Source organism: Numida meleagris, chromosome 4, assembly GCF_002078875.1.
Source record: "Numida meleagris isolate 19003 breed g44 Domestic line chromosome 4, NumMel1.0, whole genome shotgun sequence".
Classification (NCBI taxonomy): Eukaryota; Metazoa; Chordata; class Aves; order Galliformes; family Numididae; genus Numida; species Numida meleagris.
This window is the reverse complement of record NC_034412.1, coordinates 24,436,959-24,572,831: the sequence shown is the minus strand read 5'-3', so window position 1 is coordinate 24,572,831 and position 135,873 is coordinate 24,436,959. Positions and strand designations below refer to the sequence as shown.

Below are 135,873 nucleotides of genomic sequence, written 5' to 3'. Positions count from 1 at the left end.
GACTGAGAGGCATTGCATGAAGGACAGGCCTGTTTCAGGGCTTGTTCTTCTGAGAGGAGTGCAGCCAAGAGCATGTACATCACCCACACTTGCCAAGTATGCATAGTTGTTATTTTGCCTAAACTTTGAAATACACAGAAAATACAAGATGATTACTTACAATTGAAGTAGCTACACTTTGGTTATAGCTAAAGCACAGCCCCCCTTCCTGTTCTGTCCTTCTGAAGACACTATGAAAACATTAAAACATTTGTTTTTAATGCGTATCAGAGATTAATAAAATTATTTTACAAAAAAAAATAAGCAGATTCTACCTAAATATTCCAAAATAATTTGATAAATGCCGTGTATGTTGAATTAACATTTTTTTTTCACTGTTGTGTTCTCATCTGCAATGAGTACTGTCAAATGAATTGATAGCTGTGCATATCTTTCACAGATTTAGGTAGAGACCTGAATCACTGCTACATTATTACTAATTCAATTCTTTGCCCATTTAGAAATGGATAACTTTTGCATTTTGTGTTCATTCTAGCATATGTCTAATCTTTCTTCTGACAATATGGAGAAGAAGATTGCATATATTTCAATTACTTTCCTCTGCCTTTTGCTATCCCAGGCATACATGTGCTAGAAGCAAGGAAATAAATATGTCCATGTAGGCTATCATTATCATGCTGTGATCAGTCTAATGCTTGATACTGAAAACTAAGCTGGGAAAACTGACCACTAAAATTTGCTGATTCCTAGCTCTTTCTTTTTACTGCCATATCCTCCCCCTCTGCTAGGGGCTTTTTCTGCTTTGGGTCAGAGGCTCTTGGAGCTTCCTGCAGATCAGATCAGTTGGCTGGAATAGATCAGCTTCTCTTTTCAGCCTCACAGCCAGTTCCTCATGATCTGGATTGAAATGATTCAAGATAACCCACACAGCTGTAGGTAGACTCTCTCTCACTTTTCCTTCTCCTCACATTCATGCTTTTCATTTTATTGATTACATGACTTTTTGTATTACAGAGCATACCAAAATACTCAGCTTGACCTCACTTCCAACAAAGACATTAGATTAGTCCCTTTGAGGAACTGGAAAAAAACAATTCTTAAAGCCAGGGAAGGCTGTTTTCCCTTAAAAATACTTAATATATGTTGAGTTATAAACATTTTTTTGGTTTATGCTTTCTTGGCAAGGATCAAAGAGCCCTTTTAAACCATGAGATAATGTTTCTCAGTGTGTCACAAAATCCTTGCCTGAGAGGCTGGTATTTTACTGAGCGTGAGAAGAGCGAACCATCTCCAAAGAGACAAATGAACCGGTTCCCAAAGGTTAGATTGATTCACAGAGGAGTACTTTCTCCTTCAGTCATACCACTGAGACTCTGTGCAGAAGATGTACTGTACTTTGAATTCATACCCTGGCTAGGTTTACAGTAGCTGACCCAAACAGGTAAGTTCATACAGAGAAGTCCTAGCGTTCTAGTTGATTTTTTAGCTAGATTTGCTTAAAATCACTCAGAAGGGGCAGCATTAGCAGAGGTAGTTTGGACATACAGAGAGAGGAGGAAAGGATGTGGTTCATTTTTTCAATCCTTCTATCTCTTCGCACCTTAAAAGACAAGAAGCATTTTGACTTCTTGCGTTATTTTCCTTTAATCTGTCTTTTTCTGATGTAGAACTTTCAGTCTTGAAGGACACAATAATCTCCCCAGATTTTAGAGCTATGGTTACTCACCATGTCCTCCAAAGTCAATTGAGAGAAATGACAGCTTTTAGGGGCAATTCACATCCTGTCTCATAGACACACATCATAAGATATGATACCTCCAAGGGAAATTATACCATCATCTTAAATGGAGTTCCATTGTCTAGGTATCTAGCTATTTAGGCAGGTGAATCCCACCCAAGGGGTTCTGATTTATAGTCATACTCACCTGCTGTCCAGCTAAGGCTCTTCTATGGGTCTTCTTTGGTTATGTGAAGCTGGCTGGATAACACAGTGCTGTAAGGCCATAGGAGAAAATGCTGTGGTTAAGATCAGTTTCACAAGCAACACACTCAAGTGGGATTACTAAAATGAATAGCAAACCTAAGGTGGTATCAAGCTGCTCCTTAGTTAGAACAAAAAATAAGAATTAAAAAATCCACAACCAACTAGGCAGCATGGTCCATCAAAATCTATCTATATGTTGGTTATTTACCGATGGAAAATTGGCAGAACAAAATGAAACTGGACAGGGACCACTCTGGAAACAAAAGCTGAGCCCAACAACCCTTCTCCTTACTGGCAGGGACTGTAGGAATAAATCCAATTTGGTGGTACAGGAGGAATTTTTGTATATTGTCACTTCCCTGAGCATCTTTTCCAGGTTGTTTTGACTGTCAGTCCCATGGGGCACTCTTGGAAATTCCATTCCTACTCTCATTCATTTTCAGCCATTCTCTTTCCATTCCTGTCTAGTAATGCAGCTTCGTGACTTCCAGGGTCCTTTTCTGGCCTCTCCACGCTCATTCAGAAACATTTCCCCTCACCACATATCGCCCTATTAAGGAACCACTTTTTCCCTGTTGCACTGGATAGAAAATAAATCACCACATAGAAGCTGAAACACAGCTAATACGTGAAAACTTGCACAGATAACACTTGTACCATACAGAATTGTAATGAATTAAATTTTCCAAGGGTTTCTGGTTTACAGACAAAGATAACCCAGGCACACTCAGGGTTATCTTTCTTAGCCCAGGGCAGTAGAAGTATGTGCACATATTCTTAAGCAAAACCATGAGTGTCAACAGAGCAAGGTTCTGTAAACACTAATAAATGCTAAAGGTGAATGATACTGCATACAAATAATATGCAAACTGATTCTAGCTTGGGAAGCGGTATCAAGCTAAAAGAGGGTATTAAATTCTAGCAATGCTACAGCACGCAGTGTGGATCAATCCACAAGTAGACTGGGAAAATGGTTGCATCACACTCAGTTGTGCATGTATTACATACATCCTCTGTATCACCCACCAGTAATGCATTAATAGCATATATGTGTATATACATACACGTTCACACATGTAAGGGGATGTGCAATAGGACAGAGTGAAGTAAGGAGCTAGCTGATCCCACTGTCCTGAGACCATTGCTTACTGAACTCTTTCTAGTTGGATTCCTAAAACAAAGGCAGCCCATGTTCACATTCATCCTTCCCTGGGCAGCTGGCAGTGACATACAAATGGGACAACACACAAATGGGACAAAGCACACACAAGGCATCCTTCCAAGAGGAAAATGAGCAGAAGTGACACAGCCTGACCCAACTTACTTCTTTTTCACGAGCTGCTTTACTCTCTTCCTGTTTCCTGACTAATATTGCCGCTGGCTCTCCCACGGAGCCTTCCTCTTGCCACTTGCCTGCCATGCAGCCCTGCCAGCTGCCTGTGATTGCTCCTCCCAGCTCCACTGCTGCAAGCAGCCAGAAATCCACTGTGCCCTCTGGAGGTGGCCCCTGCCAAACATCCTGCATCCCTCATGCTGAGGAGGAGGACTTGGTGGCAGAAGCTAGATAGCTCCAGTGCTCCCTCCTCGCTTCTCACAGTGGCATCATAGCCTCTCTTTCTCTGAAGCTCCAGCCTCCACCTGCCTGCAAACTCACCTCCATGCAGAATCCATTCCCTGGTGCTCCAGTGCAAGTGCCTGAAAGCTGCTTATCCTGCTTTATGTTTCTTTTCTCTCTTGATGATCGCTCTTCACCCAGCTTCCTCTCACGCTGTTGTTTCCTTCCCACTTCACTTCTCAGATTCGGCTCTATATGTGGCGTGATTCTTATGTGGAGGATCTGATTGGCACAAGATCAGTAATGCTGTTGGTCATTTTTGAATGAGTGAGTCCATCAAATGTGGGTCTATGGTAAGAGCTCACCACAAAGCCAGTTCCTCCTACCTCTGCCTGACCCTCTCTTAAATGTATGTTTCCCTCCTTACCTCTAGGCACGCAGTCTCCCAGTCAATTTTATCTGTGCTCAATGTTTGTTACCACATGATTCACTAGTCACTTGCCTGGAGTTCAGATTTGACTGGCTCTTGTGCTATTCTGATCCAACAGAGTGAACTGAAAAATGCAGACTTTGGACCAACCCTACAGAAGTCATTACATCAGGAAAGGAGAAGTGAAAGTGGGGTTTGCACCATGCTACACCCACAGAAACTGTAATCTCGTGTACATACATATTCATACACATACACACAGAAACATGAGTATGTATGTATACATACACAAGTATATGTGAGTATGAACAAATATGCCCACAGAGACACACATGTACAAGCAAATTTCCTTACTCTTCAAATATGCTCAGCCCATACACCAATGCTCTGACATTTCATCACAAAGTAATTGCTTGCATAAAGTTTAATCAAGATTCACTCACACTCTTTTGTGTTTACGCTCCAGCCACATAAATTCAATTAGACAAACTCACACATGACTTCATCCTCCCAGAGACACCTTTAGGTTGCCACAAGGATCTCTGAACATGAGAAACTCATAATAAATCCGACTGCACGCACTCAGGGTGACACCAGCTAGCCTAAAGCAAGCATCTACATCTATCTGCAAATCACAATTCCCTTTATAGTTGGTGAAGTGCAGTGCAGTAGTTCCAGGATGTATTTCCCACTGAAGTACAAAAGATGAATCCTTTCTTACTGGTGTTGATTTTCTGCACTGGTTACAAAAAAAAAGTATGTAGAGCTGTTAGGTGTGCATGGACCAATGACTATTTAAATGTGCTGCACTGAACAGAAGAGCAGAAACCAGCCTGCAACACCATCTAGCCCACTCATTAGAAACACCTGCTTATGCCCCACAAACAGAAAGTTTCAGCTATTTCTCTGGGTGTTCTTCTACCAAAAAACACGTGGTAGCCATGAAGGGAGCAGCAAGCCTTTACAGGGAGAAACAAGCCTGAGAATGTAAAACAAATGTTGATTTAATGCCTCTGGATTTCAACAGTCACTGTACAAGGTGCCAGGATGCTTCCTTAACAATTATTGTGCAAAACCCACTCTGTACATGGGGGTATGGACTCCAGCATAATTATCCAGAAAGACAGATTTTTGAAAGACATATCTATTCAGTGCTGTCTGTTTTGTGTTGCACAGCACTGGTAAGGCTTCAGAAGGCATATTTTGATGTAAAATCTCAGTTTTTTGTCATAATGTAATTTTAATCGCCTTCTATCATAATGGCACTGAAAAAGAAAGGAGAACTAACATGAGGGTATTTAAGTATTTGGCTTTTATTATCAATTGTCCATTACAATGGTATTGTTAGGAATTAATCAGCAATATGATGAAAGAGTATAGAAAAACACTGAGAAGTTCAGCTAATTTTTTTAGGAATGTCCAGCATGACTTTCAAATATCACTGCTACCGGCAAGGATTTTGGAAGACAAGAGCATCAAATCACTGAAAAGTCTGAAGTTGCTCTTTTTCATTTAGTAATATGACAGTTACATCTATCCACAAGAAAGCCAGTTCTCATTAGGCAGAAAAGATTAAAAAGTTAAATTCCTTAGTAGGAAGAAACATTGACCTTTGTGGAAATACACTGAAACATTCATTTACATTCCTCCACACTTATGCTCCAGGAACACAAACTTAGTCAGACAAAGTCACTTTTAACTTTATCCCTACAGAGACAACTTCAGGTTCTCATAAGAACCACTAAACATGTGGAACTCACAATAAAAATATACAGACCATATATATATGCAACATATATATATATATGTATATATTTAAAGTCTTTTATATACATATAAAAAAACATACTTTCTGGAAATATACTGAAATAGGAACTCCTAACTTGTCCTACGACTTCAAGGCTGCTTTCAAGTTTTCCCAAAACATCTGCTGTTGCTCTTCATCAAGAGGCCACTCCAGGTAGGTCTTGGTGTTCATTATCTTCCGCAGTTTGCAGAACCTCTTGGGGATCGCCTGGCTCTGAATGGGCTCCAGCAGGATGAGGATCGCCGCATCATTGTTCTCATCAAAGAGGCGGAAGTGTGAGAAGTCCAGCTCATACTTGCACCACTCGCTCTGCACAAAGTGCTCTGACAGCACAAAAAGCGTCTTGTGGCTCTTCTCAATGGAGTCAATTATGTTGTCCACGATCCACTTGCCGGGCACAAAGTCCCGCTTATGGAGGCACAGCCTAAAGGGGGGACACGCCTGCTCCAGCTGCTGCACCATGATGTTTTCCACCCAGTTGGAGTCATTCTCACTGTAGGAGACGAAAGCATCGTAGCAGATGTCTTTGGCGGGGGCTCGCTTGGGCTTCCGCTTGGCTTGGAGCCATGCCCAGGTCATTCTCATGTACCAGACCGCATGGTACTTGTAGCCGATGACCACCAGGATGAGGATGAACAGGAACACCAGGGCGCAGATCAAGGACACCAGGAGGGTCCGGTGGCACTCCATCAGGGAGAGCTGCACGCTCCCAACCTGCGCCCCTCGCAACGCCAGAGGAGAGTCGCAGATGTAGCTTTCTGGCCACCTCACAAGCACCCGGGCTATCCCTGCCTCATGGTGAATGAAGGAGAGGAATTCACAGGAGCAGATAAAGTTGTTGGCGCTGGCATCCAGTAGCTCCATTTGCTTGAAGGACTCAAACTCTTCCTTGGAGAAACTGTTGAGCTTGTTTCTGCTGATTGACATGGCCACTAAGTTAGGAACAGCTGCGGCTTCGGGCAAGGTCTTCAGATGGTTTTTTGTCAGGTACAGCTCCTTGAGAAACGGCAGCTGCAGTCCAAAATCCTGCAGGTTGTTAGCACTAACATCCAGCACTTCAAGAGTTGAGGGAATGCAAGTCGTTAATTTGGGAATTTGAGTGCTGGAGAGATTCAAATATTTCAGGTTTTCAGGCCATTCACACACGTCTGGAATCTCACCAAAATTGTTTTCGCTAATGTCAAGATTAATCAGTTTGCGTACATTACTTATATATCTTGCAGTCTGTTTTAGGGATTTCAGAGAGTTTTTACTTAGATTTAGAGTCTGTAACGAAGGCCATGCATCTTCACAGATTGTCTCACCTAAGCGATTATTTACAAGCAAATTATCATGGAAATCAAGATATAAAAGTGATGAAAAATGTCTTGCAAGTCTGCACGGTACCATGAAGACTTTAGAGCTCACAATGCTGAGTCTTTTCAGCTCCCCTACTTGTGTCTCTATACCTTCCAGGTCAAAGAATAAATAGAAATCCAGAATCGTCATATTTCTTACTGATACTGTTTCAACAGAACTTTGCCCACTTTTTGCAATTTCTGTCATATCCCATGCTCCTTTCCCCTCAAGCACACAATCTACTGCCTCTAACTCTCTCAAAGATGTGATTTCCTTCAATAACACTGTTATTCGGCTAATATATTTATCTGTGAATGAAGCACCAGTAAACGTAAGTTTTTGTATTGTCAAAGGAAGAGTAGAGTTCTGAACCAGTTTTTTATTTTCAATATCTAATTTGATCTCTCTAACTTCTAACCAAATGGCAGAGTGCAGAAGGTCCCTGATGACTGCTGAGAACACGTCAATCCTTCTTATGCTTATGATCATGTGATTTATCTTCCTAATCGATTTCAGACTCCCAGGCTCGTACTGACTGAGATTGCCGCCGTCAATCTTCAGTGTGTTGAGAAATGTAATGCCTTCAAAGTTTCCCTGCCTGATGGTGGAGAACTGTGGGTTGCCCAGGTGGAGAGAGCTTAGATTTCTCAGGCTGGAAAAAGGGGAACTTTCCCCCAGGTCGCTGTAGGAATTGCCTTGAATGCGGAGGTGCTGGAGTGAAAAAAGGGGCCCAAACCACACCGGGGACAAGCAAGCCAGGCTGTTATTTGACAAGTCCAAGAGCTCCAGTTTCTCCTGGGAGCCAAAGGAGTCCTCGTCTATGGAGCTGATCTGGTTGGACTGCAGCAGCAGGGCTCTCAGGTTCACAGCCTGCTGCAGATCGTGTGCCCGGATCTGCTTTATCCTGTTGTGGGCCAGGTTTAACACTGTGATTTTGATCGTGAGCCCCGAGGGAATGAAGTCCAAACCCATGGAAGAGCAGTTGCAAGACTGAGAGGCATTGCATGAAGGACAGGCCTGTTTCAGGGCTTGTTCTTCTGAGAGGAGTGCAGCCAAGAGCATGTACATCACCCACACTTGCCACATCGGCTTAGCTGTTGGTTTCTTTTTACTATGGTTGAACATTTTGCTGTAGCTAACAGGAAGGAGAGGAGATAGTTTTGAATTTGTTTTTGGACAGCAACTGGTAACAATTAGAATCCTGTGCAATTTTATCAGGAATTTCAGATTCGAATTTTATCTGTAAGATATATCCGTGATGTTCATCCTTCTCACCAGCTGCCTGAGCTTGAATACATGGGAAATCATTTGTCTCAGCTACAGCCACATAATGTCTCAGCAGCCCTAAATGGCCATTCTTAAAGTCCTCCATATAGATGTGTACTACAGCCCCTGCCTCCTTACTATTACACCATTACATCTTCCCTCAGGAATAAAGCTACAATGGGATGTCTCAATCCTCAGCAAGGAAAGAAAGTTAGAAACACAACCTTTGCAGCCCTAATCTGTTTTTCAGTTACTACTACCAGGAAGCTGCAAGCAAAAAATCAAAAAAGGCATGGGACTGACTTGCAGTCTGCACTAGTCCTTTGGGGGTCTGAGGCTTATCATGTAGCAAACCTTGCTGAAGACATCCTAGGGTCTCCCACAGCAGAGCCTCAGGGCTTCTAAAGAGCAAAGCCGAGCGCACTCCTGGCAAACCCTTTTAAATATTCTGCTAGCAATTTACTTTCTTTATCAGAAAGGCTGAACAAGCCGATACCCAACCCAACAACTGTTGCCCTTTTCTGTAAATCAGTGCTGGGAACAGATGAGAATGAGATATTACCATCACCCTACAAACACCGAACGTAATTAGAACAATACTGATTTTAATTTGCAGAAGAGCTGTGTTTCCTGCCATTGGTGCCCAAGAACATTTCGCCATTGGTTACACCAGAAAATAAATTCACTTACTAAAGCTTACAAGCCTGCTGAAAACAGTTTCAGTACTGCAGAAAAACAGTATGCCCCCAGTCCTGGATCTGCAAAGAGAAAATACTTACACCTCGTGTTCTGCGCATGGAATTTATCTTTCTTCGTGTACTGATCTTGTATGGTTCATGTAGTCACTTCATATCTGCAATTACAAGAGCTGCAAACCCTATGGAAGTTCTGGAGCTAGAAAATATTCCAGCCCGTGCTCCTTGGACAAAATTTTGTGCTGACAGCTTCCCAGTGCCCACTAACTACTCAGCCAATGAAGCATATCACTGTTCATGGCTTTTCATTAGAGACTGCTCTCCTAATGAAATCACAGCTCCTAAAGAGCTCAGGATTGCGCACCATGCATGACACTGTCCTTCAGACTATACTTTCAGCAACTTCTATTGCTGCTGCTGAATGGGGACACAAAAATGAGTGCCATTCATTTTTGCACCCTCTTTCCAGCAAGCTGAAATTCAGCAGCAGATTCCTCTCCTCCCAACAGTCAGTTCTCATCACTGGAAAGGCTGATGCAACTATTTTGCACAAGTCATTCTTTCCCAATCACTTCCTGCAGCATTAGGTGCAGAAATAGTTTTGAGGCAGAATGGCATTCCGCTCCCTGTCTTTCCACTTTTGATATTTATTGCTTGGCATGCGCTGTGGAGTTAACTTGACTGAATAGCAGAAGATCTCAGCACAGCTAAGTTGTTTTATTGTGTGGGCTCTATAAATTATCCATATCTCAGTACATATATGTAAGTTGGAGTCAAGCAGTTTAGTCAAAAAGAATACTGGAGAAACATTCAGCATCGTTTCCTTTCCTAGGATGCCGCAGTCTTAAGTTATCAACAAGTAGAATCACAGAATGGTTTGGGTTGGAAGGGACCTCAAAGCCCACCCAGCTCCAACCCCTGCCATGAGCAGGGCTGTCCTCCACCAGCTCAGGCTGCCCAGCGCCCCATCCAGCCTGGCCCTGAGTGCCTCCAGGGATGGGGCACTCACAGCTTCTCTGGGCAGCTGTGCCAGGGCCTCACCAGTAGAAAACAGGTAAAAATTGTAATAGTACTTAAAGAAAAAAATGGAACAATACTCAAAAAAAAAGACACAGCTTGAAAAAAAGCATCCCGCTGTAAACAGCCAAGATGATTTTGAAAGAAGAGATGTTTATTTCAGCCTGACTGAATGGAAAAAAAACATCTAGTCAAATGGCCAAGCACGGTACATGCATGAAGCCTTCCCAGTGCTGAAAGGGAAAACTATTAAATACAAACTCGGAACTTCCTGATTGCAATTTCCATCTATTTTTTCTGCACTCAGAAGTTGCCCTGCTCTGCTGCCTGCTTGCTCTGAGAGCTACCTGCCTGCAGACAGACAGACAGACAGGCTGACTGCAGGTGCCTCCCAGCCATGTGCTGGGGCCCCAGTGGCAGCAGGTACTCAAGAATGGCAAAGTCCAGGCAGAAGCTCGAGAGCACCTCATAGTATGCCTCAGTCCCACTGCCTTAAAATTAGCATTGCACATATGGGTAAAAATTCAGCACTTTCTAAAAGAGGAACTGAAAGAACGAAACACCCTCATGTTTTCTGTTTGTTCCTTAAAACAGATGATAAACATAACAACATTTTAAAAACAGTTTTGCTCTAAAATAGAGACGGAGAAGGCTGTGGGGCACAGCATTTTGTCAAAGAGATGCCATGAGGGTCCCAAAGGCTGCGTCTTCTTTCTCACACCTCTCAGCAAAATGGTTCTTGTTTTTCAGGGGGGGGAGGGACTTTGGGTTTTCAAAACATTTTAAAACAATAATTCTGAGTTGGGTGCAACTCATTCCTGCACATTTTTTCCATCAAAATTGCAACTCCTTGAGAAAATTAAAAGAAAAAGTTTAGTTTGTAAAGAGCTTTGAAGAGACACAAGAGGCCCTGTAGTTCATTCAGCGCATAATCATTTCTTGCATGATATGGCATCACCACCATGCACCTGTGGAGATCTGAAGCAGGGGCTGTCTTTTGTTTCTTTTCCAATCAGCAGCAACTTTTTCCCAAGGGTCAGGCTCAGCCTGCTCTCAGCACACTTCTAACCTGGGCCTTGGGGGATTTCAGTTGTACAGAAAGCAGAGGGTTGTAACAGATACACAGATCATATGCAAGAGTATAAAACAGGGCCTAAGTTTCTGGTTGCTTCCACAAGGAGAAGACTGAAGGGACCCTGCCCTTCTTCCCTTAGGACCCTTCCCAAATGGCTTAAAAAGCCAAGAAATGAGAGTGGATTTTCTGCTTGTTTCCATGAATGGGGAAATGAATTCCACATGGCTTCTCACTCATTCCAGGTCAATTTGTCAGGTTTTATCAGGCTATCCAGAGGCAGGAAGGCCTGAGGATGCCAGAACTGTCCCCCACACGCTGCCCTGCAGAGGCTAGAAACCAGCAGCTGCCTCCCACAGCATCAGCTGGAGACTGAGCACGGAATAACTTCTTTTGAAATCAAGGTGGGAACAAAGTCTTGTCTTATAAGGCAACAATACACTTCACCTGCTTTTTCTCCAGAGTAACTGCATTGAACAAAGTTGCATCTGGTGAATGCTTTCTCTCCTCTTCTACATTCAACTTGAAGCTATCATTATCCTCCTTCTTTGCAGCACTTTGAAGCAGGAATGTACCTCTGCCAGTACTTTGCTTTTTCCCAGCAGAAAGACACAGAGCTGCAGCAAGACTGTGCTCTTGTAGAGAGCAGAGTCCCTACACAAGGCTTTGTCAGAAGACATTCAGGGCTGAGACAGAGCTGTGGAGGTTGCTTCTGAAAGTTTAGATGTCACCATACATCTGACAGAAGCACATGCAGCACCCACAGCACCCATTTCCCACCACAGGCAGTTCCCTGACCCCAGCTCCAGCTCTGGACCCCCTATCCCTGCTGCTAGCAGGGGTCAGGCTCCAGCCGCAACCAGCCTCTATCAGGCAGGTCAGGATGTATTAGCTGGGTGTGAACCAAAGCTCACATAAAAACATGTTTATGCTTTTGCGTGGAACAGAAGTGCACAGAAACGGGTGTGCTGGTCAAAAGCCATGAACCAAGCAATGCTAGTCCTCAGGGTGCCTGGTTCTTAGGAGCAGGCTCCAGCTGCTGCAGCCCTGCAGCCCTCTCATCCTGCCAGCCCAGTGCTGACCCTCCACGGGTACATCTCTCTCTTTCGATCACCCTCCCTTCACAGTCTCACCTGAGATGACCCTGCAGCCAGTCCCCCCCTTTCTCCCTTTCCACCTGCATGGCATCATTCATGCTCTGAACAGCTCTCGTGCTGCTGTTCTGCTTGGGAGACTAAGAAACACAAGTGAGAGCATGGAGGGGGGGCCTCACAAAGGGCAGGCAACACCCTCCCATAGCTTCCTCTCGAAGAAAACGCCGAGGCAGCAGGACAGAGAGGAAGTCCCTGAGGCTGTTGGCCAGCCGGCAGCATTAGCAGAAACGCCTTGCAACCTGCACAGGGCTGCTTACTGGTGCTTGCCGGTGAGCTGCATGCATGGTCACCTGCAGCAGCAGGGCTGAGCCTGCAGCACCCTCCTGACCCCCTGGAGATGGTCAAACCTGTGCTTGCAGCCTCTGGAGCAGGAGGTGGAAGGTTTGCGTAATTGAAAACAGGAGGCTTGGCATCAGTTCATAGGTCTGGGAGCGGAGCTTTGGCATGAGCTGCTGGTGCTTGTGCTTAAATCTGCCTCACAGTACTTCAGGTATTCATCTTCAAACTACAAAAAAAGAAAATTAAAAAAAACAGAAAAAAAGGAACATTACAATGTAAAATAAGGAATGTTAACTCCATCGTATTTCTTGTCAGGCCTACCCTGGCAGCAGCCAAATCCCCAAACCAGTAGACACAGCTGAAGTGCAGAAGCACAGATTCCCCTAATTTTTCTTCTGCAACGTTCTCACCTTGCCACCGTGGAAGAGTGCAATAATGTTGTGCAAGTGGCTGCACACTCCGCAGCCAGCCTTTAGGACTGCCCCTGTCAAGGAAGCAGGTTTTTTTTCCCTCCCCTTGCTCTTATCCATTCCAAAAGCCTTCAGCCAGAAGAGCATGAAGCTGATTTGCTGCCTTAGTGGAGCAGCAGTGAGCAGGGAGATTTGCAGTCTATGACACAAAGGCTGACACTAACAACACAGAAAGCTCTGTCTTCCGGAGTAGCTGCAACTGCATGACTCAACGGGAAAAAAGCCTGAATTTCTCCTGCTGATTTTTTTTCACTCCCAAGGAAGTTGCATCAACTCAAAACAGCTGCATGTGAGGCAAAGCTAAACAACATAGCTCCTCTCTTGCCTTACATTTTAATAAGCAAACACAGAAAGCCATATAATCAGTGTCACCCCCATTTGTTGCTCCAGGAGGAGACTCGCCTGGCGTACTGCTCAGTGTGTGCACAGGCACACCAGGTTAGGCACGACTGCTCTGAGCACTGCCCAGAGCATCCTGCACCCAGCAAAAGGGTCCCAGTGCCCAGACAGGACAGGCATGTGGTGGTAGGAAGTGAGGGTGTAGCATCCCAGCACTGGGATTTTCTATGAGGAGGAGAGAAGGCTTCCTCTGCTCCAAGGCTGGGCACAGGGACACGTGTACCAGGGCCTCTCACTGCAGGAAAGGTCCAAATGGCAGTGTGCCTCCTCGGTGGGGAGGGGAGTGTGGACATGAGTCTTGTGCCTCATCCTACCTTGATACACCAAAAAAGTGCTCCTTTATTGTTGTTGAAGAGAAATGTTCCTGGGCACGGGACCAAGTTGCAGCAGAACCAGTTAGAGCTTATTTCCTGCATGGAAATGAGAAACACCATGCTAGGATGCAGAGATACATCTTTAACTGCTTGTTAGACAACAACAAAAACTGATTTAACATTTGGGCAAGAATCTGAGCAGGAAATGAATCAGATTCTTATCCTATACTGTGGGGGGAGACTTAACAACAAAGAGCTCAACAGACTCTGGTAGATCTTATCTCTATGAGGCCTCCGGAGTCTGGAGACAGGGCTAAGGTGTAAACAGAATACTCTTTAGTATGCACAGCTAATGTGGTCACTTCTGGGACAGTTAAGCAACCCTTTGTTTGTCATCTACGTTGTTGTGAAAAACTTAAGGATAATTAACCGTGAGTGGATTTACTGCTTACCAGAGAAGGATATACAAGGTGTGTGTAAAACACAATAAAGAGAACTTGCTATTCTGAGAACTTGCTATTCTAAAAGAACTTGCTATTCTGATGCCACACTGACTGAGGGAATTCTGTAACGGGACCAAGCGCCGACACTGTACCACATAAACCATAAAAATATCATGGTTTTTGTATTCATTCCAAAAAAGACCATGCCAGGATCTATTGCACACAGGTAGTTCATGCTCTGTGTTCAGCTGCTGCCTCCCTCTGTCTCTGGTGCTGTGAAGTATTTCAGATGCAACAGCGCCTTTCAAAAAGAAGAAACCCAACCAACCCACATCCTTGTCCTAGAACCTCAGAAGCAGTTTCTTCGGGGCAGGCACTTTTCTTGATTTATCTGCTGTCTGAACACCATATTATTAAAAATAGTTAGGGAAAATCCAGCCTGCTTTTCTTAAGTTCTTCTATACCATGAAAGTGATGGTTTTGCAAGTTTCTTGCAGGGATTATTTCAATAGTTTTCTTCTGCATTTGTATAACCTTTGTAAATCAGCTTTTTAGATGCAGAGTTGTAATCATCCATGAAAAATGATTTCTAATCAAAATAAAAAAAACTTGATCATAAGATGATGTCAATAATTATTTGAAAAAATTGTGTCAAATCTGACAGAGCCACAGAAACATCTTCAAGTAATGAGATATTTCCACTATCTGACCACTCCCTGACTCTCCAGGCTTGGATATGATTGAGAACAGACATCCTAACCTGATTTTCAAGTACACACTTGGCTAACTTGAAAAGCAAGTAGACAGCCTGTAGAGACAGCAGCAGGGAGCTGGAATAACCCTACAACTTCTGCAGGTCTTTAAGAAGTGTGGGACACATTGTAACACATGCTTTGGAGCAATTTGGTCCCTAATTTGCAGCTTACGGTTGAAAGAACAATCAAAATTACTGTAATTACAGGACAGGACTAGGTCAATTCAGACACAGGATAACAAAGTCTTAAACCTGCTCTCCTGTGGGAAAGAGCACCAGGTTAGATGTTCCCCCAGTGCCAAACTGCCCAGAAGACCTGCATCTGTGGGCACAAGCAGAGCTCTGCTCCTGGGGCCCTGGCAGCCAGCCCTCCACACCACCAGCACCACATGCAGCCCACCTGCTTGCCTTTCAGCTCCACACTTACACAAGTGTCTGCACACAAGTGTCTGCACACAGTGCCTTTTCTGTTTATACAAGTTACGCTACATTTGTGTTCCTTTCATGTGCTATTATTATGACATCATTTTAAATTAATTTCCTGTGTGTTCCATGATTAATAGTCTCAGCAAATGTACTTTAAAATCAGCGCTGCAGAGAACTTCATTTCCCTGGGTTGGTTCCTTGGGCTCTTTGTTCCCAGCTCACCTCTGGGCTCCAAAAGCCACACACAGCACTGAGATGTACAGCGCTCTGCTGGGAGGACTTCCTTCCTGGCATTCTCTTCACTGTCTCCACATGTCTCCCTCTGTGACAGTGGTGTCTGCGCAGCCTTCCAGCTGAACAGTATCTGTTCAAATTCACTGACAAAAATGCAAAAACAAATAGCAGAAGTGGGGAAAGGCTGGCTGCACTCTTCTCTCCTGCTGTTCAGATGTCATAGAATCACCATAGAATCATTTGAGCTGGAAGAGACCTTTAAAAGCCATCTAGTCCAACCCCCCTGCAATGCACAAGGACACCTACAGCTAGATCAGGGTGCTAGACTTGTAATTTGTGTAAGGTCTAAACTTCCCTGTAAAATAAGTTTTCCTTACACTCCCCATTGTGAAGCACAGGCCAAGTGGCCCTTCTCTTGTATGGGAGCCTTGTGAGGAGCTAGCAAGCTGGCAGGCTAGGCAGAAAGCTGTGAGCCCATACACCTCACCACGTACCAGAATTGCACCGATACCACTGCTGCTGTAAGGATTAAGGGAGGAGGGAGCGCTCCCACCTATTCTGGCTCTGTGCAGCTCCTGCAGAACATCCTGCCAGTGGTGAAGGGACAGCTTTGTGCACTGCTCTACCTTTTGCTCCCCATAGGAAGTCCCCAGAGAAGCCCACATCCCCCAGAAAGGGGACTGGTCACAAAACAGTCCCTCTCCATTTGCTTTCCATGATGCTGCTGGGACAAGAATGAGCGCAAGAGCTGCCAAAGCTAAGTAGCAGGCCCAATAATCCCTCCTCTTGCTAGAGAGCCTTTCCAGGCCTGCCGAGCTTTCTCCAGTGGCCATGCACAGGGAGGTTTGTGTCAGCGCCTATCTGCAGGAGGGAGGCAGGCACTTCGGCTGACGGCAATAAAGCACTCGAGGGCAAGGTGCCAGCCTTGCTGGGCGGCTGCCTCCTCCATCTGCCATTTTTCACTTGGGTGGTTTGCTTTGGCTCAACGTCCTTGGTAAACATCACGGAACATTGAAACCAGGAAATAAAAAACCAAAGGAATGGAGATTACTAATAGATTTTCCTTCATCTTTCCAAGAACCAGCCTTCCCCAGACCCCTACTGCATTTCAAAGAGCAAGCCAGGTAGTGAAGCTGCTTCATTCCCCCGCAACTGTCATTGAAGTAAGACAGCGTTGTCTGATTATTAAAGCACATTGCAGGTGTCAGTAAACGTGACTTATTAATGATCTACTTGCAAATTAAAATGGGGAATGCAGAGGAAGGGTACCACCAGTCCCAGGCCTAAGGGTTTCCCAACTATACCTTTTATTTCCACTTCCACTGCCAAAGATGTGCTTTTCAATCAAGGCAGCTACAAGGTAAGATTCCTTGCAAACAAACAAACGTGCACGCAACATAAAAAACAGGCAAAGTAGAAGCTCATGTCCTGGAAAGCCATATCTCAGACAGATGGAGAGAGAGCCATCATGCATACCATGGCATTCCCCTGAGATATTATGGGGTACGGCTTGAAGAGCAGAGCAACAAGACATGGTAGCAAGACATACTTTAAACTAACATTATGTTTGTGGAAAACAGAAGCAGTTGTTGTACAGAAAAGCTGATAAAAGTTGGCATCTCCTGTAAGAGCAAGCTTTAGCTCAACCATAACCCTAAAATATCTGCATCCCAGAATGCTTTGGAAAAGCAGCTCCTTCTGCCTTCAGAATAAATTCTACCATTGGAAAACAATTTTCAGAATAAATTGTACAACCGGAAGATAGTTTTCTGAGTTTTCAGCAGCTAGCACACAACCCTTACACCTGCTGCGGGGCAGCACTATGGTTCCCGTGGGTTCAATCCCAGTAAACGTGATGATCAACACAACCTGTCCAAGAGACCACGCTGGAACTCAGAGGCAGCTTGTATCAACCTAAGCCAGGCATGCTATGGTCTTACTTCTCCCCATCTCCTTCAGGAAGGTAAAACAGATATCCATGATTATGTGTATTGACCTAAATACGTGGGGGTGCTGACATAATTAGCTTAGGTAGGAGACACGTGTAGTTCTCCAGGCTCTCTCCCCACCATGAAATGTATTCTCATCAGGCTCTCACTCAGAACTCTACCTTTCAGACATTTCCTCCCTTCTCTTAATATCTGCAGTGTGTTTGGGGCAACCTTGGGTGCACAGTAGTAGTAATTAAAAAAAAAAACAAAAACACAGAGCACTCATTAGGCTTTATGCACTGCAGGAATATGTGAGGGAATTTCAAATCAGCAAGTCAGTCCCATTACTGTACGGATACATTTGGTCTGTCATCTATTAAAATGCATGACTACAAGTGCCTGGCAAGAGCTACAAAGTCGTTCTTTTGAACTTTTCAAAGATAAAACCATAATATTTTTGTAGGTATATAAGAACATTAGTTACTGGACTAGTTAACCACTTAACTTTTGAAACTAGTGCCATCTGTTTCCTGTTTTTATTTATAGAACACAATACTCTGCTTCTGAGGACTTCACTAACAAGCTCTCTCATACAAAACACCAGTGGTGCTCTGATAGAGACAGCTGATCTCTGGCTTGACAGGTTGGGACATGGGTCTGGCCACCCAGAATCCTGCTCAGATAGGGAAAGCAGGGAGAAAGTCAGAAGGCAGGCCATGTAAGAGCTTCTCACTCATCCCTGAGCTCAGCACTTCAGCAAGAACAATTCTACAATTCTTGGTTAGGTGTCCAAAGTCTTATGAGGGCGGCTGAAGGAGCTGGAGTTGTTCAGTCTGGAGGAAGGAGGCTCAGGGGAGACCTTACCACTCTCTACAACTGCCTGGAGGGAGGCTGTGGTGAGGTGGGGGTTGGCCTCTTCTCCAAGGTAATAGTGATAGGGCAGAGAGAACAGCCTCATGTTGTGCCAGAGGAGGTTCAAGTTGGATGTTAGGAAACATTTCTTCTCCAAAAGGATGGTGATGCACTGGAATGGAGAAACAGGGAGATGTGGCACTGAGAGACATGGTCAGTGGGGATGGTGGGGGTGGGTTGATGGTTGTCTTTCCAACCTTCATGATTCTATGGTTCTAAGGGCTTCCATGCTGCTGGAGACACAGGGCAGCAGTGAGATTGTTTTCCATTCACTCACAAGCACTGCCACCACCCTGCTTTGCTCCTGTGAGCACTGAGCAGCAAGCAATGTGTTCCCATGGCCCTGTTACCATCTGAGGAGAGTAGTAGAAAGGTAATAGCGTTTTTTTTTTTTTTTTTTTTTTTTTTGTTTGTTTGTTTAATCTTCTGCAAGGTTCCCTTCTCACTTTTGACATCTGGCTCACATGGTCTGCCATTTCACACATGGTGCGGTGTAACACCTTCACACTAATGAGGCTGTGCTAAGCGAAACCTGCCATCACTCAGAGCCAGAAACCCCAGCAGCTCCTTGCAGGGCGCTGATGCCTCGCTGCAGCACCCAACCTGTCACCCTGTGCAAGAAGCAAGCTGTACATCTAGTTTTGAGATGGCTCTGACCCTGAGCACCCTGCCTCCCCCAGGTGCCACCTGAAATTCAAGAGGATTTGAGGGAATGTGCTGCTGTGGTTTAAACAAGCAGTAAGAAATGAAGTAAAGCAGACACCATGGAAAAAGTGAGGCGCTTGGCATGCAAACCACAGCAACAAGGCAGGCTTTTTATCAGGCAAGCATAGAGTGTCACTTCTGCAGGGTTACCAGCACAGAGATGGAGGTAGCAGCAATGCTGGGCTGTCAGCACTGGGGTGCACCTGCGCCCCTGCACTGGTGATGAGCTCCAGAGATGCTGCAAGGAACACAAAGGTCAGCTGACCCAATAGTGGGATATGGCAGGGGAAGCACAGCTGCAACCATGGCTGTGGTGATGCAGACAGGTCACCTGCACCTGTCCCACCCACAGCTCACAGCAAGTGTGCAGAGAGGGCAAACAACAGGGATGATTCAGCAACTAGGAAAAACAAGCAGCAGGCATTGCCCAGGGCTGCAAAGGATAAGAGCAAATGCTAGAAAACAAGGCCCCACCCACCACCACAAAGAACAGTCTGTCCACTCCAAATTCCACCCGACAGAAGGGGAGCACCACACGGACCAGCCCCACTTACCAGAATCCCAGGGAGTGGCTCCACTGTGTTCCATCCCAGTGCTGTGCAAGTCACACAGATCTCAAACACAGGATGGGCTCACTGCAGCCCTGCCAGGCTGGGACAGTTCAAAGCTCCCTGCAATAGATGTTGTCTCACATAGTACCTACCTTCACAAAACGCACCAAGAGCATTCCCTGGCTCCAGGATGAAAACTGGGGACAAACCAGGCAGACTTGGCCAAGGTGCCCTGTGCAAATCAGGGACAGCATAACTTGGTCCCTCCAGCTCCCAGCGCGTGTCCAAGATGCCACCAGGCTGCTTGGAGAGGGAACCAGAGGTGGACATCGCTTCTCCAAGTCTCTTCTTGGGAAAATGCTGAACATCCTGAGTTTATGTAGCATTCATACTGGGATAGAAATCCATGCTGAAAGCTTGGCACTGCCCATGATTTCTCCCCTTCCACCATAACCAGCCCTACTAGCAAACTGTGCCAGTTTCTCCTCTTTTGTACCACAATTTTTTTTTCCTTTGTAATCTTAAGTATTTCTCCAGTTTTTGAAGATTCTCAGGAAAAAAAAAGTAACAGCTTCAGCAAAATTGGCAAAGCTCCCGAACCTGCTAATAGAAATTCCTAGCATGAGGGAAGAAATTAGGAATTATTTTGCTCAAGACAATTAGATGCCTTTATAGCTATTCATTTAAGCAACCTCTCCAGAATTAGTAGAATTAGTTATTTTGGTACCAAGAAATTTGTAGTGGAATTAATTATTTCATCTTCCCCTTTACTGTAGGAGGAAGGGTTTTAAATTAGCCCTGATCTACTCATATTCCACAGACTGCTCATTACGAAATGCATGACTCCTGATGCCATCAAGTATCCCAGGTAACCTTAACGAGCTTGTTACATTCCTTTGTTATTGTTGCAAAAAGTTATACTAAGCATTTTGCCTAATACTCCCAGCTCCAGGAGTGTAGGAATTGAATGTTGCTTCTGCATATAGAACTAACAAGATTCGTACTTTATTTCATGGTCTCTTTATTGATACTAATAATTCTTTCTGGGGTTCTCTTTATTTCATTGAAAGGGGGGTCTCTGTTTTCATCAACAGTCCTTTAGATATTGATGCGTGCTTAGTAAGTAGATGAAGTAATTAATAAGTACCAAGACCACAGCTTCTGTATTTTAGACTAAAAGCATATTGTAAGGTTATTCTGTTTTGCTAAGAGGCCCTCAGCAAAAGAACAGCAGGTTTATCAAATATCAAAGAAGCCAGGGCCTCCACACCAGGCCAAATTGTCTCACTCTAGGATTGGGGGAGGGATACAACAAGCAGACCTCAGGATGCTTCCCTCTATCCTCCTTCCACACTTATCTTTATCCAAGAATCAACAGGTGTCCAGAAATAATGACCGGGTGCTGAGTAAGCAAGAGTTAGAAGTTAATTAATTAGCAATATACATGCTTAGCTAGCAACAATTTATGTTCAACCAGTATCTTTATGTTTAGTTGAGCGTCGGGAAGATTGTGAACCTGAAGTACTCAGCCAATGAGGAACCAGGGGAGGAAAAGATAAGCGTCGGGTAATAGGGCATAAAAGATGGAACACTGCTTTCTGCAGCGCACCTGCTTGCAGGACGCCCGCCATTGCAATTGTGAATAAAATCTGCTTTTATCAGAGATACCGTCCTGATCAATTATTTGGATATTTCCAACACGAGGAACTGCAATTCAAACCAAATGATTGTTTTTCTCATGTTCCTTGTGTATGCACTCCTATTCTACTCCTCCTGAAGCCCCCTGCCATAGGCAACAGGTGTGCAGAAAGCATGTCAGTGGCTAAGACTATTTCCCGTGGCTTTGCACTGAATTCAGGAACCAAAATTCATATGAACATGGGGACTTTGCAGCAGCTATTGCTGAACTCCAGTCACAGAGAGTCCCTTCCAGCAAGATGCATCATGGGTAGCAGCCAAAGACTCCTAGTTTCAAAAGCATTCAGCAGTGATCTGATTTTTCTGACACTGAAACCAAAGGAAGACTTAGAAGCACTCTCCACGTGAGCAGCCAAAGCAGTTAAGTGCAGCAGCTCTCCAATCACCCTCTTCTTACTGAGCTCATTCAAACACATATTAAAGCACAGCGCTTAGGGCATCTTTCAACAAAACTTGTTTGATAGTAACTGTCAATTTCTTGAAACAAGCTATTTGTAGAAATAGGCTGTTTCTGAGGTGACATTTCAAGAGCCAACATGGCATTTCTGACCTGAATCAGCAGGTCAGAGGAGCTCAGCAACATGACACAACTTGCAGAGCTGGAATTTGTGTCTGGGCTCCCAGGTAGCCAAGTAGCTGTGCACATGGGCTCATCAGCTACGTTGCAGTGCCTTAGCTGCTCTGCCTTCACATAAAAATAAAAGTGAGAGCTTCAGTTTGTTGCTGTCAGGCAGAATTCTCATCTTCTTTCTGTTTGTGCAGAAGGAAGCTGCTCCTCCTGGTCCACCTGAGCCTCCTCAGCTGCAACCTGCAGCCACCACAGAGCATAATTCATAATCCTCCAAGCAGCTGCGAGGGGCTGCTCTTGGACCCCTGCCCTTTAGTCTCTCTTTCATCACACTTAACAAGCCCTGTTGCAGAGGACATGCCATGAACCCCTTGCCATCTCCACCTGAAGAGTGAAGATTCCCAAACATGCTCTGTAATGCCAGAACAAAAGGCTCTACTGGGCAAGTCAGCAGAGACAGATGGAAAGATTCCAGGTGAAACAGGGTCACAGTCCTTCCTTGGTTGCTCTTCCCACTACAAAGGTTCAGCCCCACAATATGAACAAACACAGTGCCGTTCTGATTCGGAGAGTGGTGTGAACTCTGCTCTCAAAAAAACGTTTGTTCCAATTCAAGTGCTGCCGTTTAGACAAGGTCAAGTTAAGCGCACTGAAAATGTACTACAGCAACATGAAGGCTAAAAATCTAAACAGAAGATATCAGGAGTCACTGGCAAGGAAAGCTCCTGCAGGAAATGCCCATTCACCCACACTGCACAAACATCATGTCATCCAATTGATCGCTTGCAGTCTGAAGAAAGCCACAATTCAGCCCTTCGTCTGTTACCAAAGTTTACATTGACAACCAACTGCGTCAGCAACAAAAGCAGCACCACTTGGAACATGTCTGACCTGTATCAACGAGCAGCCCCCAATGCTGCTGTCTGGTACAATGCAATTATTTGCAGGTGTGATTTTGTACCTACAAATGCCAGAAGACACCTGTTTTAAATCACAGAATGTAAACCTAAGAAGAAATGCGCAGTATGGGTTCATGGATGCTTTTAAGAACCTAACATCTATAATTGAAAAGTTTTGAGTTTTAAATTTATAGCCTTCACCTGACAACAGCAGCATCCTGAATGCTTTGCTTTCCAAAATGCACTGAATGCTCAGACTTCAATAAAAAAAATTTATTTTCAATATAAAAGTGCCAAAATATCCACCAACATTGTAATCTATTCAACAACCAGCTTACTCTAGTAATCAAAATTGCAAGCATCTTTATTCACATTTTAAATCAAATTCCTTTCACACATTGCCACAGTAACCCGAGTCCCTCGAAAGTGGGAAATTTGCATTTCGGTTCGCTGCTGTAGTCCATATGTCCAAGTTCACGTAGGCACGGAACGGGTTAAACCTCGGATAGTATTCCTGCTTACACATAACTGCCTGGTTCTCAACGTGGGTTGAGTGTTGGGTCGTGGCACTGACAGGGCAGCAGCTTTCATACACATCGCTCTGCGGTGCCCAGATGGAACCAAAAAGTCCAGACATTGGAGACAAGCTTCGGGTGCTCGAGAGGTAGGGCTGTAGAACAAGATAAAAGCATCATGGGGAGCTGCAAAACTGCCCATTTGCCAAAGAAAGTGTGGAAGTGTACTAAATGGGAGGAAGCAATGTTTATGCAAAGAACTTGGGAAACTCGCAAGTCGAAAGTTACACAAGCTTACAAAGCAATATCATTGCCCCAGAGATTACAGAAGCATTAGCATGCTCTCTGCATGGCACCAGTATCACTATAACAAGAATACAATATTTAGTTCTGGTTGGGTTATTAAGAAACATAAGGGATAAATGGATGACGTGAAGAGCATCACATGTGGTTTGGAGAGTCAAAACTAAAACAGAAGGATGCCTGAGAAATTACAAGGGAAGGGTTGATGTATGTGTAGGTACTGAAAGATCATGCACACCAGTAGCAAAGAGGGATATTCAGTATGAAAAACAGAAGGTAACTGGGAGCTAGGGAGTTTCGGTAGAAAAATTTTGAAGGCTTATAAAGAACCTCTTGGAGAGCAAGATGTGTTAGTCTGCAAGGAATTCTCTCAGAGAAGGTCATGGAAGCCTTGGGACTTTTAAAACTGAATGAAACACTGAAATGTATTGTGGGGACAAGCCTGCCAGGGAAATGAACTGAATTGTCCAATGTATTTTCCAATCCTTACCATCTGTGTTTCCTGGCATTCTTGAAGAGAATATGAAATAAAGGTACATCTATTTCAGGGAACAGTCTTCTACCAGTTATGCTACTTTTTAAATAGAGTAGAATTTTCAGTTTTGCTGTTAGAAACATTTATTGCTTTCTTTGAATAGTTTTATTCAAAACAAACACATTATAAACATAGTAAAAAAAAAATCTAAAATGCAAGATTTTGAAATCTGAGCTGAAGAAAATGTATTTGCAAGTAAAGACTGCCTGGAACTGAGGTCAGTCATGCACTGCACTGTGGGATGACAGACATCGCTAGACCTGACAGCAAGAGGTCAAAGTCAGCATCCAGAAATCTACACAAATCCAGCTTAAATCATTCAGATTCCCCAGCAAAAAAAAAAAAACCCTGTCAAAGTCACTGAGAGCAGCTGTCCATTCAGTCCTACCATTTCCAAATCTCTCGGGGTTTTGCTATCAGCACTTTTTGTATTTTATCCTCATCTGGAAAGGTTGATTTTGATAGGAAAAAGTCTCAATAGACTATGCAAGTCCTAAACGTTTTTCTGTATGTAAGACGATTTTAGTCAATTTGCAGGCAAAAAGGATCTGGTTTTATAGACAAAGCCCAAGAACAACCTGGAACAACAATTGGGAGAAATCCACACTACCAACACCAGCATCAAACACAGACGTCAGGCTACTTAAAGGAATTACGAGCAACATGCAAGTAGTAGGTAAGGGCAAAGCAGCTATACACTGGGAAGGCTTTTCAAGAAGTACATGAAGGTAGCGCCTGGCAGTGGCCATACTCACTGTGGAGTTGACATAACTGGCGGGCTCCCAGGTGGGAGGCATGTTGGGCGGCACGTTCCAAGTGGAGGGACAGCTCTGGTCAATGAAGGCTGTGTTCTGCACTGCCGCCGTGCCCGGGAAGCCACTGGGGTAGTTCATGTTTTCTGCAGTTTATAGAACCAGGAAGACAAAATAAGGCTTTCGCAGTGTAAACACTACGAACATTTGCATGGAAGAATGTTGAACCTTCTTGGAGAGAGACATGCTGGAACCAAGCTAAGCTTTTGGTAACTTTACCAGCTTCCAGGCAACGCAGCAGCAAAGCATAACAACTTCTGTTAACAAGACTACTATTTTGTACTAGAGACCCAGTAACAAACTGCTGTCAGGAGGACGGGATAAAGAGTAGGCAATCTCTTTACTGGAGAAAGTAGTCTTTATTAGCTGCAGAACGTGCATGGCAGAGTCTACCCTGGCTTCACTGCCAACGTGCCTCAGCTCTAAGCACCCAAGAGATTACCCTGCTGCATGTGATACCATAGCCTGACCTTTAATTACTGCTTAGGTAATGCTAAAGAATTTTACGTTCTTGCCAGTGTGCGACCCAAGCCAAGAAACTCTAGCCTGCAAAGGTAATTGGTCACAAGAGGCCTTCTGTTTCACACACTGGAAAGCAAAAGTCTGCCAGAGGAGAAACAAAGAAAACTGTGCAAAAAAGAATTGTGTAATACTGTGGTCACAAGCATTTCTCTCTATTCCCTCTCAGACCAAGTCCTGTATACTGGACTTTCAGGCTTAATAATTCTATACAAAGATCAGCTTTGCCATGTACCACATGCAGACAGTGCTTTTTTCCTACAGAGTACCCAGTCAGCTGTAAAGTGTGAAGTTTGGTTAAGCAACAAATACCCAGATGCTTATAGACAAGCTCAGCCTTTTGTTTTAAAAATTAGGTTAGAGAAAAAACATGCTCAGTGACATTTTTTTTTTTTTTTACACTTCATCTTACCTTCTGGGAAAGGACCATATTCGTTTATCTCTAATGGACAATACATGTTGGAAAACTGGCTGTCACAAGTTGCATTCCAGTCGATGAAGCTGTACCAAGAAAAAGAAAAATGTGCTGTCAGAAGCAATTTGCAGAACTTCTGAAAATTATTTAGACATACTTATTTACTGTAAAGCTATCGGGTGTAAAATGCCTGTAACTGATGGTGAGGCTTCTCACATTCTCCTTGCCATACAAATCCTGCCAGCATCCACTCTCTGCCAGCACATAATCATGGCGATCCTCTTTATTCCCCCTGGGAGGATGTACAGTTTGTAGTGACAGCTACCAGGGTTCTGCAACACCTTGTGGGGTTCAACTTCTTCTTCCGTAAAAAAAAACATGATCAGATTTCTTTCCCACAGCCACAGAAGCAGTAGATAGAAAGTGAAATAACATGATTTGAAGAAAAAAAAGAATGCAATACATTCTTTAGCATTTCTATGCAGAGCACTCTATATGGGGATTTGTACTTTACCCGCCACAGACTTCCTAAAGTATGCATGCTTAGTGTAGGGATCATACTTGTTTTCATTCAAATAATTCAAGTATTTCAAGAAGATTTTCAAGAGTAATTCTTAAAGATCCGACTTAGAAGAGCAGACTGACGGCCACTACTCCAAATCATCAGGGCTGCAGTCTGTAGACATGACAGTTGAGGTTAGCAGCCTAGCTGGGACTACATCATCATCATTTAGGGATTTGTGTTTCCACTCTTTCATTTTGGATGACAGGATATGACTTGAAGTAATGAAAGCATATATCTGTACATGGGTAGGAACACCAGTGAGTTTGGATGAGCAAAGTTATGATGCACTAATGAAAAACATAAAAGACTTGAGGATTGAGACAACAGCATTAATTATAATATTTGTAAGGCAGATGGATAGCTAAAGATGAGCTCAAACGCTGTCCTCTGCACCACAGAAAATCTTAACAAAACATGAACCATACTGTTTGCATTAAACATAACTTGCCTGTTGTGGACCGATGGTGTTTCTTGGATCATGCACGGCAGATTATTCTCAAGGTTGTAGTTTAAACTGTTTGTCAGGCAGACAGGCTGGGGAGGCCACAAGTCTCCTGCTGGGTAAAGGCCTAAACAGGGGAAGGGGAATGACGTGCAAAACAGGAAGGAGGTTTTCACCAACTGTGAATATCATCGTGATGTTTAATTCTCCACAACAAAGACCGTATCGTATGGCAGATGAAAAATCTGAAGATATCAACTAACCTATTGAAGTGACGAACATCAATCTTCAAACAAATCCCAAAATTTCTATTTGTTAAAAAAAAATACATAGAAAGAGACTTGTGAAGAATTTGTAATCCCACAAAACAGGGCAAGAGTTCTCAAGTCATCTATCACAGAATCACAGAAAGGCTTGGGTTGGAAGGGACCCCAAGGATCATCAAGTTCCAACCCTCCTGCCACAGGCAGGGCCACCAACCTCCAGATATGGTACTAGACCAGGTTGCCCAGGGCCCCACCCAACCTGGCCTTGAACACCTCCAGAGATGGAGTATCCACAATCTCTCTGGGCAGCCTGTTCCAGCACCTTACCACTCTTTCTGTGAAGAACTTCCCCTGACATCGAATCTAAATCTTCCCTCCTTGAGCTTAAAACCATTCCCCCTTGTCCTATCAGTATCATCTATCATTCTAACCTAACTGCCCAAAGACACATTGTTACCATTTCCTCCTTTGTACCTTGCCAAATATCTTCATCCTACAGCAAAAAGCACACCTGCGAGCAGGTAGCTCTGCTACTAAAAGAATATTTTAACCAGTTTTCAAACTCCACCTCACCACATTGAACCACTTGCTGCTAGGAATCCTACTGAACAAGTTAATATTACTTTGAGATACGAAGGATGAGAACTCAGCATTTCAAAACTCTGACCCTATCTTATTGATTCCTCCCTTCAAAAAGAGCAAGTCCTGACTGGAAACTCGGAGAGGAAAAAGTAGTCACATTTGATCCAATGCTGAGCTTCATTTTAACATAAGGAACTGGTGTTCTCATCTCCCAGCCACATTACTTTTAGAATTAAACCTATGCAAACAAGAGAAGAAAAATACCTAAAAATGAGAGCTGGAAGTGAAATGCTGTCTTCACACAGAGAAGATCCAAGAGAATATCAAAGCTGTAAGATTTTGTTTGCTAACTTTAATCTTAACTTGCTTAGAAGTCAAGTTCTAACAACATGTGTACGAACTGTGCATACAGAGGATGTCATCAACACCATTGACACTGCTTGGAAAAGACTGCAAAGCCAGCTTAAGTTGTTAATTATGTAACTGACCTTTACTCTTTTCAGGATCTGCAGCCATGTCAGTGAAATTGGGACACAAAGTTTCAGGATACGGAGGGATGCTATTCATGTCTCTGCTAAATGAAAACAGAATTTCTTACATCAAGGCACACTTACGTTACATATTCCAAAGCACTTCAAAAGAAAGATAAGCAGGTAAAAAAAAATATTCTAGTGTATACGACAGTTGCTGTTGCCTTCCCAATTTTTCCCTGATTTTCCCTATTTTGAATTACCACTGCGTCAACTACTAATTATGCATGCAAAACAAATACATCTTAATTATCTCACTTATATTATCCAAGCATCATCCTATCGCAAATTAATTTAACAGCTCTTCTCTTGAAATTGGAAAACAAGCTCTATTCCATTATGATAAATAAGATCTCTCATGATGTTCCAGTGCTCCCAACAACTTTCAGACAAGCTGACTTCCATGTGCATGAAGACACATAGGCACACATGAACATCAATTCTGTATTCATCAAATGCCAAAGAAATGACTTGCGAGTGGAAAGGGAGCATTTTTAAGCACCAGAAACACAGAGGAAAAGGATTAAATTATTTTTGCTAGTGAAAACAGACAGTTATGAATGAGAAGTGAAATGAGGATTCACAGTGATAAGAATCGTAGACGCTATCTCTACTATAGTAAAAAAGTAGAAAGGAAAGTAGGGGAGGGGGAAATAAATTTTCATGCTGCATATCCTGGGAGAGCTTTATTCTCATTAATAGAATAACATCAACTTGAAAGTCTCCGTTTTTTTTTTTTTTTAACAATTATTACTTTACTATAACTAAAGGCCAATGGAAATGTAGTAAGTTGCTACGATCTGGAAGAAATTAGCGGGGAAAAATAATTTCCTTTATTCCCAAATTTTGTTTTACATTTGGAAGTATTTATCGTATTTCCCCGACACAATCATTTTCTGTCTCAACTGCATAGATCTTTCCACATACTGAAAAAGATTATTTTTCCAAATAGGAAGTGCAATTAGCTGATCAAAATATAATAAACAAAATATAATAAAACAACAGGTATAATTCATCAAAATGAGACAAGATTTCAAGTTGGTGGAGTTTCTTTAATGTCTTACAGGTGTAGATTCAAATTTTTTACCTGGTATTGCAGATGTTATGAGACAGATTTAAAGTGATAGGAGTTTCAGATGGAAAATCATTTTGTGAAATATTCTCTCCTAAAGAAAAGAATGACTGTGAAAATCAAAGATCCTAAAAAAAGAAGTATGCACAGAATACTTATAAACACAGATGGACTCATCAATAGTGTTAACAAAGTTTCTTCTCAGACTGGAGTATCACCAACTGCATTAATATGCAAAGTGTGCTATTTATTTTCCACATGGTCTTAAATGTATTTTGACTTCAGTAATTACCAACACTCTAAATGTTAAGAGAGTCAAATTTACTCTACTTACTCAAGTTGCTATTAAATTTATTCTGAATTTGATATGACTTTTAAAGAAGTAATAAAATCTGAGAATAAATTAACATGCCCACAAATCGTTATCCATCATATCACAGGTTCAGACACATCAGATAGTGTCCTTGCTAATGTCAGACTGTGACACTTCATGCACACACAGATGTACGTATAAATGCGGGCACATTTTTTAATTCTTCAAAACAGCTTCTTTCAGGAACAAGGCTGTTTGTACTTGTGTCACTTCAGCACTTTTTAAAAATTTACTTCTATCGCTACACCAAACTGGCTAGCAATGGTAGTGACACAGTCTTGGGCTTTCAACTATTTTAATGGCATTCAGGCATTCAAAAAGTTGCAGTAATGAACCACGGCTGCCACTTGTCCTCCTTGGAGCATCAGGCCTCCTGGCTCCTTCTACTTCAAATACAGTTATCCAACTCCAGCACACCAAGATCTGTTCTGAACTGTTTTCACAGTTTTCATTTGTGTGATTTCTTAAATAACTCAAACAAAAAGATACTATTTTTTTAATTAATGTGATATAACATTCAAAAGACAAAAACTGTTCTGACTAGAGACTCAGTTCTTCCATCTTTCCTTGAAAACAAATAATGCAGCTCCTCAGTGCAGAGCCTGATGCTTCCTTTGTAGCCTTCTGACACTATGTCTATCTCCACAAAACTTGTGGCACCGAGCTCTTTAAATCTGTCCCACTGCCTCTGAGAGGTGCTCTCCCCTACAAAAAGGCAAGTCACACTCTAAAGGCTGAAGCTCTCTCCACTATTTGCAGATGTATGTATGTTGGCAGAACTTACGGGACGGAAGAAAATGTCTGGCAGTAATCATGGGCTTTTTATCTCCATCAGAACTGCTGGTACTGCTCCAGCTACCCCAGCTCCCACGACTGGCACGAACGCTTCCTGATGAACTTCCACAATCTGAGCTTGAATCAGAACAAAACTTCTCCAAACACTTTTTCTTGGACCGTTGATAAAAGCTTTCTACAGAAATAAAATAAATAGAAAGAAAAGTTGCCTGAAATATGAATTTACAGCAATTCTCTAAGTTTCCTGATAGGAGAAAGCAGTATCTACTGAAATTCTCATCAAGATGAACACACCAGCCCCTACCATGAAGAGCTTATGGCCTAAAAGACACCTCCAGTACACGCAGCCCTTGAGAAACCAGCATGAATGATGGCTCTGGCACTGCGCTGACCACCTCTGGGAAGGAAGCGGTGCCCACTCCTTCTGCCAGCCCTGCCATCTTCATGACAGGGTTTGAAGACAAGAGGGACAAAGATGTCTCAGGAAAGGAATACAAATCTACTCCCAGGAAAACACATTATGCTTCTTCCCCAATTTAAGACAATTCAGATTATGTACCTGTTTCTCCCTGTGTAGACAAGCTCCCAGGTTTTTGGTCTGCTTTACAATTTTCCCCATCACCCCGAGGACACCAGGTTCTCATTCCAATATTTGCTCTCAGATCCTGTCTTTCATATTCATTGCACAGATGCTTCAGCTCACTCTGTTCAGGGACCCTAGCACAACCACATCCAAAAAAAGATATTTGCACATCATATTTTTTCCTTTTCAGGTATTAAACACCCCAACTCAAAAGGCTGTCAAGACAGAATGTGGGGTGAGGAAAAGGTTGGCGAGTCTTCTTCTCCAGCTTTACCTAAAAACTCTCTGTTAAGACTTTCCCAAAATACAATATCCCATCACACAGACTGCTGCTTCTCAGGGGGAGCAAGACAATGCACACAAGTTCAGTTCCATTCTCTAATGAAGGCATTTATATGTTACAGCAATAAGCATAGTCTAGCATTGTATGGAGATCTAGGTTTGATTGGAAAATGTGCCCTACATCTATTTCAATGGCATAATTATAACTAGAATAGTCTGGTTATGAAATCTGAAGTAATTTTAAGTTTCTCCTAGTAAAACTGAAATATCTGGAGCCAACATAGTAATCAGAGTACTAGGGGAAAAGGAATAAAACTCAGCTGTCAAGTTTCTAGAGGAAGGATACGGCTACATCTTAGCTCAGAAATGAGAAAACTTTGCATCAGCTTGAGGAACAGATGTCAAATTTCAGTACTTCCGTTGTTTCTCCCTCCTACCTGCAAAGCCTTTTTCATATGCTGACTTCCCACAATGATATTAGTTTGTTTATAATGAGTTAAAACAACTCCTTCCGATTTACAATCTCCTTAAGTCCACTAACCTCAATAGGACTACTCACTTTAAAAAGTAAGTCCACGAAGGTTGTGTACAATTGTGACCTTAATTCAAAGGACAGGGAAAGAATGAAGATTTTTTCCTAACTGCTAGAACACAAATGTTTATTATTTAAAATTTGTATTTTATTTTTTAATAACAAGCGATGTAGCATAAATACTAGAAATAAAAAAAATATTTAATGGAGTAGTTTACAGTCGACCTCAGAAATGTATTTAAATGAAACTCAGGGGACAAAAGGTAATCGCACTGTTTGAACCTAGAGCTGCTCTAACCTATTAGCATTTATCAGTGAAGCTTCAGTGACATCACTGATCAGCTCCTCTGAGGTAGATTTAATCATTACGGCAAAAATGCAATTAACTTTCTCTTTTCTTTCTCCTTCAATACTATCAGAAAACAATATGTCCTAAGTTACTCAATACAGCAGATACTTCTCCCGATGGTGGAATAATTTGAACAAGTTTGCCTTCCTTTTTCACGGAAGAAAAATACAACTGGATCTTATCTGCACAATACAGTTACAGAATATTAACCATCCAAACCTCAGAGGCAGCAAATCCCACGCTGTAGCAGAGAGCAAGCACTGCTATGCAGTGGACTGAGTCTATTCACATGCAGGTTTACAAATGGATAAATATTTCTCCTGCTGGCGATATTTAGTACTGTGCATTCTTAACAGTAAAGCCTCAGGCCAGGACTACAAAGTGTTGATTTAAAAAGATAAAGCAATCTGCCTAACGTACTACGCAAAACTCAGCAAAACCCTGAGGAAACATTACTGCAACTCTGGATTTCTTCATGACTTGGCGAGGCAACACATACCTTGTAGATATATTAACATTCTTTTTCTTATTTTTCCGAGATGTTCTATTTCTATTCCAATTCAGATTTGGTACATTTCCTTCCTTCTTATCCTGAGGTTTCTTCTTCCTAAATGCATCTTCTTGCTGAAGATTAAAAAAACCAAAGAGCTAAGAGAATACATACATTATAAAACAAAGTTACCTCAGTAAAATGAACTGCATTAGATTTTCTCGGTAATTTCTTCTGGACAAAACAGCTCAACCTAATTGCATAGTTACTGTATGATTCAGTGCCTTTCCACAGCACTTCCTCTTTCCAATGCCATCAACTTGATCAGTCTTTCCAAGAATCTGTCCTTCAACAGACGGTGAGAGAAAAATTTCTAAATTCCCAGTGTTAACATTTCACCCTCACAGCATCTAGCCCTGACTTACATGGAAATAAAAAATATGGGGAGAAAAAGGAAGGCAGTCAATAAAATCCCCTATGTGCTAAAAAAAAAAAAAAGAAAAAACATCTGCCAGATTTATAACAGTTTGTGTGCAAGTTCAGCAGCAATAAATCCTTCTTTTCCTCAGCAACCGGGGGGGCATTCATTCGAATTAAACTCAGGAAATTATGGGGTAACTTAATCAACAAATAACAGTGACTTTAAGAAACGCAAGGATAAACAAACAAGTACTATCAGCCGCACATGAAAAGGAGTTTGTAACAACAATTCCCAAAACAAGACAAGACCTTGTCTTTCCTAAACACGCATGGTAAGCAAATCATTATTACACCTTACTGCCACACAACTATACTGCAGTAAACAGGCCACAAACATAAACTATGTTCTTAGATTTTGATTATTAATTCTAAATTGACAGGAGACACTCTTTACGTGTTTTACGCTGCCTACAACACATGTACAATGCATTGTGCTTATTGTGTGCTCAGAAACCAGGGATGAAGAATGATCCTTCTCAGCAGCTTCACAATCTGCTAAGGGGCTTCTGCATGCTTTATTCTCAGCAAATCTCTGACACAAAACCTTAGATTTGGAGATCAGGTCTGCAAATAAAGGGAGACAAGCCTCCCTAGACCACCTCTCCCTAGGATACAGAATCATGGAATTGCTGAGGTTGGAAAAGACCTTCAAGATCATCGAGTCCAACTGCAACCTAACCATACTACCTTAAATCTAACAACCTGCCACTAAATCATGTCCCTGAGCACCACATCCAGACAGGTTTTAAACACAATCAGGGATGATGACTCAACCACCTCCCTGGGGAACCTGTTCCAGTGCTTCACAACCCTTTCTGTAAAGAAGTTTTTCCTGATATCCAACCTAAACCTCCCCTGGTGCATCTTGAGGCCATTTCCCCTTGTCCTGTCACGAGTGAGAAGAGACCAATCCTGCTCTCGCTGCAGTCACCTTTCAGGTATTTGAAGAGGGCAATAAGGTCACCCCTCAGCCTCCTCTTCCCCAGACTAAACAGCCCCGGTTCCTTTAGTCTCTCCTCGTAGGGCATATTCTCCAAGGCCTTCACAAGCCTTGTTGCCCTTCTTTGGACCTGCTCCAGCACCTCAATGTCCTTTCTGTACTGAGGTGCCCACACCATTGCTGCAACTGACACCTGCCATCGGACTCCAGTCTTTCTGAGCTTACTCTGATGATACAGGGGAAAACATCTGCCTGAAATACAGCCAATATCACAATATGAGGGCTGCTTTAATTTTCACCCGAATTGTTCATCTTTCTATAACTCAGCATAGTATGCAAGGGATATGAGACAGCACATCTGCATGCTTCTGCATTGATCTGATTTACAATGTTTCAAGCTGTGTCTCTGGCTGTAATAGTCTTTACATATGCATACAAACATTTATTTTCATGTATATGTATAAATAACAAGGAGATCATTTTAAACTTAAGAAGCAGAAATGCAAACCTCAGAAGTAGTAATCTCTTTTGTACAGCATAGAGTCTCTTCTTTAGGTCCTTTATTAATCTTTTTCTCAGTGGAAGGCTTTATGTTAATTTGTTTTTTTAAGGTCTCACAATTTTCTGTTTCATTCCTGAGAGGCACTTGCTGGTTATTCCCTAGAATTAAGAAGTAACACGAGTTTGACTGAGAAGAGAATGAACTCCCAGCCACATCCACACTGCTTTCTACCTTCACCTTGGCCTACATCTTAAAAAACAAACAGCCAACCTCCCAAACCATGGGCTTTCCAGAATATTTATGCTGCTGATGCTGAAAATTTCAATATTCAACAGCTAATGTTGTGCAAACATTCTGAGAGCAGTTACTACAAGTAGATCTGTGTCAATACATGCTCATGGGTATACATAAATTACCCAGTTCCTACTCATCTGAATTTGAATTGTTTGGGTTCTAGTCATGGGGTCTAGAAGGTAGAACTGGAAGCCAGATAATATTGGGCTTAAAAAAAAAGGACAAAAAAACCCTGTAAGCTCAGAGAAAAGACCTGTCAAAAAAGGGTAGATCAAACTCTTTGGGGATCTTTAAGTCTCCAGCATGTCCTCTGTGTCCACTGGGAAGAGGAAGGCAATTCATCCTTTCTTTAGGATGGGTGCAGCAGTAGAAGTTTATTGAGAGGTTTGTGAGGACGAATAATTACTCTTGTGTACCAAAAGCAAAGAGATGAAAGAAAAAGTCATTCTCAACAGCTGGCTGAGCTGCTCAGCCAAACCACAGTCCTCTGCCTGAGCCCTGGAAATACTGTGTGGGACAGAACTAACGTGAGCTCTGACCAACCCCAAGTTTGTAAAGTGAACAAGGAATGCAATTGCTTATCACACTGAATGAGTTTTCTCAAACGGAAAAGGCATGCCCAAGCATTTTCACATTTTCCTACCCACCAACCAACTACAGCATCTCAGCCACCCTCTCGTCTTGAGTAGGCAAGTCACGATGTGCATGAAAAGGAGCCATGGTGATGAGGCTGTGGACAAGGAAGGCTGCTAGAGCTCTAAAAATACTTCACTTCCATATAAACATGCAAGCACCATCCATGTCTCTTATGATATATGGCCTCCACCCCTGAGACAGCAAATTTGAGCCTGCCATATCTAACAGTTAAGGACATAAAGTGTAAGAGATTAGTCCACAGTAGCAACAACGCACTACGTCAGTGCCTGGAACTCCTCCGTTATGGCTCACTCACTAAGTAAACTGCCACAGACCAGAGCCACCATAGCTTCAGCAAATGCCAGTCTTTAGTATGCGACTATCTTGCTGAAGCCCTTTTTGATAAGATGCCTTTTAATTTGCATCTTGAAAGTAGATCAAGAACAACAATGATTTTAACCATTAAAATGCCTCAGCACAGGCTTGAAGCTATAAACCAAGTACAATTAATGATTCATGAAGCAACAACTTTTAAAGCAAACCATTTCCTTAGGAATGTAAACAAATATACCATAGTGCTCACACAAATAATGTCACACCTTGTCTTAAAAAAAACAAAATCCTGACCACAGTGAACTTTACACTTTGCTCAATAATTTCAACTGATATGTTTTTGTTTTGTTTTGTTTTTTAAATTACCACTATTTTTCCTAGAAATTTCTTGCAGTTCCGGCTGTTGCTGAGGTGAACTTCTTGACAAGTGACTTTCAGGTAGCTTCTTAGACATCTTCACAGGACAGAACTCCTGTTCCTTGAGCTCAGCTAGATTTTCTGAAGCTTTAAGGTTAGTTTCCTTAGGAAACATACATGTTTGAAGATCTTCCTTCAGATTGCACTCTGAAGAAGTACCTTTATTGAGAACTGTGTTTTTCAGTGCACTTTCTTCTTTACCCAGAAAGTTTTCTGGAAGAGTTAAATTCTTGTTAACATTTATGCCATTTGCATATTTTAGAGTTACCCAGTTCTCACTGACAACATCAGTGCAAATGTCCTCTTTTGGTGCCGAGATTTGGTTCTCTGCAATCTGATTTCGTTTCTCATCAGTAGTTGCAATGGCACTGCTAGGCGCTGAGTTTGGTTTTTGCTTGCTGTAGTAAACTGAACATTTGTGCTTCTTCTGAGAGTGGCTGTAGGTTGCAGGACTTCTCTTTGCTGCGTTTTGACTTCGGCTAGAAGAAGTGCCCACAGACAGGAAGCCCTTCCCTTTACCTTTATCTGAGGAACTATAGGAATCCATAAATGTCTTACAGCTTCCCCTGCAAAAAAAAAAAAAAAAAAATTACTTGAGGCTTGTTTTTTTTTGGTTGCTTTTTAAATTTATGAGGCTATCATGAATTGTATATTCTTATAACAAAAGGAGAGGGGACATATTCACGAGCCATGAAAACGTGTTACTTGGAAGATGTATCACACCAGCCAGGCACATGCTAATTTCAGCAGACATTGAGAAAGACTAAGTACGTGCTTAAGACTTCAAACACACACATGTGCTTGAACAAATGCCTAAGCTCAGAGACTTAGGAAATCATATTCGAAGACCATTCACATTATTTTCCACTCTTAGCTTTCCATGGCTTTCCATTTTGTACGTGGTGTATCCATTAATTCCATCACACTATTTTTACTCTATGTACTACCGATGATATACAAGGTGAATAAGCCCTTGAGTTCTTACATCCTCTCTTTTGTGGAGAGAAACAGACGCTGTAATATTGAAAACTCTCAGAAAGACATCACCTTGAACAGGATCTCATCTAAAGCAGCCCACAGCAATATCAAAGTACTAAAAGGCAAAGCTCTACTCCACATTAAACAGAATGAAAAAAAAAAAAAAGGCAATTTAAAAGAAGAAAGTATTTTTACTTGTAAGAATCAGAGCTGATGACATCAACAGAGTTGCTGTTCTGCTGTGATGAAGAACTAGGATTTGGTCTCTGTCTTGATTTCATGAACTCTGCTAGAATATACTGGGCTTGCTGGAAGGCTATCAGAATCACACCGAGCAGGGACAAACTGTCAAAGAAAACAAATACTGGTGTCCACAATTTTCAGGAATGCTGTAACAAGATGTATGTTTCAACTATTTTGTTAGTCAATTTCAAGGAAGAAGGCAGATAAGAAAATACAAACTAACAATCCTAATGTTGTTTTTTGGGTTTTTTTTTGTTGTTTTTTTTTGTTTTGTTTTGTTTTTTTTAATCTTACAGCCCTTACTAGTTATTATATGGAATAAAAGTAACTCAGTCTTGAGCTTCATAAGGAAAAAAAATCTAAAAAAATACTTATCCTAGAAAGGAAAGCTAACACCTCATTTAAAGACCAGCTGGAAAGAAGTCTTGCTACAACACAGTGACAACATATCATAGCATGATGTGTGTTAATTTACTAAGAACCTTCCATACATGCATGATAGTTATGCCATTATTTTTATTTATTACTGTCCCTTCCTCTACCTAGAGGAAATACTGACATAAAATGGGCTGCAGATGCCACCATTCTTCTGAGGCAAAACTGACTGCAAAATGTCCTCTTGTTTTCTCTGGTGCATTAATTGCACCAAACATAAACTGATCAGAAAAAAAATCTCCATTATTCATCAAATCATTTTTTCATATAGTACAAATTTTATCAGCTAGACAACAGAACGAGAAACGACTGAGTTTTCAAGTCCTTGTACTAACCTTCTGTTGCATCTAGAACCATGTAACATGGTCATTTTTGTTGGTTCACTTGTCAAAACAATGCAAGCAACGCCACATGATACAACATGATCTTAATTAAGTGTGCACCATATGTTTCATGATGATATTTATGCTCATTGCTTGCCAGTTCTGATAGCAGGAATCCAGGGTTTGAGCAATGAAAGCACCAGGAATTATTTGTCACAAGCAGAGCACTCAAATCACAGTACAGAGTGTGAAAGGTTATGAAGCAAGATAAAAAAGAAAGCGTAAGAGCAGAACCCTTAATGGTGGAGGACTCTTAAAAATAGTTTCCCATAACCAAGCAATGAGCCAGCTAACATAAGGCAAATCATTTTTCTGGTGTAAGTAGGTAACAAGAGGAAGGAAGCACAAGGAAAAGTAGGTCCTTATTCAGTTGCCTGAAACTTCATAAATAAAATTCATGCTAATTTCTCAGAAATATTCTAAGCTAAGCCACCAGTTCACTCAATTCTACAGCTGACACATGGGGACTAACAGGTTCTATGTGCACCTGTACTTGGAAAGAAGCAAGTCTTCTAGCAACAGGGGTATCCGCTGGCTATTCCTGAGGGGGGGTGGGTACCTAACCCTTCTTTCCAACCCTAACATGGGAGTTTACCAGGAAGCGGAGAATGAAATGCTTGTGAACTCTACCACAGGTTACTGTATCACATTACTTATCACAGACTTAGATGCAGCAGAGATTTAGGCCCTATCCTCACATCTAGAAGACAGAAGTGCCTGTTGATTTTGCACCAGTGGCTCTGAACACATTACCTTACAAAGAGGACAGTGAGCCTCCAGAAAGACTCTTCCCAGCTGGGTCCTGGCACCACATCTGCACAGAGTGGCAACAAATGGTGAGGAAGAGTCACGTTAAGTGTGAAGTGGAACTCCAGGTCAGCAGCAGTTACCAGTGTAAGCTCCCGGATTACCCATGAAGATGTAAAATCAGGAGTAAACCTGACAGGAAAGGAGACAGAGCTGGTGTTACTCTTCCGTTGCTAGGCTAAATCATTTTTTGAAGTCATGCTGATAAAACAAAATACAACATGACTTTTAATTTAATGATATGAAAAAATACGATGAAGTATGTGACCATTGTCTGCTTAAAACTACATAGATGCATTAGCACCTGGCTAACAGAGGTAAGACTTTGAGGTCATCCTCAAGGAGTGTCATGGTTTTATGATTTTCGGTTATTGGTACTCCACATCATAACATCATGTAGTGAATGTACCTGGTTCTCAGAAGAGAAGGACTACTACAGTCCCCACGGTACTTTGCTCCTCTGTTACCATTTTCCAGCCGGAGAAAAAAGATAAAAGCTCGCAGTATAAAAACTTGCAGATCACGAGACCTCGTCCCTTTTCCGCCCGTCTCTCGTCTCGGTAGCACCTCGCTCTCCAGCCGTCTTATCGTCGGTAGTAGAGTAAGGCCTACCTTGATTTTGGGACATTCTCTCTCTCTGTATTGGATTTATCAGCTTAAATTGTAATTATATTGTATTATAGTGTGTTGTTTTGCATTCCGACATTTTATTTAGTAAATTAGTTTGTTTCTCCTCAGATTGTTGCCGCTGTTCTTTGCTCTCAGGGCCATCTCCCTACCCTTTTCCCCTTTCCCCTTTTCCCGGGACGTGGGCCCGTGGGTCCCCCGTCCCCTTCGTCACGGAATCGGGCCTAACGCCCGTAAACCGCTGACAAGGAGTTAAATATGTGCAATATCCATGTGGGCACATGCAGATAACACGTTATAGTCACTCATTTTCCTTTTCTCAAGGAGGTGCAACATAACCAGCTCATGTTAACTGAAACACTTCTATCAAAAGCACAGTTAATGTGTACAGCAAGCACTAGTTGGAAAGGGTCAGATTCCAGGTTAAGTCTAGACAAGGCTAGAAAGATGGGGAAAATGGAATAAAACATCAGATTTTGCCTTTCTAATTTCCCTGGCCCAACCCAATATTCTATTTGGCTGCCATGTGTACTGCTAAAAGGTGCAATTTGCCCTTCCAATTGCCAGAGGTGAAACTCATTGTATACATAACCATAGTTACTGTAATACAGTAATGTTACCTCTCCTTATGTTTAAGCCATGACTAATTCAACAGGATTTTAATAAGAACCAGTTCTATACCAATGTGCAATGTTAGGTAAACATGACTAGATTGTAGTCAGGCTACTGGGGACAAACTAAAGAAAAACAAGGAATGAAAAAGAGTCACTTGCTAGACCTTGCCTGACTCATTCATTGTGACAAATTTTGCTTTTGCTTATTACTTTATAACACACAGATAAAACCATGCGTGTTGCTTTTTAACAACAACAGACTACTATAAACATCATTATTTGAAAAGAGGAAATGCTTATGAAATTTATTTTCAGTGTTCAAAGTGTGTGTGTGTGTGTGTGTGTGTGTGTGTGTGTGTGTGTGTGTGTGTGTGTGTGATTGCAGTGTCTGTTACTGAAAATAATTATTTCAAATTTCCTATTAAGTTCAGCAAATTTCTCAGTGCTTACACAATGCTGATCTCCCGTGATGAGTTCTGAGCCAGAAAAAATTCCTGACAGTCTAACACCTCAAATCCATATCCTTGGCAGCTGTAACCACTGATTTTCATTGATGAAATTGTTATAGGAAGAGGCCCAATATTCTCTACTTTGAAGTTCTTCGTGATGGATAAAATTTGCTTGCTGTCTTTCAGTTCTTAAACAAAACAAAAACAAAAGAACAATTATTTTACAGTGCTTAAAAAACTCTTTCATGTTCAGAAATAAGCTATTTTTACTTACAATCTAATTAAATATTCAGAAGTGACCACCATTCTAATACAGACTGTTTTGCAGCAGTTTAATTCCAGAACTTGTAACTAGCCTCAGCCAGTGTTATGATTCGTCAGAACCTACACCTCATGATCACTCTCTTTAGGTTTTTTTATTTCAATATTCTGTTTATTTAACATTATTGCACCATGTCAATACCACTGCGGGATAACACAGGCAGCTACAAAATTAGAGACCTGCTTCTTCTTACTCACGTCGTCTGCAGTCCATCAGCGTAGCTTCTGGAACCTTGAATCTAAGAGACCCTCCTGCACCTGGCAGTCTTCCCCCTACTTTAAGTAATTCTCTGGCTCCGTAGCCTTCTACATTGACCACATCCAGAACAGTCAAGTTGTTTCTGCCACAACATAAAACAAGCAATCAGCCATTAAGACATAAATGAAGTTTACAAAATCATGGCTTTGCTATCCAGCTGCCAACAACTAAGACAACAGTGTATCAGTAACAGAATCACAGGCCACACTTGGACTGATTTCCCGTAAAAACAGACAGGCTCACCTAGAAACCATTCACCATCACCAATTAAAAAAATGAAGTAACAAGTTTTGTGACCACTGCCACTAACAGTACCACCTGTTAAAAAATGGTTGTTTTCTTCCATAAACTCTTTCAAACAGGGTATTTAAATCCTATCCCTATGGAGCTAAGTTTAAAATAGCAAAGCCACCCAACATGAAAATGTTGTTGGTCTGCTGACTGAAAAAACTGCCTTGGTTATAAACACAGCACTAATTCACATGCATTTTCTAACCCACTGATCACAAAAAAAAGAAAGAGAAGCTGAAGTTTTACTTTTTAATGACCTAGATGTAATGCACAAAGACCTTTCAAGCAACTTTTATTAAACTGTAGGTGTTCTGACTGCCAAACTTGGTCCATTTGTCTTTGCCCCACAATGTGGAAAAATCATGTGCTCGCTGACTTTTTTTTTGTTTGCTTCTCAAGTGAAACTTGGCTTACCTGATTAAAATAACGGAAGCCACTCTTCTGTAGTCAACTGGTGTAAAAATTACTCCAACTTTTCTGGTTTCCAGTGGCTGTAAATTTAACCGAAGCAGCTCAGAACTGCATTTCTTGCTGATTAGATCCTCTTGGTGTGCATTCTGTTAAACAAAAATGCACTTATTTAGTCATAGAAAACATACGTGTTAAAAGGTATCAATAAAACAAAGCACCACCTCCTTACTTAGCACCACAAGATATTTCTGGCAAGGTGCAGTAAATGCTAACTAACTTGTTACACTAACATCTTTCAGTCTGACACCATGAATATCAGATAAGGTTATTTATTTGAGCAAGAGTTCATATTACTGTGCTTCTTATGAAGAATGTATTACTTCATTTTTTAAAACAGAATTTATTTGCTAAGATGGAAAAGAAATTACACAGTGTCCATCATATTTAAGGAGTGCTGAAACACTTCGCAACACAACTAGAACTGACAATATAATTAATACACAGGGAAATTTTAAGTTAGAAATGGATTGTTGGCAAATACGTTAATCATTCTGAGACACTGGAAACAAGCCAAAATGAACTTTCTACCACACTAATTCAAGATCAGCACTATTATAAGTTCAGTGAGACTGGAAAGAATGTAAAAATGTATATATTTTAATTTCAGTACTGCTCTTTAGTCTTTTTTCCCCATTAAAAAGAGACGAAGACAACAGAGAGAGGAGCAGAGAGAGAGAACTACTTTGAAACTTCCCACTCTAGAACTGTAGGTCTCCTCTTAGGAAAGCATGATGAGAAACCTATAGCAGACAAAACCACCATAAACATAACAAAATGGGCTCTTTCTTGGTTGTTTTAAGATTCATGCATGGTATCTCAGTAGCTTTTCTGATCTCTTCTAGTCCAAAATGTTTTTATTCTTAGTCTATTCAATGAAAAAAAGAACATTAAAAAAGTTTCAAAGCCTGTACTTAACAGTTAATATTCATTAGAAGCAAAACATGTATGGCATTTTCAAATTTCACCCTGTCACTTCCTATACAGATGTGCTTGCACTCAAATGTAAGCCTAACTATTCATCACACGTGTATACAAAGTGACTGGGAAAATGAGGACACATTCAAAAATGTAAATATTAACAACTTGTCATTTGGCTAACAAGTCAAGCTCCATCTTGTATTCATACATACCAAGTAACTATATAACCATATATGTTCCCGTAGCTCAAGTCCCTACATGAAATACAGGCAACACATGCTAACATAAAGGCTTGCCACTGTTTTACAACTCTTCATTGTTGCCAAAAAACAAAGGTCAGCTTTGACTAGTGCAACAAGTAGACTCTTACTGTTTTTAAAAGGTAGGAATCTATCATTGCATTTACATAGAGCATTAAAGAGACAGCTGCAGCATGCACAGATAGCAAGGAACATATGCCAGTTCCAGGCTTTTGCACAAACTAGAATCATAGAATGGCTTGGGTTGGAAGGGACCTCAAGGATCACCAAGTTGCAACCCCCCTGTTATAGGCAGGTCTGCCAGCTGATAGATCAAATACTACATCAGATTGCCCAGGGCCTCATACAAAACATAAGAATAAACTCTTGCTGGTACCCTGGACAGTACTCTGGTTGTCAGATTATGCCAGCATCTTTGGCAGCACATCATCTCGCTGTTATCCATGACAGAACACCTCGGGGCATAATCACAGATCAGCACTGGTATGCGGCACAGTTAAGCATTGCTGTGTGTTAAAAATGAGGTAATGGGAACCACAGACAGCCATGACATTCCAGCCTCAACCTGGAAGTTGCAATGAGACTGAGGTGAAGCACAGAAATGCAGCTGTCCCCATCCCTGAGCTACTAACCATTATTTCCTTCTACTGAAAAGAAGATCTGTTATCTTCTGAGATAACACAGAAGCCTTGTACTTCTTGCTCAACCTGGAGCTAAACTGAAGTCCCAAAACAGAAAGCAAACTGTGCCCTTTTCAACACACACATGCACAAGTTCTCCACAGTTGTTTTCCATTTAGAAAACAACAGAGTCAAATTCTGGAAAGAAATTGACTGCAAAAACACAAGTTTGACAGAGAACAGAGAAAACACAGTTACATTGTTTTAAGTAGTACTTGGTAACAGCTCAGATGTAATGCAGCTAATGTGACAGATCACTTCCTCTAGTGAAATTAAACCTCTTACCCTGTGAGAACATTCATCCATGAGCCTGAACTCAGTGGTGGTGAAATTAATAGCTTGAACATTTATGCCAAACCTAAATAAAACAAAACAAAAAATTAAGTATTTCAAACCTTGTCTGTCAGAACTACACTGACTTATTTTTACATACTGGTGTTTGTCCTGAAAAAAAAAAAAACACTTTTACAATTGCACTTTGGCAGATGTGAAATACTATGGAAATGTAGATCTGCATTTTAACAAAACACACTGCAAATCAGTTTCATGTGGATTGCATGTGCTTGGAAAACATAAAATTGCCTGGGTATTTTAGTTCTCTCAGCATACAATATTGCAAAAGATCACAATCAAGACCTAATTTCTTGCTGTACATAAACAGAAATATTCCAGAGCTTTTCTGCTACGTAACTGTTGAGAAACAATCATTATCAAATAGTAACAATTTATTTATATGTCCCTTTTTCTGCTCAGAATTTGGGACAAATTCATGTATTCTTTCATGTACTTCACAAATCAAAATCACTTACTGAAACTTATTTTGCGTCTAAAAGCAAGTTCTAAGCATTTGGTACTTATGGCATTAAGAAGAGACGTAAGAAAGCCAATAAATAAAATTTAAGCCATAGAGGATTAGTGGACATCCAGCCACTAAGTTGGAAATTCCCTTGTCGCAACTTTTTATGACGTTAGTTTGGAAAGAACCAGTTAGTAAGCATGACTGCAAGTAAACCTAGGCAATTTACTGAAACAAAAGTGTCAAGATACAAAGAACATGTCATCTCAAGCCACTATAAAGATTCTGTGTGGAAATTATATTTAATATACAAACACGTGCAGTTATTTACATATCTATATACATACACACACGTGTGTGTATATATATATGCGCACATGAACACACAAATAAATGATGTTAGGGAAGCATTAACAGATACTGAGGCCCCATATAAAGAAGGTACAATTAAGAACGTGAGTAATCCCACCAACTCCAAGCAAACAAATAACAGTACTACCAACTATACAAGTAGGACAGTTTTCCAAAAGTGTAACAGTCAGGGCTTGTTCCAGTGAACTTCAGCCTAGTCTCCATGCCCCTTTACAAACTCCACCTAGCTCCATAGATTTCTCATTAGACCTCTCCAGCTCTAAAATAGAAAGATCAAAACAGCGTAAAAACATCTGTTTAGCTGATGCTAAAAATATTTATGGCAGGGTTCCTGGCTCTAGACCTGGTGAATTTTTCTTCCCTGCTCCCATTTCCTATTCCTCTTACAGGGCTTTTACCTAAGAAAAAAAGATAAATCTTTTTTCTTAGCTTAGGTTCAGATACTTTCCCCCTCACTGATCACAGTCTACAGACTGTACGCTTCCCAGTGAGCTTTGCTGGGAGCTGCACATCCCCACATGTAGGAGTTGCTCCCCTCACCTGGGTAGCCAGCACAAGACTGCACTAAACCTCAAATCTTAAAAGATGATCAATTATAGTTCGTTGCTGGCAGGCATAAATTCATGGAAAATATGCTCAGTTTGGCTCTTTTCATTGATTGGGTGCATTCCATAGTCAGTGCCATACAGGGAAGCACTCTGAACATGATTGTACCTTCCAAAACGGAGCAGAAAATGGTCCCTACATCAGTTATACTTCAAAAAATTTAAATAAATAATAATAAGCAATCACAAGGCACAGCAAGTACAACTTCAAAAAGAAAAAATGGCATTCTGAAACAGTTATACTAATTACCATTTGCTGAGCAGACTCAGTGAAGCTTGGGGATCAGGGTAGTAAGAGAGTGGCAGAAGCTGCAGTGCAACTGGAAAGGATGAAGGATTTCTCAGTATGAAATACTTTACCTAAAAAGTTGGGATGGAAAAAGTTAAAAACTGCAGACTTATTATCAAGTCAGCATAAGTAATATGAGCTGCATTTTCAAGGGACTTCCACCTGGCTTCAGTCTTAATTCAATATACCCATGCAAGTACAAAACTGAATGGAACAGGACACATCTCCATGCCTTCAACTGCAGAAATAGCTCAGAGTGCATGAAGACTCACATGTGCAAAAATGTAGACTTCTTCCTCCTTTAAAATAACCCTTTAATTTGGATTTTGATTTGCACATTCAGACAAACAAAGCTGTTCAACATAAGTTGAAGTTAGTAAAGTGCCATCATATCTTAAAGAAGTTTGAGTCTGAGTAGGTTACATGCATTACTAAAGTGATAATCAAATGGCACAAACGGAAGATCAAGGTAATTCACAACACGTGCACATGAAAAGTATCTCCATATGACAGGTTCTGGTTCAGATTATATTAGCAGTGACCAAAATCTGAGAAATAAAGAAGTTCCTGTCAGCATGATGGCAAGCATTGCAATGCTACCTCAGTTTTGTATCTTCAACATTTTATACACTTCTATTGTGAAAGACTGTGGCAGAAGGAAGGCCATCCTGTATCCACATGTATCATTAACGATAACATACCCAATCCTTAGCCCCTTGTTCAATTACTTTACAACAAGCATGTAACTTAGATCACAATGTGAGAAAAACTTTAACAATTGTTCGTAATTGATAACATCAACAGTTTTACTCCTCTCCTCATATTAAAATATTACAAATGGGTAGGTAGAGAACTTATCAGAGAGCCAAAGGGATAAACAAATGTGGTCTCTCACAACAGACTTGCACGAAGACTTCAAAACATCAGTTTACAAGCAATATGAAAATGTTAAGCATCACCATACATTAACTGCAGACCTTGTTCTTTAAGCAAGCAAATGTATCAGCTGAGAAAAAGAACAACCATCCTCACCATGCTACTTTTAACTGCTGTAGCACTGAAACTGAGCATAAGGCCAGGCTCTGCAGTCAACCGTGGCAAGAAAAAGGCAAAGGACACCTCTTCAGGCTTCTTCTGGTGAATCAAGCGACTTGATCCCAGAATGCTTCTCCTGCTTTATTGGCAAAATCAAAAAGATTTGGTTGTTTTGTTGTTGTTTTTCTTTCTTCCCTTCTTTCTCCTTTTATTTATTTTTTAATCCAAGAACAAAAATGATGATTAGTCAGGACATTAATTACACCAACTAATCTTTCCTTTAAAAACATTCTTCACAAAATAAAGCCCATAAATCTGTAACTTAATCACAGACAGTGTAATTTATGTGCATTCCTCTGGTCTCCTCTTTTCCACCTGCAATACAGTGACTAGTTTTCACAGCCGTACCTCTCTATTCTGGGAAGGTGCTGATGTCACTGATGCAGTCTCTACAAGAATTGCTCAAACACAGTGACTACTTCCTTCTCCTCATCCCCAACATGCAACACCTATTAGGCCAAGGACTACTTGGGCACCTCAGTACAGAAGGGACGTTGAGGTGCTGGAGCAGGTCCAAAGAAGGACAAAAAGGCTTGTGAAGGCCTTGGAGAATATGCCCTATGAGGAGAGACTAAAGGAACCGGGGCTGTTTAGTCTGGGGAAGAGGAGGCTGAGGGGTGACCTTATTGCCCTCTTCAAATACCTGAAAGGTGACTGCAGCAAGAGCAGGATTGGTCTCTTCTCACTCGTGACAGGACAAGGGGAAACGGCCTCAAGATGCACCAGGGGAGGTTTAGGTTGGATATCAGGAAAAACTTCTTTACAGAAAGGGTTGTGAAGCACTGGAACAGGCTCCCCAGGGAGGTGGTTGAATCACCATCCCTGGACACATTTACAAACCGTGCTCAGGAATATGATTTAGTGGCAGGTTGTTAGATTTAAGGTAGTATGGTTGGGGTGTGGTTGGACTTCATCTTGAAGGTCTTTTCCAACCTCAGCAATTCTATGATTCTGTAACTAAAAGCCTGAAAAGCTGTCCAAAGCTCCTAATCCTGAGAACGTTGCTATGGGATCCGCTGACAAAGGATTTGTACAGCTCCATAACTGATCTGGTAAAATGTGCTTTAAGTGCTTTAAAATTGGGTAGCTACAGTGGAGCTCACAGTCAAAACATTAGTTACACCCTAAAATTCAGGCATCTGAAATGTTTACTATCACTGACAGTACCTTGGAATGGAAGTTGGGAGTGTTTGGGATGCTGTGAAATTCCAGAGGCTTCAAGATAACCTACTTGGGTGTAGCAAGGTCTAAAACATTTGTTCTAATTAAGACTACTTCAGGATATAAATATTCTCTTACATCATTGTACTGGCTTGAATGAAGCAACTCAACAGATTCTGTACCAACCTGCAGGCTTCCCCATGTCTTATTTTTTGCCATCTTTCATGAAGTTCACTTGCAAGCTCAGAATCCACATCCCAGGCAGAATGGTCCAGAGAGAGACTCCTCTGCCAAAGTAGATTTGCTAAAAAGATAACAGATTTTTCATATATTACAGAAGCAACATTTGCTCCTCCCACCAATCTACTTCTAAATTTAAGCAATCAGTATCTGCAAATGGTCTCAACACAAAAACCAAACAGGCAACCCACTTTTTTCCTTCAAAGTGAGCATGTGTGAGGGTACATATACCAACCAAATCAGATGTGGGCAATGAAGACATGCATTCTCAAAACCACAGTAATTCTATAAGCAAACAAGAGTACAGGAATTGCATAGGTTCCGTATGCTCTGCTAAGCTCTTCTCACCGTTGCTGTTTCTAGTGGTTGTTATTACATTATTGGTAGTCTTTACACAGAACTCTCCAAAAGAAAACCAAACCAGCTTAGTTTTAAAGTACAAAATATAACTTACTGCACAGGCCTCAGTGTTTTAAATAACCAACTGAGACTGATGACAACTTGACTTTGCTACAGGTACATAGGCAGGAGGAGACAGGTCAAGGAGAGTGTTCCCTCTCTGATAAATGAGGATGGAGAATTGTCTTCCTCAGACACGGAAAAAGCTGAGGTGCTCAATAAGTGCTTTGCCTCAGTCTTCACTGGTGGTCAGACTCCCCATGTCTGGCAGGACCCTGAACCTCAAGGTGTGTGTGAGAGGAGCGGATTCTGTCCCACTGTAATAGTGGAACAAGTCCGAGACCTCCTCATGCAACTGAATGTGTGGAAGTCCATGGGGCTGGATGGTATCCATCATAGGGTTCTGAGAGAGATGGCTGATGTGGTTGCCGAGCCGCTCTCCATCATATTTGAAAAATCATGGCTGTCCAGTGAAGTCCCTGGTGACTGGAGAAAGGGAAACATTACTCCAATTTTTAAGAAAGGGAGAATGGATGACCCAGGGAACTACAGTCCAGTGAGCCTCACCTCTGTGCCTGGGAAGATCATGGAGCAGATCCTCCTAGAAGACATGTCAAGGCACATACAAGACAAAGAGGTGATCCGAGACAGCCAGCATGGCTTCACCAAGGGCAGATCTTGCCTTACCAAGCTGGTGGCCTTGTATGATGGAGTGATGGCATCAGTGGATGGGAGAAGGGCGACAGATGTGACCTACCTGGACTTCTGCAAAGCCTTTGACATGGTCCCTCACCACATCCTTCTCTATAAATTGGAAAGGTATGGATTTGAAGGATGGACTGTTCAGTGGATTAAGAACTGGTTGGCTGGTCGCAGCCAAAGGGTTGTGATCAATGGTTCTATGTCAGGGTGGAGGCCAGTCACAAGTGGTGTTCCCCAAGGCTCAGTCTTGGGACTGGTGCTCTTCAACATCTTTATCAATGACAAAGATGATGGAATCAAGTGCACCCTCAGCAAGTTTGCAGATGACACCACGCTGTGTGGTGCAGTCGATACAATGGAGGGAAGGGAAGCCATCCAGAGGGACCTGGACAGGCTGGAGAAGTGGGCCCACGTGAACCTGATGAGGTTCAACAAGGCTAAGTGCAAGGTGCTGCACTTGGGCCAGGGCAATCCCAGGTATTTATACAACCTGGGGGAAGAAGTACTTGAAAGCAGCCCTGCGGAGAAGGACTTGGGGGTCCTGGTGGACAAGAAGCTGGACACGAGCCAGCAGTGTGCACTAGCAGGCCGGAAGGCCATCTATGTTCTGGGCTGCATTAAAAGAGGAGTGGCCAGCAGGGAGAGGGAGGTGATTGTCCCCCTCTACTTCGCTCTTGTGAGGCCCCATCTGGAGTACTGCGTCCAGGCCTGAGGCCCCCAGTACAAGAAAGATGCAGAGCTCTTGAACGAGTTCAGAGCAGGGCCACCAAGATGATCAGAGGCCTGGAGCACCTCTCCTATGAGGAAAGGCTGAGGGAACTGGGCTTGTTTAGCTTGGAGAAAAGAAGGCTCCGGGGAGACCTCATTGTGTCCTTCCAATACTTGAAGGGAGCATATAAACAGGAGGGGGAACGATTGTTTACAAGGGTGGATAGCAATAGGACAAGAGGGAATGGTTTTAAACTGAAACAGGGGAGATTTAGGTTAGATATTAGGAGGAAGTTTTTCACTCAGAGGTTGGTGACACACTGGAACAGGTTGCCCAGGGAGGCTGTGGATGCCCCATCCCTGGAGGCATTCAGGGCCAGGCTGGACGTGGCTCTGGGCAGCCTGGTCTAGTGGCTGGCAACCATGCACTCAGCCAGGGGGGTTGAAACTCGATGATCTTTGAGGTCCTTTTCAACCCAGGTCATTCTATGATTCTATGATTGAATAAGCCAGCTACAGGTTGTTCAGGTCAGTATTTTCAGGCATGTGCATTATACTTTTCTATTTTAAATGTATGCACATCCTAAATTATGAAGTAGAATACCTCTAAATAAAGATCCGATTATGTGTATTATTAGAATGGAAAGTAAGAAAGCATTAAATACTTATATCAGAAATATTTTTCTTCAATTTTAGTTTCAAGTATCTTTTGCTTTTAAGATGTTTACCTAAATGTGCCTATGTATCAGTAATTCCTCAAGCCATGTATTTCTTTGTCATCTCAAATCTCCTTTTAATCTGACTATTACTGCCTTCTTCAAAACCTCATACAAAAACACATTTTAAGAAAGCATCATCTTGAAAACATGTTCAGGAGAACACAAACATTTGAAGTCTATGGTACCCAGCTGTTTGATGAAATTCCTTCTTAAAGAGAGATTAAAAAAAATTAACACACACTATTCTGAATCAGCCTTCATCAAATTACTCATTCTTCAAGCAGCACTGTGGCCATACATCATCTAACATTGTGTTTCTCTACATAGAGAGAATAGCATCATTTCTTTGTTTCACAGGACACAGCATTTGGTGTTGTTTTCTAAGGCTGATAATTGGTCTTTTGAAGGAACTTATGAAATTATTCCTATGAGAAACACAGAGAAGGCACTCAAAATTAACTCTGGCTAAACGCAGGATATTGGTCAACATGTTTTTTTTGTTTGCTTGTTCACTTTTTCAGCACAGAATTCCAAGGATTTTGGTCCAGATGACACATTTTCCTAATCTCGACTCTCCTTGAGCTAGTTGACAGCTTAACCATTGTACTCGAACATCTCTGGAGGACATGCACAAGAAGAAAACAAGGAGTAATACACCTCAATTAAGACTTACAGGACAGTCTTAAATATTATTAAGTTCAAAACTGTGTTGGAACAATAGTTTATTAAGTGCTATGGAATTAGACATCTGAAATACTGCATAGTATACTTACTACAGGCTACTCAAAGCCAGTTATATGGGTGATGGTCTCTGAAAAGCTCGTGTTTTTAAAGAATGAAGCACTTGTATTAACAATCTCAATATTCTCATTATAAGCCCTGCTACAGTACTCCCATCACAGGCTTAAGAAAATCAAGACAAGCCTACCTGAATCAGACTTTCCCAGGTAGCACTGAACATCACAATGGGCAGTGGCTTCAAAATGAAGATCTCCTTGCTGGAGAAACAAACCAAAACGATCCACTGTCCATATGGCAAAAACAAACAAAACAAAAACAAACAGGCGAAATTCCAGTTTCCCAGTGCATAATTTGGATGAGTCAAGGAAGAGAATTCAGATTGCCCAGTGAAATGTAATTCCATCACTATTTAATTCTGAGGGTTTAACTTTCCAGCTACAGAATGACCTATTCCTTCAGGACTAACAGGCATATTTCTAGCCAAAGAAGGAGGCTGCTACAGTTTGGTTTGCAGTACGTAATAATCATTCAGCACAACTGAACACAGTACCTTCGACACAGTCGAATATACCTGCAGAGGTATTTCAAACATCACTCCCACACTGGTGGCCAAACAAATACTAGAAAGCACATTTGTTACAGTGTCTTTCACATCAAGTTTCAAAGAAAATACATTCCAGCAGCCTGGAGATAGAGTCAAAGGCTCAGCAAAATTCAGAACCTAAAAAGAACCAAATGACACGAATTAAAACTGGAACAATACTTTAGAGCAAGCTGTGCCTCTGTGTTTTTGCTGTTACTACACACGTGCCCATAAGTAATCCTTTCAGTGCGCACATAATTTGATGCATCTGTAGCTGCAATTGAAATTAAAAAACAGTTGCTAATGAACAAAAGAAAAGCAAGTTGAATAGTGAAAAACACTTACTGAGAGCCTAGGTTTTTCAAGACCTAAGTTACAGGTGCAGAGCTACTTTTATTTTTAACTGATTTCAATCAGCATTAACACCACAGAGTTTTTCAAAGAATCTACTCTGTATGTCAAAGGACCAAATTCTTAAATCAAGGACAAAACACTGCATGAAGCTGAAATAAAACTCACCTTTAAGATGTTCTTTGCTTCTTTGGATATGTAGACTTCATTCAGTTTAATGCTGAATTCCAAGTTGTTTGTAAACCATATGGACCAAAATCCTGAAATATTATGGTGTGGTTCAATATGAAACATGGCTGCAGAAGGATCAACATCAAAATACCTGCAAATAATACAGAATAAAAATAAATACAACTGCAATTGTCCTTGAGCATGCACAATCAGTCCACGCAATAATTGTTGTATTCTTGAACAGAGGCTGTTTAAAGGATAAAGCAAAGTAATTTCCATTAGAATACTTACATATGTCATAATACAACATTGCCTACTGTTTTGCAATAAGGTAAGCTGGGATGAAATTGGCAAAAGAAAACTGAAGGAAAGAGTTTCCTGATTTTTCCATCACTATCCTGCTTCTGCATTGGAAGAAAAAGGATGGCGGAAATATCATCACAAACTCTAAGCAACGCTTATATGATATAAGCTGTTAAGGCATATCTTTTTTACTGCCTCCTGAAACTATTCCTCTAAAAAATACAAGAGTTATTACTTGAAATGTCCCAGCCCTGTTTTACCAAATGGTACAGCAACAACAAGAAGAATCATAGACTCATAAAATGTCTTGGGTTGAAAAGGACCTCAAAGATCATGCAGTTTCAACCCCTCTGATGTGTGCAGGATCACCAACCACTAGACCAGAAACATCTTCACTGTCCTTAGAATCACTCCATGACAAAGCAAACTAACACTGTGTCTTAAAGTAGTCTACAATATTTGTATAATATCAATGAATGTTGACAAAAAACAATCCACCCTTAACCTACCCTTCCATCACAGGACAGGAAAGGCAGGCTTTTAGTGCTGTAGTGCCTTCCACTAGGCTATTCTTCTTGTCATCAGAGTAAGGCCTTGCACTGTCACAGAATGCAGCTGGGTAAAGAACAGAGACACACAGGACAATACAGCATCAGCCAGCAGAATAAAAGCACATCTGCAATGGTTTCCACACGAGGACTTCAAAGAACACTACAAAGGGGAATATTCACTTTTCACGCAGGTGAAAAAAAGAAACTAAGCGGTTATGTTCTAATTCTCACAGGATCGAAACCTCAATTTAAGAATTTACAAATGCCCAGTGCTTTCAAAAAGCGTGCAACAAGGCTGCTAAGAGCAACCTGACCAATTTTAACCATGCGTCACTAGCATAGCATTCTCATTTATTGTAACATGCCACCTCCTTTCAGCAAGTGTTCTGAAAATAAGAAAAAAAAATAACTCAAAGTAGTCCCTTCTTTCTTCTTACTTGACTTCTTTTTTTGCTAGGAAAAATAAGTGTCTGTGTAATTATGAAAATAGACTGTTTCAGAAACATAGTAAGCCTACGCACTGTAGTCTAGTGGTCAGAACAAGAAACAAGCTGCAGTCAGAAATGCTTGTTTTAATCTTTGCTCTTCCATAACACACCTGCTCACAGGCAAAAGCCTCAATGATCTTGCCAAGAAATGTCACAGAAAATGACCAGTCGAACACAATAGTCTTTCAGAAAGTACACTGGAAACAGTAAATAACCACAAATTACAAAAGGATGTTGAAAAACCACGATCAATAATTATGCTTATTTTAAAATCTGCTAACAGTTTCAGTGACTGTTTTCTTCCCCTTTTTGAAAACTACATAGCTTAAATCAGCACAAAAGGAAGCACATATACAAAAAAAAGGTGGAAATGATTAGCAAAAGGAATTTATGCAATTTTATCTCAAAACTGTTTTTGAGATTTTTTTTCAAAATCTACCTGCTAAAAAAAAGCTACCATTTTATAGTCAAACCCAGCCTAATCACCTTATCTATATATATTTGCATACTGTACCTTTACAAGAAATAGAAGCAACTTTTGTAAAGTTAGTAGATGATGAAGACAGTAGTACTGGCTCAAAATCCACAGGTGCTCTGTCTTCTTGTGACAACTGCCGTATTTCCTGCATGAAGACAAGATATAATGGACCTTGCAGCACTACTATGATTATTGTTGTAGCTCTAGTATTAGTGTATTTTCTAGTAAAATTTGCAAGCCATTATCTGCAATTTTCTCACAACTTCTAAGCTAGCCCATGGATTTTGATTCAAGTTAATTACTCCTATGTTGTTAAAAGGAAAAATCCATCACTGAACTAAATTTAGATCTTCTAAGAGATCTATAAGATGCCTGGGCACAATTTAGAAATAGAGAAGCGTGATATTTACCACCAACAAGATCAATCTGCTATTATGCTGGTTGGCTAATCAATTCCTCAATCAAATTCAACACCCTAAAATATGACTTCCTGAACCCCTTAATTACCTGTATATGTACACGGCTGTTCCCAGAATGCAAGACGTACATATCTACTGTGGAATCACCTGCTCAAAAGAATGAACATTAAGGTAAGCTCACCAGGGACTGAAGCACTCTTGCTGAGTAGGATACTCACATTAGAAGCAATTATAATTTAGAAAACATTCTGTGCAACAGCTGTCCTTGCAAAGCCACACTCAGTGCTTAACACTTTCTGGGCTTAACACAGGAACAGTCCTGTCACTGGGTAACTTGCTACCCAGAGCAACAGTAGATGGATATAATCCAGCTTTCACCTGTCAGTAGGGTGGAATGGCAGTATTGGTAACCACCCTTCATCCCTGCTGAAGCTCTGCTCCCACTCACAGGATGCTACAAAGATCTGGAGGAGCAATAGAAGAGCCACAGGACAGCACAAGACATCGCTATTTCACCAGGGTCGTCCTACCACTTCCATGAAAGGAGACCTGAGTTCTTGCCCTTGCTTATACTTGAAGTACATGAGTAGATACAGGCTAACACAAAAGGACAATACTGTGCCATTCTCTTAATTTACAGTAAAGAATCGGCACTGATGGAGCAAAACTTGGACTTTCCCACTGACATCAAGTACCAGGGGTTATATCACCAGTCTCTAACCCAATAAGCACTTATAAATGTATTATATTTAATAGAGAACAGCCTTAAAAACACACACCCTGGTACTTCAACTGTCAGAAGTGCTAACAGCAAACACCCTTGACATGACAGATGTGACAATTCTCTGCCAGCACCAGAATAAACGTACATCCACAATTCAGCACAACAAAGTACCAGCATTCCACGCGCAGGGAAAATAGGCTTACAGTGAGTCAGTTTATTGTAAATATCACATCACAGGATAGGCACAGGGAGAACAGCATATACTGTGATTAGACCCTGATCTGAACTTCTCAAAAGACAAAAAGATCATATTCTTTTCACCAGTTTTCACTAGTGTGTTAAAAAAAATAGTAATACAATCTGGATTGTTAGGCAGTTCTGTCTTCTTCAATCAGAAAGTAGAACTGGCAGAAATATCTAAAAAAGGCTATCAAAACAGACCACAAAGCCCTATAAATACTTGAAAATCTTTTGGATTTAAGATTTGTTCATCCAATAAACACAGCAGAAAGAACTGTGAGGAGCTGATTGTTTTGCCTGTGGAATTTTAGCTTAGAAGAACAAACGACGCACACATCACCCCATTTTCCACAACAGATACTATTCTCAGTACTGTACAAACCGTTCTGCTTTCATAGTCCTATTATGGTTAATTTAATTACTGGGAAATTAGAAACAGTTGAAGAAATCAAAGAAACACGATATCTTTTCACACTGTTCAAGCAGATGTAAAAGCATGGGGAAAACAACAATGAAACTCACGTACTTTACAGTCAGTACCCTTACGAAGAGGCCTGTGCTTTGACTAACCCTCCCCTAAGCAAGGGGCTGCTATGCAGTGTTTAGCCAGTTTTCTTTTCCTTATTTGCAAAATTCAGACTGTCACTGAAATTGATTCAATTTAACACATCAGATTATAATGCACATATAAAATCTATTTCTATTACAATTATTAGTCATATTTAGGACTTACCTGAGGCCTTCGTTTTTTCCGTTGCTACGTAAACTACAAAAAGATTCTCCAGTAAGTATTGTCGTTGCTCCACAAAATCTTGTTGGGCATTTTCCATTCTTACCATTAAGCTCATTTCTAGCAGCATTGGGTCATCGGACATAGAACAGCAACTCTAGAGTGAGACACGGGGATACAGCGTGTGTGGTGGAAGAAGTAACACAGCCAGTCATTACAGTGCTGTATCTTGAGAAGTTAATGGACAGCATCATCTAACAGACAAGGTCTTCAGCACAGAAATGCTGATAAGCAGGGTAATTAGGACCTCCGCTAAAATTCTCAGCAGAAATCAAGGACAGCACAGATACAGACAGCACAGCAAAAACAAAGATGAAAAACAACTGAAAAAACGACACCGAACTTTGAAAGAATGCATTTGTGGACTGTCTTAGTCAGTCTCACCTCAGGGACTGCAAAACAATTTCCTTTGTTAAATCCTCTGCCTTCAATAAAATGTGCCATAAACAGATTGATGCATGTGTCTTAATGGTAGGAAGACAGTTCATGTTCCCTGGTCTGTTTAAAGTTAATTTTTCCAAATCCTGTGTTTTTTGTCTCCATTTCTCACTGAAGTGATTTTAGAAAAACAAACACACATGTACAATTCTTAATACCAAAAACTGCCGTCTGGCTAGAATACTTCAGATAAATACAAATTGGATCTTATTCCCTTTTCTAAGCAGTGGTTGCTGTTAAAACACCTGAGTCTCAGCAACTACAAAGACACAGACACCATTTTGCAAAAAAAAAAATAAAGGCAACAAGCAAAACAAAACTAGACAATCAACAGTGAGTAACATTAATCTGTCCCACATCACACCACAGAGCTCACTATGCTCAGGCTCTGGTGCTGTACTGCAAGGAAGAGGTGTAAGAGAAGACCTTCACACGTGGCATGTGAAGTGATCTAGTGAAGGGGCAACAAAATACCTTTACTTAACGTGAGATGTCATTCTGAGGTGTAAAATGGGAGGAGAAGCCTCTCTGGATGTCCATTCCCTCCCACTGGATCACTGAAATCCCCAGTGTTTGCAATAGCTGCCAGAAGCACAGAGGAAGCCATGGCTGATGTGTCCTTGGTAAGCTGCTATCAGAGTGGGCAGCTGTACTGTGTGCAATTTTAAACTTCCAAGTGGATCTCAAACATAGCCTCATTTACCAAGCAATGCACAGGTGAAAGATGGGAACAAAACAGTACAGAATCACTGTGATGCATAATGTAGAGAAAAAATAGCTATAGAGTCTTGACCTAGTCAAACTTGATGAAGGAAAGGTGCTGCAGACCACAGCTCCAGCCTATACATTTGAAAAAAATACCTAGTCGAGCACCAGCATCACTGCTAACCATTACTTATTTACTATGTAAACCTTTGAAGAACAAGATCAGATTCTGCCAGCAGTGCCTGGGAATAGGAAGTCTAGTGCCCTAAGCACTCAGAGCTTGGGAGGGGGCTTTTCTGTGAAAAGATTAACCCCTCCTCAGCTCTGCTGCACATCAAAGCCCCACTTCAAAGCACCTTGGGAAAACAGCTCAGGCAGCCCATACTTCAGACTCTTATTCCATTGCTCTTACGTCAGCATGAATGAGAAATCTGTGCAATTGTTTGCAGAGAAAGGAAATTCCAAGAATCTACTCACTTTCATACTCTGTTTAAGTTATATAACATGCACTAAAACACCTAAAATGTTGGGGGTTTTGGAGGGAAGGAGAGGTGTTTCTTTCACCATCTCTCCTTCTCCTGATGGTGACTGTGATGGGTGTAACACTTCATCTATAACACAGAGTACAATTTTACAAAAGCCTAAAATCATGATTCCCTTTAAACTGAATCATCAGAAACTGAATTGTTGCTACAACTTCATAGACTCTCGAAAGTGTCCTTCTAAACCTGGCTTAAAATAAGAAAGCTTAAATAGGTAGAACATGATAATAAAACATACCTTAACTTGCTGATATGCATCACTAGGTAAACTGCATTGAAGGTGAACATGTAAGAGGCTGGTATTCATTGTTTCTGCCTGTAAGAAAAGAAAGTGAAAAACACATCAAGCAGATTGATTTGAAAGATGTTATATAAGTCTGGTTCACATAGCACAATTTACAAAGATAACGAGACTGACTTCACATATGCATAACATAGCAATGAAAGGATTTATTTTAAATAAATATTCTGTACAGTAGGTAAGTGATCCAACCCCAATTCAAGAGAAAGGAATTAGAAAGATATGACTTATCAAGCTATTATTATACATGGTTATTAAATATCTGTATAGCATCAACACGAGCATTCCTTACAAACTTTGATAAGTCAAACTACACTCAGAGCCTTTTTGGCATAACACAAAAGCTTATTTTCTTATTTTCTGTATATTTGCTTCGCTGATTGTATATTGAAATACATTTGCTAAACCAAGAATGTAACACTGCACCCCCAAGGCCCGATACACAGGCTTTGTGCCCAAGTGAACAGACAGAAAGAACTCGCTTCTCCTTTTTATTGAATGGGAAAGGAAAAGGAAAAAAAAATGCACTGACTGTGCCGGCTTGTAAAACGCTCTTAAATCTAATGCAGCAACAGCAGCAACAAAGCCAAGCACAGTTCATGGAAACTATTCGGAAATCTGGACTGTCAACTTAATTGCATGTGCTGCTCGGCCAGTATGCAGATGTTAATTCTAAATAATAATTTCAAAAAATTGTAATGAGAGTTCTGTCACTATCAGTAACTTAATTACAGCAAAATTATTTGATGACTTTGAGACCGATGTGGAGCCTCACTCAGTCTCTCTTTTCATACGCAACAACATCTGGATGGGGTGTCTGGAGGTTCAAGTTTCTGAAGGCGTCAACCCAACTTCTTTTAAAGAACATAAATGATTTGATGCTAAGAAGCAGGATTACGAATAACAGGTTTTACAGTATCCAAAGGCCTACTTCATATCTCCATGGGATAGAGAGAAGGGAGCAGGGTGCATCTGAGCATTTCATTTACATCACAGGAAACAGTTTCAGAAAAGCACAGTCAAAAGGAAGCCAGCACATACTCTGCAGTCCTAATTCAAGTGGATTTCATACCACAATGACCCAGGCTTCACACAAGAGGGCGATCCAACCCCTGCAAAGATTGCCGGGGCACCAAAACACAGGCTCATGCCTCCAGAACAGCTAGCTGGGGCTGCACCAACCCCAAGCAGCTGTTTCTTTCTGCAAACTCTCAACCTCATCAGTTTTGAGAGCAGGAAAAACATCTGATTCCAAAGCAGGCACCACTTAGCAACCTCCCACAGCCAAACCTGCTAACTGGAGTTTTAATGAGGCAGTCAAACTATATGAAGAGCAACTTTTGGAATCACTTTTTTTGGTTGGATAAACTTTGTTGCTTAGAATTATTCCCTTCTCAGCAGTCCTTGAGAGAACACTATCATCTCCAAGGTCCTAAATAAGGAGGTGTTAGCACATACGCTGTGTAACTGCTGAACTGTGGCCACTTCAGGGAGAAAAATTCCTTATTCTGCCCCAAATACCCCATGAATAAGGCAAGGCTCTATACAACATTTTCAGACAGAAATATTCTTGTATTACTATCAGGACTGGTCGAGTTCAAACCACATCCTGGAGTTAGCCTATAATTTGAAAAGAAACATTAAACAAGCCTCCCTCTTGTTCCTGAATGCTATTTAATTTTCCTTCCAGGACAGTCCCCGATCCTGAAGAAACATTTCCACTTTGTTACAACTGAAGTGGTATTAATAAAGTGTTCCTGTAGCAATGATTCAGCAGAGCTTGATCAGTTTTCTGCAGGCAGTTATCAGGATGGCACATCAAGATAACTGCTATCCTACTTCCAATCTCTCTCCACACCCAAACATTACCCAGATCACATTTGCCTCTCATCTTCTTCTCCCCAGCTCAAAACAGAAATTAAGGAGTCTTTGGCTCCTGTCGGTACTCACAGTACTTCCCCTGTCATTGGTTCATAAGCTTTGAGCTCCTCTGGGAAGTCAGGAAAGCAATGCCCAAGTCTCCTATGATAACACATCCACCCCTGCAGTTCTCTCCCCCGCTGACATTACCTCTACATTCACACAGCATTTTGAACACAATGATGGGGCTGCCTGCTAAGTGCCATGCAAATATTAAACAATGCCCCACAACAGGCAACCAGAGTAGAGACTGTATCCAGAAGCTGGATAAATGAAGATGACCTATATGTGCATCACCATCTGTCAAGGCTTAGTGGTAACCACTTGCTGCTGAATGGCCATGGACACTATGAATTCAGTGTTGGATACAGTTCTTCTTTCGAATCAACTCAGGATCCAGGACCACAGCCAGAGCACACCAATTATGAAACCTACCCAAGCGGAAACTTTGAAAACAGTAACAAAAAGAGGGCGAAATTCAACAGTAGAAAACTTTGTCATTCTTTTCCATTTCTGATTAATCACAACACCTGGGTAAAAACATGGGGAAAAGACAGAAGAAAAGCCTGTGTACCCTTTCAGACTTGAGAAAATTAATCACCACAAATTCAATGCAGCATGGAAGCTCATTGTTCCCAAAATGTATATACAAGCCTGTCATGCACCACTGAAGAGGTTACAATTTCAACTACAATCTCCAGGGACACATCATGCTTCCAACAGCTATGCTCTGAAGAAGCAAAAAAAAAAAAAAAAAGCTTCCCCCATATCCCTAGGCAAAACACAGTTCTGGCCATTCACCTTCAAAAAGAGTTGTTACAAATTGGAAAAGCTGCAGAAAAGGGTGGACAGCTTGCTAAGAAACAGCCAGCCCATCACAGAGAAGGATGCCACAGAGCACTGACTGCTCAGCTTGGGAAAGCTGAAAAATGTGATGCTTCTTACAAAAAAAAAACTTTTGGTTTTAAGTGACAGAAGCAGGAGGAGTTATCTAAACTAAATGTACTTCGCAACAAACAAACTGTCCACAGAGAAATTCAGACTGCAAGTCAGATGTAGGTTCCAGCCATAAGAGGAGTGACAAAAAGTGTAGGTAGGAAAGGAGAGACACCAATGCAGCCCTCACTGAGCCTTCTCACAGGTTTCCAAGCATTATCAGTAGAGCTAAGAGGCAAGGCTATCTCTAACATATCTAAATGAAGCTTATGCTATCTCAAACTTATATTAGCAGTGTATTTTACTCAGATCAAAACAAACAGAGGTAAGCAAACATACAGTTAGGTAGGTACGACTGATTTGTCTTGAATGGTTTTTTTTCCTCTCAAATCTCCATTGTGTAGTATTCATGCATCCTTAAGTTTGCATGTCCATATTCACTCAAACCTCACAGACCTCTTCCCCACACAGCTTCTAAGCCTAAAAAATGAGCTGGCCAAAAAGGATTCTTACCAACTTTTATGGGATCCAGATTTGACCATCAGTAAGGTAAACTGAAAGTGGCACTTCTGGAGCAGACAGCTATCTGTAGAGAAATCTTTTCCCCAAATGGGACCCAAACTCAAACCACAAGCTTCTCTTCAGTATTTAGATCTTGCCTACCACCTTCAACAGATGAGAAGCCTGGGCCACTGCTGCAGCATTTCTCTCCAGATTGGCAGCGTTCACTGAACTGAAGAAAAATTCTCCAGTTATAGCCAGGCAGGAAAATTACAATCAGAGCTAGCAGAATCAAGTCAATGTTCTCTTGCATCTTGTGTACTGAGAAAAGATTGGTGCCAGGTGGTACCATTCTGCGCTGCCAAGCATGATCTCAAGCTTGTACTCTAGAGAAATAAAGCAGAGGAAAATGTTCCTCACTATGACAGTAATGCAAATGTCCAATGCTCCCCAAAACTTTTCTACTCAGGCATTTGACAGAAAAAAAAGAGACCCGAGGCAAGAATTTTTCTCAGGAAAAACAGAAGATACTGTGCAGGCAATCAACATAGACTATATTTAGAAACAAGATTATATTCTGTTATGTTCTAAAATATTCAAAATACTTTTTTTTGACAAAATTAAATCCATACTCAATACAAAAAGTTCTTATCATGAAAAAAATTGAAGGGAATTAGAATTGTCAATTTTTCCAGTTAGTTACCCCCTTGAACAGTTCTACATAGCCTGGAGGACTACAAAAATAGAATCACAGAATCATTAAGGTTAGAAAAGACCTCTAAGATCATCTAATCCAACTGTCCACCTGCAACTGCACCTAAATCTCAGGAACTGTTAAAGCTTCTCTTCCAATTTAAATAGTTATGCCTCCTAAATCTATCTTTCTGTATTCCTCACAGATCCCTCTTCTAGCTAAGCCAATGGCATTGAAGCTGATGCCTTCAGCAGTAACAGGAGTAGGAGGGGATACTCCAGCTGGAATCTTGTTCTCAACAGAATGCAGCATGCTATAATTTCTAATTAAGTGATAAACCATGCACATCATGGCTGTGAAGCAGCCTGTGGAACAGTTCTTCACAGAAGAAAAGAAAAAGTAAAAAAAATTGCTCAGCCTCTCCCTCCCCAGCCCTCTAATAACACAGTGGATTTTTTAAAAACAGACCAATTCTCCTCTTTGGTTTAGAGCAGGGCAACACAAGTAGTTTTGTCAGCGCAACTGAGAGGACAACACACCACAGAAACACACACAGGTGGGAACAGTCTAAAGCCCAAGGACGTTTGTCTAAATAAAACACCAGCTCATCGTAATAACACTGATCTATCTCGTTACCTCTCTCCCACAGTCACTTAGACTTACTGTTAACATTACTTGCACTCCAACAACCTGAAAACAAAATTTTTTCATGTCCAAGTAGGTTAATGTTTCACTTCTGCTTGAAATGTATTACCGTACCAGTGCTTGTGATGCCTGGATGCTCTGAATGTGTGGAAGCAGTAAGTAGGCATTTGCCAGCTGTATTCTAGGCTCTTCTGGAGAAGATGTCAGAGTTCCCACTCCAAAAACCTGTTGTTAAAATAAATATGAGTCATTACGTCAACATTCACTATTTCAGTTATGACAGTAATACACAGAACTATTTTGCTACTAAGAATCCCAAGAAATATGACATTATTTTAAAGGATAATAAATATAATTTTAAAAGTTCTGCTGCGCAAAGTAATTATACACACAAGGGGCACAGGAGCATCTTCACTCACTCGCTTCCAACAGAAAAATATTCATCTGAAGAGCATCAGGTTATCTCAGAAAGAGAGCAGTTAAACATTTCCTGTTCTTCAGGCAATTACAATACAAATATTGAAATCTGGCAATAATCATAGAACCACAGAAAGGCTTGGCTTGGAAGGGACCCCAAGGATCATCAAGTTCCAACCACCCTGTCACAGGCAGGGCCACCAACCTCCAGATATGGTACTAGACCAGGCTGATTGATCACTTCGTTTTTAAAAGTCTGCAATACTCAGAGCAGCGCAAGACTTGCAAGTTGATATTATTTTTTTTCCACTGCATTCATATTCCACTCTGACAAGATTAGTTTATGACAACGAGATGTAAGATATCTTCAGGTTGTTTTATTTTTTCCTCCTATGAAAAATCCCTTAAGGTTTTCTGTGCATAGAAGTAAGTGAAAATCTTTTTTAAATTGAAGAAAACACCCATGTTTTTAATTAAAAGGACAATACAGTGTTCACTGAAGACCTGTGACCACTATGGATAGAAAACATCGCATCAAAGGAAACATTTTTGCAGTGTTTTCTTTTTGATGGAGACATTTACAAAGTACATTCTACTATAATGTTACTTTTTCTCCATTTGGGCAAATTTTTCATACATTCTTCTCGCACAAGTGTGTTAGCAATATCAAACATATTTCAAGGCCTTCAGGCTCTCAAGAGTGTCGTAGCTGTGTATAACCACTACAGTTAGATCCAATTTTGAAACCCTTAAACCTAACACAAGCTGAAAGCATGGACAGTTACCTCCTCTGTTACAGATGGCCTACGAGTAACAGCATGCTACCAATTTTAGCAGAAGTCTATCAGAAGACAAAACTGATCTTCTGGTGACACTGACAACTGCTTCCCTGCAACTTGTTCACAAAAGGCCGTGGCTTAGCTGGCTGGGTAACAAAGATAAGGGGTCAGGAGTGAATGCAAAGAGAGGACAGAGACAAAAAAAAAAAACGGCCATCACTCCATAATGCAAAGTTCCCACAACATTTGGCATCACCCCTAGTTATGTGCTAGTCAATGGCAATGTCCATATTCCGAAACCTTTATTTCAGTGAACTTACCTCTGCTTCCTTTTAAGGAGCTTTGCTTTCCACTTCAGTATGAGAATGGGATAATTCAACAATTAAAGCTGGCACTGTTTTTAATTTTTAATTTTATTTTACAAATTAATGAAAGTAAAAAATTTGGAACATATAATGTCCCTTATAAAAATCTTAACAGTTAGCAACTTAAAACTTGTTCTCTTCTCTGATAAATCAGACAGTAGATAGCCTCCATGAAAAACTTATTTCTTCTGCTTTCATGTTGTAACACCCTAAAGCTTTCACCTTGCGCTGCATTCCCAGCATAATTACACAAAATCCTGAGGTAGCTGAAGATCACCTGAAACATTCTTAAATGTCTTGGCGTTTTTTCTTCCCCATGGCAAATACGTTCCAGCACAGCACATTTGGGACTGCAATATTATTCAGAGCCAAGCAGCAGTCACAGAAACATGATGATCCAAGTACCCACAAACAAATACACTTACTACCACAAGTAGCTCCACTAGCAGTAGTGATTTTAAACGTATACTTGTACAAGGAATTATGGGATCAGCAAGATCTGGTAAAAGGAATGAACGGTAAATACTACTCCACTTGACTCATATCGGGAATTCAATGAACATTTAAAGTTGATATATATATTTTTTTTTAAGTTCAAAATGTACAAATGCAACTCTTAAAAACACAAATTCAAAACTCAAATGAAAAATAAGGGAAGTTACCTGATATGAAAGTATTCCATGAGATGAGGTATTTATAAATAATGAACTTTCAATATTGCCTTCTTCTGTTGGCAGAAAAAGCACTCTGAATGAAATTTTTCCCATAGCTGGAATCCCCTGGAGATCACAAAGAAGGTTGCTTGCTTAGTGCAGTTAGTTAGAACACCCAGCACTCACCCACAGACATTTCCACACATACAGCTGTATCTGTAGGTCCCACTCGCAGAACCTCAGCAGTAGAGTTTCACCTGCCCGTACCTCTCAGCTCTACCAATAGAACAATAAACACTAATAAACACCCACATGCTTGAGGATGACTGCATAATGCTGCACATAACAGAATGAGATCTGAAGGCAATTTAACACTGAACAGTTTTTTTCTTTATTACTGTAAAACACATTTTCTACTGTAGGTTTTGGATGTCTTCTCTCTCAGTAAAAATGAGCAGAAAAGTGTGAGCAAAATCAGAAAAAAAGCTGGAGGTCCTTAAAAAAACAAAAAAGCACAAAAAGAAAACGTGGAACAAAAAGTTTAGGCCAAAGAAAGCATAAAGGCTTGGCATTTGGCCATTACATAGTTTCCAAAAGTGCATCAACACTCACCCGGCTATGAACAGGAGACACATGAAACTGCCTCGTAGCTGTAAACACTGAATTCACTACAACTTCTCTATCTCTACTAGGGTTGTAGGCATGCAGCATTTTAGCTCTTGGCAACCCCAGTAATCTAAACGGGGAAAAACGAGAAGGAAGTTATTCACATTTTTGAGTTTCGACAATGCACAAAAGGCATCCAAACAAATCACAGCGAAACATGTCGATATCAAACAATTTCCCAGTAGCAACTGTTCTTTGGAAACAAGCAAACTCCAAAGACCAGTAGCTAACACTAGGATGCAAAAGGTGCATCCAGCCAAAGCTCATCATCAACTCAAAATCCAGAGTTTTAGGGGCGAAGAAAAGAAAAAAATCTAACCCAACCCTTACTAGACACAAAGCTTTCAATAAAACAGTACAAACAGTCAAAGTCATCTTCTGTCAGCTAAAACTACAGTCTCTTAAGGCTTGTGTGTGAGTTGATACATCCTAAAAACAGCTTACACATACATACTGTGCATTCTCTGGAAAATTCCTTTAACTCACAAGGGGAATCACAGAATGGCCTGGGTTGAAAACGATATCAAAGATCATCTAGTTTCAATCCCCCTGCCTTGGGCAGGGTCACCAACCACTAGACCAGGCTCCCCAGGGCCACATTCAGCCTGGCCTTGAATGCCTCCATGGATGGGGTATCCACAATTTCTCTGGACAACCTGTCCCAGGACCCTGCTCCTTTTGGTTTATTGATGGAATACCAATTGTCACTTAAGAAACTTTTTTTAAAAAGTTTCTTTTAAAAGAGAGCTAAAAAACCTCATATCTTCCACCAGTATGTTTTGCCTGAGGTTTTCTGGATTTTGTTTTTGAAAGCTGAAGGAAGCAACAAGCTCCCCCACCTCTAGAAAGAGAACTTAGCAAGAAATGAACAACAGAACGAGGAAGCAATTGGAAATGTCTGCAGAATCATCTGAGAAGGCTGTTCTATATCTACCCAGTATGTGTTACGGCTCCCTGTTCCTTTTTCCTCCTTTCTATAACCACATTGATTTTCACTTTAAAAGTATGGCAAGGTGCAAAACAGAACTCCAACTCTGTGGCAATTACTTACTATTCCTCTTTTTTTTTTTTCCTTTTTTTTTTTTTTCAGAGGATAGAATGATCTTGGCTGATGGCCTCAACCTAAATGTAGACCAGCAGGAGCTGGGCTCCCCACTTAATTATTAATTTGAAATAACAATAATGAAAGATACTCACTGCATTCCAAAATGCAGAACTGAAGGGTGAAAATGTAAGCCGTTCCCATTTGGAGGCATTTTTGCTGAGAAGCTGAAAAAAGGAGACAATAAACCACAACTAGTATTTAGAGGACACAACACTACTCATAGCAGGGAAAGAAGACACGTTACAGGCTGTGCTAAACACTATTTCCAAACCTTTTCATACATTCCTCTCTCTGCTATGAGAGCAACCTTTTAAGAACGTAAAACAGCACATGCTGGAAAGCCCATGCTAATAAAAGCCAAGCTTGATACGCATTTCACTCCAGAGGCACCTCTGGCTCAAACAGCATCCTTTCCTTGCACGTATTTCATCATGCTGAAGCACCTGTTTTTGAGCCTGAGCAGGGAACTATAGAGGAGAATCCATTTAAAAGAGTCATGAAGAATGAAAATTGGGTCAATATGGAGCAGACCCTTGGTTTCATACGTCTGACATTCAGGCAAGCACTTGTACTAGCAGAGCCAAGATGGGCGTGTAGAAAAGCAAACAGCAGCTTGTGAAAATCTGGTATCAAAAGAATATCCCTTGCTGTCATAGCAGTAGGAATGTGATATATCCAGGTGGCATTTCTGGAGAGTTGCTGGAAAATAACAAAGGACCAGATGATGCAGAACCCCAAAGCCCAGGTGAAAGGTCGAGTCTCCTTCCAGCTACCCTGTACATGTCCCAGCCAGCTCCTGCACCATGCCCAGAGACACCACAGCACTCCACTGCCTTCCACCCTCCCCCAGAAGTCAGCCTCAGGGACATGCCCAACACAAAAGTCAGAGCGCTTCTGTTGTAAGCAGATAAATCATAATGGCTTCTACAAGCATAAGCCCCAAACATCTGGGGGAAAGCATATTTCTTAAGGGTCTTTCAATTTTTATTTTTAATTTGCACAAACATATACAACAAAATAGAAGTTAAACCATATGGTTTATGTATTATAGTATCACCTTGAACCCCATCACCAATTCTCATGTTTCTAGCATCCCACGGGTATTGCTGTAGTATCTTTTCCCACTTAAAACCCCTCCAAGAAGCTGAGCAAGAAGCCATGTGCTCTCTAAGACTTACTAATACGTCTCCTCGGAAATTCCAGCAGCAACTCCTCTCCTTAATTCCCACTCTGTACTAGGCACTCAGTGCAGTTGGGATGCGGGAGGCTTCATCTCACTGAGACAGTGCTATGGGACATCCCATAGCACTGGTTTGTAAAAAGTACTGAACTGCTGTTTGGGCAGCAGTCACAGCCACCCTTCCCTGATCAGAGAACTAGTGACAGCAGCAGCAGCACCCCAGGGCTGATACACCATTCGTTCTGGAGAAGGCAGCCCGGACCTAGGAGGGCTGAGCCTAAGCCTCAGTGGAAGCTAGGAGCACTATGGGCCCAGTCTTACTACAGCACACACTGGCTACAGAGAGCTGCTGAGCACTTCTGCCCACAGTGCCCCAGCACCCCCAGGGATGGGACAGCAGCTGCTTCTGCCCTACCTCCTGCAAGGACTGCTGTGAGCCTGCACTTGGCCCCAAAAGCAGAGCTGCCACATTACTCCAGCTGCTCACAGCCCTGCCCAGTGGCCAGCTCCCAGTGCCTGCAGCACTCATCAGCACCCAGGAAGCGGTGCCAGAAAGTAACTGCAGAGCCATGCTTACTAAACAGCACGACCTGCACAAGGGGAAACCTACTATTTTTGCAGGTTTGATTTTCTTTTGACAAGGGAGAAGACACTGAGTTGGAATAGGGGAAATGGGCAGGTGGCCATTCTTGCCCATCACTTGCAAACCCTCTGCTATAAAGAGAAAGGGACAGGACCATGGACACTAGAAGCATAATTCTCTGTGTTACAACATTTCTCCGAGTCAGGTGGAGACTGGCAGGACACCCCCATGCACCAGCCCCATCCAACAGAGCTCCGCACATTCAGATCTCAGCAGTGCATCTGACACTGAAGAATGTTTCAAAGACAATCTATTAAGATGCTTAAAAGCTGAAGTCACTTTTAAAATAGAAAACTTACCTGAAAAAAAAAGAAAAAAAAAGAACCTCATCTCACAAATGGATTCACCTCAAATTATGTCTAAAAATCTCTGCTGGCTGCAGACTGTATGCCCAAAACAGTACATAGGATGTTTCAAGAGAAAGTTACAGTCCTGGGAAAGACCCACAAATATCAGCCTAAGAGTGGAAGTCTTGAAACAACAAATGCGGATATGCAGAGTTTCCACCTTCACTGCTTTTCCATCAGCATCCTGCCCAGCAAAGCCAGGCTCTGCTCCTCCCCCATTTCTCAGGGGGACCAATTGAGCACTGTCTTCCAAATTCTGAAATGTCAGGGGACAAGCAGTCCCAACTGGAGGGAAACAAGAGAAAAATGGAAGAGGGGAAAGGAACTCCTGGCACCCACCTGCACACTGACTGTTTCACAAGCTGTAAGATCTCAAGGCATTCCACACCCTCTGCAAATAAGTCCTGTAGGTGTTCACCAGTAGGGAAAAAAGGCATTGGAGGGACACAGAACTCCCAGTGTTTCATAAGGTTTGAGGGACACGCTGGTGTTCCGTTTATGTGGGACTAGCTGAGGGTCGCCAATACAGCAATGCTCATCACACACACATGAAGTGCTTCTAGATACACAGCTGAAAGTGTTTTGCCCTTCCTTCTTTAAGTTCTGTTATTCTTTGCCACAACTAGTGAAAATCAGTAGACAATCAGGTCAGCGTGACTGATTTAATACTTGCAGTCCTCAAAATTAGTATTTATATGTAATATATACTATTGATAAACATTTGCTCTGAATAAGCAAACAGGTTTTCTATCCACCCTCCACCAATGTTGAACAGAAAGGAAAATCTTTTTGCAGAGTGCTATTATTCACACTTCACCGGCTGGATTCATAAGAAAAGTGTTTCCCCTAAAACTGCAAACAGAAGACCAAATCTACTCTGAATAAACTGCCTTCTTTTAGAAAACCTCAGAAGAGTCAATCCATCTGACCATATATATACACACATACACACAAATAGATAGATGCAGATCTATATAGATAGATATGAACTCTCAGCAACCAGCAGGACAAACGGCAGCTGTGTTCAAGTTCTGAGCTCACTGCAAGGAATTTTATCCCATTTTCTTCCAACAATTCCTCCAAACCTTCCTGGTATCTTTCTTTAGCTGATGACTTCAGATCCTAAGATTAGGATGCCCATTATCTGATGATTCATATAGCAACATCTGTAGTTGGAAAAAAACGACACTTGCTATTTGGTGGCCCTTCCCATCCCTCCTCTCATGCCCTCGTGCCCTCTGCTGGTCACAGATAGAGAAAAAACAATGGGGGCGTTTATTTGTTGTTTTTTATCCATGTGGTTGTGGGGAAGCAGCAGGCGAAAGGGTCTGGATTCCTTAACATGGAAGAGGTCCTTTTCAAATGACCCTGATCAGACAGTATTATAGTGTTGTTGTTTTTTTTTTTCCAGTATATTGATAGAGATAGAATCTGACTTTTTATGTTTGGAATCTTGGCAATTCATATGCCCAGTGTATGAATTCTAAAACCCACAGGATGAGGCTGTGAGATACAAAAGCATGTACTTACTGTACAATTCTTATACGTAAACTGAAACAGAGAAATGAAACTTAAGAAAAAACATTTACTGACCGATTTTAGATTCATCCCCCAGACTACACCTGATAAACAAAAAGCAGACTGAGAGGAGATAGACACGTCAATAGAACCCAGATACAACAGTGCTGACTACAGCTAATGCAAAGAAAGTGTTTTGATGAATGAATAGATTTGTTAATTAAGGAGAAATTAATGCAGATACAGAAACAGATCCCAGCAACAGCTGAACTGAAGTCTTCCGCAGACCTGGAGCAAAGCTTTGTTTGTCAGGTCACCTAGTCACAGAACCACAGAATCACAGGGGTTGGAAGGGACTTCAAGAGACCATCGAGTCCAACCCCCCTGCTAAAGCAGGTACCCTACAGCAGATTGCACTGGTAGGCATCCAGATGGGTCTTGAGTACCTGTACATAGACTCCCACAACCTCTCTGGACAGCCTGTTCCAGTGCTCTGTCACCAATACCATAGAGAAGTTCTTCCACATGTTAGTACAGAACTTCCTATGTTCAAGTTTTAGGCCACTGCTCCTTGTCCTCTCACTACACACCATCAAGAAGAGCCTGGCTTCATTCGTTTGCCTCCCACCTCCTCTTAGACACTTATAAACATTGATCAGATCCCCCCCTTCACTGTTCTCTTCCCAGCTGTACAGACCCAGGTTACCCAGCACCTCACAAACCACAGGTGATTTATTAAAAAATAAAAGCCTTGCAGAAAAAAAGAACAAAAATCAAGGTTTTATGCTCTGAAAACCTAGAAGGCAAAAAGCCTCCGCTATTCCTAGCGCTGCACTGTTTAGGGAAGAGGAGGAGGACTGACTCACTGCCTCTGCATGCTTGGGAATGGGTGATTTGTCACCAGGACTCCTTCACAAGCTTTGTGAGAGCCTGTGGGAGAAGGGTGCTGCTCCACGGACACCAGGCAGCACATCCCAGCAGGGATGCCAGCACAGTGCTACCACCATAAAACCACTCTGCCTGCATGCCTGCTATCTTGCATCTTTTGGCTAAAAATAGGCAAGGGGAGCTGATCCAAAATAAATCAGTGGAACGGACAAGACAATTTCTCTCAAAATCAAACTCTTTGATTTATGGCTGGAGTCATGACTTCAGGGGGCAGCTGGTTCAAGCAACCTTTTTTTTTTTCCCCCAGCCAGCCCAGTGAAGTGAAGCCTCCTTTCCTCCAGCCTCTGGGTTTCCACAACCACTCACAGCCCTTCCAGGCAACCTTTACTCATCTCACCGCACATGGTCCCTTCCTATACAACTCTGCAATGTTTATATAAGCTCTTTGCAGAAGAGCCACCTAAGCCAGCAGTGCTTTATTTTCACTTATTACAAAACCATAACTGCATCAAATTTGTAATGATCAGGAAAGTGCTCACAACAGAATGTAAATACAAAAACACATTTATTTTTTTTACTCACACCCAAATAGACTCCTTGAAAAGCATCCAAAGAAGATAAATGCAGAGCATGATAAAAATCAGTATAAGACCCATGAAGAACTCTAGGAGAGAAGAGAACAGTTAGATGCAAGATGCTATAAAGGGTATCCTGGTGTAAAGTACATGTTTTCTTCTCCAGATGTCTGTGTGCTTTATATTTGAGCAGCAGCAGCACAATAAAGCATGTTTAACAACAGAACGGAATTATTCTCTCCCGTAAATAAACCCCCAATTTCTGAAACAACTGAAATCTGTACTACACTGAGTTCACAATGACTTTGGTCCATTTGAAATTGTTTTCTGAAACCTACTCTTTCAAAATCCCTCAGCCACCCAGATTTCAAGTAACAATCAAAGCTCTCTAGAGATGCTCCAGAGGGAGCCTGTATTTTTTAGGCATCTCGGACAGCCTGCTTCAACAACAACAAGGAAATAAGAGCAGCGATTCTGAAAAAAGGAAAGGTACTGCTGCACAGAGAGCATTAACAACACCACAATGCTGCTTAATTAAGCCAGGCTTCCCAAGTGATTATAAAAAACAGAGGGCAGAAAGCTCTGAAAGCCCCAAGCAGAGGTCTGGGAGGTGTACCACAGAGGTTCCTCCAGCTGCGGGCACAGTGCAGTCACTCCAGCAAGCAGTGAGCACGTGGGCCGTGCAAATCAGGTACTCAGGCACCACTGGCCTAGATCAAACCTGCAACTTGTGGACACACACACACAAAAAGAAGTCTTGTTTCATTCAGGCCGAGATATATCATTAGTTTTTTGCTTTGGATGAGCAGTCTGGGTCCACTCGATCTAATGCACATCAAACGCTTTCCTTGGAAGCATCTCCACTGCTGCCAACAAAGCCGAGTACCCAGGAAGGCAGGAAACCTACCTTCATTCTTCTTTTTTCTTCTTGCTGGGAAACAACTTCCTCTTCATTTTGCAATGGTACAGAAACCCATCTCTAAGTACCTACGAGGATGACAACTGCTCTGAAATAAAGCCCTTAATTTGCCCTTTTTTCCCCTCTTTCTTTGAAATCTAGTTTTATATTCGTTAATCTTCCCACTGTTAAATTATTAATGTCACCAAATCTATCATGTTACTTTTATTTAGCGTCACTCACCTAATGAACCAATGGTTCCCTTGAAGCCATGGCACTCTCAGTGTTTTATCCTGAATCACCAGGTCCTGGGATTCAGGGCTTATGAGAAAATATTGTCTTTCAGCTCTTTTTAATGAATGCTTCTACCCCACGAGTATGTGAAATAAAAACACAAATCCCAGAGGCACCCAAAGCAGTTCATACTGTTTTTCGAATCTCTAAGATTTTTAACTAACTTCATTCTTCCCCCCTACCTCCCTTCCTCAAGTAATTCATTTATCCTGCAGTTGCCACAGCCTCCAAAAACCTAAAACTGCCTGCAGGGCCCTAGTTTGTTCTTCAAAACTTAACACTAATATCACATAATTTCTAAGATGTAAACTTGTTAATTAAGTCAGACACAAGTATTAAGAAAAATAGAGCTGAATGCAGCCTGGTCTACTCTACAGGTATAGATCAATGTGTTTTTGAAGAGTGCTGACCACTCACAACTCAAAACTGTTCTAACAGAAGCTGTGGGCCTCAAATAATCACTGTTCATCCAAGCTCCCAACCAGAGCCTCTAACCTGAAATCGACACATTGTAAAGAGGAGTTTTTTTGCACAGTCTTTCAGACAATGGACAGCACGAATCATAGCAAAGGAATGCAGAGAAGTACCTAGAGAAAGGGAACAGGCTTCTGCAGTGCCAACACAGAGCCTTCTCAGAGCACAAGCCAAGCACCACCCAAGTCACAAGTCTTGCACTGGAGCACCACGACATTTAGATGACCATTCCCTACCGAGATTTCAAAGCATCTCACTGAAAGTAACCAGATTTTACAGCACACTCCTGTGAAGGAGAATAAAACAATCTTAAGAAAGGCAAAAGGCTGACCACATAGAATCATGAATCATAGAATCATAGAATGGCCTGGTTTGAAAAGGACCTCAAAGATCATCGAGTTTCAACCCCCCTGCTGAGTGCAGGGTTGCCAACCACTAGACCAGGCTGCCCAGAGCCACATCCAGTCTGGCCTTGAACACCTCCAGGGACAGGGCATCCACAACCTCCCTGGGCAACCTGTTCCAGTGCGTCATCACCCTCTGTGTGAAAATACATACTTACCCACCTTGTACCCTTAGGAGGTGAATTTCTTTTCACACACTTTTGCATGCTCTGTAGCAAAGTATTCAATTCTGTCCTTCAAACAGTAATGTGGCAGAAGGCTTTAGTGATATATACTGCTTTTAGGCATCATCCTGTACTAATTATAACCAAGAATCTAGCAACGACAAAAAACTGAGAAAATAAAGCACTGATTCTATCATACCAGCCTCAATTAAATTAATTTCTTTAAAATTACCAATGAACTCGCTGCTCCAGCAGAGTGCCTACAACAGGAGATAAGATGTTGAAACTCAAAAATGAAAATTAAGGAGGGACCAGTAACAGAAGAAAAGGAAGAGATCCCAGTCCAAATAAAACCAGCCTTTCAGTGCATCAATTACCATCCTGTTTTTACTGATTAAAATAATCATTTCATCAAGCACAGTCTTACTCAAAAAGCTCCCTAGGTTCAGGGAGAATTTCTATCAAGTCAGCAGCAATGCTACTTCAAACATTTCACTTTCACATGTGAAGGCAATGCAACGCGTAACCCACGCAGCACATTTGCACTAGCCTGAGAGCATAGGGGAGGTTATTGACAGGAAACCCAATGGGGCTGCAAAGCTCAGAGTAATAGGAAGTTGCATTCTTGTCAAATATCATTGCACCCAACCATTTCCTTTTTCTATTTACAGCTGCAGCCAAAAAATTTCAAACTTGACACAAAACATTTTAAGTTAGAACAGTTCAGTAAGATGTATGAAAGAGCTATGTGGCTCCTGATAAGCTTGACCTGCTTAATAATTAAGAGCGCTAATCTTCCTACGGTAGTCGACTCTTGCCGTTTCTTCGTTAATACGCGGCTTCTCGTTTCCTCCTGCAATGCATGAGTACAGGCTTTTAAGAGAACTGATTTGCATGGCAGATCTTAAGGCCCATAAGAAGCCTTTACACTGCATCTGGTTAGCAGTAAAAATCCCCTCTCCCCAAAACAGAAAAATTAACAGTAGCTAAAAAGGAAACTAAGCAAAAGCAAGAAAACCCAGACCTAGGACTTAAAAGTAAATAAATAAATAAACTAAAATCTGCTTCTAACTTACTCCCTTTAGCATGGACAATGCAACTGATAGCATCTGCCCCTCAAAAGCAGCCATGAAGTCATTAAGTTCACACGCCATGTAAAGCTGCAAAATCCAGCTCTGACACCAGAGTGGGAAACATCAGCCTGGACTGTGTGTTTTCTCTTTTTTGAATTCCAGTCCTAATCTTTAAACAAAAAGCAACCTTTAAGCATAGAGCTTTAAGCTTCCCAGGGGCGCTTGGAAGTAGATGACCTTGGATGTCTCTTCCAACCCAAGCCATTCTATGATTCTATGAAAACAAATAACATGCACGTACTTCTTTCAAAATGCTTTCACCAAACTTTTGGTGAAACAACACACCAAGCCCAGCTCTCAATGCTATGTTAGTTTTAATTTTACAGAGGAAAAAGTCAGAGCTGCCATTGATTGCCACACTTACTAAAAAAATCTTAATTCTCTCCTCCAACAGAGGAAACTTCATGCAAGACTTTCTCAGGTATGTGCAAGCTATCCAGAACTTAAACAACACACGGTGGCTTCCCAAGAATCTCTAATTTTTCATGTTACCAAATAGCATTTTCACAAGCCATATCATATGACCGTGGAAATACAATTTAAAAGGAGAAAGAAATGAAAAGAGCAAGGCTTCACTTTTCTATAAGGTGCTTTAAAACACAATGCAGCAGAGTGAAATTGCAATTACACAACCTTCCTCCACTCTCAGCAGGCTCCACTAGCAGGGGACAAACACTGTGCTCCCACCCTTGTGGCCGCTATGAAACCATACGGTAGAAAGCAAAAGACAAGCACCAGCCAACATCACAGAAAAAGCAGCTTCATCCCCAAATCACCACCTCTCCACCTCGTAAGAGCATCACTCTGCTCTTGGCTCTTACTCCTCCCAGCCAGGATGCATCATACCCTTCTAGATCCCCCTCTCCTCGTTTCGGTGCCATTCCACAAAGCTTTTTGTTCTGCAGCAGCAGCCTACCAGATTGTCTGCCATCTGACGGAGTCAACATGTGATACTGATCACGCCAGACATGTATTTTCCACAGAAATACTGAACTTTTTTCTTACAAAGAACCTTTTAAATTTTTATAGTGATAAACACTGAAGACTTACAATTCATTCACGTTTTATTATCTCACTGCACTATGCATTTTCATCTTCATCTGTACACCTCAGTGCTCCAGCCATCTTCAACTACCACACAGTTAGAAGTTTTTCTGTTCCACAGAACCACAGAATCACCAAGGTTGGAAAAGACCTCCAAGACCATCCAGTCCAACCATCCACTTGCTGCCAATATTTCCCCACTAAGTCATGTCCCTTAGACCAACATCTAAACATTTCTTGAAACAAGAACCAGCTCCCCATGCAGAACACTGGTTACGTTTCCAAGCACATCCCTGTTTGCGGACAGAAAAAAGGGAAAGCCCCCACAGCATCAGATCATTTCCACATTCTGACCATGGCATCACGCAGACAGCCTGCAGAATTCCCCTCCCTGCACCTTGTGAAATGCCCAGAGCTTGTGCATCTGTCTCATGTCATTGCCACGCTTGGTCAGGCATGCAAAATGAAATGACACTTCATGATGCAGTGCTATTAATAAAAGGAAGAACTCTCGGTATATCTGTGACCTGCTCCTCGGTACTACCAAATATTTATGCTTTATTAAAGTGTGTTGTTAAGGAGTAAAAAACATACAATATGAAAAAATTCATACCAGAAGATCCAAATTGGCAAAATCTCAGAAGTATCAGCATTACTAGGATTAGTAGTTAGAAAGCTTACTGCGGAAATTATCAGGTCCTTACAAAACATCTGGGATGCATTGAAGCCAATGCACAGCACACTCTGCAGCAGTTTCTTCAGATGTATGCAACGCTGCAGCCTCCTACTATTAAAATAAAAGAGAACCATATGAAAACTCCCTGTTGCACAGGTTTATTAGCAGAACGTCCACAGCCAAAAAACTCAACTATGTTACAGCTGGCACATCGACCTCGAAGGCTCTGATGTCCACCAATGGGCACCCGGAGCCATTAAGCAAACATGCTTCCTTCAGCATGATAGCTGGTAGGGAAAGAAGAGGAGAAAAATGAGTAGGAGAAAAAAAAAAAAACCAGCAGGAAATCAGCTTTTGGTATTTTGCACCAGTTCAAGAAATACTGCAATCAAGTACTATATTAAGACTTTACCTGCCCTAGGTTCTAGTATTTCTTCCTTTATTTCAAAGCCAAGTAGATAACCAGAGTTCGCCAAGTTAAAATGTTGACCCATTGCTTTTAACTCCCCATGGGCAATAAGAAGAAAGGGAAAAGGAGCAAGTCTCTGCAAGCAGGGCATCTTCACATGTGGTTCTGAGGACAAAGAACTGTAAACCTATTCTGTGTGTCTTAATGACCCTCATAAACCAGAAATGTGCTTCCACTGAATAAAACCATGCTCTTCACTTCTGCACACTCCACAAACTGATCTATTTAAGTAGGGGCTTCTCAAGCTCTCCATGTCAGGGAAAGCTGCTACCTGGAGACCAAGGACTCCTCTGGGGCCGATGAACACCTTCACCATCTGGGCTGTGCTCCTCTGCCTGCACCACTCTCTGCATGGTCCCATATGGGAACTCCACACCCAAGCAGATGCCCACTGCAGTCAGCAGGACTCACACAGGTTTATTCCTGTCATTCCACGGTGATATTTCACACACACAAAAAAAATAAAGGAGCAACAGAGCTCTGAAAGAACAAATCTTTGATGGCTGGAAGATCTAGCTTCTGTCAGAACAGTGGCAAAAAGATAGAGGAAATTAAGGAAGCATGAGCTGCTGACCCAGCCTATGGTGAGTGGTAGATAATAAATGGAACTGCAGCTACCACCACATTTATTTATTTATGGACACCTCACCCTACCTTTCCACAGTTTGAAAATTCAGCAGAAAGCACTAACAACTTACAAGGATGAAAAACACCAAGCAAGCCTGAAAATGTGGGGATGGAGGAGCACAGTGGTGGTTGTTTTAGTGCAGCTACATGCATCTGCAGGACCAGGCACGTTATCCCAGCAACACTGGGACCACTCACAAAGGGCAGCAATGACGCCTTTTCAGAAGAATTTAAATGCCCCAGAAAGTAGGTCACCAACAGGCCACAGAAATACCTAAGCAGGCAGCAGGCACCTCATGGGTTGCAGGCAGCTGCTTGCGGCAAAGGAAGTGAATAAAAGAACACACTAAGACAAAAATGGGACAATAGCTATTGAAAAAAGGCAGTTAATAGCAACAAAGCACGTAAAGCACGGGTCAAGGAGTCGGTCAAGTACAGGCCCTTCAACTCCCCAGGCTCCTCTAGTTGCCAGGAATCAAGATTTAGACACAAACCAGGGATGCACATGGCACACAGCACTAATAGGCGGGCAGGCACAAAAGCAAAACGAGCACATTGAAGCCACAACACGAAAAGGAGCTGCAAAACCACCTAAGGTATTGCACTTCCTAAGGGCAGTGCAACACACATCACTGTTCCAAGCCCGTAAATTACGTATTTATGCTTACTGGGTCAGCACAGTCATTCTTTCTCTGTTCAGGTCTTTACCATTATTGGCGGTATGTCTATTGTACAGACCTTAACTGCGAAATGCCAAGCCACAACTTCACTCAGTAAGACAATGCAATTCAATGCAGAAAACATCTGCAGACAAAACTTTTTATCCTGATCAGTGCAACATGATCACCATCGTGCCTTATCAGACTGTTCCACTTTTCAAGTAGAGAGCAAACAACTTCACACAGTAACTTCTGCACTAACTCCAGCAAACACAACCTGATCTGTCGGAAGGACGTCTAATATCCACAGCTCCTAAATTTCATGCAAAGCAACCTTTCATATTCTAAGCACTGCCTCAGCAGCAAGTCAGGCAAGCATAATACTTGAACTTTAAAATTACTGCTTTATTTTCTACCAAGCATAATAACCACTTTTAATGAATTATAGCAATTTATTCTCAAAGAAAACTACTGTATCATGTCAAATAATTCCCTAATAAAAATCAACCCATTTTGCCATTTATGCTGCAACCCTCTCAGGACTCAGCTCTATTGCTCACTGACAATTGCTAACGGTTTTCAAACTGAGTGAGATGCACACACAGACCCCACCTGCTCATAAAACGGCCAGTCTACAGGAGGTGACAGCAGCTTCTGAGTGGTCCCCATCACGGAAATCCTTGAGAATGTGGTGCACTTGGGTGCTCTGAGTATAGGAAGCTTGACAAAAAAAAACAGTGAGAAGATTTGAGAGCCTTCAAAAGTGCACATGTATGCTTTGGTAATTGCTTGTGGGAATGGCATCTTTTATCCAAGAGCACTATGGCTATGGAGTTAAAAGGCAGCATAGAACACAGGAACCTCGAGACCTTGGACACCATACAGAGGATCCTCCTGACAAACAATACAAAAACAAGCACACATCTGTTTTTTCTCTCTCCAGCGCTAAGCACACCGCACAGCCTACTGGCTTGGAGTCAAATAAGTCTCCAAAGTCCCTCTTTGTTCTAAGGGTTTTCCCAACGCACTGCTCAGGCAAACACAGACCTGTGTTCTAAATGCCAAGGGACAGCTTTCAAGCCTGTACACTCACATGCATATGGTCTAACTTTGCTTTGACACACGACTGCCAAACCCATTTCTGTTCTCACTAATAAGAAAAAGTACCTACAGCTTGAGGACTGTATGGAGTTGCCCAATCCCCCCCAAACCCACATGCTGCACATGGAGAAACTCTCCCAAGGTGCTCACAGAGGCCAGAGCACCAGGGGAAGTAGGATGCCAGGTGGCCATTTCTTGACTTGATTTTGATAACCAGAAACTGCAGAAACAACTGAAGCAGCTTCACAGGAAAGGTCAAGACTTCAACACACCAACAAACTTAAAAGAATTTAAGTATTACCATTTGGACCTGCTGCTTGCCAAACAATGTCAGCTTTGAAATAACTTTCCAGGAGTTGATCGCAGATGTTTGAAATGATTCAAAACTGGTCTCTAAAAGCTACTGGAAGTCTGAGACTATTAAAAACAATTTCACTTTGGAGCCTCTGGCAAGAGGGAGAAGATCCCTAGTAAAATGTGACAGCATTCAGAGGGCATAAAGAGGAGTAAAGAACAGAAAAATAGGAAAGATTATTAACTTTCCACTAGCTGATGTATCAGCATTCACACATGATTAAAAAACAGCTGGGAAAGTCCCACTCAGGAGATAAACACACATGTGCTACCAGCAAGGCAGAAAGTAGTAGAGAATAAAATAAGCAGAACATGAACTGCTCACTTACTACTCTGTTTGTCCACTTTGTAAAGCTGAGACTGCCTAACCATTTTAGTTCAAAGGTAACTTCTTATTCTTGAGACTAGGTTGCTGAGATACATGAAAATGAGATTAACCTTCATTCTCTCAAAGAAAATAACTAGTTCCCGGAGAGAAACACTAGAACAATATGGGGGGCGGGGGGGGGGGGGGAAACGATTCACCTGTAAAAAAAGAAATACTGAAAATGTATGTAAGAACGTCAGATCAGTTTTTACTAAAGGTCACTTTCTTCTTCTTTACGTATGTCATTCAGGTTTCTGAGAGTCTTCCTAGTCAGTCTAAAGTTGGTGAAATTACCGTTCCACCGATGCACGAGCCTCTGCAGAGGCCAGGTCAGCTTCAAATTTTAGGACTGCAAATGAATTGAGGTCACGTATAATGAAGGCTCAGCTACACTACTTTGAGAGTCACCATCCCACCACCTGAAAGAACAGTTTCTGAACACCCTAGGCTTAAAAAGCAGTGAGCTGTTTTCTGCATTTCTCATGTTCACTGAAGTAGTATGCTGTTGTGAACAAACGCTGAACAGAAACACTATGTCAGAAAGTTCAACTTCTAAACAAAACACAAGAAAACCATGAACCACAGATAAGACACTTTGCACTTTCAACAGCAATGAACGTTCAATGCTATTTCAACTTGCTCCTTTCTACTTCCAAGCCCTTACAGCTTCATCACGTGCCTTCACAAAGCTTTACTGCAAAAGTTGGCTTGTATCACAGTAACAACACTCATTATTCTGGGCTTGAAATTTCTTAATTTCGATGTCTGTGGATTTCTGTGTGGGTGAGATGGTGAATTGCCAACTACTGTTCACCAAGTACTGAAGCAGATACCTCATACCAGACCAGAAGTCAACAGGTTCACAAAGACCACCAGAGAGCTCTCTCTCACCATCCTCTTGGGGAACACAATTCCATTCTCTCTCATTTTCCCTCATAATTCTGAGGGCAAAATTTCACGGTGATTGGTTCTGATTGAGAAATCATTTGGTTTAAAACTCACATAAGGCCCAGTTGTTCTCCAGAAAACAAGGTCTGTTTTGTATACACACAAAAAAAAATCACTGCCCCGAGCTGTCCTTGCCTAATTGTATTTCCACTGCACTTTCTAAAAGTTACAACGACAAAAAAAATACAGCCTTATTTCTAAATCACTTTGGGCCTGAATTTACAACCAAGACTGAACTGAAAGTAGTAGAGATAAGCTATTTGCTTTGATTTCCTGACCGTATTTCTTCCTACATTGGCACAGCAAACACCAAAATTACCAAGAAGGGTCCTTCACCCAGATGCCTACAAGTCGTGCCACTCAGACCCACTGCCAGGGTGGGAACTCTGCTTTTCCAGAGCGCATTTCCTCATCAAATTAAAATAGGTGAGGTGCTAGAAGCTAGGGTTGTATTGCCTCTGACTGTCTAGGAAGATGAGAGGAAGGTAACAGCATTGCCTGCAACACTTCACTACGCCGCATCAGAGACATTTCAGGTAACTTTATAGTCAACTCAGAGAAATCAAGCCAACACACTGGCACTTGCAATTCAAAAATGGACTCTGCAAATCCCCAAACAAGATGTTTTATTTTTCCTGCTTTGTAACAATTTCCCCATCTGTAACAGCAGAAAAACTAAAACTACAAATGCTTACACGGTGTCTATTTTGAGACTGTTGTCAGTGGTCCACTACTCCAGACGTCTACCTTCTAACTGCATAATGGTGCAATTACTAAGAATAAAGCCCTCATAAAAGAGAACTAAGCACCAACTAATAGGGAAGTAAAACTAACTAAGTAATGATAAACTTATAAATATGTCCCACTGTTCACAAATCAGAAGGATTATCTTAAGATAAATGCGCACATGAAATCATCATTAGCGTATTAAAATATAAAAGTAGAAGCATAAGAAGAGAGCTCCTATTCTGAACTACTTACGTTACAGAAGTAGCACACATTGGCTAAGGTGATACTGAGATTACAATGATTAAGACGATGACAAATGTGCCACAGCAGCTGTTTGCTTTCACTTTTTTTCTTCTCTCTCTCTCTCTCTGTAAACATACAGTGCCCTTCTGCCCCCTGTGTGACAACAAGGCAGGTTCTGCTGAAGCAGAAGGCGGCCTGGTTCCCCAGCAGCACGGGGGAGCACTGGCAGTGGGGGGGCTGTGTGCCATTCCAAGCCCATCCATGTATTTTTTTGGCACAACTGCACCAGCAGCCCATGCCACCACTCCTCCCAGCTTCAGCACCAATACAGAAACCAACAGAACAGGGAGCAGGAAGCCTGGCACCCTTGTTCCATGTGCTTGGATCAGGCCATTGAGCTCTGAAGAGCATGCATCTAGGGTAGACTCCATCCCGAAGTACAGGCTATGTATGGCTTAGCAAAAGCCTAAAAGAAATTAAAATGGTAAACAGTGAGGCTTGGGCATGCACACACACCTTCAGCTTTCTGTTCAGCAGTGGGCAGCAGGGAGGAGGCTGCAGAACAGAATGATGGCAGGCCAACATTAGCCTGGCAAAAACTAAGCCAAAGAAGTGCTTTGAAACCAGAGCTGTCTTCTGATCTGACTTGTAGAGCTGCCAAAGGCAGGAGACAGCACACAGACAGCAGAGAGGGCAAGGCAGCCTCCTTCTCTTGCCACGTGGGCTTGGAACTACAACCATTCCAGGCCCATACAGGAACCAAGAGAAGAAAGAAACAATGCCATGAGGTATGGAAAAGATCTGTAGGAGAGAAAGCAGGAAGAGGAAGAAGCTAAAAGAAAAAAAAAACAGGACTCCACAATGTGAAGCGCAGTATTTCTGTGTTTTGACTGGGTCATTACATGGGAGAGTTTCCGTCAGCAGCGTATATCCACTAGTACAGTTTCTGCATAAACTCCAGCCCCCAGCAGCCACAGAAGGAGCTTCCCGGACTGGTCCAAAGCACCACAGCTGCCCTGGGCTACTGCTCTCGTTTCAGAAAGCGTTGAAAGCAACTCTGAAATAAACAAGAGGGTAGCCAATGCATTTGTTAGCACACACCACTGGCATGCAATAAAGAAGGGGGGGAATGCATGTCTTTCACTCCCCGTATCAGCAGACAAGCAACAATTGTACAAGGACCCGTGTTTTGGAAGGAGCAACGCACATGAGGAGCACAGCTGTCCCTAACAGCATGCAATGCAAAGTTCATCAAGGCAAAGTTCATTGGTGAATGAATTACAACATAAAAAATGGAGATAAAGAGATTAAAGCAGCACGAATTCAGCATGCCACCCCAGCCATGCCTGGCAGAAACCTATAGAGTAGGAGTAATGCCAATAGTTCCTTCCAAAATCATTTGTTTCTTCATCTACAAGAGATTCCTTAACTTTGTCGACCATCCAACAATTTCCTTCAGTAAGCTTTTTTATTATTATTATAGATTCATAGGATCCCCTGTGTTCCCTATGAGGAACGCAAAGGTAACACGTAGGTGTGCGCTCCCCACTTCCACTTCTAACAGTTACATAATGTTCATTTCTTCATGCATCCAGTAAAGCTTAAGATGACAGGTCCCTTGGTGATTTGGAGAAGTTGTAAGTAGGATGCAACAGAACCAACATATCAATTAAAAACAAAAATTAACCAGTATCAAAGTGGTTTTTTTGGTATAATTCAGTGAAAACACCCATTCTGTGCATATGTCAGAAATGTGTTATCTTATGCAAGTGCAAAGAAAAGTCTTAAACAATTAAACAATTTTCCGTATCACAAGTTAGGATCAAGCACATATTCTAGGAAAAGCCCTCAACTGTTTTTTCAAATACTCGGCTCAGGGGAAACAGTAAGACTAATGGGAACCTAAATGATTAGCGGTACTGGACTGATGCTTTTGTTGAAAACACTGTTTCAGGATGGTTCCTTTCAAACCATTTAAACATCATACCTCAGCATTCCCAAGTGACTTTCCAGCTCTTTGTTTTAATAACTTTCTCAACTTTGACCTTAGTAAAAATGCTTAATAAGCAAACACTGCATAAAACAATATTTTGTTTGTGTTCAGACATTTGTTTTGATACAAACATCAATATTCATTCTTTTCAGTAAGAAAAAAAAAATCAGGTTGATCCTAAACTATTTTTCAGTCCTTCTTTTCCTGACTTGGGCACCGAAGCCAATTATCTGGCACACAAGCTTAACACCAGCTCCATGCCATTACTTTCCAAGAACTGGGCTGTCAAATTATGGCACTAAGTCATAGGCTTTTTTTTAAGGATGAGTCATCTAGGTAAATTTTTAGATTTCCAAAGTGACTTAACAGATAGCAGTACCAGACTAATCTGTGCTTCTGGATTACAGAAGGGATGAAATTGTCACCAGCAAGAAACTGCTACACAGAAATTCGCAATGTGAAGCACAGTAGTTCCTGGATGAAGCATTGTACCTTCACCTTCTAAGTACCTGCAGGAGCATTGACCACGTAGTTTTGCAGTTGTGTACCATGACTGCATTGTTGTCTCTCAGACAACCAGTACACCCTGGACTTCCTAGATGTCAGCTTAAATCCTTCCAGATTACCAACTTTATTACACTTCAGCGATGTTAAACGTTTCACTGACCAACGCCAGGAAAAGGCGATGTGTCAGTACACTACTCCTTTCCTATCTTTACCTTCCCATTTTTCCTCCACGTCTAAAGCACAGATACAGCAAAAAACTGTGGGAGGAAGAGCAATCCCACTGTGCCATCAGGAAAGGTGAAAGTATTGAAAGCACACTGCAACTCCGGTGGCTGAAGTGTTCCAGCAGCAAGAACACAACTGAGGTAGGCGGTGCACACAACAGCATCTGCTTGGTTTGTTTCACTGAGTGCAACTTTATTTGGACTAGTGCAAATGTTATTTACCATCTTAGCTTGGAAACTCAATTCTCCAAGTCCTCAAAACCACAGATGAAGAATGTCATGCCTCTTTTTTTCTTTTGGTAGCTGTCTGTTTCCTTGAAGAGGAAAGCTAGGCAGTTCAAATGAATCACCTGTGCACATCACTGGACAGTATTGTACCTTTATCTGTGCCTTCTGACTTATTCTTCTTTAGCATAAATGTAATAAAGAAAGCACTGAAGTCTTCAAATCCTGTTACTCCCAGCTGTGCCAAATGGGCATTCCCCAGCACAAGGAAAAAAAGTATTTTTTGTCAACACCCATTACCGTCTTCCTTCTAGTGTCCTGAGCCAAAGTTATCCTTCCAGAAGGCATCTTTTCACTGATGACTTTCAAATGCAAGAAGAAATTTGAGGAAACTTAAGGAAAGTTTTCTTTTAACAGGTTAGACCATATGAGCACAACTAAGTCTGTCAAAGACTGTGGCCTGAAGCAGTACATCCCGCAAGTCAAGTATTTGCTGTCCAGCATTTCTTACTGTAGAGTCTGATCCAGGGAGACAGAAAGCAGAGTAAAGCAACCTAAAGCAATCAGAAGGGCAGAAATTGTAGACTGGAAATCAATGAGTTGCTAATTACCCTTTTCTCACTCAGGGCAACTGCAAACCTACGGACCTCCAAATCAACCACTTCTCATTCACCTCTGAAACAGATCTTTGCAAAAACTGGTATTCTGACAACAGCTTGTCGCTTCCACACAAACCTCTCTATTTAATCAAGGCATTAATGATGAGATGACATCCATTCCTCCAACACACTCACACAAAACCAGCAGCAAAGGCAGACCACCCCAAACAGAAGATCCGGTGATGCACGTAGACAGGAAGTCAGCCAACAGACTGGTAACGCTTCACTGTTTTTAAGTAGGTTAACAAGCTCCCAAGAGAGCCCATTAGCCTAGAATTAAAAATTGAATAAAACAGTGTTTTGGGAAGAGACCTTCTGATTCACACCCCAAGATGCTGAACATTCTGCTTGCTTGAGCTCTGGGGAAAATTTTGAATTCTGTTTTCATTAACTTCCGTTCACACTACTGCTTTCAGGTCCTTTGCTTCAAATGCTCTAGGGACAGCAGCGTCTTTAGCTGACTTCCCTAGGGCATGCTGGCAGACAATGAGACAGAGATGCTGCGAGCACTCAGGTTTTGCTGCTATAGGAAAAGGAAACACACATGATTTCAGCACATTGTGGCATAAATGTAAGGAATCAAAGTTAATCTGAAAAGAACCTAGCAAGTTGTAGACCTTCCAACAGATCTTTGCTAGGTCTTCTTCGTAACATTCCTTCAGCATAAGCATAGATCAGTGTTTAGACATTGCAGCAAGCCAAAATGGTTTAAAAGGCGCGCACAAATGAGTATGTGTTTAGGCAAATTTCCTGAAGCACTTGAATGACAATAGAAGGATGTTTCCATCCATGTAACAGTGAACCTTAGAAGCTTTACCTCCAGAAAACAAGTTCATTTTTGGAAATGAGTAATTACTAGAGAATCTTTAAGCACCTGAATGACAAAAAGGTCAAATCACTTTTTCCTATTTCTCAGTAACCACCTTAAGCACAGCATTTGAGGTTGTTGTCTTCTGATGACATCTCAAGAAAAAGAGCGTGTTTAGGCACACAGTAAAAATTCTGCATCAAAACCGTACTAATACCCAGCAGAAAGACAGAAGGTTCTGTATTTACACAGGAAAAACGCCAGCTTTCAACAGTTCACCCACCCTTCTTTTCTCAAAGATGGGAAAAAAAGATTCCTCTTTCCTTGTGCAGTATGAATCAGGGGACGTAAGCAAGCACAAACTGTCAGCAACACCTGTTAGAGGCAGGGAGTAACGCTCCCACCCTGCTTCTATGCCATTTTGTCATCTCCACACAAGTGGGGCACAAGAGCCCTAGGTTGATGCTGGGTTTAGAAGAGAAGGCTCCTGATGAGGCAGCGAGAGGGGGGAAAAAGCTCTGTGAAGAAGCACTCCAGCACAAGACTGGTCAATCATAGCCATCCCTGTGTGTACCCCAACTGCCAAATCCCAGCAACGCTTGTGTTTTTATCAGATCTACTTGCTCTCAAAGCCCAGCCAAGGGCAAAGACAGGAGATAAACGAGAAAAGCATTTCTGGCTAACTGAAGCAATCAGAACATGCTGGCGTTACATGTGTTTATTTTAAGTCTTGTGATCTTTGTGACTGGCATGGCACAGAAAGCTGTACCCACATTAATGCATACCAAAGGAAGGAAGTGTTTCACTGGTAGATGTCCAAGCATTTTAATCTGGACAGTCAGAGGAAACAAAATGTGCATTCAAAAAATGAAATAATCTGCAACACTATTTACCCAGCACCTCGAAATAGAGGAGGCCTGGCACTAACAGAAAGAGCAAAGCTAAAGGCCACGTTTCTTAACACCTTTATTATTTATCTGATTTCAAAGAATAAAGTGTACTATTTGTTGTTCCACAGCAACATAATAAGAAGTCTTTGGCTTTAAGTCCTCCTTATCCTCCTGTTACATGTTAGCACTCAGAGACTACTTACGTTTGCAAGTTTTGGAACTCAAAATTGTCCCCTTGTTTAAACAAATGAATTATAAAATAAACCATAAAGCAGAACTGATAAGCACGGGATGTGTGTGTGTGTGTGTGTGTGTGTGTGTGTGTGTGTGTAAAAGCAATGAAAGGTAAACACAGCTTAGAGATAAAATAAACAGAAACAGATGCAAGAGGGTTTTCCAGTCTCACATGTGCTACTTTCCGGCTTTGCTAATGAAGTAATATCAATATTAGAAGAGAAACCAGTAAGTCACAAGTATTGAAAATAATATGCAGCAGCAGATAAACATTTTTAGTAGCCTGCCCGATTGCACTCTGGTATTTCCTAAAACAAAAAAATAAAAGCTTCAGTAGTCTTGTTTTCTCTTGAGTTTTGCTTACCTTTGCTCTTGTGGATGCTCTTCCACATCCTCCTCAGAATCAGCCTACCAAAGAAAGAGAATACTTGGTGAGGATCTCAGAATTATAACAGCAAGCACAGGATATGTGCGCTATTTCTAATTCTGCTGGAGTTGGACTACTCTGACTTGTCTGGAAAAAAAAGCAAAAATCTGAAATTCCCTCAACAATTCCTTTGTGATCCAAGAAAGGTGGATGCTGGCCATCCCATTCGAGGTCTCAGCTTATTTTGCCAAATAAGTGGTGACTTGTCATGTCTATTCCATTATTTTTTTCAGACACTGATTCAATAGACTTATTTTCCATTTATACAAATGCATCCCCCTAAAGTTCTGGTCACACAACCAATTTAAACCTGAAAACATCCACTGTCCCCGAACTACAGCAAAGCTCGTTATTTCCAACTTCCAATTACATTCCCCGTGTCAGTAAGCATCATTTGCCAGTATGTGATAAAATGATGCAAAATGCCTTAATGTTCAGGTTACACGGTAATGCCAAAAGCAAATGTGAGGCAGCAAGTTCCAACAAAGACATTCAGATCCCAAACACAGATCTTACCCAACCATCAGCAAAATGTGCAAAAACTGGAGGGAGCATAAGCTGAAAGCACAGCAACTTAGCTCAGTTGTTAGACAAAGGTTATTTCCAAGACACGTAGGAAACAAACAGTGCCAGCTTGCAGTTCACCACTAAACACTTGGCGCTGTCTACAGAAATGTACTCCTGCATTGGTTCAACAAGTTCCCTGCAGGAAATCCATTTAAAACAAGCAGGTAGCTGTGTTCTGGACCCACTGAAATTTCCAGGAGAGCTGTAGGTATAATTAAAAGTGGAATGTGTTACAACAGCCCAGTCTGTGCTGATGAAACGAGGCACAACTTTAGGGAGATTAACATTTTCTAGAGGAGGTCACAGATAGCCTGCAGAGCACAGCTCTCCCAGCTCCTGCAGGAGCAGGTGGTGGTTCCATGAGATACCAGGTACGAACTTTAGCAATGAAACAGTAGGGGAAAAAAAAAATAAAATCAAGAGTGCACCTTCTGCCTTCAGGGACCAAGCCAGCCCTTGCCCACCAGCCTCTACCAGTAAGGCATGACACAAAGGCACCATCTGTTTTCCTGCTCCTCCAAGCTCCCAATACATTTCCAGAACCTCCGTACAACGCTGAGCAAAACCAGAGGGCTCCTCACCCACCTCTCCCACGGCAGGCTGGCAATCTATCCTCATGTTAAATCGCTTAACTCTCCCTTTTTAAATGGCTTAACATCTGTCAGGCATTAGAACCTGGGACTGTCATTACAGTGTTCACTCCTAGTAATCATTACCTTAGTGTCGACTACTACTCTTCACATTTTATTAAGCAATAATGAAGAAAACCTTCCCAATCTACAGTTCAGTCACAGCATGAAAATTCAGTTGTGCAAGAAAAAAAATAAAACCACCCCTGACTTGGCGTACGCACGCCATGCTCCATTTCAAGCATTCTCCTACGTTCTTCCCTCCTCTCTGTACAACAAGCTACACATACACTTACACTGAGGATGTGAAAAAATAATTTTTTTAAAAAAGAACACACAAAACCACCAAAGCAAGCAAGGCTTATCCAGCTACAATACTACCAAACAAGTACTACAAGGGAGGGGAAAGAAACAGTTCCTAAGGCCAAAATGCAGGGTACAGCAGCCTATCCATGCCAGGAAAATAAAATACCCCCTTCCTCCAGACCTCATCCTGAATACAGGCAGGTGCTTATCTCATGCCCTGAAAGAGCCTCCCTCATGTCACACAATGCATGAGAGCCTGGGCTGACAGTTCCTGCATAAGACGGGCTGGCCATGCAGATTAAGTTGTATCAGCAGCATCCAGCAGCTGAACTGGGAGACTGCAGGAGCATTTTTACAGCCCAGAGAGGAGTAATCCCCACCCCAAGCCCATCTCAGGCTTTCACACAAATTGTGTGCCTTCAGACAAGCCCTGCTTTGAAGTAGGCAACTGCATATACTAATTTGTGCATAGCTGATAGGATGTGCCTCTCTTAATGGCATACTACAGTGCCACGTATCTCAGATATGTATGTGAGATCAGGGCCTTCACTAGCTTTCAAAACCAGCAGAGAAATTAACCTTATTAGCCCAAAGAACTAAAGACAAATCTCTACTACATGGACCAAAGAGGAAAGAAAAAATGTATCTTACAGACCTAGGCAGAACTTTTACAGCAAAAGCCCACACAACTCTGTATTTGCCTCATGCCTGAAACCCATTATGATGCAGCAAATACTGGGGCGTCTTCCTCTTTCTCCAAAATTCAATACCTGAAATATTATCACAATAATCTGAAATAAGCACTCACTGTAACTTCCTAAGGACCTGCAAATAAATTCAAATGTACTCAAGGCATTCCTCTAATGAACCACCTTATTCATGTCCTACCTGCACCAGCCAGGAAAAGCAGAAAACCCATTGCATCAGACAGACGTGACACAGACACTGGGGGAAAAAACCCACAAATGTTTGGTATGTATATTCCCTTTGATGACTTACTGTCATTTTTGATCATGATAAGACCCAGGATTTAGCCTTCATTATTTCTCTTTAAAATGAAATCATGGCACTGAGAAACATGGCTCAAGGGTGTCATGGTTTTACAGTTTTCCATCTGTATTCCACATCCCAACATCATGCAGTGCACTGGGAGTTGAAGAGTGGAATATCGATGGTGGTGGTGGGTCAGGGTTGGATTTGGGGATCTTATTGGTCTTTTCCAACTTTACTGATTCCATGACATACATGGAAAGCACTGAATGCCTTCCTCCATATTTAACTAACCAGCTCACCACTGCCCTCAGATTCTCCAAGTAATTGCCAGAGCAGTGATAATCTGATCATATGAAGATAATCTTGCAACAGCAATTCTCCAGTAACTCCTTTCAGTAGTGCCCACCATAAATAACAGATGGTATTCATTTTTTGTGGTCATGGAGACAGAAGGTCTGACCCTCTCACTATGATCCCCTTCAAATTCTTTCCTCCCCTCTTTATCAGAACAGAGAAGGTCTTGAGTGTCAAGTCCTACACAAAGGGACTTCTCCTGAGCATTTCAGTTAAATAAATATTAACAAGCTACAAACAAACAACCAAACCCACAAGATAATAAAGGATCTGAATAAAAACCACAACTGCTCTAACCAAGGCTCTCTCACTCAAAAATTCCTGTGTCAAAATCCCACGGACTTTCCCTTCATCTCCCAGCTGTCAGGGCAGGCAAGGCTTCACATTTTTCAGCATTAAAGAACAACTAATAGGAAGCAAAAGCAAAATCCAGCCACACTGGAGACATTTTATGTCATCACACTATAAAAAGGAGGCTGAAGAAAAGGAGGATGAGGAGAAGGCAGGATCTCTGTGACCACTCCATGCCTGACACCATCTTTGTAGAGAAAAGGGAACCGGGCCCAAGGGGAATATCGGCAGCACTGCAAGCTGGGACACTGCACCATTTCAAAGCAAGAAAGAAACCCACGACAAAGACGTGACTCTTGGAGGAGGACAGATGGAAGTACACTAGCTTCTCCCCAGCTCAGGAGCCCACGTACCCCAACACCACCCAGGCTCAGGCACAGCACCACAGCCACAGGCCAGCCACCACTCTGCAGCCAAACTGCTTGCAGAGAAAGCCAACACTGACAGAAACAATCACAAGGAGAGGAAAAGATTAAAAAAAAAAAGAAGAAAAAAAAAAAAGGCATGAAGCTACTACATACAGGAGGGAAGCTGGGAGGAGGCCCACAAACAATGAGAGGGAAGCAGGAGGAAACAGAAGGTAGAGCGAGGAGGGTGGAGGCGTGCAGGCCTCGGTGGCCATGCTCCAGAGCATGCAGCACGAGCTGGCAGAGTGATGCTGGGCGATGGCTACAAAGACTGAAATGCCTCCCCCTTCCTTTTAGCTTGATGTCTTTATTCTGCTTGCAACCTTACAAAAAAAAAAAAAGCAGGCACAGGCAACTTGGCAGCTGACTGGGTGACTGAACAATCTGACTACCATTCTCAAATGCTGCATGTAGCAAGAAAAGCTCAAAATTGCTATGTCACAGACAACTGATGATGCATGGAAAATAAGATAATAGTGCAAAGCCACTACAGAAAGGGAAAAGCATCAGACAGCACTGGTAGGCCACCAACAAAAGGCAAAAGGGCTGGGTAGACAGGGCGAGGTCATCCCTATTCCACGCAGCGCTCAGGACATGCAGGCAGACAGAGGTGCTCTGGGAGAGCAGCATACATGGCTCCCTCCTGGGGTTCTTCCTTTCTGCATGGGAAGTCCTTGCTACTGTGCTGCACCCCTTCCCTCCCACCCTCCTCCAAAACAGAAAAGGAAGAACTCAGTTGAGAAACCAGGAAGCTTCCTGCAACCAACACCTTCCCCCAGGCCTACCTTTAAATATGTAGAGTCCTCCTTATCAAACAAGGTCTCCTACCCACTCAAGAGCAGGAAGTTGTTCATTCCAGCAGTCCCTTACCTTCTCAGTACACAACCACCACACTGGTGCAGGGACGTTGGGCAATAACCCGCTAGGTGTCTAACTGGGAAAGCCTGCTCTTGCGAATAAGGGAACACAACAGCTTCTCTGGAGTAACAAGTCAGACCTCTGTTTCATGCAGCGTGGCTATCAATGAGCAGCAACTCTCCCATGATGCCAACAAGGGAAGGGAACTCAAAGTTACCGGGTGAAGGGGCTCTCTGAATCCAAAGAGCCTTGCTAACACTTCTGCCGAGCTCTGTACTGACCAGAGAGCAGCAGAGTGATGACACTGAACTGCTTTCACTAGCTGAGACCCTCAAAACAGGGCAATACTCAATCTCTCAGGAGCTCAAAGAACAGCTACAAACAGCAACAGCAGGCCAGCAGCACTGTTCCTCATCAAGGAGTCCATACCCACACCTACAGGGACACAGAGAGGTCTCCTTCTCTCTTTCTGCCAAATGGAAAAGCCTGAGAGGTGCTAAGCCAAAACCAAGCGGGGGAGTAGAAATGTGAGCAGTAAGGTTGAGCCTGGAAAGCTGAGCTTTCATCCTAAAACTTGCATGAGGAACCCAGGCCCTGCTGCTGCTGTTTGAGCAGTCTCCCACTAGGCAGATGCTGCTTGAGCCTCCAGCTCTGAGGAGAAAGTGATGCAAAGCAGCCTCTGCACCACTAGCACTCGCAGATACTGGTTCATCTGGCTCTCACTGCCAGCACTGCATTTCAGCAAGCCTATTGTGATTTTCACTTCTTGCTCTGTCACAATTGGAACTAGCTCTGTTTGCTTTCCTGCATAACCAATGCAGCCTCTACAACAACAGAAGATCAGCCTTGGCATTCTTGCTGCCACAGGGGTACAGCAGGGTCATGCACTGAACAACATCAAGCTTAGGGGCCATTCACGCCTGGTTTAGCTGCAGCCGCACCAGAGCTCATTTCTGCTGGGATGCTCAAGAAGAAAGCGTTTTCCAAGAAGACCTAATCTTCTCGGGAAGTAAACGTGATGTAATCACTCCTTAGCAACAAGGAGCAATTCTAAGCGACTCCATTACATGGTTCTATGCCCAACACATTCTAATGCTAAGGTAAGGACTGAGCGCATGAGGGTCAGGCTTCCCAGGCAGTGCTGGCCATGGGGACGGCACCTCCCCTCAGCATCTAGCACACCTGTTTTTGAGTAGCAGCGGACACATTCCGAACAACAAAACACATTAACTACAGAAAGCTGGGCCCCAGCAGGCAGCACCCAACGCCAGCTAGCTCTGGTGCAAAATGACACCTCTGCTGCATTCCCCTACATTAGTGGCTACCAGCAGTTGAGCATCAAACATGGTACAATGGCTCTAGAGAAAAGAACTTCTCTGCCATTCCCCTCGCACAGGAGATGTCCCCAAGGACCGCTGCTCCCAGCTCGCTGCCATGCAGCACAGGAGCAGAGCTCAGTGCATAGCCTGCTCTGTCAGCGCCCACTGACTGACTCCGGTACCAGAAGCTCTGCCTCACTGCCAGCGCTGCTCCTCCCTCCCAGGCTCGGCCCCGTGTTTCTACCATCCCTGCTCCTCTTTCCATGCAGAATCCAACGCATTCTGCTACCGCCCGACAAAAGGAGCTCAACAAAACCAAAATGCACCACGGTCCAGGGAGTCACATCAGAAATGATGTGTCATTGGGGGAGGGCGGGGGAAGGGAAGATGGCTTCACCTGAGCGAGCTGAGAAATACAAACAGATGCATAATAACCGCGTACACGTTCGGCATTTACCACGCAATTCGGGCAGGCAGGTTCGGGCTTTACAATCAAAAAAAAAAAAAATACATAACACAACGAAAAAGGGCATGCGGGCAGAAGGCGGCTGGCTGGGGCCAAGGGCGGAAGGCGCGCAGGGGAAGCAGCCCCCGGGAACATGGACGCCGCCTGACAGCCCGGCCCCGCCGCGGCCCCGCGGCCAGCCCCGCCCCGCAGCCACCCCCCTGGCCCCCTCACCTGCGCGGGCAGCAGGAGCTCGCCCTCCTCGGCTTGCCACAGCTCCACCACGCCGGGGACAGGCTCGATGGCTGCGGGCAGAGAGAGAAAGCACACATGTGCCCGCCGCGCCCGGCCCGGGGACACGGGGGAGGGCAGGGGAAGAGGAGCGCGGCCCGGCTCCTTTGTGTCCCCGCGCTGCCACCGCGGCGGCCGCCCCGGGGACGTGGGCGGCGGCCCCGCTCGCCCGCCCGCAGCGTCGCCTCTCGCCCCGGCCGCCCCCGCACCGCGCTCACCTTGCCCCTGCGCCTCGCCGGGGCGGAAGCAGGGCAGGAGGACGTGGAAGACGCCCAGCAGAAGGTTCATGGCCGCAGCCGCGCGGCAGTAGCCGCTCTGCTGCGCTAAGCGCAGCCCCGCCATACCGAGCCGCGCCGCGCCGTGCTGCGGCTGGGCGGGGGCGGGGCAGCACTTTGGTGGCCCCGCCCAGCGCCGCAGCGCCCCGCCCTCGGGCCCGCGCCGAGCACGTGGGGCGCGCGGGGGGCGCGGAGATTAGGTCCGGGCCCCGAAGCAGGGAAGGCGCAGAAGCGCGTAGGGCGAGTCCCGCCTCCTCGATGAAGCCAGACGAGTCGTGAAACGTGCTCTTAGGCGTTTGTTATTATTTTGAAACACTTATTTTAACCTGTGCGCATTTTCTAAAATCAGAGTCGGTGCTCTGTGCCTCCCTTGCAGAGCTCCCGTCGCTGCAGTACTCTGCCCGCCCCAGCGCTATCGCCCGACAGCAACCACATATCGGGACACGGCAGCAGCCACCGAGCCCCTCGATAAGGCTGCAGGTCCCGGGGGCACCCCGTCCTTGGCCCTGTCAAGGAGCAAGCTGCCACGAGGGCTGTTCACCTCATGGGGCCGTGGCTCGGCCTCATCCTTTAGGGACCGACAGGACCTGCCCTCGCCGTGCGGTTAAGGGAGGAGGAACTGCTCCGAAATCCCAAGGCAGACAGGGAGTCGCTGCCGGGCCCTGTTGCGGGCTGGATCGGTGCAGGACAACGTTGGGCTACTTCTGTAGCGCAGCCCAGGGAAGACTGCAAAAAACAAGAGTGCGTTGCATTTTCTGGTCAGGCAATATGTTTGAAACGAGCCACTTGCTCCGACATCGCCGACATCCGGCATCGCAGAGTGCCTAGCCCCAGCTTCCCTGCGTATTACAGAAAGAGAAGTGAGGACAGCTAGCCCTTTTATGTTACAAAGTGGTGGTGTTAGTGCTGTGGTACCACCAAACGCGAGGTAATCTAAAAAATATGCTGACACGCGCTGTCCTCTCCTTGCTCTGCTCTGCCCACAATTTTTAGCACATACAGTGCATCCACTTGAAAGAGCAGTGGATCCTTGCACACAGCAGGATTTGCAGCCTCCTGCAGGACCCGCCGTGTTACAATAGCATTCAAAGCTTTATAAGCTTCATTTGGTTTCAGAGAGCCAATTGGAGCATTGTCTGTGCTTAAAGAGGCATTTAAAACTAAAGCGAAGCTTTGAAAGCTTCAGAGGCAATGATGCCGGGCTTGCTGTGCAGGATGCATTCTGGAGGGATGGCATCACACAGAAAGCACTGCGCTGGGCTGGGCCTGCAGTACCTGCAGCGAGCAGAGCATTTGGGCTGGTGCTGGGTTTGTATGCCTGCAAGTCATGCATGGGAATACGGGAAGCGTCCTGCATTCTGAATTCCTCCTGCCCTTGAGATTAGCACACGCACATACTTATTGTCCAGGTCTGTAGTGATTTCCAAGCCACTGCTGTGTGCATTTATTGGTCTTTATGGATAAATAGATGAAAGCTGCTCTGTGCACAGCCAGCCCTGCTGCTGGCCCTGCAGTCTCTGTCCTTTCTCAGGGCCCAGCTGCCAGCAGGACGCTTGGTGCAGTGGGGAAGGGGATGGAGGAGCTGCCATGTGGTTTCATCTTCAACCCCTAAAGGTTTTTGTACAGGCACAGTACATTTGTACTTACTGTCAGTCCAGCTGGACCATGTTCCACTGCAGCCAAGAATGAATAGAATAAACCCACTGGGGAAAGATAAGGGGTGTGGGAAACGGGAGCCAAAAGGGTTAAACCTGGATAAAGGCATAGAGCAACTGGAAGCAGTTAGTGCCGCAGTAAGTCAGGAAGCCTGGCTGCATGGGGGGCCAGCAGTGGTGCATTCAGATACACTGACTGTGTGGAAATACACAGAACAAAGCTAAGAATGGCTTCAAAATACATCCAAAGTGAGAATGCTGCTGTTAAAAGACCACTTTGACATAGCAAAACATTGTTGAAGCTCCTTTTTGAAATCCTGAGGTGCTGCTTTCGCAGCAATAATGCTGCAGAGCAGCACATCTGCACTCCCACATGAGCATGAGGGATTTGCCAAGCAAGATTTGCCCCAGCCGGCCCTACGAACCATGATGCCACGCTGATGGCTCCCAGATGCGCTGCCTAGAGGAGCCAGAAGCAGTTATCTCCTCACAGTTACAGCATCAAATGAGTGGCATTACACAAAGCTGCAGCCCTCAGTCAGACAGCAGCAGAGTTTCAAGCTCGGGGGCACCACACAGCCCCCAACATGAAGACAGGAGGGCCAGGGGAAGCAGCACCGTGTCACAGGCCTGAAACTGCAACCTGTCTGCATTCCACATCAGTTTCTTTCCATCGGAGCCTTTGCTGAAGATTGTGGCCCCTCAGCACAGCAGGGAGGTCCAAGCCATTCCAAAAGAGCAACTTTTTCTTGTATTCCTACAGTAGTCTAGGTAATTGAGACATCTTAATCACCTTTCAGACACTACACAGAGAGGCACTGCACAGAAACCAGAGGCTGCTTCAAACTGCACATGCAGGGCTGGGAACGTGCCCCGCGTCATGCCACTGCCCATGGGGCTGCTTCCCCAAACAGTGCACCCTGCGACAGCAACGCCTCCGTCCCAGTGGTGGCTGCTCTAAGAATGCACATGCTTACATCCAAAACTTGTTTAGGTTCCAGCAAAAAAATTAGAAGATCGCTAATGTACAATATTTCCTCGGGGCCTGCCAAAATACCCATCTGTCGGTTGTGCAAACGCAGAAGGATCAGGGCTCTCTTTAGGGTACTGAAGCCCATCATACAAACAGTAATAGGCTGCATTTTGGTGCAAAAATGCTCACCTATTAGCATTCATTGCTGCAGCTCTGCATGTGGCTTTCAGAAGCATTACTCCTCATGCACACTTGCACTTACATGTTTCCTTATTTTTTGGCTCAGTGGAGCAAGCAGTCAGCTTCTCCCTCATTCCTGAGGGATATCAGGTTACAGTGAATGTTGTTCTGCTTTTATACACTTACCCAGTGGCATATTAAAAATGCATATTTTCCATTCAAGTTTCTCCCTGCTGGAGCTGGGTTTAATACCACTTTTCTTCTCCCCCTCACTAGGTGCTGTTTACAAGCCACGAGCTTACTCCCAGGTATAAAAGCACAGGCAACAACACGCACCCTGTTTCACCTTGGCTGGAGTTGCAGTCCGTGCAAGTCACCAGAGCACCAGCTCATTTTTAAGGAAGGAAATTTACAGCATATCCCTAAGGCTACAGCCTTTTTTCACCAAGTTAATTTTGGAGAAGGTTATTTGAAGGCTGCTGGTAAAATAGCAGTAAAGGTGGAGAGCGGCTGTTTGCTCCCAGGGCATGTGCCGGCACCAGAGGCTGCTGAGGGATGCTGGGCTGTGCCGGTAGGCATGGGGTCAGATTGGAACAGGCCAGCTCCTGGAGGAGCTCTGAGGTCTGTTTGGTTGTTACAATTGAGCAGCAAGTTCAAGGGAAAATTAAAAACCCACTGGAAATATGGTGCAGACTTGCTGAAGCTGTGTGCAGAGCTCTGTGGAGCAGTGAGCTTCCATCTGCCTGTTCTTTGGCTGCCACAGAGGTATCTCAGTGTGGTGGTTCCATCTAAATCCTGGAGGAAAACAAAAATCAGCACAGTCAGGTATGCTTGACTCCTCTCACAGGAGCTGCCTCCTGATTTTGAACAAATTCTGCACAGGAGAAGGAGCACACATGGGAACCACTGGTAACCCAGCTCTCAGTCAGTCTCCAAATCCTCTGGGTCCTGGAGCAGGTTTGTCTTACTGTCCTGCACACACCTCTGCAGTCATCAGTATAAGAAGAAGACAAACCTTACCATTTTTTCCCTTTTTATTTTGTTTACAACCAGATTAAACACTTTGATTCATTAAGTGTGGGAGGTATTTGATGGACAGTGGGCATATTTATTAGAACATACTCGAGTAATCCCTGGAGTGTCCTTGTAGGCCTGAGACGAGGAACAGCTGCTGTGTTGCAAGGTCAAACATTTAGGCCTCCAGGTTGTGCTTTACGGGACTGCTAACCACTATCGAACTGCAAGAATGCCTATGTGATGATATCCGCTGTCCAATTAGCAGTGTTGTAGCGCACGACGCCTACCTGATGCTCTATAAATGTTGTAGTCGAATTGCAATAAATCAAGCACTATGCAATAACCATATTGGTACAGCGGGTGACTTCGGCGTGTGCGTTGCGACAATTAAGTACATAAACTTGACACTAATAGTATTCTCTTACAGATGTGCTAGACACAGTCAACACAGAAATCTTGAGAGGTGATTTATTACCATCATAATTCTCTGAAATGCAAAAAGGAGGATTGTAACTGCTCTTCTTACAGCAAAAAAAGTCTCTGCTGAAAACATACTTGTGACTTGGAAATTGACGTGTGTGAAGAGTATGAAATAGAGGACTAGAGAGAAAGGGACAGTAAATCACATGGATGCAACAGCATGTTACCACTCAAGCTAGAAACACTTTTTAAAGGGATTATATTGTCTGCTGGCATAATACTTTTTCTCTTAACAGAGTATACAAAGAAGCAGATCACTGCTCAGCATGAACTGGTGCCTCCCAACATGGCCACTGTGGACAATCAAAAACTGTTACACATATGTGTCAAGTAATGGTCTCACCGATAAGATGAAAACTAAAAGTCAAAAGAGCCATTGGAGAAAATGCTCTAAAATTATATTCATATTACACTTACATTCTAATATGGTGTATAATTGCAAGGAGGAGAAGTTGATATTTCTAGAAGGTAATGAAAACTTTGGAAACATATATTCCATGATCCATAGGCCTAGAAGCCAGAGGTAGAAAGATGGTGCACACATACTCTAATTTTTAGCTTACTAAGGTTACATCTAGGTTTTACGCCAGCTCATGAATCCTCAGCAAAAGAGCTACAGCAAGGTCATCTTTCTTTGCTTTATAAAAACGTAAGCACTTCAGCATTTGGAAAGAAAATCAAAAGAGTTTTTCCATTTAGTACGAACAACATGTGGAAAGAAATCAGATGATGCTTGATGCAACTTTCTCAAGGAAAAAGAGCAGGAACTAACTAACTTCTAAGCCTCGTGGTAAATATTAACATTCTAAAAAAAGCCTTGGAACCTGGTTTGTTTCAATTTCTCTTTTAAGTAGTTGAATTGTTGAAAGCAATGTACCTGTCCATCAAAAGCACTGAAAGCTGAAAAAGATGAATTCAAACCTGAAAAAAGGATGAGATTTTGGTCAATTCCAAGAACTATTTTTCTGAAAGGAAATCTGCTTTCCTGCGTGGCTTTTTAAGATTCCTGATGCTACCAAAGGAATTTGGGCTCTGCAAAGAAGCAGTAAGCAAAATGACTTTCTTCTGGACTGCGTACTCCTCCTGTACTCAGAACCAGACTGAACTGCTCCTGCAGTAAGGATGATTCAATCTCATCCTGTCTTTGACAACAGAAAACTGAGGTGAAGAAAAATGTTGCCAAGCCTCTTGTTTATTTATTATCTCAGCACTTTATGGATGAGGCTTGGGACAAATGCAGTAATATTCCCAGACTGGAAGTGACTGCGGCAGACCTGCCGACAGGCAGGTCCACTAGTGCATTGAATGGGTTGAGCAGGTATGTGCTGCAGCAATGGGGACACCAGGTGAGTGCTGAGTACACTCAGTGACCACCAGGAGGGAAGCAGTAATTAGTTTAAATGAACAAAAAAACAGTGGTACTTCTTGTGGTGCTTATGAGAACACATGATCGGGCCAATCCTTTCACTTCAAGTCACAACCTAAGCAGCTGTAGCCAAGAGGTCACATGGAGAGGATATAGCAACCTGATGGGTTTTTACCCATTTTTTCTCCCATTTAGAGAGGAGAAGGGAGAGGAAGAGGGACAGGATGGTGAACCCCTTGGTGGAAGGGAATGGAGGTGATAGTCCCAGTTCCCCAGAGGTAAATAAGGCTCAAAGGAAAAGGGAGTTTCCACTGGCTAGGCATAGGACTGCTGAAGGAAATTATTTTTGTCCCTTCCATCGACAAAAAGATTTTTTCCAGTAACAGTGTTACCATGGAAACTGATTTTACGAATAAGAAGAAAGCATTTATCATAGGAACATTATTTTAAAAGAGCAAACCAGCAGCATCTAATTCCTGAACCAGATTGATGACTTGGTCAGATAGCCTGAAGAACTACAATAATCTGTTTCAAAGTGGTATAGAGCAGCAGTGCTATCTGGAGCTGCAGCAGCATCCTATCACAGCATCTGCACAACGTCCAAAACCACAGGCAGAGCGCTACAAAGAGGGTTTATCTCGGGCCACAGCTATGGCAGGGCATTGCCCAGTGCCAAAGCCAGGCCTGTGGGCACTGCTCAGGCACAAGTCCATCAGCCTGCCATTTTCTTTTGTTTCATTCAGTTTTACTACGACTGAGAATTGACTGCGGCCAAATGAAAAGGCACGCTTGGCTGGCTGAAGCTAGAGAGACAGCCTCCTCCTAATTAATAATGGGTTTTCAGCCACGTTTTCATGTCTCTTCTTCCCATTACTGCCACAGGGATGAGGGAAGCCCAAGAACAGCCATGTGGCATGCTCCATGCCCCATAACAACAGCCACTGCAGGCACAAAGCTGCTAGCACCTAAAACTTTCACCCTCGTTGCATGGAAATGAAAGCAAATGAAAGTGACTTCCTGTCCTGGGAGTAGCCATACAGGGCTGCAAGTGATAACACCCATCTTCTGTGAGGAACAAATCTGTTTTGCGCTGATCTGGTAATCAAGCATGAGGTAGAGATAAGAAGAGACATTTCTAGGGGCTCTTTCAGTAACTCTATAGCATACACAGGATGGTCTCTCTGATTTTTATTTACTTTTAAAAACTTGTTTATGTCATTACATACTGGTTTATGGAGCAAGAGCACTCAAACCAAAGTACAACTATTCAGCTGCCAAGCTGAAAGCTGCTGCTTGGAGGGTTTGTGTGGGAAAAGTGCACGGCAAGTCAGGAATTAGTGCTTTTCAGTTACAATTTTCTAATCTGGAACTTGGGACAAGACAGGGATCAGACAATACCTACTTCCTGGGCTCAACACTGAGAAGGCCAAGGCCTAAAGAGAATCAAAGAATTGAATTTAAATTCTTCTTTTTCACTCCTGAAGTTCCTACCAGGTTAAGAGCAAAATCTGCACAACAGTGATGAGCACTTCACAAAAACCTCTGCTTCATTAAATAGCATAAATATTGAAGAAAGAATAAAGAAAAAGCCTCATAGCTGTAATTTTAATACAACATTTTAATGTGAAGCTCTGATTTTGAATTATTTCATCTCAACTCCAATCTAAGGACAGAACAGTAAACCAGTATTGTTACAACACCTTTATTTGAAAGCACTAGAACAATTTGGTGGCCTCCAAGGATGGATGCAAGGCTCATTTGCTCAAAATATCTGTTCAGAAAGAGTACTCCCTAGTTGAACTTCTGATGGTAGTTACACCAAAAATGGAACATCATGCAGAACTTTTTCCTTTTTTCTTTTTTTTAGCTTTAATAACCAAGGATTAGCATCTAATACTATTAACATAGTACATATACCCTATCAAAATCAGTGCATAGTGGAGAAATAAAAACAATTCTCCAGATAAGACTGCTGTTTTAAAGCTCCTGGTATCACTTTATTCTGTAGTGTTTCTTATATATCTTTCTCCCACAGACACAATATTAATGGCCAGGGAATAACAAACAGGCCTGCTATAAAGCCTTGATTTTTTTATTTTTTTTTTAAACCCTGATCTCAGGAATTGGCTTTTTAAGAACATTGAACTGTACATTCCTTAGAAAGTATTTTATGAGGGAAACAGGTCTATGGAAGAATTCAGTTTATTACGATTAATTGAGGTCCATACAAAAAAAATTAATCAAAAAGCATTTCTACCATTGGGATCATGCTTTTACCAAACAAATGAACCCAAATGAAACTACAGTGACTCAATAGCCAATTACTTTTCCTTTAAAATTGAAAACAATCCTCCAGATCACTACAATCAGCTGGAGTCATTATTTTGCATTGCTAGAAATGGTAATGAGAGAAAACTTTTTTCATGTCACCCCCTCAATTTTTTTTTTCTTAAACAGACAGAAAGGGAAAAAAAAAAACAATCCTTTTTCTCACTGTAGGCTGTAGAAATGAGATAAACCAGTTTCTGGCCCTCAGCATAAAAAACTCACCTTCAGAGCCCTGCAAGCATTCAGCCCAAGGGCAGGTGCAGGGGGAAGAAGTCCAATTGCAGGTGTTTCATTGTGTGGGCAGTAGCTCAGGCCACCTTCACTCCCAACAAACTTCCTTCCTCTATTGGCTTTCTTCAGGGCCATCATTCTTAACAGCTCCCCTTTTGAGAGCCATCACCAGCACAGTCCAATTTTATCATCTGACAAAGGCACTCCTCAGACTGTTCAGAGGATTTGCTTCAAAGATTGTTGCCAATACATAACTAAAACTTTTTGAAACAGAAGACTGGCTTTTTCTTTAAATGAAGATTTTCATGGAGAAAATATCTGCTCAGAATTACATGTGTTTTCAGCAAAAAAAAAAAAAAAAAAAGAAGAAGAAGAAGAAAGAAAATTAACCAGCAGGTTTTGGTTGAAAGCTGTTGGTTATGAACGCTTGACTGAGGATGAGTTTTTTCCAAAAGTAAAACGCTTCTGATTAGGCTGGGTAAAGTAATGACCAGATGACCTAATTATTCACAGGGTGAAGACTGTTCATGTATTTGTGGAGCATTACAAAGCTTCTAATATGACCTTCAATGGTTTGGAAGTACTTCTGGTAGTGTTTGGACATTTCTGTGCTCTGCTCTTCTTGACATACAACTTTCCACAAATACACCTTCAAGAGGCAAGTCTAATTTATAGATGCCTGCTGTCCTATGCGGCCGCACAGAGGGAGGTGTGTGCTGACGTGTGTGTTAGTGAGAGGAGTAAGACAGTCATCTGCACAGACTGCATTGCCTTGCTCATTGTTTCTGTAAGCACACACCAAAGGGAAATGACAGCAGAGGAATGGAAGAGGAAAAAGCAAAAGGAACATGAAGAAGAGGAAACTGAAGGGAAAGGCTGCTGCAAAGGTACATTTCTGGAGCACAAGAATGCTTATACACTGTAGGAATTGAATGTTGCTTCTGCATATAGAACTAACAGGATTCGTACTTTATTTCGTGGTCTCTTTATTGATACTAATAATTCTTTCTGGGGTTCTCTTTATTTCATTGAAAGGGGGGTCTCTGTTTTCATCAACTGTCCTTTAGATATTGATGCGTGCTTAGTAAGTAGATGAAGTAATTAATAAGTACCAAGACCACAGCTTCTGTATTTTAGACTAAAAGCATATTGTAAGGTTATTCTGTTTTGCTAAGAGGCCCTCAGCAAAAGAACAGCAGGTTTATCAAATATCAAAGAAGCCAGGGCCTCCACACCAGGCCAAATTGTCTCACTCTAGGATTGGGGGAGGGATACAACAAGCAGGCCTCAGGATGCTTCCCTCTATCCTCCTTCCACACTTATCTTTATCCAAGAATCAACAGGTGTCCAGAAATAATGACCGGGTGCTGAGTAAGCAAGAGTTAGAAGTTAATTAATTAGCAATATACATGCTTAGCTAGCAACAATTTATGTTCAACCAGTATCTTTATGTTTAGTTGAGCGTCGGGAAGATTGTGAACCTGAAGTACTCAGCCAATGAGGAACCAGGGGAGGAAAAGATAAGCGTCGGGTAATAGGGCATAAAAGATGGAACACTGCTTTCTGCAGCGCGCCTGCTTGCAGGACGCCCGCCATTGCAATTGTGAATAAAATCTGCTTTTATCAGAGATACCGTCCTGATCAATTATTTGGATATTTCCAACATACACGTGCTGCATTTCATCAGCAGCCAACTACGAAGTGAAGAATCAAGCCACTCACATGACACTGAGCACTAACCAAGGACTTGGCTCTTCAAGCCCGCAGATATGCATACTTCTGGGCCGTGATGACTTTCTACAGCAGGCAAGACATCCCATCGCTGCCTCAATTGAAATTTTGAGCAAATTTTGAGTGCCACAAAAGCGAGCTCCACAACCACTGCTCCATGAGTAGCAGAAGTAATGAAGTCTGGCTGCCAAGAGACCAGTTTCCTTGATCCCTGTTCCCTTCCCTGAAATTATTCATGTTCAACCTCATCCCCAGCACTACTGCCAGATCCTTGCCACAGATTTAATCACCACCAGGCACCAAATGCTTCCAGGTCTTTTACAGCCATCATTGGCCTTTATTGTTCCTCCTCCCACCCCCAGCATGCTCCATCCCTTCAAGTCCCTAAACTAGTGGGTGGGAAAGAGAAAGCTTTTATTTATCAAGCAGCCAGACAAGCAGAACAAATAAACTGTGAGCTTGCACTGCAGCCCCTCTGACTACCTTTGGCCAAAATCCACAGCAAATTTAAGAATGCTGGAGAGAGAAGAAAGAGAAATGACGCAGACTTAATCATACAAACCCCACCTCTGCAAGAAATAAGATAAAGACAAGCACCAGCCAGATCATCTGACTGCTATGAACAAGCTGGGTGAGAGGAACACTCTCTGCTTTAAGGAGCTCTTGCATCCAGCATCTCAGTCACCATGACAGGTTGGGCTTATTTTCTAATCACTCTTCCGGAAAGTTTCACTTCCAGCTCTGTTGCTTAGTCAAGGCATCACTGTGCCATTTGCTTCGTAGTCTGGATTTTCCCTTCTAAAAAATGTAGGTTACTGCACTCCAAGATTAAGAAAGCAAAAGTAATGACATTTCAGAGAGTACATTAATGAAAGATTTAGCAGCTGAATTAGATCAGAGTCCAGAGCCTTTTGACTGCTGACATTTCCATCCTGTGCAAACACCGCAAAGGGAGTTCTAGGGTCCATGCGTGTTGGGGTGCAGAGCACACATGTAGCTAGCTAAAAGAAAAGTTGAACAAGGACAGGTTGTTTAGGGCAGGTACACTCAGTGAGCTTTCTTTACACAGGAAACATTTTTAAGTAAGGTGAGTGCAAACAAATATTTAATCCGGGGTCTAGGTTGGCTTCACAGTGCCTAATCAATATCAGTACTAAACTTATCCAACACTTCAGCCTGGTATTGTATCTATAAACTTGAAAAGTTGGACCTGACACTGGTCCTGTAAGAGCTGTAGACTGCTAAGAACAGTCATCTTTGATCTGCACACTTTGAGCTACTAGCGGTTTCATTTATAAGCCTGGATTGCAGTAAAGGCCTGACCTCCTGTCTCAGCTGTAACAGCTGAAAATATTTACCTTATATGGGCAAAAAAGTTACAGGGCAGAAAGAAGAAAAAGAGGAAGACATACATATAATACAGCAGTGACATAACCACAAGAGTGACAGCACAAGTGAGCATTATAAAACTATCACTTTCATTTAGACTCTTTAGAAATATTCCAGACTCTATCTCAAAAAAAAAAAAAAAAAAAAAGCAAAACACCAACTAAGATACAAATTGGGACAGATTGGACTAATTGTTTTCATTTTTTGTTATAGCCTAATAGACAATAACATCTCAGGAAAAGGAAAATCATTTTAACTGTTAGTAGTTTTTAACTCGGCTGAAAGTAATTCTCTGCTTCTCTAAAAAAAAATCCAAGTGGACAATCTCCAAATCACCTAATCATACAAAGTTTCACACTACAGGATTTAGAAGAAAATTTTTACAAAGAATAGCTTCTAAAAGTGAGCAGATGCAGTAGACTGAAATTGTCTTAGAATATTTTAGAGATACAGATTGTCTCCATTTGTCTCATAAGGGATCTGCATTTGTTTTTCCTACTGAATGAAAAATGTAGAAACATGAGAGAAAGGTAGTATAAGATAAATCAGTTCCACAAGGGGAATAAGTATCAGTTTTTGATAAGGTACCTCCTCTTCACTGCCTCTTGTTAACTGAGAAATTTCTGTTCTGGGTGCTTCAAAATGTGTTTCTTAATGGAGGAGATACATTCTCCTACCAGGCCTACTAACCAGCATCATAAGTAAGACACAGGAGCAGAAAACAGAGTACAACTGTATGTCTGTGTTCTATTTGTTATGGTTTTGTGATTTTTGTTGTCGGTATTCCACATCATTACATCATGTAAGGTACGGGCAGTTAAAGAGTTAATTCCCTGGTTACTGCAAACTGCCTTTTTTGGTGTGGCCCTCTGAGGGGGAGGGGAGGAGGTGCACTCCCCAGGGGTCTTCGAGTTGGAGGGGGTGGGGAAGCTGCCTGGGAGGCGCGGAGTCTGTTCCTTTTCCTGCCCGGCGGAGAAAGCACGTGGTCCTCCTGCAGTTTACTGTGTAAGATTTTCAGCCTGTAAACTCTTTGTTAAAATTCTACTAGTCTCTTTTTTGATATATTTAGTAAAATTAGTTGTTCCTCCTCAGATTGGTGCCGCTGTTTTTTGTGTTAGATCCGCCTACGAGTCCCCTGCCTTTCCCCTCTTCCCTTTGTTTTCCCCAGGGTGTGGGTCCGCGGCTTCTCTGCCGCTTTAGCCGCCGGACCGCGCGGGGGCCGGCCCCTACCCGCCGGCAATTATTTTTTTCTTCCTCTTTTTTTGTTTTTTTTTTTTCTTTCGGGCCTGTCCCCCTTGTCACGGACGCAGACCCTTAGATAATACCGTGACACTATTCTGCTCCTGTTAACCAAAACTCTATAAAAATATATCGCTATGAATTCCTTGCTCTTGGTCTAAAGTTTTGTGTCCAAAGCTTGAGAATTGCATTCGATGTTTTGAAAGTCTTGCTCATGCTGGCTGGTTGCAGCATCTCTAAGCAATTCTACCTTAAGTACATTTATTTAAATATAATTTATTATATTCAATAACTTTATTCTGGTCCACCATGCTTTCACCCTACGGACAGGAAGCCATAATATTGCAGATAACTTACACAGCTAGTCACTTTCTTTTCCTTCTTGAACTTGGAAACCAGCCAGAACAGCAAAAATCCATAAGAAAACCTTTTCCCTGCAATGTAAGGCAGCCGTTCCAGGTACCAAAGGAAGTCTTTGTTCACCAGTAGCTCCAGACCATGTCTTACCTGAGTCTTCTTGATGAACAGATGCTCCTCCATGTAAGAGTGATTCCACAAGGTAAGCAACATCAACAAATCCATGCACCCCACATTCCTTAGCAGGAACATGTCTTTTGGGTCATCACCTTGTGTGTGGCAAATCTGTACTCTCTAATGCAGGTGGGCCAAGGAGCTTTTCACACGTACAAGTGGTACAGAATAGGTTAACAGAAAAAAAAAAGACATTTAGCCAATCAAAAAAATCATTTAAGAGAGATGGTCTAGAAAGCACAAAAGAAAACAAAAAAGCTCACTTCGTTGTTTCACAGCACAAAATCCAAGAATAAGAAGAGCCACCCAAACTACATGAGCGTCAATACTTTGTGTTGACACCATTACTTACCTTTGATTGATTGCACTCCATTTATGAAGTAAAAAACAGATCCAGTAAGAAGCACTACATTCAACTTTATGATACCCATGTGTATTAAACTTTTACCAGCTCAGTTAATAATATATATTTGATCGTCATTGATTTTTTAGGAATAACATCTTTCCAAACACAGAAAAGGAGATATTTCCGTTGCAACAATGCTGTAAGTATGGTGACATTTTACTATCACATACATTTTCCCTAGGCAGTAGATACTTTACTGCTCTAAGGCTACACAAGTAAAGTTTTCTACTCTCTAACTTCCCGATAACTTCACTGTCTTCATAGAAGTGAAATGACAGCAGCCAGAAGCACACCTGAGATTCTTGGATTTAAATATACACTGAACTGCTAGGAAACTCTTTAACTGGAAAAATCACAGAAGACAGGTTTCTAAGCATATCTCCAGCTAAACATCACCTTTTCACCAATACTCTCATCAGTGGTTACATAAAAGTCAGACACCTTCTAGTGACACATGCTTCCACCATACAGAAGGTGCATCTTCCTTCTAGAAGGTATAGCTCATATCCTTGAGCTGCACGGCAGAAATGTGGTTACACCATCCACAGCTTTGGGAGGTACAAGAGCAATATGTACAAGAGCAATACCTTCCACTCCGCTTACTGTGGCCATGTGCTGATCAGAGTCAGAAAACAGGAGCAAATAAGAAGTGAAGTGCTTGTAAAAGTTCACCAAAAAAGACAGACATTATGAAATGGTCTGCATTTTGGTGGGCTGCTTTTCTAGTTTGGAACTGAAAAATGTACATAAACCCAAATAGCCCTAATACGTCACCAAACTCTCAAGCAGCTCTAGCAATACAACAGAGAACAACTTGAAATCAAACTTTGGCCTTTCTATTCACATCCTTATTGTCCACTGCTTCCCATTAAGGATTATATCTCTTATATATTTTGTTATCTAGATGAGGGAAAAATTCACTCTACTCCACATTGCCCAACGTTATTTCCCCTCAATTTCAACCTGTTTAAACATAAATCCCTGGAACTTCTAGGTATTGGTACTATTTCCAGTTAAGCAACAGAATAGTAAAGTCCAGTTTCAGGACTCTGTGATAATTAGTCCCTATATCCTCTGTTTGTTCTTAGTCTGTCTCACACAAGTAATGAAGCGATTTACAGCCCAGAGAGTAGGAGGAAAAGAATGAAATGCAAACATTTTTAGAATTTTATTAAATTCAACAAAAACTGCAAATTAAATTTGGGTAGGATTCAGATGCACAGATATTGCTCAGCTGGCAGTTAAGTAACAAACTATGTACAACTGTGTCAGACATCGTCAGCTGAACAGCTAATCAATGTAATCGAAATCTTCTGGGATTCCAAAATTTTTGTCAATTCTGCTCTCTTCAAATCCAAATTTACGCTTGGCCCAGGACTTTATTGCAAAGATGTTATCTGTAAACAGAATGGAAAACATTCAGTTTTAAATTTTTAGCAAAGCATGACTTGAAGTCTTGAATACAATGGTAGATGAATTCTAAATAAAATATTACAAGTAATATCCTAAATAATTAAAGAAAAAAACTAAGGACATACATCTTGCTTCCTCTGCAAAATGGAAATATAAAGCAATATAGCCAAGCAAAGCAACAACAGAAAATTGAGTTGAACCTCCATACAAATGTTACTGCAATAAGTTTCTTCAAAACTACGCTGCACTTCTCCTGTATGTCAAAGCTGATGAATAAGGTTAAGAAATACCTACTTTATATTAGCATCCATCGTATGATGGCAACCATAAGGTTCCACAAAGCATTCTACTTTTCAGAAAGATGAAAATTCAGAGAAGAACTAAACTTTCTGAATGCCTGGAATTATGACAGTGTCAAACTAGCCACTGCCATTCCTGGTCTCTTTCTATTAAAGTTTTCCTCATTTTAAGAGATTTTAAACCAAACAATTTCAACCAAAACAAAACGAGTTGCAGATTTTAACACGGTGTGCAAAGAACAGATGCGTTAACTACAGTTAGTAGTTAAACTGAGAAAATGTATTCCTTTTTTGAATCATGATTTGTGCACAGAATATACTTCTGGATGTTTTTCGTAAGTGAGGTCTATCCTGCATCATATCTTAACAAAATTTTAAATTCCTAACAATAACTAGGTCTTTTACTCAAATTGCTCTTATGTGAAGCTGTCCCAGGCAAAATAAGTGCATACACACCAGTCCATCTGTTGGCTGCCTCCTTGGCTACATTGCTTGTTTGACCTGAAAGAGGAAAAAAATAAAAAAGCATAAGTCAGAGTCAAATCATAACAATAGTTTCAAGACACGGAGATGTTTGGTTTGGTTTGCCTAGAGACTTAATTGTCTGTACTCAGATTGGACCTGAAGATACTACAGGAAAATGAGACTTAAAATATTTTGTAATACTCTCTATACATAAGCTGTCTATCACATCAGTATGTATTACTGTACAGATAAGGAAAATGATAAGAGGAACAGTCAATCACTGGAATCTGCAAACATATCATGTAGTTTTGGGAAGTCCCCTGAGCTTTGAGAGCCCACTCGATAACATAAAGACAATGCTTCCACTCGTTACACTGGGCTTCCCTCAGTTACCACCTCTTCAGATTTAAATACATAATAATAAAAGTTATTTGTAGTAATGGCATTTTACACAACTTCCATGAGACAAAACAGTATCAAGAAAAGAAATCCTCTTAGATCCCCTTGCTCCCATTAAAATAAGTACTGAATCAAATCAAACAGGTTGGTTTGTAACGTGGGAATTCATCAGAATCATTATGGTTCTTGCACCTGCATATAACCTAGTTATTCTCAGTCAGTCTTGTTAGTACTTGCATGATAACATTCATTGGAATGGTCAGCATGAGATTTGTCTACAGGGGTACAGAAATGAATATATTATCAGATATCCATTGTTACAAAGCTTATACTTCAGGCAGAGTTAAATTATCTTTAAAAATTATCTGCTAGCACGCAGAAAGGTAAGCACTCATTATTCTACCCCTCAGAATGTGTTGGTAAGTGATATAAAAAATGGTTAAATGCCAGTAGAATATAGTTTCAAAAACAGCGCAGTTTCTAGAGCTGGTCTCCAATTAGAAAGCTTGGATGTATTACAAATAAGGTAAAAAAGATGAGCAAAAAAAGGAGTGGGTGGGAAGAAGGAATTTTTATACATTTGCATGTATTAGAAATTCAAACTATTCCTTGCTTGACAGAGATATTCCTTATTTCCTTAGCTGACTTCTTGTTGCCACCTCCACTTTTTTAGTTCCAGAGATGGCAGCACTGACAACACACTGGCAGCCAAGGGCATTTTGAACACTATTTTACCTAACATTATGCAGATCAAGTTTTCAGAGTAAGGGCTTTTATTGGTCAAGACCTTAAGCCTGGTCAAGACCTGAGTGCAGATAGCGCACTCAGCTTTTTTTTTTTTTTTTTTTTTTTTTTTTTTTTTTTTTAATCTGATCGTAAGATTGTATCTGAATCCAAGTAACAAAGTTCCAATTGTAAAAGGTTAAAATTGTATCAAACTCCATGGATGCAGGGCTGCCAAGTAACAGCACTCGGATGGTCACTCTGAGCAGACTGCTGACACAGCGCCTGCTAGGGCTCAGCAGAAACCCCTCGTTTCTGGAAGCAGCCAAGCAGCTGAGCAGGTGCTTCTGCACCATGCAGCAGCTCTCAGCTCCTGCAGCTCGCAGCATGTGGCCTTATGCTTAAAGGACACCCACTGTGCCACACTGGGGATTAAAAAATAGCAGCAGCACAATGTGTCACCAGCCTTCAAACATTACGTACGCATGTTAAAATGTACAAATGCAATCATGTGTTTTAGAAAAGTGACTTCTACCTCTATTAAAGAAAAGGCGGAGGTGGCCAGCAAATGCAGGTTGGACTCCCTCTGTTGAGTGATTAGAATGGCAGTGGCTGTTGATAACAGAGCAGTGGCTAGAAATGAAATCATGGTAGCAAGGGAAAGAAGCTGTATGAGGAAAACCCACAGTGGGCAGCACCTTCAATGACTAAAATAACAGATAAATAACAAAAACAAACAAAAAAAAAACCACCAGAAAAGAGCTGAGAGTTTAAGTACAGAAACAAAACAGTGAAAGATTTTAACCACACCATTCTTTCTACGCGCCACTTGGGACTAATCATTGACTATGGCACTTCTCTGCCAGCCTAAGTGTGGAAAGATGGTAAGTAGAGGTAGAACTTCAGAACAGGGAAGGTGACATTCAAACAGTCTGGCCAGATGTCAAAGGAAAGGCTGTCCCAGGCCCCTGGAAGCACACATCCCCCCAGTACTCTGCTGACAGCAGGCTCAGGGTTGGGGAAATAAAAGCCACTTGTAATGCCTCAGGCACATGGCATCTCCAGGAATTGCATTCACAAGAGGCAAGCAATAAAACCTTGCCCCAGCAGTTTCCCATTTTACCCTGGCTGGCACGTGACAGTACTATGGGGTGCAGGTATGGGTTTATCCTGCCATGTGCAAAGTTGCTTAAGCCATTAGGCACATTATATCAACAGCAACAGCAGCTATTTTGGCAAGCTGCAATGCACCTATATATGCTTCTCATGTCCAGCCTGACTAAGCTGATAAACACAAGACAGTTTGCACTGCCTCCTGTCATCGAGCAAGACTGTCACTGCTGTTGCTGCAAGATGGCACCACAGTCTGCCTAACCACTAATTCATTCACTTATGGCAAAATCTTCACTTGTATTTTTCCATCACTTCTCTCTTTTTAGGGTCAGGAAACACATGTCATCCATCTTCAGAAAATATAATTCCCAATGCCTATGGACAGAGCATTTAGCTATCTGAAGGCAAGATGAAAATGCCCAGGGGTCTAACTCAATTCTTGCCTATAATTCCACTGCAGGTTCTCATCTGCCTGCTGCATCTAACACACCACACCTGAAAGAAGAAAGAGAAATAGCTACTGGCAGATACGGACACGTGTCACCTGAAGACATCAGCTGCATACCTGCATTATGGCCAGCACCTTCCAGAGGTCCCCCACTCCATCACAAGAGTGGAGAGGTATGAAGGAATCTGTACTTGGACCACATTATGGAAAACTTTTGTAGTTGCTTGTTGGGACTTCTGACAGTTGTGTCACGAGTATGTGTGTGTGCATGAAGAAGAGTAAAACAGACATCCCCCACCCACCTACCCCATGTACTGATGTAATTTAAAGCTGTGCTTATGACTGCTTGTTCTCTTCAGGATCACACAGGCATCGGCCTCCCACACAGTAGGCTGAAGTACATATTTACTTCCATTCATGTGACAACACATCAGTAGACTTCCCTGCTCCTTTACCTGCAGGATACAAGTCATTCACTTGGCTGATCAGTTCCAGGCAAACTTGGCATTTTCTAAGCAGGTAAATGGAAGCGTACATTCTCTCCTGAACCAAATGAAAGCAATCACATCACATACAGCAGTGCAGGGCCCATGTGCAGCATGGCCTGCATGGCTTTTTAATTTAAATGATTTTATGACTCTTGCAGCACTAGACTGTTACATCAGCAAAACACACCTGGAAATATGCCATAAAGAGTGAAAGGCTAAGGGTCAAAAAGTTTTGAGCAGTCTTCCTAGAATTCTCTTCCTCCCTCAAACCCAGGTATCTAGGAAGGTATACAAGGAACTCAGGAAGCCTAGATTCTGGGAACAGAACCATTTTCCTAAGCAGCCTTCATATCACAGGGACAAAGGAAAGCAGAGTTAGGGAAAGGAAGACCCAGAAGCACTGAATGTCTAAAGAGAAAGAGAAGAAACGTGCTCTTCATGCTCTTTAATGCAGGTTAGTGACATCCAGACAGGGATGGATGAAGGAGCAGATCAAGGAGGCCAACCCAACAAAAGAGCATGTGGAACAGCAGCAAGAAACCATATAGGCCAAATGGACAGCTACTGGCCAGGGGTGACATCTGGCGGCACAGAACACCAGGGCAGCAATGTTTCTGACAGATCTGAGCCAGTGGTATATATTGGCTCAGAGTCAGCGTGGTCGGGTTGTGCTGCTTCTGATTCAATTCTGGAAGCCCCAAGCCACTCTCAGCACACTGCAGAACCACAGCTGCCTCTTTCCTCTCATCTGATCCTTCCCCCAGATTTACAACTTTTCTCCTGAATGTGGTGGTGGAAGTTAACGGTCCTACTTGTGTTCCAAAGTGGAATGGCCACTTGAGGTTCCTTTAAAATCTCAAATATTTCCACAGGCAGAAAACCACTACATGCCTCATCAATATTATATATGTGCTCCAGGGGACTGGGTTACTCCTTCTATCAGATTTCTGATACTTCCATGCCTGTAATACAAATGCAGTAATAACCACAACCACCCCACAAGCATTTGCCAAATCTACTTTCAGGTTATTTCTAAAAGCTTTTTTTTTTTTTTTTTTTTTTTAAAGTCCTGCATGCAAAAGAATACTATGGAAGCAGTCACTGAATAATATTCAAGAATCAGGCTGTAAAGATACCATATTCTAGATGCAACAGCTATACCGAAAAATCTCAAGACCCTGAACTAGTCCACAGTCACCTGCACACTTGGAAGCAAAGAAAGAACTGCTGTCTTCTTCCCTCTTCCAGTTTCTACACCGGAATTTTTAAGAGAACTTCATACATTATTATAAGCAATGTTTTTATGTATAAACAACATTTCCAGGACTAGCCAGGAGCCTCAATTTCTACACAACAAAATCCATCTATATTTATAAAACTACCACCAGTTGGTGTTGGTTTGACCTACAAGTAATGCCACACAAAAATTGTATGGATTTCGCTCCAGAAAGATACCTGATTGCAGAGAGAACTAACATCCCGTCAAGGAGGCAGGCACCCACCAACCTGCAGGACTGTTAGCAGATGCACACAAAATACAACTGGAAACTTCAGCACGTGGCCAAAGGAGTAATTTTCCAGTGTGAATTACAATTCTTCTGCATGAAATGCAGAGAACAGCTGCAACTGTTCTCACAGGACAGTGAGGATTATTAACCAGAAGATTCCCAGCTTTTCTCATGCAAGTTGTCAGGGTAAATAATTTGCATTAAGAGGATCTGAATTCCAGTAATAATTCTGCATCCACTTCAAATGATTTTAAATATGGAAAATGGTAACAACCAGGAAAGCATATGAACAGGAATCTCCAGTGACTCTTGACTATTCACTGCAGTCTACAGAGATAAACATTCTCCTGCTCTGAGGCTGCCCTCACTTTCCAGAAATGTTGCACACCTTGTTATCATGCTAGAACAGATTTATTATTTCTCCTTGGTGGCAGCTGTTCCCTGCAAGCCCAAAATCTTCTGATCTGAGTGAGCACTCTATTTCCCTTCCCTTGCCGCACCTTGCTATCATGCTGGTCCTTCCACCCCTTTATAACATCTTTTCCATCGTGTTGGTCCTTCTGATTGCTACATTTCGCAAGCCAGGCAGACCAAAATATTAAAATGGCTTTTCTTTTGAATATCTTTCAGTGGGCCAAGGGGGAGAACATCGTCCCACTAGATAAAACCTTGCTGGGGCACATCCCAGGATTTCAGGGTTCACCCTTTTATGAACTGGCAGCCATAAATGAAAACTGGAGTCCCTTGCAGGATAGTGGAAATATTTCCCAATCACCATCTGGCATGGCAAAATATTTCTATGGATTAGATAAAGATATCCTAATTACAAAGGAACGCCAACTGGCTGCATCCACTGTTGCATGGCCCCTATTAATGACTCTAAATTGTGCCGAACTTTTGCATAATACTTTAGAAAAATAAGAACCAACTACTGCATGATCGCATTGAAAAACTTGAGCAAGAGCTTGGCCTATTGACGGGAAAAAAATTAAGTATAACTTTCCCCTTAAAGCAAATACAGAATATTGCATTGGAAAATACTCAGGGCCCTGAACCAGTAGACCTGGCTAATCCAACGGGAAAAATCTCAAGATCAGATCTCGAGTCTCCATTTGAGGTAGATCCATTTGAGATCTGACCCGCAGTGACGCAAAAAACCCAAAAAAGATACAGGATAGACCAGCAGGGGTGCCCCCTGATCAACGGCCCCCTGCCCAAACCCATCTCCCTGTAACAGCTCGCCCCTATACGGCATCTGAGTTGATGGATTTGGTGCAACGATTTCAGCAGAAGCCAAGGGAAAGTGTACCAGCTTGGTTACACCGATTATGAGACATGGGGGCAGAGAGTGTTGTGGTCATTGGCCAAGAAGTTTCCAAGCTCGCATCCATTACCTTGAACCCTGCCCTTAGACAAAGACTGTACGCCACTGTGCAACATAATAAGGAGAATCATACCCTACTGGATTGGTTGATGGCAGCATACTGTATGACTTGGCCTAATAAGGCTGATATCCCGGTGCATGCAGGTTTATGGTCCTCCATGGAGGACCTCCAAACATATTTGTGAGCTAGGAATGAAAGAGGCCATTTACAAGGAAGCCTTTGAAAGTCCTGATTTAGTAAAATTCTTGGCTGGAATGAGGGACCTAATTTTACAACAGGCACCCTCTCACCATTATGGCACATTGGTATCTATATTGAACCCCCCTGGTGGCCTCAAAGGCCATTGTTCAGCAGGCCGCCCAGTTGGTGGCTGATCTGGGGGAGATGGAGCGCTAAAGGGCAAGGCATAATATTAGGACAGTGGATGGGGCTGAGGTATATCCAGTAATTAAAACTAGAAAAGCTGCCCCACAGACACCCCGATTGGGCCTCATATGGGTGTCCCGTAAACAGATGTTCAATGACCTTATACGGGACGGGATGGCTTTTGCTAAAATTGATCACCAACCTAATCACATTTTACTTCTCTTATGGAAACAACTAAGGGATGACCAAAAACTTCAAAGTACCTCCAAAACAACAGGGGTATGAATAATTGAACAAATACTGGAAAATACTTGGAACCTAGAGGACTTCATAATCCCTAATAAAATGAAAAAGCCACCCCAGGTGACTCGGGCTATGATGCCCGAGCCACCTGAGGAAAAAGACTTGGCACTTGCCCAATTCATGGTGTGATAGGGGATATTAGTCTCCGTGTAACTAGGGACTCCAGATGGGACCAGAGGCCCTATGCTGAGCTGACCATTTTTTGGTCCCGAAAGAACATACAAAGGGTTATGGTCTTGGTTGACACAGGCGCGGAAACATCAATTATTTATGGGGATCCAACTAAGTTTAACGGGGATAGAGCGATGATCAGTGGCTTCAGGGAACAGACCATTCCAGTTACCCAGATGTGGTTGAAATTGGGGGTTGGGCATTTGCCACCCCAGGAGTATAATGTGTCTGTTGCCGCAGTCCCAGGGTACACCTTGGGCACAGACATTTTATGGGGTCTGGCTCTCCAGACAACCGTAGGAGAATTCAGACTCCAACAGAGATGTATTAGTATCCAGGCAGTGCAGGTGATATTGAGAGGCCATGCGAAGCATGAGCCTATTTGCCTGCTGGAACCGCGCCGGATTACTATATATGAGACAGTATAGACTCCTGGGGGGGGCAAGATGAAATATCAAGGACTGTGCAGGAATTAGAAAAAGCTGGGATCATAAGACCTGCACACAGCCCATATAATTCCCCCATGTGGCCAGTGCAGAAGTCAGATGGCACATGGAGAATGACAGTAGACTATAGAGAATTAAATAAGGTCACGCCGCCTGTTCCGGCAACCGTACCCAATATTGCCTCCCTAATGGACACACTGAGTAGGGAAATAAAAACCTACCATTGTGTCCTAGACTTGGCAAATGCGTTCTTCAGTATTCCAACTGCTGAAGAATCGCAAGACCAGTTCGCATTTACATGGGGAGGCAGGCAGTAGACCTTTCAGGTCCTGCCACAGGGGTATGTGCATTCACCAACATACTGCCATAAACTAGTGGTGCATGACCTGGCAAACCAGGGAAAACCTAACACTGTTAGCTTGTATCGTTATAGCGATGATCTCATGTTGACATCTGACTCACTGGAGGCAGCAGGACAGGTGGCAGATTCATTAACTACCTATCTGCAGGAAAAAGGATGGGCTATAAACCCCCAGAAGGTGCAGGGTCCAGGCCTGTCCGTGAAATTCCTGGGGGTAGTTTGGTCAGGAAAGACCCAAGTACTACCCAGTGCTGACATAGATAAGGTTCAGGCATTCCCAGTCCCTACAACACCAAAGCAGCTGCAGGAGTTCTTATGTATACTGGGATACTGAAACAGTTATTAGCTGCCTACTCCGGATGTGGTACAGACAGCCAGGAGGTACCCGCATTATAGGTGGTAGAGCCAATAACCCAAACATTCGAGGTCATAGTTAAGACCACCTTGCTGATTCAGGGGTGGGTGAAAGATCTGACCCACCTTCCTGAGACAGGGGTGGCCCAAGCACAGACAGTGGCACAATGGGTCGCCTGTCTCAGCCAGAGGAGTAGTTTGTCTTCATCACTGTTGAAAGAAGAACTTCAAAAGATCTTAGGCCCAGTGATGTATCACAGCAATGCACTGAAAGAAACAATGGTCGCTCCACTGGAGAAGAGTTCCGTTCAGGAGGGGAAATATCCCATTCCTGAAGACGTATAGGGATGGGACCAGCAAAGGTAACCCGAGCAAGTGGAAAGCAGTGGCGTACCATCCCTCCACTGACACAATCTGGCTTGAAGAAGGGGATGGTCAAAGTAGCCAATGGGCAGAGCTGCGAGCCATGTGGATGGTCATAAACAAGGAACCCGGTGACATTGCACTGAACATCTGCACAGATAGTTGGGCTGTGTATCAGGGGCTCACTCTTTGGATTGCACAGTGGGTCACCCAAGACTGGACCATCCACGCCCGACCGATCTGGGGTAAGGAGATGTGGCTAGACACACAGAATGTGGTTAAAAATAGAACCATACGTGTCTACCAGTTTCTGGACATCACTCCCTGCTGTCACCAGGAAATGATGAGGCCAACACGCTGGCTCAAATACAGTGGATTGAGAACTCTCCTTCCGAGAACATAGCCCACTGGCTACACCAAAAGCTGCAACATGCTGGACAGAAGACAATGTGGGCAGCTGCAAAGGCATGGGGGCTGCCCATAACAATGTCAGATATCGTCCAGGCATGTCATAATTGCAAAGCTTGCTTGAGAATGAGACTGAAACTCTTGCCAGAGATGACCGCCTACCTTGCTGGAGAATATAACCCTCTCCAAAGGTGGCAAGTTGATTATATAGGCCCTGTCCCACGATCTGAGGGGGCCAGATATGCATTAACTTGTCAACATGGCGAGTGGACTGATGCAGGCCTATCTGGTACCAAAAGCAAACCAGGCCTACACCATCAAGGCTTTAACCAAGTTAATGGCGATATATGGGATTCCAAAGGTCATCGAGAGCGACCAGGGTACACACTTCACAGGTGCGATGATACAGCGCTGGGTAGAGGAGAACCGCATTGAATGGTGATTTCATCTGCTGTATAATCCAACGGGAGCAGGCCTCATTGAATGTTATAATGGCATCCTGAAGGCTGCTTTGGAGACAGAATCTCAGTTCCTGCAGAGGTGGACAAAGAGACTCTATGAAACCCTGCGGGACCTGAATGAAAGGCCTAGAGACGGCAGACCCAGTGCCCTGAAGATGCTACAGACAACATGGGCCTCCCCTCTTAGGATCCAAGTTATGGGCACTGGCAATTGGGTAAGACCCCAAATTGGTAATGAAAATAACCACCTGCTCCCTGCCCCTGAGAATCTAGAACTAGGTACCCATAGAATAGAATGGCCTTGGAAGGTGCAAGTAGGACCAAAGTGGTGTGGCCTACTTGCGCCTTGGGGGAGATTATTGGAGGTGGGAGGTTCAGTAGTCCTCCCAGTGATTGGAACATGGCCTACTGGATATTGTGGTCAACACTCCGGTCTTCACTGCTAAAGGGACCCTCATCATGTCCCTGTGGCAGATCAGGACCCCCTCTTTGGTACCTGATATAGTTATGCAGCCACAGATGTCTGGCCAAAGGGTGTGTTACAGATGGCCTGGATGTGCCCCAGTGCAAGCCTAAGTGTTGACCCAGGACAGGAATACGGCCTGTATCTTGCCATGGAAGGCAAACCTCCCCCTCTTGGTACCACTGAAACACCTGCATTACTCCCCATGAGTCTTCTGAGTCTCTAGGATCACGAGAACAAGTGAAATGTCATCAGAGCGTTCCAGTGTCGCTGTGAGATCAAGCACAACACCCGGTGATGGCCTATGTGGGACTGGTGGAGCATGAGACGGACCTGCACCAAACAACTGCATGCCTCCAGTAATGTCATCGAGCACTGGCCCATGAGAGAACATGAACCTCAACTACGAACAGATCATCAATCGTCTCACATTGTGTCAACCTGCATTGCAATGGGCAATTGTATAAGCATTGCGGCGTGTTGGATCCCTGTATTAGGGAAGTCTCACTCTCCAGCTGACTCAGTCATTGGTTCATGCCATGAAGGGGTGGAGTGTATGGGAACTGCTGAGTCATGGCCTGAACCACCAATTGAGTACCTGGAGGAAAGACCCAGTCAGCCCTGGGAGCACAGGTGAAGGCAATTTTGAAGGCAAATTTTTTTACAAAAGTAAAACCTTTTTTTTTTACAAACCTTTTTTTTTTTACAAAAGTAAACCTTATGAGCTTTCTAATTTATTTTCTAGAATTGGGAACTTGCGAGAGTAGCTAGTTTATTTAAGCAGGGTGTTGCACATGCTAGCTAAAGATTTGATCTTCCAACTGCTTCTTATCTGAGTCTCTAAGTAAAACCCCACTGACAAAACATAAATGATTTTTAAAAAAAAATTGTTTTGCTTGTTTTTTGGGGGGTTGGTTTTTTTTGGCTTAACCAGCTAAACTGCGGCTTCATTTTAAAGCAAGTCAGCATAAGTTCAAGCTCTGCAAGAATAACAATCCTGCTAGAATGTGCTTGAGGTATAAAAGCATAAACATGCATGTGTCTATACAACTAGGACAGTTTTTTTTTTTTTTCACTGCAGAGTAACCTCAGCTGGAATCAAAACTTTAGGCTAAACGTAGTGTTTCCAGAGATACTCTGTGAAACATGGAGGGAGAATCAGGGCCTTTGCTGAAAGCCAAGTGACTCTCCTAAACTTCAGATTCCCAGATTCCATCAAAAGCCCCACATGTCACTTCAAGCTTTGCCCCCCTTAAATATACGTGCAGATGCACCTTAAGCTTGGGCAGTCTGTCCTAGCGGTCCCGTGACCAAAATTCCTCATGGCTGTCACACTTTCCTTTCTTACTAAGTGCCAGTAGCTGGTCATTCATTTACCTACTCCTTATTCTCATTTTGTCTTTCCGAAAGGCATTATCTACATTCATTATGAGTTCAGGAAGATTCCCTTTGAAAGTTCTCCACCTGATGTGCTCCTAGCTGATAAGAGGACCCTGGACTGCTCTTCAGGACAGTGCTGGGAGATGCATGACAAATTACCACACGTATAAAATCCTTCTGAAGAGGGCAGTGAAAGCACTCATCAGACAAGAGTGTTCTGTGGAGAAAGAGATTTCAAAGACCTTGGGAAAGTCTACCCCAAGACAAGGCTACATTCACCATCAGTTCCTAACTCAAGCGGACAACTCTGACTTATTTGCTGTTACCACTGACTGCCTGAGGCGAAGGAACGAAGGGCCAACGTGGTAACTCTTTAACCTACTTCTAAAGAGTCAGGGAAGGTCCTTAAAGCACTACATTATGTCCTCCAGAAATCCCAACCAGATTCTGCTGTGCAACTAGTTGCTCTGTCCAAGCAGTAGCAAGTATCTTCAGTAACTAAAATACAGATAAGCTGCCCCTTGATTTTCAAGAGGAAAAGAAAAGTCAAAGGGATGAAGATAAAGGAGCAGAACTACTGCTTCAATTGGCAATGCCTTCTTGCTTGCAACAATTACCTAAACAGCTGTGAATATTAGCAATCAAATTGTTTGCAATTACATTTGTAATTACACTCATTAGTACCTTGTTTCTTTTTCAGCTTTACTTATTAGTTAAAATTTATATTTACTGTTACTGTATATAACTATGATTACATAGAAATTCTTATTATTGTTTTTAGAAAAAAAACCTCAGAACAAAGTTATGTTGAGTCTTTTAATGTAGCTTTTGACTGGTTAATTTAGTTTTTCAATCTTCCAGTAGAATGGCAAGGTTTTCAAGGAATAATATAGGGAGTGGGGGAAGCAGAAAGAGAATCATAGTTTTATGCAATTAGTGGAGTGTTCTTACTTTACTGGTACACATCTACATGTGTTATTGTACTCCATGGTGAAGGAAGAAAGAATTAAAAAGGAGGGAGGAAGTGGGGCTTTGGGGTTGGTTTTTATTGGTAGCAGACAGCCTGCCAGACAGGTATACAGGCAGACATTGCCTATTTCCTGTAATATCCTCATCCAGATCTGCCAGAGATGAACACGTTAAATGCACAATTCTATGAAAAATAACACTAAGTTAAAAAAAAAAAATAACGAGGGGGGAAGAAGGGTACCTTCTTTTAAATTTGCTTTTTCTACATACTCTTAAGCAAGTGTCTGGTTCACTCCAAATAAAGCACAATTTAACCCTCTAAGGCTAACATAAGTGGGGGTGAAGACTCTAACTTCAACAGAATGACTAATTTCTCCCACAGTCTTGTGGGGTGAAGGAGGAGGACAACACACCTTTTTGTAGGAAGAACACAAGGGATGATGTGAGGTTGGTGGCTATGGAAACACGTGAGCATGGTCAAGAGGGTATTAGGGCTTCTCCCACTCATAAGGTGGCCCAGCTCAGGTGCATCTACACCAAGGCACGCAGCATGGGTAACAAACAGGAGGAGCTAAAGGCCATTGTGCGGTCGGAACACTATGATATAGTCGCCATCACAGAAACATGGTAGAATGACACACACAGCTGGAATACTGTGATTGATGGCTACCAACTTTCAAAAGAGATAGGCAAGACAGGAAAGGTGGTGGTGTAGCCCTCAATGTTAAGAAAGAATACAAATGTATGGAAATTAATGATGGCAATGATAGGGTTGAGAGCTTATGGGTTAGGATAAAAGCAAACGCCAATAAGACTGGCATAATCGTGGGAGTCTGTTACAGGCCACCCAACCAGGACAAAGTGGTGGATAAGATACTTTATGGGCAGTTGGGTGAGGTCTCAAGGTCTCTACCCCTTGTTCTCATAGGGGACTTCAACTTCCCAGACATCTGCTGGAATTACAATACAGCAGAAAGGGAACAGTCCCGGAGGTTCCTAGAGTGTGTGGGAGACAACTTCCTGACACAGCTGATGAAGGAGCCAAAAAGGAGAAGCAAAATCCCGGACCTGCTGTTTGTTAACAGAGGAGGCCGTGTGGGGGATGTAAAGGTTGGAGGTTGTCTGGGACAAAGTGATCATAAAATAATAGACTTCTCAATCTTTGTTGAACCTCAGAGGGGAGTCAGCAAAACTGCAACCTTGGACTTCCAGAGGGCAGACTTTGGCCTCTTTCGGAGCACGGTTGAGAGAGTCCCTTGGGAGGTAGTTCTGGAGGACATGGGAGCCCAGGATGGCTGGGAATACTTTAAGGAATTTATTTTAATGGTGCAGGAGCTGACCATCCCCAAGTCACGGAAGACGAGCCGTCGGGGTTGAAGACCGGTCTGGCTGAACAGAGATCTTAAACTGGAATTCAGGAACAAAAGGAAAGTTTACGGTCTTTGGAAGAGGGAGCAAGCAACTTATGAGGATTACAAGTACCTAGTGAAGCTGTGCACGGAGAAAATTAGAAAAGCCAAAGCCCAGCTAGAACTGAACTTGGCCACTAATGTGAAGAACAACAATAAATGTTTCTATAAATACATCAACAGTAAAAGGAGGGCTAGGGAGAATCTCCATCCCTTGTTGGACGCTGAGGGCAACACAGTGACCACGGATCAGGATAAGGCTGAGGTACTTAATGCCTTCTTTGCCTCAGTCTGTAATAGTGAGACTAGTTGCGCCCTGGGCACACAGCTCCTTGAGCTGGCAGACGGGGATGGGGAACAGAATAGGCCATGCACAATCCACGATGAGATGGTTTTGGACCTGCTCTGAAAGCTGGACACTCACAAGTCCATGGGGCCAGATGGATTGCACCCTAGAGAGCTGAGGGAGTTGGCGGATGTGGTTGCCAGGCCGCTCTCCATCACCTTTCAACAGTCCTGGCTAACATGGAATGTCTCGGCTGACTGGAGACCAGCAAATGTAACTCCCATTTTCAAGAAGGGCCGGAAAGATGATCCCGGTAGCTACAGACCTACCAGTCTCACCTCAGTGCCAGGGAAGGTCATGGAACGGATAATCTCAGGAGACATGGATCAATTAAAGGTCAACCAGGGGATCAGGCCCAGTAAGCATGGGTTCATGAATGGTAGATCCTGTCTGACAAACCTGATATTGTTCTATGACAGGGTGTCACGGTATTATCTAAGGGTCTGCGTCAGTGACAAGGGGGACAGGCCCGAAAGAAAAAAAACGAGAAAAGAGGAAGGAAAAAAAAATTGCCGGTGAGTAGGGGCCGGCCCCCGGGCGGTCCGGCGGCTAAAGTGGCAGAGAAGCCGCGGAGCCGCAACCTGGGAAAACAAAGGGAAGAGGAGGACTCGTACGCAGATCTAACACAAAAAAAACCAGTGGCACCAATCTGAGGAGGAACAACTAATTTTACTAAATATATCAAAATGAGGCTAGTAGAATTATATACAGGCTGAAAATCTTACACAGTAAACTGCAGGAGGACCACGTGCTCTCTCCGCCGGGCAGGAAGGAAGAGACCCCGCGTCTCCCACGCGGCTTCACCCCCTCCCCTCCAACGCAAAGACCCCTGGGGAGTGCACCTCCTCCCCTCCCCCTCAGAGGGCCACACCAAAAAAGGTAGTTTGCAGTAACCAGGGAATTAACTCTTTAACTGCCCGTACCTTACATGATGTAATGATGTGGAATACCGACAACAAAAATCACAAAACCATAACACAAGGTGACCTGCTTAGTGGATGAAGGTAAGGCTGTCGATGTGGTCTACCTGGACTTCAGTAAGGCCTTTGACACTGTCCCCCACAGAATCCTTGTGGAGAAGCTGGCTGCCCGTGGTTTGGATGGGCATACGCTCTGCTGAGTGAAACACTGGCTGGATCGCCGGGCCCAGAAAGTTGTGGTCAATGGAGTTAAATCCAGCTGGTGGCCAGTCACGAGCGGTGTCCCCCAGGGCTCGGTGCTGGGGCCTCTTCTATTCAGCACCTTTATCAACGATCTTGATGAGGGGATTGAGTGCACCCTCAGTAAGTTTGCAGACGACACCAAGTTGGGAGGGAGTGTTGATCTGGCTGAGGGTAGAGTGGCTTTACAGAGGGACCTGGATAGGCTGGATCGATGGGCCAAGGTAAACTGTATGAGTTTCAATAGGGCCAAGTGTCAGGTCCTGCACTATGGTTACAACAACCCCAGGCAACCCTACAGGCTTGGGGAGGAGGGGCTGGAAAGCTGCTTGATGGAAAGGGACCTTGGTGTGCTGATGGACAGTCGGCTGAATATGAGCCAGCAGTGTGCCCAGGTGGCCAAGAAGGCCAATGGCATCCTGGCTTGTATCAGGAATGGTGTGGTGACCAGGACTAGGGAAGTAATCCTGCCCCTGTACTCAGCATTGGTGAGGCCCCGCCTTGAGTACTGTGTTCAATTTTGGACACCTCAGTACAGAAAGGACATTGAGGTGCTGGAACAGGTCCAAAGAAGAGCTACAAGGTTTGTGAAGGCCTTGGAGAATATGCCCTATGAGGAGAGTCTAAAGGAAATGGAGCTGTTTAGTCTGGGGAAGAGGAGACTGAGGGGAGACCTTATTGCTCTCTTCAAATACCTGGACGGTGATTGCAGTGAGAGTGGGTTGGTCTCTTCTCAGTGGTGACAGGTGACAGGACAAGGGGAAATGGCCTCAAGTTGCACCAGGGGAGGTTTAGGTTAGATATCAGGAAAAACTTCTTTACAAAAAGGGTTGTGAAACACTGGAACAGGTTCCCCAGGGAGGTGGTTGAGTTACCATCCCTGAATGTGTTTAAAAACCGTTTGGATGTAGTGCTCGGGGACACGATTTAGTGGTGGGTTGTTAGAGCAGTATGGTTAGGTTGCGCTTGGGCTTGATGATCCTGAAGGTCCTTTCGAACCTAAGCAATTCTACGATTTCTAATTGCAGAGTCTTTGTTAACGATATTGACACATAAACCATAAAAAGCACAGCTTGTCTCTCAGATGCCAGGTGCTTATTTCATGGTCAGTAGCTAGAAAACACCCTTTGGAAACTGAACATATTGGGTCTAGAAGTGACTGAAAACACATCGACTTGAGCCTACTGACCTTGGTGGGATCTAGACCAGGCTTAAAACTATTTGGAGACATTCATTTTCTTAAGTGAATCATTGCTGTTACAAAACCAGCTACTTAATAGCTCTTAAACTGAAAGCACCGATAATCTTCAGTTTAAATAACCTTTCTGATAAGTTTTCTGAACAACAGGCAGACTACCATAAAATTTAGCAGAAACCCTACTAAAACATTTCAAGAAATAACCATCGTCTTGGAGAATTTTGAGCAAAACCAATGCAACTCATCTTAAAGCCTCTCCATTAGCCAGGAGAGTCTATTCGTCATTTTCTTCTCTATTGGAAACCCCCTGGGAACAGGGATCTTATTAGTAAGAAACTCCACAAATAATCCAGAACCTGATATTTTTTGAAAAGCCAAATACATCTTATATGTATAAGATACATCTTATACATACATCTGTATGCGTTAACGTGTTTTCAAACCAATCTGAATGCAACAGTTAGAATATAATACCTACGTGCATCAAAAAGGAAATGCAAAACAAACGAACTGCCCCAAACTACACATCCCACAAAATCCAGCATATGTATCAACATTACAGCATTCAGACTCAAGATATTAAGATGAATAAGGGAACTGTTACATCCCATACCTATTTTCTCATTCTGCACATATATGCTTTAGATAATTGTTCACAAGAGTACATTAACCTGAATTTTTCCATGTTTAAACAAATTGTAATCAGAAATTTTTAAATCATCTATGAAGTTTGTTTTCAACAAGAGAAGAAGAAGGAACTTTCAAGTACATACTGCATGGAGCATTATGTTTTTATGGTATTCACTGAACTCCAGGTATTTTCCCAACATTCCTTCAAAAAGCCAGCCCCATAAATAATAGCACTTGCACTCCACCAAGCACACAAACTGCAGTCAGTATATAACATTTCTGAGATCACTGACCTGTCCAAATGCACAAAGCAACTGAGGCACAGCTACTGTGAAAAAAAATAACCAAGTATACAACTAAGAAAAATAACTAAGAAAAGAATAACTGACTTTAGACTGAAATGTGTTTTAATAGAGCATAAATTAATGTTCCCTTCATTAAAGTAGAAGTTTTAAATTCTAGAAGTGTTTAGCTGCTTTTGGTTTTAAACTGGACAGCAACTGAAAGCAAAATCAGTGTAATTTATATACATAGGCTGCCAGACAAACCTCTCTATAAAATACCAGATGTTGTTTTAGCTCCATAACCTCTCTCTGGTGTGCAGAAAGAATTAAACTTGTGCAGGTTAAATTTGATGTTACATGGAGCTTTCTTTGTCAGTCTTATAAAAATCTGGATGAATAACAAACTTCTGAAAGCTTCATGATCTCCGTGGTTCTGATTTCTACCGTAAGTTTCAGGGAATCTACCAGCATTACGTGTCTCCAGCTCTGCAGGCATACATACAGGTTATGTCATGCAGCCCTTCTTCAGGAGAAAGAGGGACTCTCTTTTCTGCAATGCCTGTTTCCCCATGAGAATACCCTCTAGCCTTCAAAGATCTGTGTCTAAGTTGAGAAACAAGGGCTCAGTCCTGCACCAACTGAAGCAGAATCACAAGCTCAACAAAGAAGTATAAAATAACAAAATGTCTGTTTTTACTACTATAATATCGAGGAAGGATCTATAACTCAAAGTTAAATCATGCTAGTTGGCTTAAACAGCATTTCCAAGTGGCAAACAACAAGCTTCCAGCATTGAGCTACTGTGGTTGTTAAAAGAACTTCTTACATTTTGCAGATGCAAACATATTTTTACAACATTCTACCTGTAAATTGGAACTATCCAAATATATCCACAAAACAAGACTATTACGTAGCTTCCTCTAGTGGCCAATCCATAAATCATGTTTCTGCTGTCATTTACTCTAGTTAATTATTTAAATACAAATGCTGAAGTTCTGTGTTCAAATGCTGTAAACATGGTAAGGAATTAGAGTTTGTACTTTAGCTCTCTAATACAAAAGCCAGGAACATTAAGGCAGAACATTTGTTACTAATATTAAAAGGACAACCAGCAAAGTCAGCAAAAAATGGTGTCAGTATTTAGTACTCCAGTTTGCCCCCTTGTGAATATGCATTCTAGTGTATTTAGTTACATGGTCAAGCATGACTTTCCCATCCTAAGACTCAGGAAACAAAACAGATGTTCAGCTTTCATTGTCTTTAGACATTTACTACGAACCATCCAAATTTCATTTTGACACCGGAATTACTGTGTGCGTGTGTCTTTTAATGAAGCTTATCACTGTAAGATATAAACCTGGCATACATCACCAGGTTTGTTTCTGCAGCACATTTTTGAGGGAAAGAGTAACTAAAGAGGCACAGCAAAGTATTTGCCAAATCTGGATGCCATTGAAATCAGAAGGCAATTTAACACACCCCTAAGACATCACAACAAAAATCAAAGCATACAGAAATATGGGATGGGCAATTAATAGTATGAAATTTTATACTGAGTATCAGAGAGCTTCCCTTATGGGTTGAAATTATTTAAGGAAGGCAAGGGAAAACTCAACTGCAGAAAATGACAACTGCCAACTACAAAACGTATTGAACAATCCAGCTTTTATAAGTACATTTATGTAACATAACAGCCATCTCTGATTTCTGACTCAAAATGAAAATAAATTAATTTAGATTTGGTAACTCCCACATTAATCCAACTGAAAAGAATCACGAGGATTAAGTTACTGAAACTGTATAGGTCGTGGAAAATCATGCATCACCCATACAATGTGAAAAGCATTTAAAAATCTCGGAGCAAACAACTTGATTTATGAGGTTATTCCAGGAAACAACAGCACTAACTTTTATGTCTAGATGAATATCTTCCATTGAATGAGATTCTTTATATCTTCTTACACTAAAAACTACAATTTCCTGCTTTTTTTTTTTTTTTTTTTTTTTTGCCTTTGCCTTTGCACTTCCCCGCAATCCAGAACAAGAGGAGTCTCTCCCCAGCCCCACTTCTCTCCCTATTTTGTTTTGTTTTTCCAGGTCTAATGAAATTTCATTCAGCTTTGACAAGGTCATTAATTCCCCTAAAGTGACATTTCCATTTAATCATCTTTATACTGCCAGCAAGTTTAGACAATGCAACAATGACTGCTGAAACATATAACAAAGCATCGACTTTTTAATTGAAGGTCAGCAACAAATTATTTTCAGAACATTGATGTACAGTCCCTTGGGAAGTCTACAGGTAGCCCAGCAAGGCACTCACCAGTTCCCTTAAAACGCTCATCTCTCCATTGCAGAAGCTCACATAGAACTTCCTCACACTTTAAAGAAGAGAAGGCCATGCCTGGAGCAATTAATGATTTTATTTATGTATTTCTTTTCTAGATATTATTCCACATGTTGCCAGCTAGTGCAAGTAACAGCTACCATTCAAGCTGTTACTTGTATCCTTGTGCCTAGTACTTAGAAACATGCTCACAGTAACTGCTTCAAAAGAGAGGCTCCTCAACTCCTCCAGTGCAGTGCTTAACCACAAGACTATCTCAGCACTTTAAATACCTGGCACTACAAATCCCTTTGCTGTCAGTATCTGCCTAAATGTATTCATTTTTACAGCTGGAATGTGTCTGTTATTTGTCCGTAGGAGAGCGCACAGCAGAGGACTTACAGCACAGTAACCTCAGGTCTCAAGTTTGCGTATTCCCTAGCATACCATTACATCCTTAGGGAAAGATAATGCAGCTGACAAAAAATGTCATGGTCCCACTAAAGAAAGAGTATCCGTCCAGTTTTGGGTGTGCTGCCAATTGTGTTTATGTTCCTGGCTTTCTCTCAGCACATTTTTAAAGCTGCAGACTCTGCTAGAAGAATAAGGAAAGAGAAAGACTCAGGTTCAGTCAAATATCTTCCCAGAAAAAGGTCCGTGCCTGTTCCTCATCACTCTGCAATGGCATTTTGGCATTACAGCAATTGAATATGCAATAGTGTCTGGGTAGAAATCTAAGAGCCTAATAAATAAAACATTACATTTGAAGTAGAAAAATTCAATAAAATTTCATGCATGCTTTTCATTTTTCATGTTAAGGATTAGAATATTAAGTACATTTCAGTGCTTGATTCTGCATTAAGTGATAAAGTTTCTCATTATTCCTTGTATTCCATTAGAAGTAGAAACTTCAACCAAAAGCCAGTATTTCAGTCAGTACAAAAATCAATACATAAGTATGTTATTATACCACTGAGTAAATAAAAATGAAATGTTTCTAATGAAATGTTATGTGTTACATGGACAAAATAAGGAAGTAGAGTGATATCTTATTGAGCCAGTACGGAATCAAAGGCAAATGGAAGCCAGTGAATGCACTTCCTGCATTATAGGGTTCCAGTTACAGAATTGATGTGGTTCCAGAAACAATGGTCCCGATATTACGTCTAAAGTACCAGAATATTTCAGTGTTAGGGTTGTTTGTTAACTATTCGGCTGATGGCAGACTAAATATCAATTAAAGAAACTCTCACCTTATACCATATGGCAGAACATGAAAATAAATTGTTAGTGTACCTGTATTGTATTGCCTACAGCTTTAAAAAAAAATACAGCTACACATTGGCTTATCTCTGCATACCAGATTTTAAGCTAAAAAAGTGCAGACTTCTCCCAAGTAAAAGTTCACTTTAAACAATATACAACTTACGCATTTCTTCAACAACGTCTGGATCACATTCCCTGTATTTTTCTATTTCTGCCTTTAGCTGTTCTTTTTTCTGCCGGAGGGCAGCAAGCTCCTTCATCAGAGCTCCACGTTCTGCCTGAGGATTCAAAGCATTTTGGGAGATACATTAAAAAAAAAAAAAAACAACCAACAATGCAATCAAATTATTGCATAGAATATGTTTCAAAAAATAAAAAGATATAAATTTAAAAGCTGTTTTCACTACTGCTTTTCATCAATGAACCAGTTGAGCATTTTATGCACACGCAAAACTCTCAGCAACATTCAGTGATACTGAATACAAATCAGAAGGAAGAAAATTAAGGTCAAAATGGATGATTTCCTACAACCTTTGAACTTTGCAAAACCACTCTCTTTGCTCTTAAAGAGTTAAAGGACACGTAGAAGCACTAAGCTTGTCATTAAAGAGAGCATCACAGAAAAACCTGCCATCTACATTTCGACATATCTGGATACCAACTACGTACAAGTGCTCTCATAATGAATTTTTCTCCTTGTTTGTTCCACACTGTTTAAGAGCAGTGGTCTCAAAATTACATTCAAACTTTTATGATGTGAGAGTATGCACTATGCCCTCAAATTTTCTACTTATTAATAATAATTTGCAGACACCAAACTCAACATGAACACTCCCACAGCCAATTCAGCACGAATTTCTACTTCAGCCCGTACTTACAGCCAGCCTCTGTACGTGGCTGAGAACTGGGATTTTCAAAGAACTCCTGCTAGGGCACTGAGTAGCCTCAAACAGCCAGGCAAGACCAGATAAAAACCTGACAATTTACAATCCCCACAGCAGCCTAACAGTTTGAGGTATTTTCAAACTTTCACATTCCCAGTACTTCTGCCAACAGCCTGGATTCATCCCATCCTGCCAAAGCAGAATGGAAATCAGAGGCTTCCAGCTGCTGGGGGGTATGGAGGCCAGCTGCTCAGAGACCAACAAAATGATCCAGATTTCTCAGGACTTTTTCCTGATGTTTAATCTGCAACCAAAGTGTTGGAAGCATCAGTAGAACAGGATTTCCAGGAGATTCTCGCAACTAGGGCAGGCTATGTGGTGGAGAAGGCCAAGCCTCCAATAGTCCACTTGGAAACCTGACAGGCAGAGCTGTACATGAAACCTGCCTGTGTTTCACAGATTATGGTCAAACCCAGAACATTTCTGTAAAACATTTTAGATTCTAAGGTATGGCGCTTTCCTAATGAATTCCGACAAAAATTTTTACTGGATGTTCAAACCAGTTTATGCTGAGCACCTCAAAGCAAATCAGCAACTCAGGACACCCTATAAAATTTTTCAAACATACTACTTCATGTGTATATGAAATGAGAAGCCTAAATATTCTTTTGCAGCATACTTTAAACAGCTTCAGCATGCTAAGAGCACCACTATTAACTGACTCCTCAGAATAATAATAAACCAAAAAATAAGATTCCCAACACCTAAGTTCACAGTTACTAGATTTGGCAGTTCAGGAGCCACTGGAAAATTTGGCATGTACCTGAGAGTAGTTCAAGTTTAATAGTATCTTTAAATATGAAAAAGGCCAGACAATTAGACTCCAAGCAGTCATACATCTTCTCAGCCTTAGTGCAGCTACTTATCACTATTTTCCTCATGAGTGCATGACCAACTAAGGAAGATTCTAACATATAGGAGCATCTGATTTATTTCTCTTCCTTCCTCACCTCCAGCACTTAGAAATCTTAATGGATTTCCAATGACTCATTAGCACTTGCAAACTGTGAATACTTGGATCTTTTTTCCCTAATAGGAGAGCCTCCCCCTGCAAACCAATTTACCGTATCTTCACGTCCAATTTTCAATTTTTCAATGCTTTTTTGTAAAATCTCTTTTTTCTGACTGGTTTCTGCAACCTGACGAAGGAAACAAAAAACAAAATCAACCTATTTCAGTGACATATATACTAAACATATAAAACGCATACACGCACACTTATAAAAGTCTGTACATAGTGAAAAATATTTAAATAAACAGGAGTATACACACTTTTAAGTATATATACTTATAACTTGTGCAATAAAAACAAACTCATAATAAATACAAAAACACCCAAACATAAGTTCAGGGCTCTGAGCCATAGAAAAGAACTACAGGAAGCATGTGTTTTACTTCCATGCCATATAATCATGTTGCAAGCTGCACGTTCAGCATGGGACTAAAATCCTGTTTCATACCATAACCTGGCATCTCTGTGCAAAGGCACCCATGACAGAGAGGCTTTGGACTAGATGATTTCTTTTCATCCTTTTCCAGCTCTTTAATCTCTCCCATAGCCACTCTCTTACTGACTGGAAGCAGTGTCAATAACTGCAGAAGCTCCACCTGCTCAGCTGCTGATTACCAGCCTTCCCAAGTCTTGGTGTGCCATTGGCACTGCCCCAATCCTTTTAGTATACTGGTGCATAGAAGTCTCTATGGCTCAAGGGCACGCAAACCCATGACTCTTCCTGTGCTGCACTCATAGGGTTAGACTTCCAAGCTGCCTCCCCTTAGGTCTCCAGCAGAGGCATCTTTCAGAGGAAGCCACATCTTCCAGGGCTGGTACAAACACTGCCTGCATTGCCCTGTCACTCCAGAGGAATTACCTGTCAAGACAGATCTCTCCCCATTAGCCTGCTGCCCCTCTTGAATCAGGTCCACCCAGTTTAGTCGGAAGTTTTCCAGGGACACTTTGGAAGCCCTTAAGCTGAACCGGATGTATGACTCACCCCCTGCTCCTCAGACAGTACTCAGTGCTAGCTAGAGCTTCTTGAAATACTAAACAAGATGACTGATAATGCAAAAAAAAAATCTAATAAACATTTAGTTTGGAAATCAGCTACTCCATTTAAAACCAATACAAAGGAAAAGGAAAAGGAAAGAAAGGAAGAGAAGAGAAGAGAAGAGAAGAGAAGAGAAGAGAAGAGAAGAGAAGAGAAGAGAAG

General features: G+C 42.3%; 3 protein-coding genes across 25 annotated transcripts in view; all 3 read right to left on the bottom strand.

The window, feature by feature from the left end:
* The window catches only part of TLR2 (toll like receptor 2), a 15,721-nt gene extending 2,477 nt beyond the window's left edge, over positions 1 to 13,244 (bottom strand). The window contains exons 1-6 of one of the 9 annotated variants that reach the window (XR_002438319.1): positions 13,008 to 13,237; positions 12,666 to 12,823; positions 9,160 to 9,233; positions 3,639 to 3,821; positions 1,926 to 1,993; positions 1 to 123 (exon numbers count right to left, since the gene is read on the bottom strand). Coding sequence is in view for 5 of the 9 variants with exons in the window: in XM_021395872.1 (XP_021251547.1) it covers positions 5,858 to 8,239 (2,382 nt within the window). In the remaining 4 variants the exon portion in view is untranslated. The other 8 variants (XR_002438318.1, XR_002438320.1, XM_021395872.1 and 5 more) reach the window with 8 other exon arrangements.
* Positions 23,240 to 96,403, bottom strand: TMEM131L (transmembrane 131 like). Of its 13 annotated transcripts, none has more exons than XM_021393815.1 (36): positions 96,232 to 96,288; positions 95,957 to 96,027; positions 89,431 to 89,474; positions 72,950 to 73,031; positions 67,884 to 67,955; positions 66,633 to 66,756; positions 66,030 to 66,146; positions 63,921 to 64,031; positions 59,048 to 59,125; positions 57,068 to 57,221; positions 55,459 to 55,517; positions 54,988 to 55,096; positions 53,944 to 54,049; positions 53,129 to 53,282; positions 52,577 to 52,747; positions 52,214 to 52,283; positions 48,704 to 48,821; positions 47,294 to 47,435; positions 46,223 to 46,332; positions 44,485 to 44,557; positions 42,285 to 42,427; positions 41,519 to 41,661; positions 41,001 to 41,187; positions 39,256 to 39,441; positions 37,637 to 37,786; positions 36,413 to 37,029; positions 34,790 to 34,941; positions 32,871 to 32,995; positions 31,185 to 31,342; positions 30,615 to 30,800; positions 29,473 to 29,551; positions 28,344 to 28,429; positions 27,014 to 27,134; positions 25,998 to 26,086; positions 25,010 to 25,152; positions 23,240 to 23,571 (listed from the first exon to the last, which is right to left on the bottom strand). In XM_021393815.1, the coding sequence occupies exons 3-36, from the start codon at positions 89,456 to 89,458 to the stop codon at positions 23,293 to 23,295; spliced, it is 4,722 nt and encodes a 1,573-aa protein (XP_021249490.1). In that variant the 5' UTR covers positions 89,459 to 89,474; positions 95,957 to 96,027; positions 96,232 to 96,288; the 3' UTR covers positions 23,240 to 23,292. The 13 variants fall into 13 exon arrangements, 12 of the variants coding, with proteins under 12 accessions (XP_021249490.1, XP_021249494.1, XP_021249486.1 ...); XM_021393819.1 differs by lacking the exon at positions 96,232 to 96,288 and adding an exon at positions 73,850 to 73,929 and having other exon boundaries at positions 95,957 to 96,033; XM_021393811.1 differs by lacking the exon at positions 72,950 to 73,031 and having other exon boundaries at positions 96,232 to 96,403.
* MND1 (meiotic nuclear divisions 1) overlaps positions 110,959 to 135,873 on the bottom strand; it is a 43,296-nt gene continuing 18,381 nt past the window's right edge. For 2 of the 3 annotated variants that reach the window (XM_021394131.1, XM_021394133.1), the window contains exons 6-9: positions 134,728 to 134,802; positions 132,883 to 132,997; positions 111,983 to 112,027; positions 110,959 to 111,211 (exon numbers count right to left, since the gene is read on the bottom strand). In XM_021394131.1, coding sequence (XP_021249806.1) covers positions 111,105 to 111,211; positions 111,983 to 112,027; positions 132,883 to 132,997; positions 134,728 to 134,802 — 342 coding nt within the window. In that variant the 3' untranslated portion in view covers positions 110,959 to 111,104. The remainder of the gene's footprint in view (positions 111,212 to 111,982; positions 112,028 to 132,882; positions 132,998 to 134,727; positions 134,803 to 135,873) is intronic. The other variant, XM_021394134.1, reaches the window with a different exon arrangement.

What these genes read in the sequence shown, in the direction of transcription:
- TMEM131L (XM_021393811.1), bottom strand. Translation starts at nt 96,355, where the DNA reads ATGGCGGGGCTGCGCTTAGCGCAGCAGAGCGGCTACTGCCGCGCGGCT. An exon ending in AGCTCCTGCTGCCCGCGCAG is followed by an intron (nt 89,475 to 95,956) that starts GTGAGGGGGCCA and finishes TTTCTTTGGTAG; the next exon opens with GCTGATTCTGAGGAGGATGT. An exon ending in CCTGGGAAAGTCTGATTCAG is followed by an intron (nt 48,822 to 52,213) that starts GTAGGCTTGTCT and finishes TTATCTTTTTAG; the next exon opens with CAAATCTACTTTGGCAGAGG.